Source organism: Symphalangus syndactylus, chromosome 2 (assembly GCF_028878055.3).
Source record: "Symphalangus syndactylus isolate Jambi chromosome 2, NHGRI_mSymSyn1-v2.1_pri, whole genome shotgun sequence".
Classification (NCBI taxonomy): Eukaryota; Metazoa; Chordata; class Mammalia; order Primates; family Hylobatidae; genus Symphalangus; species Symphalangus syndactylus.
Genome location: NC_072424.2, coordinates 5103882 through 5227342, shown reverse-complemented (window position 1 = coordinate 5227342; position 123461 = coordinate 5103882). Strand labels below are relative to the sequence as shown.

The window sequence follows — 123461 nt, the reverse complement described above, 5'->3', positions numbered from 1 at the left end:
CATGAGGTCAGGAGATCAAGACCGTCCTGGCTATCACGGTGAAACCCCATCTCTACTAAAAATACAAAACATTAGCCAGGCACGGTGGTGGGCGCCTGTAGTCCCAGCTACTCAGGAGGCTGAGGCAGGAGGATGGCGTGAACTCGGGAGGCGGAGCTTGCAGTGAGCCGAGACCGTGCCGCTGCACTCCAGCCTGGGCGACAAAAATAATAATAATAAGGCCGGGCGCAGTGGCTCACATCTGTAATCTCAAGCACTTTGGGAGGCCAACGCGGGCGGATCACGAGGTCAGGAGATCCAGACCATCCTGGCTAACACGGTCAAACCCTGTCTCTACTAAAAATACAGAAAATTAGCTGGGTGTAGTGGCGGGCGCCTGTAGTCCCAGATACTCGGGAAGCTGAGGCAAGAGAATGGCGGGAACCCACGAGGCGGAGCTTGCAGTGAGCCGAGACCGCGCCACTGCGCTCCAGCCTGGGAGACAGAGCTAGACTCTGTCTCAAAATAATAATTAATAATAATAATAATAATAAAATAAAATGCAGGGGAAAAGCTGTATTTAATTCAAACATCAGCCATGCAGAGACTCCCTGCCCCCATATATCCCAGCTGACGCCCCAGGCCCCCAGCCCTCCTCCCTTGCAGGCCATCAGGGCCAGTTCAGTTCTGCGTGTGCCTGTTCATCTGGCCAATGCCCTTAGAAGCCCAGCAGTGAAGGGTGTGGTGTGCATGGCCCTGCCTTCCCTGACCCCACCTGGCTGGCCTCCAGCTCACCACGGCTTCCTGGGCACTGCCTGTTGTTCCAAAGCAGGCCAGTCCCACTGAGCTGGGAAGCTGCCTAGACCTGCACCTTGCCAGCAGGCCTGGGAGCCAATGGTGGGGGGCTTCCATCCACCCTTGGTCTGAGCATCTAGCCGTGTTCATAACCAGGACCCCAGTGACCATCCAGTCCCCTAGCCCAGTGTACAGGAACAGGTTAGATCCACTGACGCTGGCTCCGGCAGCTCCCTTGATGCTACAGAGGCTGCCCTGGGCTGTTCTCCAAGTCACTGGGCTCCATGCTGGGATCAAGGGGGGGCTTCCCAAGGGGATCCCACCTGTGTATGAGGCTCCCACCGTCCACCACACAGTGCAGGAAATGCCGGCCCCTCCTGCCTGAAGCTGCTTCCAGTGGCTCGCGGGGCCACCTAGGCTCTGTTGCTGTCCCTCACCCCCAAGCCCTTAATCCTAAGGCCCGAACTCCCCTCCCACAAGGTGGGGCGTCTGGGCCCCAGGCAAAAGGGATCCGAGGAGGACAGGTGCTGGGGTGGGCGGGGCTGCAGAGCTGCAGCTGGCTGGGGTGGGCGGGGCTGCAGAGCTGCAGCTGGCTGGGGTGGGCGGGGCTGCAGAGCTGCTGCTGGCTATGGTGGTGCAGGTGGTGGGTGAGATCTGCCGAAGTCCATTCCCTGTAGTGTTCAGTGCCCGGAGTTGGCTGGGGCTGGGGCTGGGGTGGGGATGCTGGGGCTGGGGTAGGGATGCTGGGGCTGGGGTAGGGATGCTGGGGCTGGGGTAGGGATGCTGGGGCTGGGGTAGGGATGCTGGGGCTGGGGTAGGGATGCTGGGGCTGGGGTAGGGATGCTGGGGCTGGGGTAGGGATGCTGGGGCTGGGGTAGGGATGCTGGGGCTGGGGTAGGGATGCTGGGGCTGGGGTAGGGATGCTGGGGCTGGGGTAGGGATGATGGGGCTGGGGTAGGGATGCTGGGGCTGGGGTTGGGATGCTGGAGCTGGGGTGGGGATGCTGGGGGGGACTCATGGCAGCTCCAGGCTCCCCTGGCCTCTCAGCCTTACCATCTTTCATCTGGCTCCAGGGACACGGGAGACCCCAGCCCCCAGGAGCCAGAGCTCACCTCTCCTCAGGCCCCACTCCCCACTCAGACGCCCCCATTCACTCCTTTCTTCACTTGGTCATTTATGCCTGTGGGCCACACATCTAGGAGGCAGGAGCTGCTCATGGGTGCCGCCCAGAACCAGGGGTCAGCGGGGAGGCAGACACTCCTGTGAGAGGGGGGACGCCCGGGGCCCCGGCCCAGCACCAGGTAAATGGGGGGGGGGGCGGGGAACCAGCAGGACAAGGGGCTGGGCAGCGGTTAGGGATGGACCCGAGGCTCCCCTGGGTGGGCTGGAGCCCCGCCATTAAGGTACATCCCAGTGGGGCTTGGACAAGGCCTGGGCCAGGCAGCGCGAGGATGCGCGTACTCCGCCTGGGCGCGCCGCGGCTTACTGGGAGTTGACCCCAACGGAGTCTCTCCTGGGTCCTTCGGGGGTCCTTGGGGGGAGCACAATGCCGGCCTGACTCACAACTGGTGGGGTGGGGGGCGGGAGAAAGGCCAGCCGGGCAGAGGACGCGCAGGACAGATGGAAGTCTCCGGTGGACGTGAAATCTTTACTTAGAGAAAAGCGACAGAGTCAGAGACCCACGGGGGCGGGGCTGCAGCGAGGGCGCCTGGGGACACGAACACGGCGGAGAGCAGCGGGCGACGCGCTGGTCACAGGAGCTGGAGGGGGACGCTGCGGAGACAGAGCCCGAGGATTGAGAGTGGCGACGCGGCCGGGAGCTCCCCACGGACTCCACGACCCCGGCGGGCTCGGATTCGCACCCCTCACCCCCGAGGTTCTGGCGGGCCGGGTCGAAGGGAAGAGGAAGGGAGGGGTGGCGGGGGTCTCTGGCTCAGAAGCGGTGGCGGGAGGCCAGGAAGAGACCTGGGCAGAGCCGGCCGGAGCCCCGCGGCGCGCACCTACCCCGGGCCGGGCTGCGGGGCCGGAGACCGTCACTGCGCGGACGGGGGCGCCGCGCTCCCGGCCGCCTTCCGCGCCGCCTCCTTCTCCGCCTTGGCCGACGGCTTCCCGGGGGGTTCGGTGGCCGCCGCCGCCCCAGCCTGGGTGGGCCCCTTTCGCTCCTCCTTGGCGGCGCGGTAGCCGTCCCCCCAGGCCGCCGGCGTCTCCGTGCCGTGCTTGCGGCTCAGCGGGTAGGCCCCGATGGCCGCCAGGATGCTGCGGTGGCGCTCGGGGTCCATCTCCGTGTAGTACATCTCCAGGGTCAGCGGCGTGCAGATCTTGTGCTGCGGGAGGGGCCGGGTCAGGGTCGGCGGGGCTGAGCCCTCCTGTGCGCCCGGGGCCCGGGCCCTCCCGCTTCTGCGGCTGGGGACACCGCGGACAGTTTGTAATGGAGCCATGGTTTCAGGACACCGAAGGTCAGCCTCCGGTTCAGAACTCAGGGCCCTGGAGGGGCACGGAGCCAGGAGGTCGCTGGTTGTAAGGGGAGGGGGCCACCCAGGGAGAGGGGCGCAGACACCAGTGGACCTGCCCAGCGCAGCAAGGCCTCTGTGGAGCGCGCTCCAGAGGATAAACCATGGAGTTAAGGAGAAAAAGAGCAGATTTTACTTCTGATAAATAAAAGACTTTCTAAAAACACACTAAAAGCTATAACCATTATTGGCAAAGAGATTTTAAAAAAAAAGGATGGAAGAAAATATTTGCCCAATAGGTAGGGACCATTAATATCATGTTATATAAAAATAAAACCTCACACAAGTCATTCAGGAAGGCAGATGACCCCTAGAGAGGCGGCTGGAGGGCGACCTTTTCTGCCTCATCTTTTACTTATTTTTTAAATTACAAAAAGAGAAACCCATCACTAGCACATCTTTTCTTTTAAATTTTCAAAAGATAGGATCTCATGTTCTAGAGAAGTAACAGGAACATGGCTTTGGAGACCACGTTCCCCCAGCAGCAGAAGACACCCCTGCCACCCCCTGCCTGGAGGCTATGGGAGGAGAGGCGGCTGTACACCCCCCACCGGAGCCCTGGCCCCCTTACCCGCAGCAGGAAGCCGTCGGGGCAGGTGAACTGGTCGTACCAGATGGCCTTGTACATGATCAGCACGCAGCCCAGCAGCGCCATGGCGAAGGCGATCATCCGTGCGGTGGGCAGCTGGCAGGAGGGCAGACAGGGGCTCAGCCACGCCAGGCGGGGGCCGTCTTTGTGGGGAGCCCCTCAGGGGCTGGGCTGGCACAGGACCATCCCCGCCCTCCAGTCTTGATGCCCCCCCTCCCCCCACCCCGGGGAGCCAGTGGCTTTTCCGACTTTTCCCAGGGTCAAGTGTGCAGGCGTCACCCCTGGGGGCCAGGCCTTGCTGGCGGCCCCTCCAGTGGGCTTCTGGAAACATCTGCCACCAGGTAAAGTGATGTGGCCTTTGACCCAGGTGGTCTTGCGGGAATTTGCAGCTTCCCTGCGATGTGGGCTCCACAGGGGATGGGGGCCGCAGCCTCAGGTGAGTCGGAGGCTGCACTCACCAGGCCTCCCAGGGGACTGCCCACGGTGAGTGCATGTGCGGCAACATGAGCTGCAGACTGGAACGTGCCGCCAGGGGCGGGGAGCCCTAGCAGATCTTACTACTGGAGAATGGAAGGCTTTGGAAACGGTCCACTAAAAATGACTAAAGCTATCATTAGTAACACCGACAGATTTAAACAAGAGGGTGAGAGAAGATATTTGCCAGATACACTGCAGAAAGGAAGTATTACATAGAAAGCCCATAAGTCACTGAAGATGAGACAATGACCCACTGGGCGAACAGGCAAGCAGCACTCGTGGGCGCGTCCCAGAGAGAGAAACATCTCAGGAGCGCCACCGTTTGGTCAGTCCGCACCTGCAGCCTCGGGAGGGGGCCTGGTGGGTGCAGGGCAGCTGGGGGGTCAGCTCTGGGTGGGATGACTCACTGCCACCCTCTCCTCCCTGACAGCGAGGGGACCCCAGACTGGCCTGGACTGAGCCCAGGCACCCCCAGCTGCCTTCCACCTTCTCCCCCTGTCCTGAGTCCCCACAGTGGGTGGGGTGGGTGTGGTTACCCTGCGCCCTTCCTCTGGGTGGCTGCAGTTCAGCCTCTGGCCCTCCAGATCAGGGAACTTCTTCTGCTGGTCTGGGGAGGACAGCTGGTATTCTGTCTGCGTCTTGATGACCACCTGTGAAAAGAGATGGCCATGGCCTCAGTGGGCAGCTGGCAGGGACCCAAGAGAGCCCTGAACTGAGAGGGGCGGGAGCCAGGGTCAGCTTTGTGGCAGTGATGTTGACGCTGACCCATCTCCCAGGACTGTCTGGTGGACGGCAGGGCTCCAGCAGCCACAAAGTGAGGCCAAGGGAAGGTGGACGCTGAAAGTCTGCTGGGTGCATGGCAGCTCTGGGCCTGGCCCGGCTGCTGACGGAGCCCCTCACTCTGCCTGCTGCCTTCAACTCAGGGTGCTAGAGAATTGCCCTTGGCCAGCAGGGGTGGTCCTCCTGCCCCGGGTCCCCAGCATAGATGCTGCCCCCACCTCCAGCAGGGACAACTCGGGGTGCCCTTCATGCTGCATGACTCCCTGGGGGGTCAAACTGGGCTGGGCTCGAGCTGAGCTCTTTGCCTCTCCCCAGCTTCTGCTATAAGCACCCCCAGTGGTGACTTGCCCAAGGACCCCCAGATCTCAGGCTTAACCCAGGACAGGGCCATGCCCCGAGGAGAAGGGTGGGGAGCATTGCCTGCTGAGTGGACAGCACGTTGGCAGGGTGCTGCCTAGGAGTCAGTGCGTGAATTCTCGGTTAGCCGTCGGCCAGTTTGCCCACTCTGGCATATGGGGGAGCTGACCAGGAGGTCACACAGAGTGCCCGTGGCCAGCTGGGGCTTTGGCCCCCATGGCTCTTCGTCTGCTTGCTCTACTGCACCTGGGAAGAGGCCACATCTAGACAAACCTCACCCCACACCCCTTTGTTCCCAGGGGAGCCTGAGAAGGGCCCCCACACTGGCCCAGGCCCTCACCTGGTCAGGGAGAGGCGGCTGGAGCTGGCTGACGTCCAAGGGGCTGATCAGAGGCACACTGTCCATGGCAGCCCCATCCTGGTCCCCAGGGTCTTTACCTGGCTTCCCAGAGAAGCTGCAGCCCAGCTTCACCATGGTGGATGGCAGTCCTTGTCCTGTCCAAAGACAGACAGGGTCACTGCCCACAGGCTGCCCCCTGGACACCCACGCCAGCTGGCTCTGAAGCCAGAAGACCCTGAGCTGGTCCTGATGCTCCTCACACCAGAGCCGGGCACAGGCTCTAAGTGGTCAGGCCAGCCTCCTTGGACAAACCGGTCAAATCCAGCCAGATGCTGGGTGCTGTACCTTCTTGACCCCCACAGCCCCTCTGGACCCCACAGCACTGCAGGGTACAGCACCCCAACCAGTGACTGTCCATGAAGCCGTGGGAGTCTTCCACTGGCAGCTGCTCTAGACAACCTCCTCTTTCGTCTTCTCCTTCTTCTTTTTTTTTTTTTTTTTGAGACAGGATCTTGTTTTGTGGCCCAGGCGGGAGTGCAGTGGTGTGATCTTGGCTCACTGCAGCCTTTGCCTCCTGGGCTTAAGCAATCCTACCATCTCAGCCTCCTGAGTACCTGGGACCACAGGTGCGCCCCACCACGCCTGGCTAATTTTTAAAATTTTTGTAGAGACGGGGTTTCGCCAGGTTGCCCAGGCTGCTCTCAGGCGATCTGCTTGCCTAGTGCTGGAATTACAGGAATGAGCCACCGCGCCTGACTCTAGACAACCTCCTAAAGACGACAATCCCGGACATCAGTCTGGACAGTTGGGTGCCAGACTCGGCAAATAAAAATGCTGGAGACCCAGCTAAATTTGAATTTCAAATAAGCAACGAGCTCATTTTTAATGTAAGAGCATCCCACGCAATACGCGGTATGGGACGTGCTTATCCTGAAGTCAGTCCTCATTCTGTCTGGCGACTCTGCCGGAGACGCAGGAAGTGAGAAAGGGCGGCCACAAGAGGGCACCCGCGAGTCAGCCCAGCTGCGAGCCCGGCGCTAAAGGCCGCGGAGAGCGGGTCTCCTGCGGAGCTGAACTCCACAGCAGGGCCCCGCGGGGCTGGGAGAGGGCGGGCCCCACTAACCCGGAGAAGCCGAGGGTGCCCGGCTTCGCCTCCAGGCGGACCTCCTAGAGAAAAGGAATGCAGCGGATGGCCTCCGAGCTGATGGATGGAAAAAGCAGAAAAAGAAAACGTATTCAATCAATCAAAGGAAAAAAGAAAGGTCCTGTGTGCAGTAGAAACGGAACCTGTGGCCCGGTGCGATGGCGGCGCCTGTGGTCCCAGCTACTCCGGAGGCTGAGGCGGGAGAATCGCTTGAACCCGGGAGGCGGAGGTTGCAATGAGCCGAGATCGCGCCACTGCACTCCAGCCTGAGTGACAGAACGAAACTCCGCCAAAAAAAAAAAAAAAAAAAAAAAGGCCGGGCTTGGTGGCTCACACCTGTAATCTCAGCACTTTGCGGGGCCAAGGCGGGCGGGTCACGAGGTCAGGAGATCGAGACCGTTCTGGCTAACACGGTGAAACCCCGTCTCTACTAAAAAATACAAAAAAATTAACCGGGTGTGGTGGCGGGCGCCTGTAGTCCCAGCTACTTGGGAGGCTGAGGCAGGAGAATGGCGTGAACCCGGGAGGCGGAGCTTGCAGTGAGCCGAGATTGTGCCACTGCACTCCAGCCTGGGCGACGGAGCGAAACTCCGTCTCAAAAAAGAAACCAAACAAACACAAAACACGAAAACGGAATCTGCCATCACAACCTTCTCCCAAAGAACTCCAAGCGCAGACAGCATCATCACCACAGCATTCTACCAGCCATTTACAGGGAAAGTAATGCATGTCCACGAAACTCTTCCAGAAAGACAAGGGAGCACTCACCAGCTCCTGAGGCCAACGTAGCCTCAGTCCCCTAACCCAGCAAGGACAGCAGCGGAGAGGAGCTCACAGGACAGCCCCCCCTCCCCTGCACACGCACACGCACACACCACTGCGAGGCCTCAAAGCGCAAGCACCGTAACTTGTAGAACCGCAGATCAAGGCACTTTCAAATCTCAAGCAGCATGAATCCAGCAAATACAACAAAGTAACATATCATGACAGGTTTGGTGTATTCTGGAAATGAAGTTTGGCTTAACATTTGACAAGCAATCGTATTTTTCACCATATTAACAGAATAATGAAAAAGCATATCTGCTCAATTGTTACAGGAGCAGAAGTAACTCTGGGTAAGACTCGGGGCTCATTTACTATTCCTCAGACCCATTAGTGCACTAAGGCAGGAGGTGAGTGCTGTAACCCGGTAACAGTGAACCACAAAATCCCCACAGCAAACCTCACTGAATGTGAATCCTGAAAGTGCCTTGATCTGCGGTTCTACAAGTTATGGTGCTGGAGGTCTCAGCCAATGCTGTAGGGCAGGACAAAGAAATGAGCTCTAGTGCCAGACAAGAGTAAGTAAAACTCTGATTATTCACCCATGAAACAGTGTCTGTGTTTAGAAACCCCAAAAGAATCTATAGACAAATCATAAGGATCAAAAGGTGAGTTTGGCAAGGTTGTTGGATTTTAGTCAGAAATCGGTTACATTCCTATATGTTAGTGGCAAAAATAAATAAATAAATAAATAAGGCCGGGTGCAGTGGCTCACGCCTGTAATCCCAGCACTTTGGGAGGCCGAGGTGGGTGGATCACGAGGTCAGGAGATCGAGACCACGGTGAAACCCCATCTCTACTAAAAATACAAAAAATTAGCTGGGCGCGGTGGCGGGCGCCTGTAGTCCCAGCTACTCGGGAGGCTGAGGCAGGAGAATGGCGTGAACCCGGGAGGCGGAGCTTGCAGTGAGCCGAGATCGCGCCACTGCACTCCAGCCTGGGAGACAGCAGCGAGACTCTGTCTCAAAAAAAAAAAAAAAAAATAAATAAATAAATAAATAAATAGGTCAGGCACGGTGGCTCACGCCTGTAATCCCAGCACTTTGGGAGGCTGAGGCAGGTGGATCACGAGGTCAGGCGATCGAGACCATCCTGGCTAACACGGTGAAACCCCGTCTCTACTAAAAATATAAAAAATTAGCCAAGCATAGTGGCGGGCACCTGTAGTCCCAGCTACTCGGGAGGCTGAGGCAGGAGAATGGTGTGAACCCCCAGAGGTGGAGCTTGCAGTGAGCCGAGATTGCGCCACTGCACTCCAGCCTGGGTGACAGAGCCAGACCCTGTCTCAAAAAATAAATAAATAAAAATAAATAAATAAATAAATAAATAAATTTATTGAAGTACTCAATTTAAAAAATATCAAAACTATCAAATCCTCAGGAATAGGTGTAAAAAGAGCTGAGGAGCAGGGACAGGGCAGGGCCTCCACATGGAATCCAGGAAACATTGTCAGCAGAGACCAAGAAAAGCTAAATTCCCCAAGTAAATGGGGAAGGCTGTGGCTATGGATTTTGAGAGTTTCTATGTTTAAACAAATTACCCACCCCCCAATCTGTAGATGCAGTAAATCTTAATCAAAATCCCAACAGGGTTTTTAAAATGAACTTGACAAGCACTGTCATTTTATATGGAAGGCAGAGGGGCAGGAACACACCAAGTATCTTGGAAAAGAACATGGATTGTCAGGCACAGTGGCTCACGCCTGTAATCCCAGCACTTTGGGAAGCAGAGGTGGGTGGAGCACAAGATCAGGAGTTTGAGACCAGCCTGGCCAACATAGTGAAACCGTCTCAACTAAAAATACAAAAACTAGGCCGGGCGCGGTGGCTCACGCTTGTAATCCCAGCACTTTGGGAGGCCGAGGCGGGCGGATCACGAGGTCAGGAGATCGAGACCACGGTGAAACCCCGTCTCTACTAAAAATACAAAAAAAAATTAGCCGGGCGTGGTGGCGGGCGCCTGTAGTCCCAGCTACTCGGAGAGGCTGAGGCAGGAGAATGGCGTGAACCCGGGAGGCGGAGCTTGCAGTGAGCCGAGATTGCGCCACTGCACTCCAGCCTGGGCGACAGAGTGAGACTCCGTCTCAAAAAAAAAAAAAAAAAATACAAAAACTAGGCGGGCATGGTGGCTCACGCCTATAATCCCAGAAACTCGGGAGGCTGAGGCAGGAGAATTGCTTGAACCTGGGAGGCAGAGGTTGCAGTGAGCCAAGATTGCACTACTGCACTCCAGCCTGGGCAACAAGAGCAAAACTCCGTCTGGAAAAAAAAAAAAAAAAGAATATGGAGGAGGTCTCATCTGCCAGGGTCTGGCTTGTTGCACAGCATTGGAAATGGAGAGGTGTGGGGCCACTGCATGGTGGAAAAAGTCCCACGTGACACACTTTGCACACACAGACCCTGATTTGCAGCGTGGCTGCCTCTCAGTAAACCGCTGTCCACATCAAAAGCAGTAAGCCTGATCCCTACCTCACATTACACAGAGAAGTCTACTCCAGGTGGATAAACCTAAACTGGAAAAGCAAAACAATAAAGCATCTCAAAGATAATACAGGAGATTTTTCTGGTCTCAGAGAGGGAAAGGTTTCTTCATTAGGACAATGGGTACTAACCATAAAAGGAAATATTGACAAAATGACTTCATTAAAACTATGAACTTCTGCTTATCAAAACAGCCTTCAAAAAATGGAAGCAGAAACCACGAGTGGGAGAAGACAGTTGCAACCCACAAATGATGAGGGTGCATTGTGGGTTGAATGATGTTCCCTCAAAAATACGTCCAAGCCCTAGGATCTGTGTGAGGGATGCCTTTGAATGGGAACTTATTTGAAAATAGGGTCTTTGCAGATGTAATCAAGCTAAAATAAACTCGTCCTGAATCAGGGTGGGCCTTGATCCAAAACTGGTATCGTTATTAAAACAGGGAAATTAGACATAGGAGAGTGTTATGTGTAGACGGAGCAGAGACTGGAACGATGCAGCTGAAACCCAAGGATTGCTTGGGCCACCAGAAGCTGGAGGAAGCAAGGAAGAAGCTCCCCTAGAGGCTTTGGAGGGAGCATGGCCCCGCGAACACCTTCATTTTGGACTTCTTGACTCCAGAACTGTGAAAGAATTTGTTATTTTAAGCCACCTGCTTGTAATTTGTGACAGCAGCGCTAGGATGTCCAATTAACTGCCAGAGCCAGCAGTGACCACTCTTTCTCACCCTGCAGTGGCCAGGCTCCGCTGTGGGTTCCAGGCGTGGGTGGGCACCACGGGAACAGGAGCAAGGGACCCGCGGTCACAGAGCTTCTGCCCAGCTGCTGCCACTCAAGTACAAATAATGTGGAGGCATCTGCGTGGAGAAGAATCTAAGGGTGGGAGGAGCTGAGGGTGGAATGATTGCAAGGTGGAAAGATCCGAGGCGGAAGGATTGCGGGGGTGGTGGGGGAAGGATCCGAGGGGTGAGGGATCCAAGGACAGAGGGATCCAATGGGGAAGGATTGCACGGGTGGGGGTGGGGTGGAGGGGAGGGATCCGAGCGGAGGGGTCCGAGGGTGGAACGATCTGAGGGGGAGGGACCACAACGGGGTACGGGGAGGGATCCGAGGGGATAAGGATCCGACGCGGGGGGAGGGATCCGAGGGTGGAAAGATCTGAGGTGGGGGGAAGACTCCGCCTTGGGGAAGGATCCAAGTGGGGTAGGATCCCAGGTGGGAAGGGTCGGAGAGCGGAGGTATCTGAGAGGGAAGGCTCTGACGGGGAAAGATCTGAGAGTGGAAGGCTCTGAGGGGAGATAGGATCTGTGGGCAGAAGGATCTGAGGGTGAAAGGATGTGAAAGGGGAAGGATCTGAGGGGAAAGCATCTGAGGAGGGAAGGACCTGAGGGGGAAAAAATCTGAGGGCGGAATGGTCTGAGAGTGGAAGGCTCTGAACGGGGAAGGATCTGAGGGGGAAGGACCTGAGGAGGAAGGACCTGACGGGGAATGATTGAGGGGGAAGGACCCCAGGGCAGAAAGATAAGAGGGTGGCAGCTTTTGCCTGGGAAAGACTCCGAAGGTGGAAGGATCTGATGAGGAAAGGACCTGAGGGGGGAATGATCTGAGTGGAAGGCTCTGAAGCAGGAAGGATAGGAAGGGGAAGGGTCTGAGGGGGAAGGACCTGAGGAGAAAAGAATCTGAGAGAGGGAAAGGACCTGAGGGGGAAGGATCTGAGGGCGGAGTGATCTGAGGGAGGACGGATCTGAGGAGAAAACTCTGAGCGGTGAAGGATCTGAAGGGGAAGGCTCTGAGGCGGGAAGAACATGAGGAGGAAGAACCTGAGGGGGAAAGACCTGAGGAGGAAGGATCTGAGGAGGGAAAGCTCTGAAGGGGAAAGGATCAGAGGGGGAAGGATCAGAGGAGGAAGGATTTGGAGGTGGCAGCTTCTGCGTGGGGAAAGAACTGAGGGGGAAGGATCTGAGGGCGGAGTGATCTGAGGGGGGACGGATCTGAGGAGAAAACTCTGAGCGGTGAAGGCTCTGAAGGGGAAGGCTCTGAGGCGGGAAGAACATGAGGAGGAAGAACCTGAGGGGGAAAGACCTGAGGAGGAAGGATCTGAGGAGGGAAAGCTCTGAAGGGGGAAGGATCAGAGGAGGAAGGATTTGGAGGGGGCAGCTTCTGCGTGGGGAAAGAACTGAGGGGGAAGGATCTGCGTGCGCGAAAGGGAGGCTGGAGAACGAGGGCTGGGTAGGGGATGGGGGAGGCCACTCTGAGCCGGAAGGAGCTGGGCGAGGGGAGACGGGACCCCCAGTCCTGGACCTGGCCACGCGCTCTGGGGCCCTAACCCGTGGCCCCTCCTTGTTGTGTGTTGACCGCGGGCGACCCTGTGTCTGCCGGGCCTTTCCGGAAGAGGCCATGCAGTGTCCCCCCGACCACCCACCCCAGGCTGGAGACTCTTCCTGAGGTGGGTCCCCACGTGGCCCGGGCAGGGGCAATGGGCACTCGGCGGGCGAGGTTTCACGGTGCAGCCAGCGTCCATGCGTGGGCAGGTGGAGACGGACGAGGCGCTACGGGCTCAAATACATGGAAGCAGAGTTGGAGCAGCGGAGGGCCGAGAGGCCGGGGAATGACGTGGTTGTGGGGCGAGGGCAGCGAGCGCTGGGGCTTGAGGTGGAGCTTGGCCCGCGGGGGTGGGGGTGCCACCGAGGAGGAGAGTTCGGGGGTCTCCCCGGAGCGGACGCCCAGAGCAAGCCCAACCTCTCTACAGACGGGAGAGGGGGAGGGGAGAAGGGGGCGCAGTCCCGCCCCAGGGCCCGCAGCGCCATAGGGTAGGGCCACGCCCCGGAGGGCCCGCGCCAGGGGTCTCCGCCCGAACCCCCGCTGAGGAAGGACCCCCCCCACGCCAGGAGGAGCTGCGCTTCAGGGGTCCCCTTCGAGCCAAACTTCAACTCCAACTCCTCGGACGGCCAATTTACGTCATCGCGGGTTTCCATGGCAACGGAGACAGGCCGGAGACGCGTCTTCAGAAAGAAAAAGCCATTGGAGGCCCACTGGAGCCTTGCTTCTGGTTCCAGGCCCAGCGCCCCGGGTGGAATGCGGGGTTGGAAGGGGGGAACTGGCCTGTGTGTGGGGTCCAACCCCCCCACCCCACACACCAGACTGTCCCTTTGCACTGCTGCGTCATGGTGGCCTCCTCCCACGGAAGACACGCGGCTCGTGGAACTGGGGGGCCGCCTCTGCTCCTTCTCCCGGCCCCTCCCTGCACCTGCGCTGTCGCGGCATCTTCTGCGGGTCCCCTGCGCCCCACCCGCCGCGCTCTGGCAGGGAGGCAGTGCCTGGCTCCTGTCTCTGGGGCGGGGAAGGCGTGGGATGCTGATGGCAGATGGGTGGGGGCGCGGGTGAGTGAGGCCGCGCGGATGGACAGATGGATGGCGGGGGCGGGGGTACAGGCTCTCAGTCGAAAGTCCACGGAAGCTTGGCTGGAGGTCACGTCACAGACTCGCTTTCGCATGCTCCCCCCCAACCCTGGAATGCTGCGTCACGCTTTGGGGTGTGCGCAGGTGGGCTTGTGCGGGCCGGGCACAAGCGCGTGTGACTGCGGATCCCTGAGGGTCCCGCCCAGCCCCTGCGGGCGCCACTGCAGCCTCCCGCCCCTGGCGCTGCAGGGGGGCTGTGGCTGCCCCGCTGATTCAAAGGCAGCTGCACTGCGGGGTCGGCGCAGCTGCTCCCGCGGAGGGGAGTGGGCGCGCAGCTGCTCCCGCTTCCAGCCCAGCCACCTGTGGCCCCGCACCCGAGCCTGCTGCAGGTGGTTCTGGAGCCGCGCGCCTCGCGACCTCCTGGCCGCCTTTTCCCTGTTACGCAGAGGCCCCCATCAAGACCACCCCCAACCCCCGTGCGGGCAGCGGCTCCTCCGTGCTCTGGTCCGACGCCCCTTCTGCTGCCCCTTCTGCCCCACCTCGCCTCCGGCAGACAGAGCTGGGCAGGAGCTGGGACTGGTACCCCCTCCCCACCTCGGAGACACCGCAGGCTGCGACCCTCGTGCTGCGGCCCCGCCGTCACGGGATGCCTGGAGACCACCGCCCTCGGGTTCGCGGGGTCGGACTGGCCTGGGGCAGCCAGAGGATGCCCGAGGGAGGAGGCCGGCCGTGCAGCCCGCCCTGCACACTCGCACCCGTACACGCGCCTCGCACACATGCACACTCACACCCTCATCCGCACGCGCGCCACGCACAAGCGCACTCGCGAGCACACGCACCTCGCACACACACCCGCACACGCGCCTCGCACCCCCGCACCCCTTCGGGCCCCCGCCCCCATTCTGCAAGAAATGTGGAAATAGCTCACAGGCGGCTCCACTGGCAGCTGCTGCAGGACGCAGTCGTGGAGGACGACGATGCGGATGTGGATGCGGAGGATGCGGTTCCAGACGCTTCGCAGCCGGACAAGGCGGGGGGCTGCAGCTGCGAGACCGAGGCTGTGGTCGCCATGGAAACGCGGCTGGAGGCGGGGCCTCGACTCTGGTCCCGCACCCTCTGCCCCCACCCACCGCCCCTGCTAGGGAGCCGCGCATGCGCCCCTCAGACCCTGCTCGGGCCTCACCACACACCTCACACACACACCTGATGCACACACACCTGACACATCCCCAGAAACCACACCTCAAACACCAGACACATCCCAGACACACACCTCACACAAACACCCCACACACACACCTCACACACACCCCAACCACCTGACACACCCCCCAGAATCACACATCTCGAGCACCAGACACATCCAAACACACACCCCAGACACACACACCCCAGACACACACCCAACACACACACACCCCAGACACACACCCAACACACACACACCCCACACACGCCTCACACACCCCCCACACACACCTCACACACACCCCAAACACCTGACACACACACACCCCAGAATCACACATCTCGAACACCCGACACATCCAAACACACACCCCAGACACACACCCAACACACACCCGACACACACACCACACACACACCTCACACACATCCCACACACACACCTCACACACACCCCAAACACCTGACACACACCCCCCCAGAATCACACATCTCTAACACCAGACACATCTAAACACACACCCCACACACACACACGCCAGACACACACCCGACACACACACCCCACACACACCTCACACACCCCAAACACCTGACACACACACACCCCAGAATCACGTATCTCGAACACCAGGCACATCCAAACACACACCCCAGACACACCCCAGACACACACACCCCAAACACCTGACACACACACACCCCAGAATCACACATCTCGAACAGCAGACACATCCAAACACACACCCCAGACACACCCCAGACACACACCCAACACACACCCCACACACACCTCACACACACCCCAAACACCTGACACACCCCCCAGAATCACACATCTCTAACACCAGACACATCTAAACACACACCCCAGACACACACCTGGCACACACACCTCACAGACACACACACCTGACACACCCCCAGAATCACACACCTCAAACACCACATTCAAACACACCTCACACACACCCAACACACACCTGACACACACCCGTGACACACACCCGACAACACATACACCTGATACACACCCCAGGCACACATTTGACACACACACCCCACACACCTGACACACATACCCCAGAAACACCTCAAACAGCAGATACATCCACACACCTGACACACACCCCCTAGTAATACACACGTCAAATACCAGACATCGAAACACATCTCATACACACCTCAGACACACACACACCTGACACATATCTGACAACCCCCAGAAACACACACGTCAAACACCAGACACATCCAGACACACACCTCACACACACCCCCCCACACACACACCTGACACCCTCCCCAGAAACACACACCTCAAACACCAAATACATCTAAACATACAACTCACACACACCCCAGACACAGCTCACATGCACACACCTGACACATACCCCAGAAACACACCTCACACACCAGACACACCCACACACCTCATATCCACCACAAACACACCTGACACACACCCCAGACACACACCTGACACCCACCCCACATACACACACCTCACCAGACACCCAAACACACCTCACACACACCGCTGACACACACCCCACACGTGACACACACACCTGACCCACACCCCAGAAACACACCTTAAACAGCAGACACACCCAAACACACCCCACACACACACCTGACACCCACCTGACACCCTAGAAACACACCCCAGACACACCCACAAATGCCCAAACACACAGCTGACACCAGTCACCCAGGAAACACATACGCTTCACACACCCCACACACCCAAACACACACCACACACACCTTACACACACCCCTCAGACACATATACTAGACATACACACCAGACATGCACATCACACATGCATCTCACACACACACCTGAAACACACCCTGGACACACACACACCTCACACACAACCCAAACACACCCACACACCTGACACACACCTCACACACACCCTTCACACATACAATTCACACACACGAGACACATCCATACACACCTCATACACACCCCAGATACACCCACACACCTGGCAGTAGACACTCCAGAAACACATACTGTGGGGGAAAGGAAAAGAGATCAGACTGTTACTGTGTCTGTGTAGAAAAGGAAGACATAAGAATCTCCATTTTGATTTCTACTAAGAAAAATTGTTCTGCTTTGAGATGCTGTTCACCTGTAACTTTAGCCCCAACCCTGTGCTCACAGGAGCATGTGCTGTATTGAATCAAGGTTTAAGGGAATCAGGGCTGTGCAGGATGTACCTTGCTAACAATGTGTTTGCAGGCAGTATGCCAAGACCAGCTGGGTCCGGGAGACCCTAACCCAGCAGCACTAGAGGAATTAAAGACACACACACAGAAATATAGAGGTGTGAAGTGGGGAATCAGGGGTCTCACAGCCTTCAGAGCTGAGAGTGCCAAACAGAGATTTACCCACGTATTTATTAATGGCAAGCCAGTCATTAGCATTGTTTCTATAGACAATAGATTAACTAAAAGTATCCCTTATGGGAAACCAAGGGATGGGCTGAAATAAAGGGATGGGTTTGGCTAGTTATCTGCAGCAGGAGCGTGTCCTTAAGGCACAGATCACTCGTGCTATTGTATGTGGTTTAAGAATGCCTTTAAGCGGTTTTCCACCCTGGGTGGGCCAGGTGTTCCTTGCCCTCGTTCCCGTAAACCCACAACCTTCCAGCCGGAGCGTTATGGCCATCATAAACACGTCACAGTGCTGCAGAGATTTTGCTTGTGGCCAGTTTTTGGGCCAGTTTAATGGCCAGATTTTGGGGGGCCTGTTCCCAACAGCAGTATGCTTGGTAAAAGTAATCGCCATTCTCCATTCTCAATTAACCAGGGACACAACGCACTGCGGAAAGCCACAGGGACCTCTGCCCCAGAAAGCCTGGGTATTGTCCAAGGTTTCCCCCCACTGAGACAGCCTGAGATATGGCCTCCTGGGAAGGGAAAGACCTGACCGTCCCCCAGCCTGACACCCGTAAAGGGTCTGTGCTGAGGAGGATGAGTAAAAGAGGAAGGCCTCTTTGCGGTTGAGATAAGAGGAAGGCCTCTGTTTCCTGCATGTCCCTGGGAATGGAATGTCTCGGTGTAAAGCCGACCATTCATTCTATTCTGAGATAGGAGAAAACCTCCCTGTGGCTGGAGGTGGGATATGCTGGCGGCGATACTGCTCTGTTACTCTTTGCTACGCTGAGATGTTTGGGTAAAGAGAAACATAAATCTAGCCCACGTGCACATCCGGGCACAGTACCTTTCCTTGAACTTATTTATGACACAGATTCCTTTGCTCACATGTTTTCCTGCTGACTTTCTCCCTGCCATCACCCTGTTCTCCTGCCACACTCTCCTTACTGAGACAGTGAAAATAGTAATCAATAAATATTGAGGGAACTCAGAGACCAGCGCCGGTGCAGGTCCTCACGTGCTGAGTGTGCCGGTCCCCTGGGCCCACTGTTCCTTCTCTACACTGTCTCTGCGTCTTCTTTTCTGTCTCTTGTCTCCACCTGACGGGAAATACCCACAGGTGTGGAGGGGCAGGCCCCCTTCACATACAACTCACACACACCACACCCATACACACACCACACACACTCCTCAGACACATGCACCTCACACACACCATACACACATCACACATCTCACACACACCTGAACACACACCCTGGACACACACACCTGAAACACACCCCAGACACCCCCACACACCTGACAGATGCCAGACACGCCCCAGAAACACATCCACACACACCTCACACCACACACACCTCATACACACCTCAGACACTCACACATACACCTGACACACCTCACAAACACACCTGACACATACATCTTGAGGAAGGAGACCACTACTTCTCCTGCTGCCCCCCACTTGCCTACTTCATAAGACAGAAGAAAAAGAAGAAAGCAGAAAGTTAAAAAGAAACAAAAGTAAGATAAATAGCCAGACAGCCTGGTGCCACTACCTGGCCCTAGTAGTTAAAGGAAAATAGTAACATCAACCCCTGACCTAAACTACTTGTGTTATCTGTAAATTCCAGACATTGTATGAGGAAGCACTGCAAAACTTTCTGTTCTGTCAGCTGATGCGTGTAGCCCCCAGTGACCTTCCCCACACTTGCTCCATCTCTCACGACCCTTTCACGTGGACCCCTTAGAGTTGTAAGCCCTTAAAGGGGCCAGGAATTTCTTTTTCAGGGAGCTCGGCTCTTAAGATGGAAGTCTGCCAATGCTCCCGGGCAAATAAAGCCTCTTCCTTCTTTAATCTGGTGTCTGAGGAGTTTTGTCTGTGGCTCGTCCTGCTACAATCTGACACCCCAGAAACACATACACCTCACACATATCCCGCACACACGCATACACACCTGACACACACCCCAAACACCAGACACACAACCACACATACACCCAAACACCCCAGACACACACACCTCACATCAGACACCCAGACACCACATACCCAACACACCTCACACATCCCCCAGACACACCAGAAACACACACACACCAGACACACACACACCAGACACACACCCCACAGACCTGACATACCCACACCTGACACACACCCCAGACACACCTCACACACCAAAACACCCTAGACACACATCCCAAACACTGGACACACACCTCACACACACATAGACACACCCCCATACACACCTCAAGACACCCCAGACACACCAAACACATGCCACACACACCTCATACCACACACCTGACACATACATGATACACACCCGACACACATAGACACAGCCTAGACTCACACCCCAGATGTGCACCACACACACCCCAGACACTCACACCTCACAAATGCACCCCACACACCACTTACACACCAGACACACCTCCCAGACACACCTGACATGCACAGCCCAAACACCTCACACATCCCAGACACACACCTCACACACATGCCTGACACACACACCAGATACATGCCCCAGACACACACACCCCATACACACCTCACACATGCATCAGACACACATACCCCAGATACACACCTCACAAATGCACCAGACACACACGCCCAGACCCACACACCTGACACACCCCTCACACACCTAACACACACCCTCACACACCTAACACACACACTCCTCACACACACACTCCACATACCTCAGGCACACACACCCCAGACGCACACATGCTTGACACACGCAGCTCACATGCACATACACCCTCACACACCTCACACACACACACCAGTCACACATGCCTGACGTATAATTGACACACACATCCCTTACACACTCCAGACACACACACCTGACATACAACTCACACACACTTCACACAGGCACACCTGACACACATATCCATGACCTGCACACACACCCTTCACACATACAACCTAGACTCACACCCTGGATCCACACACTCTTGACACACACTCTAGACACAGACATCCCCACGCACAAACCCCTGACACACACCCCCTACACCTCCAAACACTCCCCTCACACATATATCCCAGATGCACACACACCCCTACACACCCCAGGCACACACACTCCTGACACATGCACCCCATGCACTCTCCCACACAGGTGGCACACATTCCTCACACACACCTGACACACACCTGACTCAGACACACCTGTCACCCCAACAGGCACCTGACACACTCGAAACACCTCTCAGACCCAACACACATCAAACATTTCACATGCCTCACACACCTGACACACAGCCCTCACGCACACCTCACACATATATACACACCACAAAACATTTCACACTTCACACACACCTGGCACACCTCATAACACACACCTGACATGCACACCTCACATATCTGACACACACGTGACACATACATCACACATACCTGACATGCGCTCACAAACACGTCACACACCCACACACCTTACACACATCTCACACACCTGACATACACATGTGACACACACACATCTCACACATACACAGCCTCACGCACATGCACACACGCTTGCCGCCTCACCGTGCAGGGGCAAGTGCCCTGGCCAGCTCAACCCTGGCTGCTCCTTGGTCTGGGGCCCCCCAGGGTCTCCAGGTGGACCTTGAGTGGATGCGTAGACTCCCCTGTCCCCTCTGCCTTTAGTGCTGGGTCAGACCCAGCTGGGATTGGCTCCCACTCGCCCTGAGGATGGCCCTGGCGCCCGCACGGTGCCCAGCACACAGAAGGCGCTCCATAGGCGTTTGCCTGAGTGCGACTCCCAGCCGTGGGTGGTCAGCAGTGACAGGAGCATGCGTTAGTGGTGCCTTCGTTTTCATTGCTAAACTGTAACCCATTGTTCCTGCTGTTAACTCATGGACACGCCGCGTTTCATCCACGCTGAACGGTAACGCGTTGCTACCTCTGTTACCGCGTTTCATCCACGCTGAACGGTAACGCGTTGCTACCTCTGTTACCGCGTTTCATCCACGCTGAACGGTAACCCGTTTTTTTTTTTTTTTTTTTTTTGAGACAGAATCTCGCTGTGTCGCCCAGGCTGGAGTGCAGTGGCGCAATCTCGGCTCACTGCAAGCTCCGCCTCCCGGGTTCACGCCATTCTCCTGCCTTAGCCTCCCGAGTAGCTGGGACTACAGGCGCCCGCCACCACGCCCGGCTAATTTTTTGTATTTTTAATAGAGACGGGGTTTCACCATGGTCTCGATCTCCTGACCTTGTGATCCGCCCGCCTCGGCCTCCCAAAGTGCTGGGATTACAAGCGTGAGCCACCGCGCCCGGCCGGTACGGTAACCTGTTGTTACTGCTGTTTTTTTGTTTTGTTTTGTTTCGTTTTGTTTTGTTATTGAGACGGAGTCTCACTCTGTCGCCCAGGCTGGAGTGCAGTGGCACAATCTCGGTTCACTGCAAGCTCCGCCTCCTGGGTTCACGCCATTCTCCTGCCTCAGCCTCCCCAGTAGCTGGGACTACAGGTGCCCGCCACCACGCCCGGCTAATTTTTTTTTTTTGTATTTTTAGTAAAGACAGGGTTTCACCATGTTAGCCAGGATGGTCTGGATCTCCTGACCTCGTGATCCACCTGCCTCGGCCTCCCAAAGTGCTGGGATTACAGGTGTGAGCCACTGCGCCCGGCCTGTTTTGTTTTGTTTTTTCTAAGAGGAGTTTTGCTCTTGATGACCAGGCTGGAGTGCAATGGCATGTTCTCAGCTCACCGCAACCTCTGCCTCCAGAGTTCAAGTGATTCTCCTGCCTCAGCCTCCTGAGTAGCTGAGATTATAGGCATGCGCCATCACGCCTGGCTAATTTTTGTATTTTTAGTAGAGACAGGGTTTCACCATGTTGACCAGGCTGGTCTCAAACTCCTGACCTCAGGTGATCCGCCTGCCTTGGCCTCCCAAAGTGCTGTGATTACACACGTGAGCCACCGCGCCCGGCCATTACTGCTGTTAATCCATGGATTCTCCAGGTTTCATCCATTCATCCATATGAACTGTTTCCAGTTTGTCAGCTGCTTATAATGTCGTGGTGAACATTCTTATTCCAATCTTTGTGGACACGTGCTTTTATTTCTCTTGGGTAGATACTGAAGGTGGAATTGCCAAATTTGATGGGAAGTTGACATATAACTTTTAAAGAAAATGCTAAAATGTGTTTTTCCAAAGTGGCCGCACCAGGCCAGGCGCGGTGGCTCGCGCTTGTAATCCCAGCACTCTGGGAGGCCGAGGTGGGTGGATCACAGGGTCAGGAGATCGAGACCATGGTGAAACCCCGTCTCTACTAAAAATACAAAAAAAACTAGCTGGGCATGGTGGCGGGTGCCTGTAGTCCCAGCTACTCGGAGAGGCTGAGGCAGGAGAATGGCGTGAACCTGGGAGGCGGAGCTTGCAGTGAGCCGAGATTGCGCCACTGCACTCCAGCCTGGGCAACAGAGCAAGACTCCATCTCAAAAAAAAAAAAAAACAACAACAACAAAGTGGCCGCACCATGTTACATTCCCACCAGCAGTGTAGGAGGGTTCCAGTTTCTCCACATCCTCACCAACTCTTGATTTTTATTTATTTATTTTTGAGACAGAGTCTCCCTCTGTCGCCAGGCTGGAGTGCAGTGGCGCAATCTTGGCTCACTGCAACCTCCACCTCCCGGGCTCAAACGATTCTGCTGCCTCAGGCACCCAAGTAGCTGGGACTATAGGCTCGTGCCACCATGCCTGGCTAATTTTTGTATTTTTAGTAAAGATGGGGTTTCACCATGTTGGCCAGGATGGTCTCAGTCTCTTGACTTCATGATCTACCTGCCTCGGCCTCCTAAAGTGCTGGGATGACAGGCATGAGCCTCCGCGCCCAGCAACCAACTCTTGATCCTTGATTTTGTCTTTTTTATGCTAGCCATCTGTCTTAGCTGAGGCTGCCATAACAAATTGCCAGAGACTGGGCGGCTTCAACAATGGAAATTCGTGTTCTCACAGCGATGGAGGCTGAAGTCTGAGATGGAGCTGTCGGCAGGGTTGGCTTCTCCTGAGGCTGCTCCCTGGGTTTGTGGGTGGCCACACTTCCCTGTGTCCTTACATGGTCTCCCTTTGGCGTATCTGTGTGTCCTAATCTCTTCTTATAAGGACACCAATCCTGTTGAATTAGGGTCCCCCCTAATAACCTTGTTTTACCTTACTTACATCTTTAAAAACCCATCTCCAAATATCATCACATTCTGAGGGGTTAGGACATCAAAGTATGAATTTAGGGGGGACACAGCCCATAACGCCGTCCTATAGGAGTGTAGCTGTGGCTTGAGCCCACGTCGCCCTAGTGACAAATGGTGCTGAGCATCTTCTCAGGGTGGAGTTGCCATTTGTAAATCATCTATGGTGAAATGTCTGTGCAAATGTTTTGAATATTTTTCAGTTGGGTTGTTTGTCTTTTTATTGTTGAGTTGTAAGAGCTTTTTTTATATTCTGGGTGTAAGTCCTTTTCTTTCTTTCTTTCTTTCTTTCTTTCTTTCTTTCTTTCTTTCTTTCTTTCTTTTAGTTTTATTTTTTTTTTTTTTTGAGATGGAGTTTCACTCTGTCAACCAGGCTGGAGTGCAGTGGCATAGTCTCATCTCACCACAACCTCTGCCTCCCGGGTTCAAGCGATCCTCCTGCCTCAGCCTCCCTAGTAGCTGGGACTATAGGCACCTGCCACCACACCCGGCTAATTTTTGTATTTTTAGTAGAGACAGGGTTTCACTATGTTGGCCAGGCTGGTCTCGAACTCCTGACCTCGAGTGATCCACCCGCCTCGGCTTCCCAAAGTGCTGGAATTACAGGCGTGAGCCTCTGTACCCAGCCCTTTATTTTTAATTTTTAAAAAGTTTTAATTATTATGGGTACATAATAGGTATATATATCCATGGGGTACATGGATGCCGTGTGTAATGATCAAACCAGGATAATTGGGGTATCCATAACCCCAAGAATGTATAATTTCTTTGTGCTAACATTCTAATTCCACTCTTTTTATTAATTTAAAATATACAACAGGCTAGTCACAGTGGCTCATGCCTGTGGTCCCAGCACTTTGGGAGGCCTGAGTGGGAGAATTGCTTGAGCCCAGGAGTTCAAGACCAGCCTGGGGACCTCGTCTCGTTTTACCAAAGACTAGATGTTTTAGATAATATATTGCAAACATTTTGGGTTCTGATATATTCTCCCAAGGGCTGTTGTTGCTGTTTTGTTGAAATCTGTAGACTTCGTTTCCCCTGTGGCACGTGGCCTGGTGTCTCCGCCCAGGTTTTTAACCCTATCTTCCTTGAGTCACACCGGACTGCGTGGTTGGAGGCTGTGCTCACAGACCTCAGGCTGCGGGACCCACTGTGCTGGTGCCTCGAGGGTGGGCCGGGGGCCACGCTCTGTGTGGATGCAGTTTTTAAGGCGCCCGACCTTGACTTCCTCCCGGGTGTCTCCCGTCTCCTCAGTGTGAGTGCACAGACTTGTGCTGGGCCAGAGGGATGGAACCCTTTCTCACTCCAGACCCGATGTCCCCATTCAGCTCAGGCTGGCCTGCCAATCACTGCTCAGAATCCACTTGGGGACCCCAGTTCCCTGAGCTACTGGCTTTCTGCTGCCTCCTGCATGGAGCCACTCGGCCACTGAGGGGTGGGTGGGAGGGTAACTGCCCAACAGCCTCATTCTGCTTGCTGCCCAGAGAGAGCTGATTTATCAAGACAGAGAGAAATTGCAACAGAGAAAGTTTAATTCACGCAGAGCCGGCTGAACGGGAGGCTGGATCTTTATTACTACTCAAATTTTAAAGGATAATTTGGTGGGTAGGGGTTGGGAAGCAGGGAGTGCTGATCGGTTGGGTTGCAGATTAAACCACAGGGAGTTGAATCTGTTCTCTTGCGCTGAGTCGCTTCCGGAGTGGGGGCCACAAGACCAGGTGAGCCAGTTCATGGATCTGGGTGGCACCAGCTGTTCCACCAAGTTCAGGGTCCGAAAAATGTCTCCAGCACCAATCTTAGGGTTTACAATGGTGATGTTTTCCCTAAGAATAATTGGGGAGGCTTAGAATCTTGTGGCCTCAAGCTACCTGACTCCTTTTTATTTTTATTTTTCATGAAAGCCACTGACTTTCTTGATCTAAAAAACTTTACAAGGACAGTGACTGTTCTGCCAAAAAAGGAGCCAAATAGTATCAAATGGACTGAAAGTGAGGGTGGGGGCGAGGGACGGGCCAGGAATCCATTCAGGAAAGCTGGTAACTGTCACCAGGGAACTGGCAAGTGAAAAAGGAAGGGGGAGGCATGCAAGAGTGAGAGTCCAAAAAAGCTGAAATGGTTAATAGGGTGTAGCAGGATGAGTCACAGACAAAACTCCTCAGACACCGGATTAAAGAAGGAAGAGGTTTTTATTCGGCTGGGAGCGTCGGCAGACTCGCATCTTAAGAGCCGAGCTCCCGGAAGAAGAAATTCCTGGCCCTTTTAAGGGCTTACAACTCTAAGGCGCCCATGTGAAAGGGTCATGATAGATCAAGTAAGCGTCAGGAACGTGACTGGGGGCTACGTACATCAGTTAACAGAACAAAAAGTTTTTCAGTGCTTTCTCATACAATGTCTGGAATTTACAGATAACACCAGTAGTTTTGGTCAGGGGTTAATATTATTATTTTAACCACCAGGGCCAGGTGGTGGCGCCAAGGTCGTCTAGCTATTTATCTTACTTCTGTTTCTTTTCAACTTTTTGCTTTCTCCATTTTCTCCTCTCTTATAAGCTAGGGAAAAGGGGAGGTTGGGGAGAAGCTGGGAAGGACAACAGGAGAAGTGGTGGTCTCATTCCACAAGGGGAGAAAACTCCCAAAAGACCCGCAGCACATCAGAGGTGAATACGACAACAGCAATCTCCTTTGTAGAGGACTGGGGAGGAGTCCTGACTCGGCTGCAAACTCTGGATGAGGGCTGGGGATTGAGAGCTTCCCGGAGAGCATCACAAGAAGGCGTCGCACACTCTCGAAGGCATCAAAGTTCCGCCACTGCTTGGCGTTGGCAGCACGAGCCCTTCGGCCATTCCTGGAACAGGCCTTCGTCTTTCCTCAGCACCAGAAACTGGCAATACAGGCCTTGTCGAGGCCCCTTTCCTCCAGCTTCTTGCCCCGGACTTCACCAATCCTGGCCAGGCTCCCCACTGGCTTTTCCCCCGTGGGCTCTGCCCTGAAGTCTGGGTGCTTTTGGGAGGTTGGCATCTTGGTCAGGCTTAATCGGCAACTTCAGTTCCCGTAACGGTTCCTCCCGCCACCCGGCCGCTCCTGCCGATACCTCAAGCCACTAGAAGTTTCCTAAACCATAATTTCTAATCTTGCGGCTGATTTGTTAGTTTTGCAAAGGGAATCTGGTCCCCAGGCAAGAAGGGGTTTTTTCAGGAAGGGGCTGTTTTCATCTTTGTTTCAACATTAAACTATAAACTAAGATCCTCCCAAAGTTGGTGCGACCTACACCCAGGAATGAACGAGGACAGGCTGGAGGTTAGAAGCAAGGTGCAGGCGGTTAGGTCAGGTTCACGATCACGGTTTTCGCGAAGGTGGTTTCAGGAGCAGCCCCAGGCAAGAGGCCCCACAGGAACATCTGTTCTCACCCAAGCCCAGCGGCTTCTTCGGGTGACCCCTCCTCAGTAGCTCAGACGATGTGGGTCACGTTGGAAATTCCTGAGCTGGTCTTTCTTGAGGGCCCTCACTCCACCCCCTTGGAAGCACGGCCTCCACTTGTGTCTGAATGTGCAGCCCTGGGGGGAACTTTACCCTGCAGGCCGGCGGGCTCAGAGCCCCCAACAGTAGCTGCCCCTGGGGGTTGTCGAGGAAAAGAGTGAAAACCTGTAAAATACTTGGAGAGTGATTCTGAGCCAAATAGGAGTGACGGAAGGCCCATGACGCATCCCAGGAGACCCCGAGAACATGTGTGGCCCGAGGGGGTTGGGGTGCAGCTGGTTTGATACATGTTCGGGACACGAGACATCACTCAGTATGTGGGAGATGTACATGGGTTTGGTCCAGAAAGGCGGCGGGTATCCAGGTCATTGGCGGATTCAGTAATTTTCCAATTGACAATTGGTCAAAAGAGTTAAGTTATTGTCTAAAGACCTAGAATCAATAGAAGGGAAAGTCAGGGTTAAGATAAGGTGCTGTGGAGACCAAGTTTATGCAGATAGAATCAATGAAAGGGACTATTTCTTATCAGACTTAAAGAGTCTGTTCTATCAGTCTGAAGGTGTCTGTTTTAATGTTAATGCTGGTCAGTTTTGCCTGAATCCCAAAAGGAGGTGAGTACAATAAGGCCTGTCTGACCCCCACTTCCCATTATGGCCTGAACTAGTTTTCAGGTTAACGGCGGAATGCCCTGGGCCTAGGGAGGGTCCATCAGTCGGGTGGGGTCAGGCAGAGATCGGAATTGTGTTTTTGTTTTGCAGGGTGTGCCAGAGATGACTAAAGGAGGTGGTCAGGGCCGGGCGCGGTGGCTCACGCCTGTAATCCCAGCACTTTGGGAGCCTGAGGCGGGCGGATCACTTAGGTCAAGAGTTCGAGACCAGCCTGGGCAACATGGCAAAACCTCGTCTCTATTAAAAATACAAAAATTAGCCGGGAGTGGTGGTGCACACCTGTAATCCCAGCTACTCAGGAGGCTAAGGCGGGAGAATCACTTGAACCCGGGAGGCAGAGGTTGCAGTGAGCCGAGATCGGGCCACTGCACTCCAGCCTGGGTGACACAGCGAGACTCTGTCTCAAAAAAAATAAAAAAATAAAAAAGGCAATCAGGGTACTGGGCCCCGTGGAGCCGGTCCTGGCCACACAGCGTGCAAGACTCCTCAGGCTGGTGTGCCCAGTAAGGAAGGACGAGGGGAACGCCTGGCAGGGGTGGGGAAGGTGGTGGGATTGGGGGTGAGGGTTCCATGGGGGTGAGGGTTCCACGGTGGTGGAGCTGAGCTGGTCCCGCGCTGCCGCAGGTGGTGGGCAGGGTCGGATGTGACAGGCTGGTGGGGTGGGGCTGGATGGGGGATTTGTCACGCCCACCTGAGGAAGGAAGTGCTTCAGCTGAGCTGGGGACAGCCCACGACACCCTTCCAAGTTGCCTTGGCTGTGAGCGCGGTTCTGCCTTCATTACAAGCAGGTTTTCTGGTGTTGTTGTTTTGTTTTGTTTTGTTTTTTGACGGAGTTTCGCTCTTTGTTGCCCAGGCTGGAGTGCAGTGGCGCAATCTCGGCTCACTGCAACCTCCGCCACCCAGGTTCAAGCAATTCTCCTGCCTCAGCCTCCTGAGTAGCTGGAATTACAGGAGCCCACCACCACGCCCAGTTAATTTTTTTTATTTTTAGTAGAGATGGAGTTTCACCATGTTGGCTAGGCTGGTCTCAATCTCCTGACTTCAGGCGATCCACCTGCCTCAGCCTCCTAAAGTGCTGGGATTACAGGTGTGAGCCACCGTGCCTGGCTAATGAGCAAGTTTTTAAAGGCAAATTTCTTCCTCAGTCAGGTGTGGCAGGGCCTGAGGGGGCAGCTGGGTGTCCCCGCTCAGATCCAGGCCTGAGTGGGCTGGGTGGCTGCAGAGCCAGTCACCTGAGCTACCCAGGGTGGGATCCCTGGCCCCGACCTCTGTCCTGACACACCCCAAGTGGCAGCAATAAAGCCCCAAGTGGCCTGGGCCTGGGCAGGAGGAGCTGGGCCGGGTGCCAGATACTGGGATCAGCCACTGCAGCTCCCCGAGCACTCTCTCCACAGAGACGCGGACCCCAGACATGAGGAGGTAATGCCACCATCCCTGGGCCCCAGTCCCCACCCAAACCTGGAGGCCTGGCCCTTAGCCAGAGGGGGCCCAGCTGTGCTGCACTCCAGGGGGCCTGGTTCAGGGGAGCGTGCGGGTGGGAGGGAGAAGGAGGGGCCCTCTGAGGGTCTGGGGTCTGCCACCAGGCTCCACCTCCTCTGTGGCCCCGTGTGCACGAGGCAGTGCCTTGCCCCTTGGTTCTCCTGGCCTGGTGGAGAATCACCCGGGAACCCCCACCCAGAACAAGGAAGGGGGAGCTGCCAGGATGAAACCAGCAGGCCTGTGACTGCCCAAAAGGAAGGGGGCTGGGGGCGGGGAGGGGCTGGGGCGCAGGAGCCAGAGGGTGCCCTGAGGTGGCGTCACCCTGGGAGCTGTGATTTGGAGCTCAGGGAAGCACCCAGGCTCCCGCTGGACCCTGGAATCAGAGGCTGCCTTCCTTCTGTGGGGGTGTCCGTCTTCCCCCTCCTTGTGTGGGGGACCCCCTCCCCCCTCCTGTGGAGGTGCCCTCCTCCTCTTCCCCCTCCTCTAAGCCAGGGCCCTCCCTGCCCCTCCTCTCCTGGTGTTTCTCCCTTGTAGAGAGGTGGCCTCTGGGTGGCTTGGGGACCCTTTGGTGCCCAGAGCCGTTTGCCTGGAGAGGGGACCCACGGGGATCCCACAGCCAGGCTGCTTGGCAGTCACCACCGACACTGTTCTAGGGGCTACTGTGGCCCGAATCCCGGGCCCCCAGGCTGTGTGTCATGGGGGGTGGGCTCCAGGGGATGTGGCCCAGGCAGCACGGCAGCGGGAGTGGGGTCCAGTGCCCAGACAAGAGCCCCTGCCCAGCATCAGAACCAGCTGGGGGTCCTGAGGAGAAGCAGGGCCCCCGAACCAGACCAGGCCCCGGGCTGTCCAGGGCATCCCCCCTGCCCTTTGACCTCCCACTGTGGCTGAGTCACCCAGAGAAGGGGCAAAGGTCCCTGTGGAACTGCAATCCAGGCCCGTAGGGCGTCCCAGACACAGATTCTTCTGCCTCAGCAGGAGTAGCTGCGATTACAGGCGTGTGCCACCACCCCCAGCTAAGTTTTTGTTTTGTTTTGTTTTGTTTTGTTTTTTGAGACAGTGTCTCGCTCTGTTGCCCAGGCTGGAGTGACTGCAATGGCGCCATCTTGGCTCACTGCAACCTCCACCTCCCAGGTTCAAGTGATTCTCCTGCCTCAGCCTCCCAAGTAGCTGGGATTACAGGCACCTGCCACCACGCCTGGCTAATTTTTTTTTTTTCGTATTTTTAGTAGAGACAAGGTTTCACCATATTGGCCAGGCTGGTTTTGAATGCCCAACCTCAAGTGATCCGTTGCCTCGGCCTCCCAAAATGCTGGGATTACAGGCGTGAGTCACTGCGCCCAGGCAGTTTCATATTTTTAGTAGAGACGGAGTTTTGCCATGTTGGCCAGGCTGGTCTCAAACTCCTGACCTCAGGTGATCTGCCCACCTCGGCCTCCTAAAGTGCTGGGATTATGGGTGCGAACCACCGTGCCTGGCCCCAGACACCCTTGACGGCAGCCCTGCTGAGCCCTGTGCAGACCCAAAGCCCCGCCCCACCCCAAGACCACCCCACCCTGACAGATGGAAGCCTCCCCTGTAGGGCCCTGAAGAGACAAGTCTGCACCACACCACACACGCACGCACACACACACACACACCCAAACCCTCACACTCTACACTACACACACACCCCCAAACCCTCACATGCCACACAACACAAAACATACACATGCATCCAACACAAACACATGCACACACACACAAACACACACACACATGCACAAAGCACACACCCACCCCAAACCCTCACGCTCCACCCCACAACACAATATGCATCCAACACATACATGCACACACACACGCACACACATGCACACACATACACGCATGCACACAGCACACATCCATCCCCAAACCCTCACATTCTACACAACACAAAACATACACATGCATCCAACACAAACACACGCATACACACACGCACACACACAAACACACATGCACACAGTGCACACCCACCCCCAAACCTTCACACTCCACCCAACACACAACATACGCATCCAACACACACATGTACACACAAACACACATGCACACACACACACATGCATGTACACAGCAAACACACACCCCTAAACCCTCACGCTCCACGCCACACACAACATACGCATCCAACACACACAAGCACAAGCACGCACACACATGCACACACATACACACATGCACACAGCACACACATCCCCAAACCCTCACACTCCACACCACACAAAACATACACATTCATCCACTACACACACACCACACACACTCCCCAAACACAGAGAAGATACATGCATATCTACCATGCACACTCATGCACACAGCACACACACTCCCAAGCCCACACCACACCACACACAACGTACACACACACCCACTACACACACACACATAACATACATATGCAGCACACACACCCCCAAGCGCACACACTCCACACCACACAACGTACACACACATCCACCACACACACTCAAGCACACACACCCAAACACACCACCCACAGCATACATGCACACCCACCATGCACACCACATGCACATGGTCCACACCCACAAAACACACGTGCACAGACAACATATGCACACCCCCCACCACACACACAAACACACACGTCCCGTGTCCAGACTGACCTGACACTCTGCCTGCCTGCCTAATGGTGCTGCCATTCACCCCGAGCCCTCCAGCTGTGGCCCCGCAGCTCTGGGACACAGCAGGTGCCCTGCCTGCAGCAGTATGCAGCCTCGGGGCTCTGTGGGTGTGGGGCTGTGGGCCCCCACTGCTCCATACCCACCCATACCCACACCTGTGTGCAAGTATGTTCATGTGTGTCCCCACGTGGAGGGCGGCACAAAGGCATGGCAGAACCTCTGGAGTTTCCAAGCCAACCACCAGTGCCTGCCACAGTGGGGTCCGCCTAGACTGTGAGGAGCAGAGTCTGGGGCTGGGGCTGTGGGCTCTGGCCTGAGGGGGGCTGGAAGCAGGTGGGCCTGGAGCTTCTCCCCGCTCTGTGCCTGCGTGTCTTGGCCCATGTGAGCAGAGTCCAGTAAAACTACCTGCACTCCCAAGGAGGAGCCCAGCCCAGGCCTCCCAGCTGCCCATCGGGTGCTGCCTGGAGTTCAGGGGAGGCGGGACTGATGGCCGGGGTCGGCCCTTTCCCCTACCTCACACTTCCCTCTCTGGCCCCTCTCAGGCTCCTCATGGTCACCAGCCTTGTGGCTGTGCTGCTGTGGGAGGCAGGTGCAGCCCCAGCACCCAAGGTAGGTATGACCCCCTCCCATCTGGCCAGCAACTCCAGTTGTCACCTTCTGCCCCTACAGCAGGGGATGTAGACAAAGGGCACCTCTTCTGGCTTCAAACCACAAGCTGGCCTAGGAGAGAGGCACGGGTATGCTCATGACTCTTGATGCCTGTGCAGGCATGAGGAGGGGGCAGGCTTCCCTTCACTGGGGTCAGATGGCCAGGCCTCAAGACACCCAGGTGGTCCTAGGTGGAGAAGGTGGGGCCAGATGACACCCACACCCACGTGGTCCCAGGTGGACGAGGGCCCGGATGACACCCCTTGATACTCACCTGGGCCTTGAAGGCCAGAGGTGAGACCATGTGCTAGCAGCTCAGCTGCACTGTCTGTGCTGACAGTGGTGTCCTCAGCCGGGACTATGCCTGGGGACGTGCCCTGTTCCCTGGCCCATGTCAAGGCCACACAGTCTTGCACACCTGGGATGGATCAGGAGGAAGGAGGTCCACGCCTTCCTTGACTGGAGACGCAGGAGCATGGGCACAGCCCCCCACGGTGCTGGTCCTCCCCTGGGGCCACCTGCTTTACTCTCCTGTCTGTCCTTTGCCCCACTGAGGATGGCTGGGCTCAGAGCGGCTGACTGCCTTCTCTCGGCACCAGCCAGGAAGGGGTGGTGCAGACACAGCCCCAACCAGTCCCCGCAGAAACCAGCCAGTGCGCTGACGGCCGGGGTGGGGAGTGCTAGGTCGGGGATATGGTGCCAGGTTACATCCCAGTCCTGTGCCACCCCAGACCCAGCCAGAATTCTAGGCCAGCTGGTCATCTGGGCACAGGCCGGCAGCCTCACTCCTGGCTTGCGATCCCGGCACCCGAGAGTGGCTCGCCCACTAGAGACGCTGGAGCTGTGCTGAGCTGGCCCTGATGCCGCCCCCTGCAGCCCCAGGTGGGCCTCGGAGCAACCTCTCCCCAGGTGTCCTCCACCCGTGTGGACTGTGGCCACGCCCACACCTGTGACTCTCCCCCAGGTCCCTATCAAGATGCAAGTCAAACACCGGCCCTCAGAGCAGGACACAGAGAAGTAAATCCCCCAACCCCACCTCCCCACCACCCCCATTCCCTGAAGCTACAGCCCGTTCTGCTGGGCCCTTCCTGAACCTGGAGGGCATGGGGTGGATGCAGAGAGAAGCCCTGTCCAGCAGCTTTCAGAAGGAGGGGGCACTCCAGCCTCATGGGGATCTGTCGACAACGCCCCGTGCTGGCAGAAGACAGCACAGCCGGAGGGCTTGGGGCTCCAGCACGTCCCCTACTCAGCCTCCCCACAGCCTCCAGGGCAGCTTGTGCTCCATGGCTGGTGGCTGCAGCTGGGGCGACTCAGTCTTGGATCCTGAGGTTTCCCCACATCCTTGCCCTTGGGAAGCTGCTCAACCAAGGCTCTGACCACTGCCCCCCACCCAGCGGTCCAGGGATGTGGTGTGGAAGCCTGGCTGGGAGCACTGGGGGCCACTCATCACTGTGGCTCTTGAGAGAGAGGCTTGTCCTGGGGCTGCTGGTGGTGGGGGCTGGAGTGGCTGCCCTGGGATGGTGGGCACCCTCCTCCGGGGGGCTCTGTCCACCTCCCCCACCTGCACGTGGACCCGACCAAACTGTGCTAGCAGGGCCTGGGGCGCCCGTGTGGTGGAGCCTCCGGAGAAGGATGACCAGCTGGTGGTGCTGTTCCCCATCCAGAAGCCGAAGCTCTTGACCACCGAGGAGAAGCCACCAGGTGAGGGCAGGGGCCCCATCCTTCCAGGTGGGCACAAGGCCACAGCAGCAGAGTCCACTCGTGGGGTTGACTTGGACAGACCAAGGGTCTCGGGAGAGAAACTGAGGCTATACCTTCATCTGCTTGTCCCTAGGCACCAAGGCCTGGGTGGAGACCGAGGACACCCTGGGCCGTGTGCTGAGCCCCCAGCAGGGTCCCGAGCCCGACCATGACAGCCTGTACCACCCTCCGCCTGAGGAGGACCAGGGCAAGGAGGGGCCCCAGTTGTGGGTGATGCCAAATCGCCAGGTGCTCCTGGGACCGGAGGAAGACCAAGACCACATCTACCACCCCCAGTAGGGCTCCAGGGGCCATCACTGCCCCGCCCTGTCCCAAGGCCCAGGCTGTTGGGACTAGGACCCTCCCTACCCTGCCCCAGCTAGACAAATAAACCCCAGCTGGCCGGGAGCAGTGGCTCACGTCTGTAATCCCAGCACTTTTGGAGGCCAAGGCAGGCGGATCACCTGAAATCAGGAGTTCCAGACCAGCCTGGGCAACACGGTGTAACCCCGTCTCTACTAAAAATACAAAAATTAGCCGGGTATGGTGCCAGGCGCCTGTAATCCCAGCTACTTGGGAGGCTGAGGCAGGAGAATCCCTTGAATCTGGGAGGCGGAGGTTGCATTGAGCTGACATCGCACCATTGCACTCCAGGCTGGGCGACAGAGCAATACTCCGTCTCAATCAATCAATCAATCAATCAACCCCTGCAAACAGGCGGGAGGCCACACGCCCTGGAAGACCGGTGACTGGGGCCCGGCCTGCCCTGCCTGGGAGAATCAAGGGCTGCACAAGGCTCAGGTGACCCTTGGCTCCCAGAACAGTGCACTATCCCCGGCCGCCTCCTTGAATACTGGGATGGTGAGGGGTGTGGCAGCAGTTAGGGGCTGGGACCAGTCTCAGCCGAGAAACAGAACCCACCCTGGGCTCCCTACAGCAGGGTCCTGAGACAGGGTCGGGGACGAGGGAGGCTGAATGCCTGGGGCTCAGGGCCCAGCTGGACGGATGTGCATGTGCTCAGGTGGAAAGTGCACAGGTCTCAGGCGAGCGGGGGTAGACCCAGGCCCAGGACATGGCCTTTCTGCCCTCCCGACGTTCTGTGCAGCTCCCACTCTGGGTGCCCATCCTGCCCTGCCTGGGAAGGCAGGCCCAATGCTGCAGCGCAGGTCCAGGCTGCTGGAGTCACTCACACACCACATGTGTCCTGGGTTCCTGTGTACATGCAAATGTGGGTGGGGTTCCTGCGTGGCGGTCTCATCCTTATGGTGAGAGAGAAGCACCTGGTGCCAAGCCTGGGGCTGAGCCACACACATTTGCCAGCTCCAGCAGCTAAGACAGAACGGAGCAAGGGAGAGAGGCCACCCATCCCTCCATCCTTCCGTGCTCAGCCCTTGTGCAGCCACTCGGGGGCCGAGGGTTTGCCCAGCTGTGGAAGAGCTCCCTGCACTGCCGGCAAGTCCCCGCTCTCCCAGGACACCAACGGCTGAGAGTAACTGCCCAAGGGTGCCCCACGGCATCCCACAATGTAAGAGCTGTTACCCTGGCTTGCGGATGAGCTGGCCTTTGAGGTTCTGTCCTAAAAGGGCCAGAGATGGGCTGCCAGTTTCCCCTTGGCAGCATCCCGTCATCCTGATAAGAACATGGGGTGGGAGGGCATTGAGGAATCAACCCGCTCAGGGCTGAGATTTGGGCAACTCCTTCCCCACTCCCTGAGCCCCAGGCAGGTAGAAGACTCTGGATCTCTGGGGTTGCAGGAGGGTCTGGCCCCAGGCAGCCCAAGCTGTTGTTTGTGGCTTTATTTTTTTTTTTAAAGCTATCTTGATTTTATTTTGTTTTGCCCATTACTTTGTTTTTTCTCGATTTTACTTAGTTTGCTCATATATGGCTTCACTTATATAAAATGCTCGAGAGGACACACTAGCCCCAGAGGCTCATCTGTGGGGCTGAGCCTGGGAATGGGCGAGGATGTGTGCAATCAGCTGGTACACTGCTGACGTCAGGCCACAACGCGGCCATCGGGTCTAGATATGGACAGTGATTGGCCAGGCAAGTGCGAGGCCCCTGGGGCCAAGGCTGACCACTAGTGAGCACGGAGGCCTTGGCTGGCATCTGGGAGCAGCAGGCGGACAGGACCCCAAAGTCTGCAGCCAAGCCCAGACAGGGTCCCTTCCCCAGACTTGGGGCCAGATCTCAGCTGGGGTGGGCTTGCCTGCACCCCCAAGGTTCTCCTGTGGTCCAGAATGTGGATCTGGGACCCTGGGACTTGCCCCTTGGAGCCCTGGGGACACCAGCCCCAGGCCCTGGGGGAAGCCCCTGTCATCCCCACTCCTGCCCTTGGTGCCTCAAACTCCAGCCCTGCCCCATCTTCTTCCTGTACCTGTGTCACTGCAGCAAGTTCTGGGGAGCAGGGGGAGGGTCCTGGGGAGAGGCCCAGGGTCCGGACAGTGGCTGGTGGTTATTCTTCCCCATCCTTGGGGACCAGTCCAAGCATCCCATGGGCAAGCCTCCCAGGCACCCCCTTTCAAGAACCCCCTGCATCCCACCTCTGCCCAGCACTGGGCTCCAAATGACCTCGTGTCCTTTACCTCCCCTGCCTGCCAGGGCAAGTGAGGCTTTCAGCGGGAGGCCACCTACTGCCACAGGCACAGGGAATGGCCCACACCCAGGCCTCTCCAGCCGGCACCTCCCTCAACAGAGCTCACACAGTTCCTCCCGAAGCGTCCAGTCCAGCCCCTGCCACCTGCCTTCCTGCTGGGTGGAAGGAATGGACCCCAGTGAAGAACCCCCTTGGTGTCCACAGCCCAGGGGCTATAGCAGAAGTCCCCACCCCTCTCAAGGCCTCCAGGGCAGCCACTGCCCCCACTCCAGCCCTTGGTGTCCCCAGGGCCCCAGGCCTGATTTCCCACTGAAGGTTTCATCAAGGGTACGTGGGGGCCGCTCTGGAGCCAGCAGCCTCCCTTGAGCTCAGCACCAAACAAGTCTGAGTGAGAACAGAGCTGGAATTGGAACCTTGAGACTGAACGTTGACCAGCGACTACGTTTTTCCATCATTTTCACAAATCAGGGACACTTGTCCCAATTAGCAGGGCCCACCCCAAGACTGCTGGCCCCCTAGAGCTCTGGCCAAGGCCCAGGTCTGGGAGCTGCTGCTGGGAGGCCTGTTGTGAGTGGTGATACTGAAGCTCAGGGTGGCCCCAATTCCTCTTCCGGCCCAGGTGGTCTTCACCAGGCCTACAGCAGGAGGTTGAGGGCAAGCACCCCCTTCTTGAGGATGAGGTTTCCGTAGAGGGCCGTCTCCCTGCAGAGGAGCCAAGCCCGGCACTGAGCTGGGCTGCAGGGTCAGGGTGCCGAGACCCTGTTCCAGCATCTGGGGGACAGAGCAGACCCTGTCCACCTTCACCCACTTGATGCTCAGGCAAATGGGGGCCCTGCCCCCCGAAACTCCTCCCTGGTCTCTCCACTCTGTGGGACGTCTAGCCTCAGCCAGGCAGAAACTGAGAAGAGGGTAGGGGCAGCTTCTGAGGCCCCGGTGGGGATGGGGGCAGCTCCTGAGGCCCCGGTGGGGATGGGGGCAGGCCTGAGCCAGCTGGAACTCACCCCGTTGCCACAACAGCAAAAGCCTTCTTAGCCCGCTCATAAAACTCAAACCTCTCTATCTTTGCCAGGGCTCTCTGGAAGACAAAATGGCAGGGTTGGAGGGAACCCTGCCCAGAAACCCTCATGGGCCAGCCTTGGACTCCCCAGGGCCCTAGCAGGGAGGGCATCAGGAAGCGGGGCCCCTGAGTTCCATTTCTTGGGCTCTCCCCCTGCAAGGGCCCCACGGGCACTCAGCCTCCGGCTCCCAAGGCCTAGGACAGGGGGTCCCAGGACATGGTGGACGAGGAACCTGTCATGCTTGAGTCTCTGCCTGGCCTGGGGCCACCCAGACAGCTCAGTAGACTGTCGAGCCCCTGCCAGCTGTCCTGGGGGGTCCCCTGCCCAGGACGAGAGCCCCGGCCCCCCTTATGGAGGGCCTGCTCAAGACCTGCCGGTGGGTTGCCCAGGAAAATGGGCCTGTCCCCTTGCAAGGCAAGCTGTGGAGGGGGCTGAGTGAGACACAGCATCCAGCTAGGCCTCTGACCAACCACAGCCAGGATGGGGCGAGAGACCTGGGACCAGGGGGCACCCCTCCAGGGGAGATTGAGGAGTGGAGGCCAGGCATCCTGAGTCCCCCAGGCTCCACTCACAGGCTGTGGTGGGTGATGACCCCCCTGGCAGGTCAGGATCCTGGGCGGGGCAGGGCAGGTGGAAAGCTCGGAGGCAGAGGAGGAGGGGCCACACTGCCCAGGTGCACCTCTTCCACCCGGCTGGTGAGGGAGTGCCAGTGGTCCGGGGTTCTCAGGGTGATGGGTGGGAGACCGCCTGAGGACAGAGCTTGGGACCCTCTGTCTTTGGCTCCTCCTGAGCCTCCAGGAGACAGAGGGTCCCTGGCCCTTTCCCCACAATTGGGGCTGCAGGCTTACCGCGCAGCTGGCCCTGCGTAGGATGGACTCGTATTCCGTCCACACTGGGGTCTGCAGGCCCCTCTCCTTGTCGCTGGGCACCAGCTCCATGACTGCAGCCTAGAGGGAGGGGTCAGCTCTGGGGCCCTGGGCACTGCCAGCTTTCCTGGTCAGGTGACCATTCGGGACTCCCCTGGTGAGGGTCAGGGCCCCTTTGGGGACACATGGCTTCCCTCCCCCCCCACTCCAAGGCAGGTGGGCCCTATGAAGCCCGCAAAAGGGGAAACCGAGGCACGGAGCAGCAGGGTGCAGGGGCGACTCAGCCCTCACCGGACTCTCCACATAGGTGTCCAGGGGCAGCAGCTTCAGCGCCGCCTCCAGGAGCTGCGGGATGCCCAGGCCTGGAGGGCGGAGGAGGCGGCACTCAGTCTCCAGCCTGCCCGCCCGCCTGCCTGTCTGCACCCTTCACACTGCAAGCATGGACTTGGGGCCACGACAGACCACAGAGGAGCCTCAGAGCCAGGAGCACTGCTCACCCGCCCGCCCTGCCCTGGGGGACCTGGGGCTCGCTCACCGTCTGCACGGATCTCCATGGGCCCACACTGGCAGATGGAGGAGGCCGGGAAGTTCAAGTCCGCAAGAACTAAACAGCCGGGAGGACAGCCCGTGGTCAGCACCTATCCGTGCCCTCGGGGTCGGCGTCGCCCATCCTCCCACCGAGTCATGGCGGCAGATCGTGGGTCACAAGGGGTCTCAGGTCAGCCGGTTGGGCGCCCCCACCGCCGACCGGCCGCAGTCAGATCTGCAGGGCTGGAAGCCAGGTGGGGAGGTGGGGAGGGCAAGGTCCCTGTCTGGGAGGCGGAGGCGTCAACGGCTGCCCGCGAGGCTGTCGGGTGCTGACCAGGCCAGGGGGCCGACCCGGACCCGGCCGCCTCCCCAGGGGCCAGAGGACGCGCGGCTGCCCGCGATGCCCGGACCAGGCCCCCGGCCACCCAACCCCTGCCCCGGGACCCCAGGCCCCAGGAGAAGAAAAAGCGCCGAACCCTCAGGGGCAGCCCAGACGCGAGGGCTCTCGGGCCGTCTGGGGAGAGACTCCGGGAGAAGCTCGGGCCGGCCCCGCCCAGAGCCCCACGAGGTCTCAGTTCCCTAAAGAATGCCGGGGAGGGGGCTTCCTGCCCGGAAGCCAGGGAGGCCAGAGCAACGCCCCCACCCCAGGACCCGGCCCTTCCCGGCCCGGGGGTACCCGCGCAAGGCTCGCCCTCCTGCCTGCCCCGGGGTGCTCCCGGAGGCCCCGGCCCGCTGCGCTCACCGATCTCGTCCCCGTGCCCCATCCGCGCCAGCGCGTAGAGCAGCTCGGGGGACAGCAGTGCGGGGACACCCTTCAGCCCCACCATGGCCCGGCAGACTGGGCAGGCGGGGCCTGGGGGCGGGGCGGGGCCTGGGGGCGGGGCGGGGCCTCACGTGGAGGGCGGGGCTTTAGGGTCCCGGGCTTGGGGCTTGGGGCTTGGGAACGGGCTGGGCCTAGGGTTCGGCGGGCTGGGGTCCGCTTGCGGCTCAAGGAAGGGCTGCGAGCCCCAGGAACTGGGGACGCGCGGGCTGAGTTGTGGCGTGGGGGCAACACCCAGCCAGCTCACGGGCCCCTCGCCAGGTCCGAGACTCGGGCGCCCTTGCGTTGTGGCTGGGGGCTCCCCAGTGTCCCTACCCGAGCCTCCTACCCCGAGCTCCCTCAGGCCGAAGGGGTTCAACCGCCGCGGCCTCCCCTCATGAGGGTCTCTGCCCTCTGACTACGTCGTGCTGCCCTTAGGCCTGGCAGAATGCCCGGAGCTCACCGGGTCCCTGGGGTCACCATGGTGGGTAGCTGGACCCAGGCCTTCAGCCCACGCTCCTGAGGGGCCGGGAGCAAGGGACACGGGAGCCGGGACTTCGGACCCCCTGGGGGGGTCCAGGAGGGCAGCCAAGCCCAGCTTCCAGGTTCAGCTGCGAAGTGCCAGGACACCTAAGGGTCCTCCGTCATCCCCCAGTGTCAGCGGCCTGCAACCCCCTCCCAGGACGGCGGCGTCCTCACCTTCGGCTGGGCTCAGGCTGGCCAGGCCCTCCCTCCGCGGAACCACCTTCTTCCACATGATTCCCAGCTGGACACCAGCTGGAGGGCCAGCACTGCGGCCCTGGCCCTCAGCCCTGAGGTGACACAAATGCCTCGAGGCCTGGTGGCTCCTAAAAAGTTCTGAAAATCAATCTGTATGTGAAAAATGACAAAGCCACGTCAGAAAACCCGGAGGAAACAGACGTCTCCATGTTGAACTGCTTGGCCCTAGGAGCCAGTCCCCATGGGAAGTGGCCTAGGCTGCGTCGAAAAAGCCTGGTAGGGCCGCCCAAGCTGGCACCCAGCAGCACCTGAACAGCTGGCCCTGGGCCGGCCGCTCGGGCAGAGAGACCAGGGCTGCCCAGGGCCTGCCGATGAGGAGTGGCTTTGCACCGAGGCCACCGGGTTTCAGAGCTGTACCTGGGCAGTTTCTACTCCAACCTGTAAGTGGAGAGTCACCGTTTACCCAAATATACAAGGGCAAGCAGACTTTACAGAGATGGGCAAGAAAGTTTTCAGCTTCAAAACCAAATCAGGCCGGGCGTGGTGGCTCATACCTGTAATCCCAGCACTTTGGGAGGCCGAGGCAGGCGGATCACTTGAGGTCAGGGGTTGGAGGCCAGCCTGGCCAACATGGTGAAACCCCGTCTCTTTAAAATATACAAAAATTAGCCGGGCATGGTGACCAGCGCCTGTAATCCCAGCTACTTGGGAGGCTGAGGCACGAGAATTGCTTGAACCTGGGAGGCGGAGGGTGCAGTGAGCCGAGATCACTCCACTGCTCTCCAGCCTGGGTGACAGAGAGTGACTCCGTCTCAAAAAAAACCAAAACCAACAAACAAAAAACACCTAATCAAACCCCAAACAATAATGGGGCCAGAGGTCAACTAGCTCAGGAGTGAGTGGAAGCCTCACTCAGTCTGGGGTTCCCCTGCCCCGGACAGTGGCACCCCTCCCTCCAGGCTCCCTGGGGCCAGCATGAAGACAAAGTCCACTCCCCAGCCTAAGGGTTGGGTGTCTCTCCCTGCCAAGCTCTGGAACCAGATAACTAGACGCAGCCCTCTGAGATGCAGCTTCCATGCTGGGCCCTTTCTTGGCTTCCAGCCAAGTGTGGCTGACACAGGTATAAACGCGAGGCTGCAACCGGCCCTACGGATCTCTGGGGTTCCATTGCTTGAAATCAAATTATGGAGGCTGACCCCAGTGCACATGAAAAGTTAAATGGAGTGGATTTTCTCAATGTTCAGGCTTCCTCCCTTGCATACTTGAACATTTGGTGCCTATCGATCTCTGCATGTTTACTCCAGGCTCCAGGGCCAGTGGTTCATGACCCGCACGGACCTCCACATGCTCCACTCCAGTAAGTGAGCAGGTTCCAGGTTCCCTACCCCAAGGGAAGAGCCTGTTACGTCCTGTTGGACCTGAATCAAACTCCCTTTGTACCTGTTTCAGTATCTGTCAAACAGTCCCAGATCCCAAGGCTTATCTGAGGCTTATCTAAAAAGAATATCTCCTGCCTGTTTTAAGGCCAACTGCATGAGAACTCCCACCTGGCCTGGCAGAGCAAGATAAACCTGCTCCACCCTGAAGCCGGCTCTGAACTAGTGGACTCCAGTCACGGCACACAGGAGGACAGACAGGGTGGGTGGGAGTGCAGAGCCAATGCCTGCAAGGCGAGCGGTCGCAGAGCACGCTGTGCCCACTTTACGTATACATGTAACCGGACACATGGGCGTGGCACCTGCAGTGTTCAGGGAGCCAGAGCTCAGCAAAGGTCACTGTTCTTCTTTCTTGATGCAGGTGAACCTGTCCTTGGTATTCAGCCCAAGTCCTCAGGGGTGGGGGCTCACACACTCTGCCCACCCAACCCAAGGCCATGACCACAATCTAGACCACCTACCCACACCGAGCTGCGGGGCCAAGTGGAGGAGACATCTGCAAACGCTCTCTGGTGTCTGCACTGAGCTAGGGGGCAGGTGGGCTTCCCTGGGGGAAATATCTAGAACCATGGGCATGATGACATGTCATAGTATGAAACGTCAGGGCCACTAAAAAGAATGTTATAGGACCGTCATTTAGTGAAAAAATCAAATGGTGAAACATGCCACAACAGGCACAAACCTTCTGGACAGTATGTAGCTTGGGCTGCTGTGATGCAGTGGCATGGTCTGGGTGGCTGATAAACACTGACTTTCCACAGTTCTGGAGGCCATGGCTCCAGGCAGGTTCGGTGTGTGATGAGGCCCACCCTGGTTCACAGACAGCACCTTCCCACAGAGCACTCACACGGTGGGAGGGGCAAAAGAGTGCCCTCAGGGCTCTCCTAAGGGCAGTAACCCCACTGGAGGAGCTCTGCCCCCTCATAGGGCACTAGTCCCACTGGAGCTCCGCCCCCTCATAGGGCACTAATCCCATTTGAAGAGCTCCGCCCTTATGACTACTCACTGCCCAAAGTCCCCCCTCCTAATGCAGTCATGGTAGGGGTTAGGATTGCAACCTAGGGATTTGGGGTGGGGCTGAGTGAAATGAGCCTGACCCAAAGGGACAAATGGAGGTCCCTCCATAGAGACAGGAAGTAGAAGCATGGGTGCCAGGAGCTGGAGGGACGCAGAAAAGGGGTTGTTTAATGGGAACGGTTTCCGTTTGGGAAAATGAAAGCTTACTTGGATAGTAATGGCTGCACAACGAGAACGTAATTAATGCCACTGAAATGTGCACTTAAAATGGTTCAGGCCAGCCTGGGCAACACAGGGAGACCCCGTCTCTACAAAAGATAAATTTAAAAAGTTAGCTGGGTGTGGCAGTGCACCCCTGTGGTCCCAGCTACTTGGGAGGGGGGAGGATCACTTGAGCCCAGGAGATTCAGGCTGCAGTAAGCTGTGATTGAGCCACGGCACTCCAGCCCCGTCTCTAAAAAACAATGGTTAAGATGATCAAGTTTACGTCATGTGTTACCACAATAGAGAAGAATGCAGTAAACTGAACAGAGAGCTCCTTATGACAGAAGTACAAAGAAAATAGGGTGCGCTCTCGTGAGGAAAGGGCTCTACGTAAGTGGGTGTGGAAGAAAACCATAGACCATGCCTGTGCACGTGTGCAGGGGTGTGTGCGTGCGTGCACAGAAGTCTCTAGGATGCCACAAGCCCAGCTGTTCACAGTGGCTACCCTGGAAGTATGATGTGAGGCAACTTACTATACAAACTTGTTTTGTTTGAATGTTGTTCCTTACAGTGAAAAAACAAAAAAGTTTAAAAAAACAACTGACACGACAGAATACTCATTCCAGACATGACTACAGGGCATGATGTAATCTGAATCACCATCACTTGAATCAGCAGAGCATCTGTGTGAAGGCAGCATACAGTGTTTCCCTCAGAGCAGCCCCATTCCTCAGCGGCAGGGACACAAGGACCCGCAGGCCCTGCTTTCCGTCCGAGCACAGCGTGCCCAGAGGGACCAGCGGCGGCTCCTCAGCAGAATTTTAGATTTGGAAGAAGGTGCTCCAGTCAGGATGCGAACACGGACCCTCACAGGCTGGGTGAAAAAGGCTGTCATGCCGTGAGAGGTCGGGCCGTGACCACGCAGCAATCAGAGAGAAACTGCACACCACGGACACTGCTCTTGAAAGGAGGATGATTTACTTGCTTCTAAAACTGACAGGCTGCACTTGTCCTCTCCAAGCAGAGGTGTGAGGCAGGGGCAGCTGGTTCTCACTGGTCTTTGAAGTTGGCCTTTCTCTTTTCCACAAACGCGGTCATACCTTCTTTCCGGTCATCCTGGTAGGAAAAGGAACAGAAACAGAGCTGGACACGCAGTCTCCTCACAGAGCCTGATGCCAATGTCCACCCGTGTCTCCCTGGCCCTGCCTCACTCATGCTCACAGGGGCCCAGGGGGCCGGGGAGGGGACTCAGCGGCAGGAACACCTGCCCAATCAGAGCTGGGCCTGGGCGCGGGGACTTTCACCGCCTCTCTTTACCAGTCTAGGTGACGGTCATCCAGGGGCCACTGTGTATGTCCAACAAGCTCACATCTAAAGAGCCTCAGATGCACCCATCTTGGTCACTCACCAAGTCATCAACTGGATGATGGGTGACCTGTATCAGGGGCTACTCTGTGTTGGAGTAGGACATGAGAACTCAACTCTGCATCTGCTTTTCTTACACTGTGTGCACGTGTCCCCAGGTGTGCGTGCACACACACACACGCATCTGTACCCCTTCCTCAGGTGCCCAAACCACTTTTAATTTTTATTTTATAGAACAATTAGGCCGGGCGCGGTGGCTCACGCTTGTAATCCCAGCACTTTGGGAGGCCGAGGCGGGTGGATCACGAGGTCAGGAGATCGAGACCACGGTGAAACCCCGTCTCTACTAAAAATACAAAAAAATTAGCCGGGCGTGGTGGCGGGCGCCTGTAGTCCCAGCTACTCGGAGAGGCTGAGGCAGGAGAATGGCGTGAACCCGGGAGGCGGAGCTTGCAGTGAGCCGAGATTGCGCCACTGCACTCCAGCCTGGGCGACAGAGCGAGACTCCGTCTCAAAAAAAAAAAAAAAAAAAAAAAAAGAACAATTAAAACACCGAAGTATGACTTTCTCCCAGTGAAAGACATGAATTAAAATGGTAATCTGGCCGGGTGCAGTGGCTCACTCCTATAATCCCAGCACTGTGGGAGGCTGAGGCAGGCAGATCACTTGAGGTCAGGAGTTCAAGACCAGCCTGGCCAACATGGTGAAACTCTGTCTCTACTAAAAATACAAAAATTAGCCAGGAGTGGTGGTGGGCACCTGTAATCCCAGCTACTCGGGAGGCTGAAGCAAGAGAATCACTTGAACCCAGGAGGCAGAGGTTGCAGTGAGCTGAGATCTCACCACTGCATTCCAGCATGAATGACAGGGCAAGACTCTGCCTCAAAGGGAAAAAAATAAAAATTATGATGGTAATTAGTGGAATTACTTTAAGTTACTGGCAGAAATCTTATAAAATATTGCTCTAAAGCTTCAGCTTATCTTATTAGAATACATTTGAGCCTATTCCAAATAATTGGAATGATCTAAAAAAACATGGGTAAAATGAATTACATTTTTTTTTTCAGACAGAGTCTCACTCTGTCGCCCAGGCTGGAGTGCAGTGGCGTGATCTCGGCTCACTGTAACCTCCGCCTCCGGGGTCAAGCAATTCTCCTGCCTCAACCTCCAGAGTAGATGGGATTACAGGCACCTGCCACCACACCTGGCTAATTTTTTTGGATTTTTAGTAGAGACGGGTCTCACCATGTTGCCCAGGCTGGTTTTGAACTCCTGAGCTCAGGCAATCCATCCACCTCGGCCTCCCAAAGTGCTGGGATTACAGGTGTGAGCCACCGCGCCCGGCCTCATTTTTTAAAAAAGTATTTTTTTTGAGACGGGGTCTTGCTTTGCTGCCCAGTTGGACTCCAACGACCCGCCTCAGCCTCCCAGGAAGCTGGGGCTACAGATGCTCGACACCCGCCTGGCTGAAACTGCATTTTCAATAAAGGAGCTGCTTGAGAATGCAATTCATAGACCTCACATAACAGGAAAAACAAGAAAAGCCCCTGTAAGGTTTCTGTACTTTTGAACTTCCACATGCTCTACTTTTTTCCTAACATCAAGACCCACTGATAGAGCAAATCTGATCTCGTTAAAGGTGAGGCTGGCAGTTCTGACCAGAAAGAAACCATACTTAATGATAAAATTTAAAAGGAAATTCCCAGCAACTTGTGTGACTGCAATTTGCTTGATTCTCCGGTTGAACAGTTTACTCACGGTGGCAAAGGTTGAATAAAAGAGTTTCTTCTCCAACTTACTTCCTTCTGTTAATGTCATTTCAAAAGCTGAAAAACAAAGTCCCAGAGCCAGAGTTATGAACGGAGATATTACATGCAGAACCTTTCCTGCATGGTGACAGGAAGCCTTCCGCACTGAGCCATGCACAACTGTGCTTTCGATGCGGCCCTGCCCTGCGCAGGCTTCCATGGTGCCGCCCTTCTCGAAGGCAATGCCCCAGCGGAGACCTGGCAGAACCAACAGCTCTCCTATGGCCCCCGAACGTCACACTCGGGTGGCCCAGGGCCCCAAGAAGGGAGAGGAACTGGATGAAAGGTGAGATGGCAAACTGTGCCCTTGAGGAGAGGCTGTGAGGCAGCAACGGGGCTGCAAACAGAGAAAAATAACCAAGGATGAAAACCAGGAAGGACAGCACGGGAGCCAGAGCTGGGCACGGCCGGCACCAAGAATGCCTTTGGCCCTGCTCATTCCAGGCCCCTTCTTTGCACAAGGCCAAGCAGAGCAGATCCGGGTGCGCAGATGGAGGAAGGCGCTGTGGTTCCAGGGCTGGTGAAGGCATCCTCTCCGAGGGGAGCACGACCTTGCCAAACGCCTTGGGCGACAGCAGCCTCCGTTTCTTCAAAATGCTCTCCTCACCGTATCCTGCCTCAAGCCAATGGCAAGCCGGGGGCATGGCCGCACCGTCGAGATAAACGTACTCAGAGAGGTTAGGGGACCTGCCTGGGGCCACCCGCACCTATCCGGACTCAACCAGCTAACAACCATCTCATTCCACATGCTGAGAATAAACTGTGACATTAAAACTTGAACATTTCTGAGGAGGGGAAGTTCAGATCCACTTCCCTGGCAGAGGGAGAACTAAAAGGGATCCAGGACAAGAATGAACAGCGTGGCGCTGGCCTGCAAGCCTGCGTAGCCACCTGCCAGGCACACACGCAGCCACCAACCCCAGGTCCTGAGAGGTGAACCGAGCCTCCCTATGGGCGAGACCACTTTACTTTTGGGACCTCTGTTCCCTTCTCAGCCTTTCCCTGCCATGGCCAGCTCTGTACTGCCCTCACCTCCCAGGCCTGGTTCAGTTCTTGGGCCCTGGTACAAAGGGGAGCTGGGAACATCTCAGCAGAGTTCCTGAGTGTGTGACCAGAAACCACAACTCTACAGACAGCAGAACTGAGACACTGAGAACCATTTCTGCCCAGGAGGGCTTAAGGTATATTCATTTGGAGCCAGAAAGCCTGCTGCTCAGGAATACTCCTGACAGCCACGGAGACTTCTCCAGCTTCTCTTCCTGGCGGGATCCCCTACCTGCATTCACTGATTCTTTGGCCATCGCTACTATAATTTTAGAATTGCTGGCAATTTTTTCTGCACACTGGATGGCTTCTTCCACCAGTGTCTCAACAGGACAAATCTTGCTTACAAGACCTGAAACACAAGAAAGTCGATGAGTGATGTGCAGAAACAGCACTTGTCTATTCCTTCTCGAGTGAGTGGCTGCCGGGAGCAGCGTGGCTGGAGCACCCCAGCCTCTGGACGCTAAGCAAGGGCGGCTTCCACCCAGGAAGTGCTGCACGTGCCCCTTCCTGAGTGCTGAGTGCTCTTGGCACCGCGGTCACTGTGCTCTCAGACATGTGGGCCAGGCTGTCCACAGCGCCGACGGCAGAGGCAGCCAGACACGGGGACAGTGATCACCAACAGGGCAGTGGGAGGACCGGCCACTGAGGCCTGGAGATGCCCGTTGCTTACACTGGACTTTGGGGACCCAACTGCTGGGCTGTTATTCTGTACCAGATACTTACATGTGGTTCCACTTCCGTACATACAGTACTTCAAGATGTAGAAACAAAAGGCAGTCAGTCTTCTCCCAGGTCCTCAGGACCCAAAAGCTCATGCAACCACCATGGGGACACCTGGATGCCGCCCGGGGTTTCTGTGGGGTTCCCACAAGGGGGACGCCTGGATGCCGCCCGGGGTTACTGTGGGGTTCCCACAAGGGGGACGCCTGGATGCCGCCCGGGGTTACTGTGGGGTTCCCACAAGGGGGACGCCTGGATGCCGCCTGGGGTTACTGGGGGGCTCCCTCGAGGGGGACATGTGGATGCCGCCCGGGGTTTCCATGTGGCTCTTGCGGGCAGCCCCAACCCATACCTGCTTGCTTGGCGTCCTGGGCTGAGATCCGGTCACCGGTGAGGACCATCTCCATCGCCAGCGACTTCCCAACAGTACGGGTAAGTCTCTGGGTGCCACCCGCACCTGCGGGGAGGGGCTGGTCATGGCTGGCACTGTGACGAGTGAACCCAAGAAGACATCACAGCTGCGCAGCCAGCAAGTTCCAAGGGGCTTAGGATAGGCCCTGAGACAAGGTCCAGGGGTCAGAGGCCTGGCAGCACAAGAGCCCAGGAACATCAGGGGCAGCAGCCCCTTTTCAAGCTCAGGCCCCACATCGGGTGCTCCCCTGTGGGCAAAGGATTACCCAGGTGCCGAGGCAAGAGACTGAAGACACAAACTGTTTTGGTATAATAAAGAAAACAGAATAACAATAGTCATAATACAAATTAGATATAGAGATGATCATGGACAATTATCAATCATTATTATAAACATTATTAATCATTAGCTTTTATATTACTCTTTGTTCCATTACTATATAACCTGGGAATAACCGGCGGGTATAGGGTCAGGTGCTGAAGGGACATTGTGAGAAGTGACCTGGAAGGCAAGAGGTGAGCCCTCTGTCATGCCCGCGTAAGGGCCGCTTGAGGGCTCCTTGGTCAAGCGGTAACGCCAGTGTCTGGGAAGGCACTGTTACTCAGCAGACCGCAAAAGGGAGTCTGCCTTTCCTTGGAGGAGTCAGGGAACACTCTGCTCCACCAGCTTCTTGTGGAAGGCTGGATATTATCCAGGCCGGCCCGCCGTCATCTGGAGGCCTAAACCCCGCCCTGTGGTGCTTCAGTGGTCACACTCCTTGTCCACGTTCATGCTCCTCCCGTACTCCTGGTTCCTCTTTGAAGTTCGTAGCAGATAGCGGAAGAAGAGATAGTGAAAGTCTTAAAGTCTTTGATCTTTCTTGTAAGGGCACAGAAGAAAACGCTGACGTTTGCTGCCTTCTCTCTGCTTCAGCTACCTAAGAGGGAAGGCCCCCCGCCCCCCCCCGTCCTAAGATCACGTGACTTGCTTCACCTTGTCAATCACTTAGAAGATCCACCCTCCTTACCCTGCCCCCTTGTCTTGTATGCAATAAATATCAGCACACCCAGCCATTCGAGGCCACTACCGGTCTCTGCCTCTTGATGGTACTGGTTCCGCGGGCCCAGCTGCTTTTTCTTTATCTCTGTCTTGTGTATTTCTTACAATCTCTCGTCTCTGCATACCGGGAGAACACCCGCTAAGCCCCATAGGGCTGGACCTGACACTCCCCTAACACCCTGACATTGGATCAAGGTGGTGGCTCTGTGGGGCCCTCCCCAGCCTCTGTGGTCAACATATTAGAAGCTTATAGGCCACCCTGACCTCAGGCACTGGTCCCTTATAGTAGCAGCTGTTCTAGGGATCAGACCCTAAACAAACGCGCCAAGCTCACAGCTCAAGGCCTCAGAATCAGCCTGGTCAAATTCAGAAGGCAGCGAAGGGCGCCCTGAGTGCAGCTGCTCCCCTCAGGGTCTCAGCTCCCTCCTGGCTGCTCGGCCTGGGCCCACCCTTCCTACCAGGCCCACCCTCAGGGTCTGAGCTCCTTGCTGGCTGCTCGGCCTGGGCCCACCCTTCCTACCAGGAGGACCCTGGGGTTAGAGGGTGTTTCTCTCTGCCAAGAGCCCAGGCCCTTCTCACGGGCCTGGGTGGGGGGTCTGACTCCCCACCCTGAACTCAGGCCATGTGACCTCCATGGCCAGTGAGACGGCAGTGGGCAGAGCTCCCAGTGCCACCCAGGGTCACCATGTTCTCTCCCTGCCATGGACACGAATCACAAGCAAGAACTGTCATGGTTAGAAGCCAGTGTTGGCCGGGCGCAGTGGCTCACGCTTGTAATCCCAGCACTTTGGGAGGCCGAGGTGGGCGGATCACAAGGTCAGGAGATCGAGACCACGGTGAAACCCCGTCTCTACTAAAAATACAAAAAAAATTAGCCGGGCGTGGTGGCGGGCGCCTGTAGTCCCAGCTACTCGGAGAGGCTGAGGCAGGAGAATGGCGTGAACCCGGGAGGCGGAGCTTGCAGTGAGCCGAGATTGCACCACTGCACTCCAGCCTGGGCGACAGAGCGAGACTCCGTCTCAAAAAAAAAAAAAAAAAAGAAGCCAGTGTTACCCAGGACCAGCCTCTCCCAACACCATCAGATGTGGGACCTGGGCACAGTCACAGGAGCCACACACAGTCCCGGGACTCTGAGGCTCCCCCCAAGCTCTGTCACAACCACTCTAGCCTCTGTGGCTATCCACAGAGGGACCACTGACCAGACATGGGGCTGCCCATCCAGGGCCTCTGGTCAGATATGAGCTGTGGGCCCTAAGACACAGGCAGATTTTGAGTAATTACCTAAGGCATCTATGCCAGAGACAGTGTCACTCTTTACCTGGGATGGTTCCTAGTAAGATCTCCGGCTGTGCAAACTGGGCCTTCTCACCGGCATAGATGATATCACACATCATGGCAAGCTCACAGCCCCCGCCAAACTGTAAAACATTTGGCATCAGGAGAGTCTTACCAGGGGAACCCAGTCAGAAATCACTCTGCTTGCTTATTCAAATTTTCCATTTAAAAGAAACAGTGTTGGGGGTATGACAAAGACTAACATAGTGGCACCAAACTAGATAATTGCTATGATAAGTTAACTACAGATGGTGGATGCTGTTTACCAGGGGCTGGCAAACATTCTGTAAAGGGCCATGAGGGTCTTACAGGCTCTGCTGTCACGACTCAACTCTGCTGCTGTGGCCGAAATGCAGCCACAGAGACTAGGTGCACAGGTGGGTGTGGCTGTGCCGAGAAAACTCCATCCGCAGACCCCTGGCTTACACGGAAGGGAGCGTCATGAAATGATCACATTGCTTCCCTATAGGCCAAGATCAGTCTCAGCACTTCAAATAGTCCCAGGACACAGAGCTTTTAAGGGGAGCAAAAGAAGCGAGTTTATAGATGTAGCCAAAGCCAACACCTCTCTTCCAAAAGGCTTGCTGGGGAGAAGCTATCAGGTGAACAGCCATGAAAAAAGCAGATGTCAGGAGATGTCCTCTCCACACAGTTCCTGGCTCTTTAGCACCATGAGGCAGGAAAGGAGGCTGCTGGCCTGGGAACTAAAGGCCTCTTCAAAATAAAAATCTGTTATGCTGTGTATGCACAGCACAGTTCCTTCAACCACGAGAGGAGGAGACTCTTGGCAGCAACACTCACGGCATAGCCATTGACAGCAGCAATGACTGGCTTCTTGACCTGGGCGAGGTGGTCCCAGTGCTTCAAGAACTTGCTGGAGTAACAGTCCTGGAAACTCAGGTTCTGCATTTCCTTGATATCAGCTCCAGCTAGCAGAAGTGGAAAGGAGGTTCCGGTTAGCGGAGAGCAGACAGCCCACCCGTCCTATATCCCCCAGACCAACAAGGAGCTTCGGAGCACACCAGACACAGGCACTGGGGTTGCTGGGCACGGCTGACACCAGGCCATGTGGACAGCTGTAGGGACGCTATAATGCCAGCTATAACAGAAGTCACGCAGAGGGGCCCTGGGGCAGGCGGCAGGTGCGAGGGAGGCGCCCACAGAGGCTGGGCATATTCGTCAGGACATAGGCCCTCGACACACACAAAGCCTGACTGCCAAGGACCTAAACCCCTTTGAAGAAGCTACTTTGCTGGTGGAGCACGTGCGTCTCCGGCATACACAAAGCTGCTCATGCAAGCCGTTCCCATGACCGTCTTCACTCGACATTTGAGGAAGTCCCCAGTCGCGTGCCTCTGCCATCACAGAGGTGCAAGTCTGTCTGGAGGTTTCTCCCAAGGCCACATGTGCCTCCCACATCTGCCCAGACACAAAGGCCTTCGCTGCTGCGTGTACCTGCAAAGGCCTTATCCCCGCCGGTGACGACAATGGCCCCCACGGCTGGGTCCTCCTCGAAGGCCTTCAGGGCCTGGTTGAGCTCGTCAATCAGGCCATCGCAAAGTGCATTGAGGGCCTTGGGGCGGTTCAGTTGGATCAACCCCACAGTGTTATTCTTCCCTCTTTTTTCTGCGATGATGTACTCAAAGTTAGCACCTAGAGCAAGAAGGCAAAAAGGGGTATCAAACTGGGGAGAATGGGGGAAGGGATGTGGCCCCACCGGTGGATACAGTGTGACCCCAAGAGGCCCTCTGAGGGCTCCCTGCCCAGTCCCCAGTGGCTCCAGGTGTAGCTCTCAGCCACAAGGATAGATGGTAGCCTTGGTCCACTGTCTCTGCTTTCACATGTGTTTGAACATGTCCTAAAGAAAATCCCCAGGCTGGACGCGGTGGCTCATGCCTGTAATCCCAGCAATTTGGGAGGCCAAAGCGGGCGGATCACAAGGTCAGGAGATTGAGACCATCCTGGCTAACATGGTGAAACGCCGTCTCTACCAAAAATACAAAAAATTAGCTGGGCACGGTGGCTCACGCTTGTAATCCCAGCACTTTGGGAGGCCGAGGCGGGCGGATCACAAGGTCAGGAGATCGAGACTACGGTGAAACCCCGTCTCTACTAAAAATACAAAAAATTAGCCGGGCGTGGTGGCGGGCGCCTGTAGTCCCAGCTACTCGGAGAGGCTGAGGCAGGAGAATGGCGTGAACCCGAGAGGCGGAGCTTGCAGTGAGCCGAGATTGCGCCACTGCACTCCAGCCTGAGAGACAGAGCGAGACTCCGTCTCAAAAAAACAAAAAAAAAAATACAAAAAATTAGTCGGGTGTTGTGGCGGGCGCCTGTAGTCCCAGCTAGTCAGGAGGCTGAGGCAGGAGAATGGCGTGAATCCGGGAGGTGGAGCTTGCAGTGAGCTGAGATCACACCACTGCACCCCAGCCTGGGCGACAGAGTGAGACCCCGTCTCAAAAAAAAAGAAAAAAAAAAAAGAAAAAAAGAAAAATCCCCAGCACAGAACACAGCCCACAGCTGCTTTCCTTCTCCTAATATGCCTTGGTCAGCTCTTCCCAGGACACCACACTGGAGACAGCCCTGGACTCTGCTGCGACAAGGCACCGGGAAACACCTTCTTTCAACAAATGCCAAGAGGTGAGGGGGTGTAAGCCAGCTCCTTGCACTTGGTTGGTAGTGGTCCCCCGGGGCCCAGCTGCCTTTTATGTCTTGTGTCTTTATTTCTACACCCTCTCGTCGCCTCACACGGGGAGAGACCCACCGACCCTGTGGGGCTGGTCCCTACAAGAAGGTGAACCTGAAAAGACAAAGGTAGCCTGTGTGTTGGGTGCTTGCCTCTGTTAGTGGCAAAGCAGGGATCATAGTCCCTGTGCTATGGGTTTCGTTTTTTTTGTTTGTTTTTTTTGAGACTGAGTCTCATTCTATTGCCCAGGTTGGAGTGCAGTGGCGCAATCTCGGGTCACTGCGACCTCTGCCTACAGGGTTCAGGTGATTCTCCTGTCTCAGCCTCCCGAGTAGCTGGGACTACAGTCACACACCACCACACCCAGCTAATTTTTGTATTTTTAGTAGACATGGGGTTTCACCATGTTGGCCAAGGTGGTCTCAATGACTTCAGGTGATCCACCTGCCTCAGCCTCCCAAAGTGCTGGGATTATAGGCATGAGCCACTGTGCCCCGCTGTATCCTGTGAGTTTCTAGGGGTAACTGGAAGATCAGAGGTGAAGTGTCTGGCAGCAGTGCCTGCCATGCAAGATCCAGGAAAGGGTTGCTGTCAGGGTGGAGAAGCCGAAGGCCAAGGAGAGCTTGGGGATGAAACCAACACAACTCAGCGGTCCACTGGATACACAGGGTGAGGGAGGAAGAAGAAGCAAGAGTTCTTCCCCAGCCCAAGGCACGGCCCAAGATTCCTCAGATATTAGAGCCGGTGATGGCCGCTGGTGAATGGGGCCCCAGGTGAGCCACGAGAGAGGAAGAGGGCACCCCCTGTGGCTGGGGAGGAGGTGTCAGCTTTTCCCTTAGGACCCTCTGAGGGGCGGCCCTGGTCAGGAGGCACCCAGGACAAAATGTACCTGCATCTCCTGTTCTCGGGCTGGCCTGCTGCACAGGGGCTACACCTGCTCTTAGAGCCGAGGGAACACCTGGGATTTTCACAACCCCCACCCTGCGCCCAGTTGGCCAGAGGTCTTGGCATTGGGGCAGTACCAGCCAGCCGCCGGGCCTCCCGCAGGGCGTGGCCTGGTGAGAGTGGCCTCCTGCAGAGCCAGGCGGGGCGTGGGGGTGCAGGCCAGGGTCAGGTGGGTGGTGTCGGTGCGGGGTGGCGGGTGGGGGGGGGTGTTAAGCCTGGGTCAGGCTGTGGGTGCGGGTCAGGTGGGGGGTGCAGCACTAGGCGAGGGGGGTGTTGCAGGCCTGAACCAGGCAGGGGCTGCGGGTCGGGGTCAGGTGGTAGGTGCGGGGTCAGGCAGGAGAGTGCGGAGTCAGGCCCTGGGGATGCGGGATCGGGCGGAAGAGGGCTGCCGGGCCAGGCCGGGGGTGCGGGGTCAGGTGGGAAGGTGCGGGGTCAGGTGGGGGATGCGGGGTCAGGCGGGAGGCGGGTGCGGGTAGGGGTCAGGTGGGGGATGCGGGGTCAGGCGGGAGGCGGGTGCGGTCTGGGATCTGGTCTGGGCGTACAGGTCGGAGTCAGGACGAGATTCGGGCCGCCAGCTCTCACCGCGCACTCACCCGAGGCGAAGGGACGCCACGCGGGAGAGCGAACCGAGGGCCTCAGCGGGCCGCGGACGCAGGAGAGCAGGACACGCAGGGCGGCCATGGCGCTCTGGACTACTCGCCCGGCCCCGCGGAGCCGCCCCTTCGCCCAGCCTTTCAGGGCTCGCTCCGCCCACAGGCCAGTGCCGCGAGACCAGGCGGCCCTCGCGAGATCAGCGCGAGCAGAGCGAGTGGCGCGCTCTCCTCCAGGCCCCGCCCCAGGCCCCGCCCCCAGGCCTGAGTTGCCGCTCGCAGATCTAAGTCCGAGGGGCGTCCCCGGGACTCCGCCCTGGGCTGGGACCAGCGCCCTCCAGGCCCCACCGCAGTCGCCCGCGCCCCCGCCCCAGCCCTCGGGGTCCCAGCTGACCCCGGGGAGACCGCGCGGATGCGGAGGCGGAGGCAACGGCGGCGCCTGCCGGGCTCTGCGCCGCCTCCCCCCGCCCGCCCGCGTCTGCAGCAGCAGGGCCAGGGCACGGTGGCAGCGGCGTGGGCACTGAACGCCGCATTAGGAAGAGTTTTATTTTCAAGTACGCAGGACTTCAACAGATTTAAATAATAAAATTTTGATTCATTTAAGTTATTTTATTTATAACTTTTAAATTTCTAGACAAGTATTGTGGAGCATCCATTTGTGTACTTGCCCGGATTCTGCAAATGCCAGGGTGGAGATAATGCCAGGGTGGAGATAAAACCATCCTGGATAAAATGGAATGGAAAGCGAAACTGCTATTGTGACTGGTGGAAGGTGTCCAGGTTCTTGACGTCTTGAACAAAGAACTGGACAGAACGCACAAAGCGAGGAAAGAAGGAAGCAACAAAAGCGAGATTTATGGAAAACAAAAGTGTGGCCAGGCGCGGTGGCTCAGGCCTGTAATCCCAGCACTTTGGGAGGCCAAGGCCGGCAGATCACCTGAGGTCAGGAGTTTGAGACCAGCCTGGCCAACATGGTGAAATCCCCATCTCTACTAAAAATACAAACATTAGCTGGGCATGGTGGTGCACGCCTGTGGTCTCGGCTACGCGGGAGGCTGAGGCAGGAGAATTGCTTGAATCTGGGAGGCCGAGGCTGCAGTGAGACGAGATCGCACCACTGCACTCCAGCTTGGGCGATAGAGCGAGACTTCATCTCAAAAAAGAAACAAGAAAAGAAAACGAAAATAACTCCACAGTGTGGGAGCGGCTGAGCACAGGGGCTGAAGAGCCCCGTTACAGATTTTTTTGGGGGTTTAAATACCCTCTAGAGGTTTCCATTGGTTACTTGGTGTACGTCCTATGTAAACGGAGAGGACACTTTCTGTCATAGCGGAAGTGTTTCCATTTGATTTAGTTCTAGGGAGTCAGCATGAATTGGCCTCCAGACCCTGTTCTCCTGCCTCACTATGTTCAAGAAAATAATTCAATTCAAAGCAAAAATGAACACGCACCAAAATTTTCTTTCAAGACGGAGGATAAAATGAAGACATCTCATGTAAGTAGAAACAAATCGACAACAAACCTTTACTAAAAGACGCTCTACATTAGTGTAGTTAAACCTCTGGGACAGACAGGCCCAAAATGAAATGGCTCAAACAGAAAAGAGGTTTAATTCCTTCCTTCCTTCCTTCCTTCTCCTTCTCTTCTTTCCTTTCTTTCTTGGCTCGCTGTCACCCAGGCTGGAGTGCAGTGGTGTCATCTCGGCTCATTGTAGCCTCCGCCTCCCGGGTTCAAGCGATTCTCCTGCCTCAGCTTCCTGAGTAGTTGGGACTACAGGGGCTTACCACCATGCCCAGCTAATAGTTGTAGTTTTTTAGTAGAGTCGGGAGTTTTGCCATGTTGGCCAGGCTGTTCTTGAACTCCTGACCTCAAGTGATCCACCGGTCTTGGCCTCCCAAAGTGCTGGGATTACAAGAGTAGGCCACCGTGCCCGCCAAGAGGTTTCCTTTCTAATGACCCAGGAGGCCGGGCAGCTCCCGTCCTCCATCAAGTAATTTACCAACAAAAGCACAAGCAACAAAGGGAGAACATATGTAAATTGGATTTCACCAAAATTTACAACTTTTATGTCTGAAAGGACACTACCAAGATAGTGAGAGGACTGAACAGACATTCCTCCAGTGAAGCTAATCAATGTCAGATAAGCTCAGCATCACGAATCATTAGGGAAATGCAAACTGACACCTCAGTGATACGATGTCACACCTACTGTGCCGGCTGCCGGCTGCAAGAAAAAGCCCAACAGTCACAGCGGGTTGTGGGGCGTGAGCGGGGAACGCTGGTGCATTGCCAGCGGGAATGGAAGATGGTGCGGTCACTTTGGAAAACAGTCTGTTGTTTCCTGAAAAGGTCAAACAGCAACTCCACTCTTAGGTGTACACCCCAGAGAAATGAAGACAAATGTCCACAAAACCTTAGACACGAACGTTCATAGTAACATTATTCATAATAGCCAAAAAGTGGGAAAAAGCCAGTTGTCCATCAACTCATGAATGGATAAACAAAATGTCATATACCCAAACAATGGATCCATTAGAATGTATTTAACTATACAATGGACTCTATTCAGGAGTAAAAAAGAAAGAAGCGCTGGTCCACATTACAAAATGGACGAGCCTTGAAAATGTTACGCTCAGTGAAAAAAGCCAGACACAAAGGCCGTGCATTGAATGATTCCATTTCTATGAAATGTACAGAACAGGCAAATCCACAGAGACAGAAACTAGATTAGTGGTCACCAGGGGCTGGAGGGAGGGGATAATGGGGTTGACTGCTGAGGGGTATCCCCATTTGCTTTTTAGGGTGATGAAAATGTTCTAAACTTGGGGCCGGGCGCAGTGGTTCATGCCTGTAATCCCAGCACTTTGGGAGGCCAAGGCAGGCAGATCACCTGAGGTCAGGTGTTCGAGACCAGCCTGGTCCAACATGGTGAAACTCTGTCTGTACTAAAAATACAAAAATTAGCCGGGCGTAGTGGCACGCGCCTGTAATCCCAGCTACTCGGGAGGCTGAGGCAGGAGAATTGCTTGAACCTGGAAGGCAGAGGTTGCGGTGAGCCAAGGTAGTGTCATGCACTCCAGCCTGGGCAACAGAGCAAGACTCCATCTCAAAAAACAAAACAAAACAAAACAAAAAAGTTCTAAACTGGATGATGGTGACAGTGGCACAACTCTGTAACTAAACTGAACACCACTGAATTGAACACTTTAAACGGGAGAAGTCTTACAGCATGATGTCTATATCAATAAAGCTATTTTAAAAAATGAACAAGCCTGATTCAGTCAAAGCCACATGGGTAGTTGCCACCTTGATCACCATCGGTGGCATCATCCAAGGCTCTCTGGAGTTAGGAGAAGCACATACCTTGTACCAGTCAGACGGAAAAGAGGTTGTGTCCGTGTGTTCCAGCTGGTGGCTCTGGCATGGCAGGATCGTCCAGGACTGGCCGTGGTCACGTGCACTCTCCATTTCAGAGCAAGGGGGACGGGTGACTAACCCAGCCCCAGGTCAGAGCGTCAGCGGCAGGTGCTGTTGGATTCAGGCTGTGGCACCACATCTAGGGGACAAAGAGCGCATCGGTTGTCCCCACCCTGCAGCTCTTGGCGTCCATGTCTTCTCTCTCCGCGCCATAAAGCCAGAGTTCCCATTCCAGTCACTACAATCACCCTCCTTGCACCAGGCCTTCCGGGTGTGGGGCATGTTCACCTCTGGCCTGTGTGGACCGCTGTGGGGAGGCTTGGCCAGCAAGGTGCTGAGCCAAGTAGCTTTTATGGGGTCCTGCTGCTCCACAAGAGGATCCGGGAGGCTGAACTAGAATTAAGTTAGAATCTTTCGGTTCCCCTTCTGGCTGGGCTCCCCGCAGGAACCAGGAACGGGCTGGCCAGGAGGACATGATGGACCAGGAGGAGGTGACAGAGGCAAAGCCAGACCCTTCCTGTTCCACCTTGCAGAGGCTGTCCCAACGCAAGGTGAGGCCAGGGGCCTGGGGGACATCGATGCCTGACCAGAGCCCAGCCTGGACAGCCTTCCAGCAAAGGCTGGGCCCTGGCTGACCGTAACAGCCCAGGAGAATGAGGACACGGGAGTCTCCGGGCTGGAGGAGCTGGCTGACCGGATGGTGCCTGACACTGTGTTGAAAACAGGGTAGCAGTCCCCAGAGGCTGAGGGGCCAAAGTAGCCTGTCCACCCAGAGTGGCGAGGCCCACGCCTATGCAGGAGGCCTGAGGCATGGGGTGGCATCCCTCACAGCCGTGCCCACCCAGCCCGTGCGCAGGGCGATGTGCTATGTCTGGGCAGTGAGCTGGGCCCCGCGGTGAGAGCAGCAACAGCTTGATTTCACACGGAGCCACTAGGGAGTGGGCCGTCCCCTTGGCCATACCCGTGGGGGACCCAGTTCATCTGTGGAATTCAGGACCCCAGAGTATTTAATCCGCCATCTCAGGACCTCCGCTGGGGAGCTGGGGCAGTTGGGTGGGTGGTCCTGCTGGGCTTCCGTGGTGCACGCCAGGGACCTCAGAATGGAGCGCCCCGCTGAGCCAGCGGCTCTGCTTCAGGCCCAAGAGCAGGGAGTAACAGAGAGGCCTGCTCAGGCAGAACAGGTGACACTAGTAGCGGGGGCTGCACCCCAAACACTTGCCATCCGACTGTGGGGGTGGGGCAGCCCTTCTTTCCTTAGTCCTGGCATGTTGGGTGGGCCAGCTTGGTGGAGAGCTGGCCCTGCTGACCCGCGATCCGCCCTGGGTTCCCCATGGCCTGGAGGCAGGAGGAGATGGCCACTGCATCCAGCGTCGCCTCCTGGCGCTGCGGGCCCCTGACGGACAGAGGACGCTCGACCCGTGCCCGCCACCGCCCAGGGAGTCGCCCGCCTCCCAGGCACCCGTCCCCCTCCCTGCCTGGAGCTCAGCTCGCGGGGTTGGCTAGGGAGTGATGGGGAGTGGAATCCAGCGTCACCAGGTCACCCTTCCAGGACCCTTTTCTCCAGCTGGGACGAGAAGGAATCAAAAGAAAGTCAGACACGGCTCAGGAGGCCCACGCCGAGAGTGAAGGGTAAAAGCTCACACTGGCAAACTGGAGCGCGCGGCCCCTCCGCAGAGGACGGAGGCTCAGGAGGCGGGGACGCGCCTGAAAACAGGGCGGGAGCGTTTCCAACCCCCGCGGACTGCGATGCAGTAGAAAACGCGGCCGCCTGCACCGGAGGAATTCTCCAGAAATACGGGCGTGCCTGGGTGTGCGCTCAACTTCCCCGGGCAAGGGACGTTTCTGCACTTGCCCTGGGCCTTCTGACTTTGTACTTCGGTCCTGTGTCCCCGCAGACCTGTGGCCACACACGCACACGCAGGCGCGCGCACACGCGAACTGACGGCTCGCTGGCGATGCTGGAGGCTGTCACAGCCCCCTCCGGACGCGTTAAGCTCTCCCAGGTCCCACCCCTGACACCGCGGCGCCCCCAGACCCACTGCGCCCTCGCACTCGACGCGGGTCCCTGGGGGAAGCGCTCGCTGCGCCCCCGTCTCCCTTGGAGGAGACACTGGTCCGCCCGCCCGGCCGGCTTCTCCCTCCATGGGGACCCGGCAGCGCGGGACGCTCCCTGACGCCTGTCCTCGCGGGCTCGCGGGCCCTCCCACGCGGGGCGCTTCCCTCTGAGACCTGAACCCAGTCCGGAGGCTCGCGGAGGCCGAGGCGCACTGTGGGGCCCGGCCCGGCCCCTTCCCCGCCCTTCCCCGCCCCCTCGCTCCGCCTCCGGCCTCCTCCGAGAGCTCCAGACCTCCCGGCTACTCGGAGCCCTCTGACTGCCCGGACCGCGCGATGGAGTCGACTGGCAGCGTCGGGGAGGCCCCGGGCGGACCCCGGGTGCTGGTGGTGGGCGGCGGCATCGCGGGGCTGGGCGCGGCGCAGAGGCTCTGCGGTCACTCCGCCTTCCGGCACCTGCGGGTCCTGGAGGCCACGGCCCGCGCCGGGGGCCGCATCCGCTCGGAGCGCAGCTTCGGTAACCGCCCCTCCCGGAGCCCCTCCCGGAACCCAACCGGCTGCGCCCGAACTCGCCGGCCCCAACCTGCCCTGCGCGCAGCTGACCGGCCCGGCCGCCTCGCCGGGCTCCCCGAGGGAATCCCCGCTCGCTTAATCGGCCAGAGTTCACCGCCCCTAAACTCAGGGCTCAGAGTTAGTGAGGAGGGCGCCGGCCAGGGAAGGCGACCTGCGGCTCCATAAAGCCGCCCTGGTTCTGCCCCACGGGGGCCCGCCCCAGCCCCGGGGTACGCCCACCCTGCACCCCTCCCTCTGGTCCACACCGCCCGACAAGTGCCCTCCTGCCCAGTGCTCCCCTTAAACTGGGTCTGACAGGGTCCTGCCCTTGGGGACCACAGGGCCCTTGGGGACAGTGTGGTCACATCCTCCTTGGGAAGGCCAGAGTGGGCGTGGCCCAGGAGAAGGGCTCAGGGTGACCGTTCTGGGAAAGGACCTCCAGGTGGCATCTGCTGTCCCGTCGCAGGTGGCGTGGTGGAGGTGGGCGCGCACTGGATCCATGGGCCCTCCCGGGGCAACCCCGTCTTCCAGCTGGCTGCTGAGTACGGGCTGCTGGGGGAGAAGGAGCTGTCCGAGGACAACCAGCTGGTGGAGACCGGGGGTCACGTGGGCCTGCCCTCCGTGAGCTACGCCAGCTCCGGGGCCCGCGTGAGCCTCCAGCTGGTGGCGGAGATGGCAACTCTGTTCTACAGCCTGATAGACCAGACCCGGGAGTTCCTGCACGCTGTGGAGACCCCGGTGCCCAGCGTCGGGGAGTACCTCAAGAAGGAGATTGGCCAGCACGTGGCCGGCTGGACAGAGGACGAGGAGACCAGGAAGCTGAAGCTGGCCATCCTGAACTCCTTCTTCAACCTGGAATGCTGTGTGAGCGGCACCCACAGCATGGACCTGGTGGCCCTTGCACCCTTTGGGGAGTACACCGTGCTGCCGGGGCTGGACTGCACCTTTTCTAAGTGCGTGCCTGAGCCCCTGCCCCTCCAGTCCTCCCACCAGGCTCCCCAGGGCCCCGGGGCTGGCCGGGTTCCGCTCTTGCTTGGGTATGGGAGGGACAGGAGACCATTTGTCCTCCCCATTCAGACAGACTGGTTGCCCCTTTCCCTAGTTTTGCTCATTTAAGCCAAAAAAGTTATTTCTGAGAGAGAGTGTTTAAAAGAAGGAAAGGTAAGGCCGGGCGCGGTGGCTCACGCCTGTAATCCCAGCACTTTGGGAGGCTGAGGCAGGCGGATCATGAGGTCAGGAGTTCAAGAACAGCCTGGCCAACATGGTGAAACCCCATCTCTACTAAAAATGCAAAAATTAGCCGGGCGTGGTGGTGCGTGCCTGTAATCCCAGCTACTCGGGAGGCTGAGGCAGGAGAATTGCTTGAACCTGGGAGGCGGAGGTTGCAGTGAGCCAAGACTGCGCCATTGCACTCCAACCTGGGCGACAGAGTGAGACTCCATCTCAAAAGAAAAAAAAAGAAGAAGAAGGAAAGACTTCTCTTGCTCCTGTATTTATGAGGGGTTTCGACTGTAGAGGGGGCCAGACAGGCCCTCTCCCTGTGGCAAGGTGGCTGCCAGGTACCAGGTGCAGGTGAGACCCTCCTTGGGCTGTCCTGTCACCCCTGGTGTTGTTGGCCCCAAGGCTCCTGGCCAGGCAATGGGCATTTGTGAGTCAGGAACTCTGTGGTGGTGAGGAGGAAGCCCTGGTTCCGGCAGATTGCCTTGAGAGCTCTGTGCCCACTGAACCCTCCCTTACAGCCTGGAGGGCAGGTATGAGCATCCATGAGGTGGAAAACCACAGAGTGGAGCTGCCCTCCATGCTGGCCCGGAGCGATGGAGAGCTCCCCGCAGCTACCTTTGATGTGGGTGGGAACTCGGAGCACGTATTTCCACCAGTCCTGCCCTTCCAGGGACTGGGCCTCTACGAAACCAGCACTTCCGTCTTCCTAGGGGCTACCAAGGGCTCACAAACTGCATGATGGCCTCCCTGCCGGAGGACACCGTAGTTTTTGAGAAGCCTGTGAAGATCATCCACTGGAACGGGTCCTTCCAGGAGTCAGCCTTTCCCGGGGAGACCTTTCCAGTGTCGGTAGAGTGTGAGGATGGAGACCGGTTCCTGGCACACCACGTCATCGTCACCGTGCCCTTAGGTAGGTCAGGTTTTCAGCCCAAACCCCCATCCCAAATGCCCCCGCCTCTGCCCTTATCCTGCCTCAGTTGGCTCTGGGGCGTTTGCTTGTGTACGAAGCTCACATTTTCATTCTAGTGAGTTCCAGCTAGGTGGAAGGAATGATTCTGTTATGTTTTGTAGCAATTGCATGCTTTGGAATTAAGGGTTTCACTGTAAGAAAAAACGCGAGTAAGTATGCGTCCTGCTTGCTTGGAGGTAACCGTTAGGGTTGGGACAGCCTTGGAGATTAACCACACTGCACTTTGCTGGAGACAGGAAAAGGCATGAAAAGCCTGGTCTCAAGGTCAGGCCTGGGGTGACCTGTTGCAGGAGCCATGTGTATAATTCTGTTTAATTCTAGATCTGGTGCTTTAGATCTGTGCTTGAGTAGAGGTGGTTTGAAGCTGTTTTATGAAAGGTGGAGATGGTTGAAAACAGAGTTACTAGGATAATTGCTGTCAACTGGACATTTGCTTGATATGGGTTTCACACTGCCATGGGTCTCTGCCTGAGTTATCGCATTGACTCAGGCAGCCTTGGGAGGTTTCTGTCACCGTCCCGCATTTGACAGATTTGAACATCTATGCAAGTAGAGGGAAGTCACTTAATTGCCCAAGTTCACAAAGCCAGCAAGTGCCAGCACTCACTTGGAAACCTAGGTGTGATTGACGGGTGTGTGATGAAAAGCAAGAGCCTCCGCAGCCCTAACTCCTGTCTCCAAGGGGTGGCTCTGCCCTCCTCGGGGCAGGGATGAGCACTCAGACCCCACTGCTGTTTCCCAGAGATGCATTCATTGTCCACACATGAACATCTGCTGCCGGCTGGGCGTGGTGGCGCATGCCTGTAATCCCAGCCCTTTGGGAAACCGAGGCAGGTGGATCACCTGAGGTCAGGAGTTCAAGACCAGCCTGGTCAACATGGTGAAATCCTGTTTCTACTAAAAATCCAAAAATTAGCTGGGCGTGGTGGCAGGCACCTGTAATTCCAGCTACTTGGGAGGCTGAGGCAGGAGAATCTCTTGAACGGGGGAGGCGGAGGTTGTAGTGAGCCGAGATGGTGTCATTGCACTCCAGCCTGGGTGACAGAGTGAGACTCTGTCTCAAAAAACAAAACAAACAAACAAAAAAACAAAAATCTGCTGCTCAGTTTGCCTGTTTCCACCTCCCCCCAATAGAACTTCTCAGTGTTTCCAAATCAGCACACATAGATCTACAGCGGTCTTTTTTGTTTCCCTCCAGTGGCTTTGTTCATTCACGTTTGGAGTAAGTGCTTGCGGGGCCTGCTAGGTGCTGATCACTGGGGACGTTGTCAGTAGATACATTGTTACAACTGTGAGCATTTTGTTTATAAGGAGCCAGTTCACAAAAATTAGCCATTGGGTGCCTGTAGTCCCAGCTACTCAGGAGGCTGAGGCTGGAGAATTGCTTGAACCCAGGAGGCGGAGGTTGCAGTGAGCTGAGATTGTGCCATTGCACTCCAGCCTGGGTGACCAGAGCGAAACTCCGTCTCAAAAAAAAAGGAGCCAGTTAATTTGCCATGCAGTGTTTTCTTGTCATTATTTCATAAGCATAGGTGGAAATTTAGGTGGTCTTCACTTTTTCTATTTCATGCAGTTTTACATGTGCACTTAAAAACACTTGTGTTGGCCAGGCAGGGTGGCTCATGCCTGTAATCCCAGCACTTTGGGAGGCTGAGGCGGGTGGATCACCTGAGGTCAGGAGTTCAAGACCAGCCTAATCAACATGACCCCATCTCTACTAAAAATAGAAAAATTAGCTGGGCATGGTGGTGGGTGCTTGTAATCCCAGCTACTTGGGAAGCTGAGGCAAGAGAATCACTAGAACCTGGGAGGTGGAGGTTGCAGTGAGCCAAGATGGCATCGTTGCATTCCAGCTTGGGCGACAGAGTGAGAATCCATCTCAAAAAAATAAAAAAGAAAACCCAAAAAACAAAAAACAAAAAACACTTGTGTGAAAGGTGGGGAACGGAGGCCTGTAATCCCAGCAGTTTGGGAGGCCAAGGTGGGAGAATTGCTTGAGCCAGGGAGGTCAAGGCTGCAGTGAGCCCTGATCATGGTGCTGCATGGACTCTCGCCTGGGCAACAGAGCAAGACCCTATCTCAAAAACAAGGACAAAAAAGTAAAACTGCTTGTGTGAATGTGTCTGTAGGATAAACTCCAGCAGGGGAAATTGCTGGATCCAAGGTCTGGACAGACAGGACTTCCATGGAGGGCTTTATGTGATGTAAGAAGAGTCCAATTCTGAATTCCAGGTTTTCTTAAGGAACATCTGGACACCTTCTTTGACCCTCCCCTGCCGGCTGAGAAGGCAGAAGCAATCAGGAAGATAGGCTTTGGGACCAACAACAAAATCTTCCTGGAGTTTGAGGAGCCCTTCTGGGAGCCAGACTGCCAGCTGATCCAGCTGGTGTGGGAGGACACGTCGCCCCTGGAGGACGCTGCCCCTGCGCTACGGGACACCTGGTTCCGGAAGCTCATTGGCTTTGTGGTCCTGCCTTCCTCTGCGTACGTTTGCTCCCTGAGAGGTTCCGTGAGTGGCTGGCTCATAGGCCTTCATCTGATGAGGACGCAGCAGTGTGTCCGTTCACTGCAGGGCATTTCTAGAGGGTTTAATGGGTAGGGATCCCATGAGCGCCCCGCCCAGGTGCTGGCTGCACCTGGGCCTGACCCCTGCGGGGACAGATGGCGCCCTGCTGTATGCGGGTTGTTGCAGGCAGGCCCAGTCTTCAGTCAGTGGGAACGTGTTTACTGGAATGTTGCAGGGAGCTGGGGCTTGTAGATACAGAAGATCTTTGAAACACCATCTGCCCATACCTGGGGAGACAATACTTAAACGGGATGAAATAATTGAAGGAAACATTCCTAGAAGTAATGGAATGGGAGACCCACAGAGGAAGGGCTCACTTGTATGGGCTGGCCCTCTTAGAAACAGCATATCTAGACCATGTGGCGATTTAGGAGATAATCCCATGAGTGATGTGGGGATGGAGGGACTGATTTTTCCAGCAAGATTAAAACACAAAGACATCCTGAGGTAGTCAGATGGCAGATATAATTCCACGTTTCCACTGACAGATGCCGCAGGAGGGGGCACCGAGTTCTTGTTCTGAAAGACCCAGGATGGGGTGAGATGTAGGGCATGCCTGCCAGATGGTTCATAGTTGCCATCCACTGGGAGCAGGAGGCTGCAGGCTGCAGACCAGCCCCGCACCTGTGATGGGGGAAGCCTGTGTGTCTCCTTCACACTGAAGAGAAAACTGGCATTTCGGCCAGGCGTGGTGGCTCACGTCTATAATCCCTGCACTTTGGGAGGCTGAGGTGGGTGGATCACCTGAGGTCAGGAGTTCGAGACCAGCCTGGCCAACATGATGAAACCCCGTCTCTACTAAAAATACAAAAAATTAGCCAGTGTGGTGGCGGACAACTGTAATCACAGCTACTCAGGAGGCTGAGGCAGGACAATCGCTTGAACCTGGGAGGCAGAGGTTGCAGTGAGCTGAGATTGTGCCACTGCACTCCAGCCTGGGCAACAAGAGCAAAACTCTGTCTAAAAAAAAAAAAGAAAGAAAGAAAACTGGCATTCCAGGTGTTGAGATAGGCCTGGGTTGCTGGTGGGCAGCCGGGTGGGTGACTGTGTGTAGAGCCACCTGCTCCAGGCCCAGCACCACCTCCTGTGCTCTCTTGCTTAGGACATCAGTGGGACCCTGAGTGCTTTGGTGGGACCCTGTCTGTGGCACGGGGTGGTAGCTGTCCCATCCTTTTATATACCTGCAAAGGGTTGGGGATCTCAAAGAGCTTTTGTTTATGTGAGTCACATCTGTAAATTTACCCCATGATAAATAAATTTTTTTTTTTTGAGACAGAGTCTCGCTCTGTCCCCCAGGCTGGAGTGCAGTGGTGCGATCTCGGTTCACTACAAGCTCCGCCTCCTGGGTTCACGCCATTCTCCTGCCTCAGCCTCCCGAGTAGCTGGGACTACAGGCACCCACAACCACGGCCAGCTAATTTTTTGTATTTTTAGTAGAGACGGGGTTTCACCGTGTTAGCCAGGATGATCTCGATCTCCCGACCAAATGAATCGCCTGCCTCGGCCTCCCAAAGTGCTGGGATTACAGGCATGAGCCACCGCGCAGCCACCACATGATAAATTAAATTATTTGAGATGATAGTAACAAACCTATTCTATGTTAGCATAAATAACATTTTTAAATGAATATTTTCTTAAAATTTAATGAAGGGTGGCAGCAGTTTTGTCTTTTCTGCAAAACTTTTTTTTTTTTTGAGACAAGATCTCCCTGTCACCCAGGCTGGAATGCATGGAATGCAGTGGCATGATCTCAGCTCACTGCAACCTCTGCCTCCTGGGTTCAAGCCATTCTCCTGCCTCAGCCTCCTGAGTAGCTGGGATTATAGGTGTGCGCCACCATGCCCAGCTAATTTTTGTAGTTTTGGTAGACACAGGGTTTTGCCATGTTGGCCAGGCTGGTCTCGAACTCCTGGCCTCAAGTGATCCGCCCACCTCGGCCTCCCAAAGTGCTGGGATTACAGGTGTGAGCCACCACGCCCGGCCTTTTCTGCAAAACTCTTTAGTGTTACACTTAATGGAAGACATCTGGGTTCTCAGGCCTCCTCTGCATTCATTCTGTGGTGATGTTTTATTTTGGTTGAAACACAGGAAGAAAATGTGGATCTACATGGATATGTGGTTGGAAGAAGGAGTGATATTTATTTATTTATGAGACGGAGTTTCACTTTTGTCGCCCAGGCTGGAGTGTAATAGCTCGATCTCGGCTCACTGCAACCTCCGCCCCCCGGGTTCAAGCGATTCTCCTGCCTCAACCTCCCAAGTAGCTGGGATTACAGGCGCCCACCACCACACCCAGCTAATTTAGTATTTTTAGCAGAGACAGGGTTTCTCCATGTTGGTCAGGCTGGTCTTGAACTCCTGACCTCAAGTGATCTGCCCGCCTTGGCCTCCCAAAGTACTGGGATTACAGGCATAAGCTACCGCGCCTGGCCAAAGGAGTGATATTTAAATAGCTTTTCAAATGATTGTGGGTATTCTTTGATACTACTTCAAAAGTCAAGAAGTAATAGTAGTTCCTTAAAGGTTGGCCAAATATGGAATCGGAGAGCACACCAGTGAATTTTTTGTCTTCTGTGATACTGAAATCTATTTGTCTGTCTTGCACTTTAAATGGATCTTTTACCTATCCATGACTTTAGTCATTTGGAAAATACTACGCTGGGCGTAGTGGCTCATGCCAGTAATTCCAGCACTTTGGGAGGCCAAGGTGTGCAGATGGCTTGAACTCAGGAGTTCGAGACCAGCCTGGGTAACATAGCGAGACCCAGTCTCTACCAAAAATACAAAAAGCTAGCCAGACGTGGTGGTGTGTGCCTGTGGTCCCAGCTACTGGGAGGCTGAGGTGGGAGGATTGCTTGAGCCCAGGAGGTGGAGGTTGCAGTGAGTGAGCTGTGCTTAAGCCACTGAACTCCAGCCTGGGCAACAGAGCGAGGCCATGTCTTAAAAAAGAAAAAATATATATATTGGTTCATGTAGTCTTCCAAATGTTGATACATTTCATTATACAATATAAAAAATCAAATTTATTAACATACCACTGATCTCAGAAAAGTCTTTCAGTATTGGGAAGCTGTTATGCTGTTGATGGCAGAAAGAAGCTTTTCTAAAATTGCAGTTTTTGCTTGAGAGCTTAAACTTTCTCATTGTCTATAAATACTATTTGTTAGTTGTTTTCCTGTGATAGAGACACTTTGCTGATTTTCAAGAAAATGTCGCCAAATACCAGACCATGATTTGTCTGTCTGGTGCTCTCCTGAGTTCTGAGCCTGTCTGTGAAAGACGCACCAGCCCTGCCTGGAATGAGCTTGTGCAGGGCGAGTCCTCCATGGCCACCGCGCACCACGCGCAGCCGGAGCGTTCTACGTGGTCTCACTCTGTCGCCCAGGCTGGAGTGCGGTGGCACGATCTTGGCTCACCGCAACCTCCACCTCCCGGGTTCACGCCATTCTCCTGCCTCAGCCTGCCGAGTAGCTGGGACTACAGGTGCCCGCCACCACGCCTGGCTAATTTTTGTATTTTTCTTAGAGATGGGGTTTCACCATATTAGCCAGGCTGGTCTCGAACTCCTGACCTTGTGTTCCGCCTGCCTCGGCCTCGCAAAGTGCTGGGATTACAGGCCTGAGCCACCGTGCCTGGCCCTCCACGCAGATTATTAAAAAGACATGAACTCGAGGGTCAAGATTTAATAAAATTAGTAACTTTTATTGCCTTTGATCAATGACATTCTCAAGTGAAAGCAGCATTTTTATTTTTTAATATATATATTTTAACTTTCATATTCAGAGGCAGGGGTACACGTGCAGGTTTGTTATATAGCTAACCGTGTATCGTGGGGGCTTGTTGTACAGATTAGTTCATCACCCAGGAATTAAACCTAGTACCCATTAGTTATTTTTCCTGCTCCTCTCCCTCCTCCCATCCTCCACCCTCCCATAGGCGCCAGTGTGTGTTCTCATCATTTAGCTCCCACTTGAAAGGGAAAACATGTGCTATCTGCTTTTCTGTTCCTGTGTTAGTTTGCTAAGGATGATGGCCTCCAGCTCCATCCATGTCCCTGCAAAGGACATGATCTCGTTCTTTTACGGCTGCAAAAAGCAGCATTTTGTAACCTGCTTGTGTGGTGGTGGGAACGCCTGTAGGCGCACGTGGGTCCTGTTGCTGCTTGATTCTGCTAAGGGACGGTTTACCTGCCCTGGTTCTTGCTCAGGTGCACGTCGGCGTGGTGGAAACAGCAAATGCTGTCTTAGCGTCTGAAGATGGCTGTGACCTTGAGGGTCCCTGGCAGGGTCTTCTCCCCCAGGACTTTGCCGCCCACACTCTGCGAACTGCTGCCTGAGGGACGCTCCGTGGGGTGGCTCTTTGTGCCTCTGGGGCCCCTGCTCCATCAGTGGTTCCTTGCTGAGAGACGCGGGCGGAGAGCTGGACTGGACGCCGTCATCCCAGGGTTCTCTCCATGCAGGTCTGGTCATCCCAGGCCTCTCCTTCTCCATGCAGGTCTGTCCACGTTCTCTGTGGGTTCATTGCCGGGCTTGAGTCTGAGTTCATGGAGACTCTGTCGGATGAAGAAGTACTTCTGTGTCTCACCCAAGTGCTCCGGAGAGTGACAGGTACTCACCACACGCCAGTTCCTGCCTCTGCTCGTTACTGGTTGATCTCTAAACAGAAACTAGACTTTGCAGAACAGAGAAAAACTAAATTTGGCTGACTCTGTACATCTCCAGGGACCATCCTTCCTCATGTTAGTGGGGTCAGTAACAGTTCTTACCTCCGAGGAACTGAAATGACTTTGCGAACACTTCCTACTTCTGCCACCAAAATCAATGCCATTGTCCTTGATCAGATTTTTACAGAGGAGGAACCCAAGCCTGGGAAACAGTAGCTGCTGTCGGGTCAGAGGCCCCCGGGTCCCGGCCCGCTGCTGTCAGGTCAGAGGCGGCAGGAAGAGCCTCTCCTGACGCACTCTGCTGCTCAGTTTTCTTCCCGCGTAGCATCTTTCACGTTAAACTGCTCAATCTTTACAAATGACAAAAACAGTCGCAGACCTGTGGGTGGGAGTTCTCGGTTAACATGCAGTGTCTCTGTGGCTCAGGAAACCCACGGCTCCCCGCGCCCAAGAGCGTCCTGCGGTCTCGCTGGCACAGCGCCCCGTACACTAGGGGCTCCTACAGCTACGTGGCCGTGGGCAGTACTGGGGGCGACCTGGACCTACTGGCTCAGCCCCTCCCTGCAGACGGCGCCGGCGCCCAGGTATGTGGCGTGCCCTGGTCGGGGGGCGTGGGTCCCGCGGCAGAGCCCCCGCGGAGTCTCGGCGCTGCAGGAGTGCCAGCCAGTGAGGGGTGGGCTGGGACCCCAGACTCGGAAGCCATTTTCTTTTTGAAACTAAGAATAATTTTTAAATGTATTATTTTTGTGAGAATTATACACACACATAGCTTAAAAAGTCAGAGAATTCTGCAGTGCTAACAAAAGAAAATAAAACCAGAATGGCAGGTGGAGCCCCTTTTGCCCTTCCCAGACTGTGCTCCCAGCTGATTCTGGTCGCTAAGTTTACTGCATCTCTAAAAACATGTTTCTGCTACCACATTTTGAGAAACGTTTCCTGTGCAAAATGTCAAACATACAAAAGTAGGGAGAACCTTTGAGTACCCACCAGGCTTCCCCTAAGCCAGGCTTGCTCCCCACCCACCCCCGCCCTTTCTTATTAAGCATGTCACACACAGGACGTTGTTTCACCTGGGGATATTTTGGTGCCTGTCTCTAAAAGATAAAGACATCCTTGTAAAATACTTAACTATGATGCTGAGGGCAGTGGCTCACACCTGTAATCCTAGTGCTTTGGGAGGCCTAGGCAGGAGGTTTGCTGAGGCCAAGAGTTCGAGACCAGCCTGGGCAACATAGTGAGAGTCGGTCTCCACACACACACACAAGTAGCCAGGCATGGTAGCAGGCACCTGCAGTCCCAGCTGCTCAGGCTTGGGCCCAGGAAATTGAGGCTGGAGTAAGCTATGACTGCACCACTGGACTCCAGCCTGGGTGTCAGAGCAAGACTCTGTCTCAGAAAACATAAAAATAAAACCATATAACTGTGATACAATTTACCCACTTAAAAATTAATAATCATTCCTCGATATGATCCAATATTTAGTCAGTGTTCAGTTTTCCCATCAGCTCATGATCTCTCTTCAGTGAGGCTGCTTGGAAATGTTGCTTCTTGAGTTTTCAGTTTCAGGTGTTACTAACTGACTTCTCATTACATCAGATAAGGCTGTAGCTTTCTTCCTCTGCCCACCCAACTCCCAGATCCCTACCCCACCCTCCCCATACGTGATCCAGGAGTTGTGGCCAGATCACTATTCAGTGTTTACACCCCTTGTTTTCTCTAAACGCTGTTCACACCTGAGCTGCGGGGTGCAGTCGCTTCCTTTCCCGCCCGTTGGTGGATGCGTGTGAGCCGTTTTCCCGCCGGTTGGTGGTGCGTGTGAGCCGTTTTCCCGCCCGTTGGTGGATGCGTGTGAGCCGTTTTCCCGCCCGTTGGTGGTGCGTGTGAGCCGTTTTCCCGCCCGTTGGTGGATGCGTGTGAGCCGTTTTCCCGTCCATTGGTGGTGCGTGTGAGCCGTTTTCCCGCCCGTTGGTGGATGCGTGTGAGCCGTTTTCCCGCCTGTTGGTGGATGTGTGTGAGCTGTTTTTCTGGCTGTTGGTGGGTACGCGTGAGCCCTTTTCTCGTCCGTTGGTGGAGGTGTGTGAGCTGTTTTCCCGCCTCTTGGTGGGTGCTTGTGAGCCATTTTCTGTGTTTCTTTGCCCAGACCTTGCTGTCTGAATTGCATCCCCATTCTAACCCTGGCTCTTCTTTGCAGCTCCAGATCCTGTTTGCGGGGGAAGCCACACATCGCACGTTTTACTCCACGACCCATGGGGCTCTGCTGTCGGGATGGAGGGAGGCCGACCGCCTCCTCAGTCTGTGGGCCCCGCAGGTGCAGCAGCCTAGGCCGAGGCTCTAGCTGGGCCCAGCCTACTCTGTTCCACCTGTGCCGGGGGAGACTGGGACCCTCATTTCCTCTGACAGATTTCAATCTGGCTTGAGATTTGGGGATGTTAATGAGGGTCCTCTGGTTTTTGGTAACTGGGGCCACCTTCTCAGTTCTTGTGTCTGTTATTGGAGTCTGGCCAGGGTTGACTTGAGCTGAGACACCGGATGCTCACGGAGATGCTGGACACATAAAGCAAGTTACAGCCACAGCGTCCAGAGCCATCCTTCCTGCCTTGAAGCCGTCCTGTCCTTCCTGCCTTGGGGCTCCAGCACCTGCTGCTGTTGTCTTTGTCTTGCTCCAGGCCCAGGGTGCACAGGGCCCTGTGACTCCAATCCCCACAACCACACGTGGCCCCACACTGGGTTCCCTGAACTCTGGGTCCTGTAGTTGCTTCTCGTCCCCCTGCATTCTTGTGGCTGCTGCCTGGGATGACAGCATAGCTGACAACCCTCCTCTTGTTCATTAACTGATGCTGCATCAAGCGCCTACTTCACAGGTTCTCAGGGCACTGGGGAGATGAGGGGTGCCCTGCCCTGCCCTGAGGCCAGGGGTTTTCTGGAGGAAGTGAATACATAATAAGGCCTGAAATGAGAAATGGTGCCCAGCCCATGGGAGCCGGGGAGTGTGTGGGGCGTGGGCAGTGCTGGGGTGAGTGTGCTGGGTGCTGGGGGGTGTTGGGGTGGGGGCAGTGCTGGGGGGTGTTGGGGTGTGGGTAGTGTTGGGTGCTGGGGGGTGTTGGGGTGAGTGTGCTGGGTGTCGGGGGGTGTTGGGGTGTGGGCAGTGCTGGGGTACCAGGTGGTATTGGGGTGAGTGTGCTGGGAGTCCAGGCCCCTCTCCGGCCCCTCCACCTCAGCCTGGATCTGCAGGGCTCCTCTCTTCTCACCCTCTGGTCTCTGCTCAAATCGTCCCTCCTAGGGCATTCCCTGACCCCCAGCCTCCCGAGCCCCAGCCTCCCTCTGTAGCCAGCAGCCCCACCTGCATTTGCTGTGTCACCAGACTGGTCTCTCTGGGGACACCTGCCCATCAGACACCTGTGAGAGAAATTCAGATTCCAAAGGGTTTTATTGTGGTTTTGTGCTCCTAGGACCATGAGGGAATGCAGCTTCCTTCAAGTACAAAAATCTTTATCGTTGACATTTAGGGTTTCATCAGTTCTGTATCCCAGGGACAAAGGCAGCAAGACCCAGGCTGCCCCCTCTGGGAGTGAGGGACCGGCTTGGTGAGGAGGGGGCTTGGGGGCATTGACCTAGCAGGAGCCCCTGACTGCCCCACTCAGCCCAGAAACCACCTGGGAGGCTTCTGTCTTCCACGGAGGGGCCACGTCTCTCATGCCCAAAAATGTTTATAGCTAGGCGTTAGGGTATTAGGTGGTTTAAGAACATCAGAACCATGGCAATATTTTTGTACTTAGAATTTGAGCATGTTTGGTATTTTCAGTAGCTTGTTTAAAAAATTCCAGTAGAGGCTGGGTGCCATGGCTCATGCCTGTAATTCCAGCACTTTGGGAGGCTGAGGTGGGCAGATCACCTGAGGTCAGAGATCGAGACCAGCCTGGCCAACACAGCGAAACCCCGTCTCTACTAAAAAAACAAAAAAATAAGGCGGGCGTGGTGGTGTGCACCTGTAGTCCCAGCTACTCAGGAGGCTGAGGCAGGAGAATTGCTTGAACCCGGGAGGCGGAGGTTGCAGTGAGCCAAGATTGCGCCACTGCACTCCAGCCTGGCGACAGAGCAAGACTCCGTCTTAAAAATAAAAATTCCGGTAGAGTAATACTCTTGTAACGCAATGTGCAATTGTGCAGTTGCTGACTGCTGATTTAGAGTTGAAATCCGACTACATTTATGTCTAGTCTTGGACAGTGGAGAATATTTCAGCCTCATTGTATTAATCGGTTTAATTTAGCAGAACTGCAGTCAGTATTTGGAAACGGTTTATTTGTTATATTAAACCTTGAAGTACTTGAGGCTGCGCGCGGTGGCTCATGCCTGTAATCCCAGCATTTTGGGAGGCTGAGACAGGTAGATCACTTGAGGTCAGGAGTTCGAGACCAGCCTGGCCAACATGGTGGAACTCCATCTCTACTAAAAATACAAAATCAGCCGGGCGTGGTGGCAGGCGCCAGTAATCCCAGCTACTCGGGAGGGTGAGGTGGGAGAATCCCTTGAACTCGGGAGTTGGAGGTTGCAATGAGCGAGATCGTGCCACTGCACTCTTGGGCAACAGAGCGGAGACTCCGTCTCAAACAAAACAAAACAAACAAAAACCCCGAAGTACTTAAAAAGAAAATGGAGAGATTACATTTATAAGATAAATTTAAAGTATTTGAGAGATTTTAACCAAATTGTAAAAAGAGATTGCTAAATTTTTACACTTAGACTCAGGATATGCTTAAGGGAGAACGATGATTTTTAATATTTAATGAATATTAATAAATCCGCGAATTACTTAAATGCACAAAACCCAGGAACCCACCCCGTCCCCGGGGCCTCGCCGTAATCCCTCCCCGGCGCCCGGCCCACCGTTCGCCCCTCCCCCTGGGCCCGGGCCCCGCCCACTCCGGGCTTCGCCGGGGGCGGAGGCAACGTCGTGCGCACGCGCGGGCAGTGCCGCGGGCCCGTGGAGCGCCGGAAGCCCGCAGGGCCGGAACCTCAGAGGCGGGTCGCGGCGGCGCAGAGGAGGTCAGTTGAGGGAGCGCTTCCGGGGACGGCGCCGCCATGAGACTGACTCCGCGCGCACTGTGCAGCGCCGCCAAGGCCGCCTGGCGGGAGAACTTCCCCCTGCGCGGTCGCGACGTGGCGCGCTGGTTCCCGGGCCACATGGCCAAGGGTGAGGCACGGCGGGGAGGGCAAGGTCATGCCCACGGCCGCGGCGCGTCTGCTTCCACCCCCGTTTCGGCCGTCGCCTGCCTCTCCCGGTCGTCCTGGGCTGGCCCCGCCCCTCCTCCCTCGTCTCCCCTCCTTACCCGGTCTCACCCTCTCCCGGAGCCGCCGAGACCCCTTCCCCTGCGCAGCTGCGGGAGAGTCCCGTTCCCGCGAGTGCCCCCGCAGCGCAGCCTCGGGCTCGGGGCCTGCTTGGCCTCCGACCTCTGGCTCGCCGCCCTTGTCCTTGGTTCCCGGCAAGTGCCTTCTGCCCGTTTAATCCCCCGAAGCCTTCGTTTCCACATGTTCTTGACAAGATAGACTTTTCTGAGTCTTTTGGGAACTAAATGAAACTGGGTATGAAGGCACCTGTTCAACTTTAACTCATATTTTGAGTCGTTCTCCTGCTTAACTTTGGTAATTCTTACTGTTTGTCACAATTCGGCCCCAAGAAGACCTCTGGCGCCGGCCCAGCCCCTCTGGGTGTTGTGATGGCCACTCCTGCGTCGGCTCTGCGTGCACTGGGGGCCGAGGGGGAAGAAGGGCCCGTGTGGGTGTCTGAGGCTGTGTCCTCGGTCTTTGGACAACACTGGAGGGGAAGAAGGCTGGAAGCATTGTTATCTTGGTTGTGTGTGGTATTCCTGGTTAGGGGACTATCGTCGTCATCCGCACGAGGTGGTAGGGGCCTAATGAGTCAGTGTTACTCTGTTTTATAGCCCAGATTAAGACCCGTGGAAAGGCCCGGCGCGGTGGCGCACGCTTGTAATCCCAATACTTTGGGAGGCCGAGGTGGGCAGATCACGAGGTCAGGACATCGAGACCAGCCTGGCCAGCATGGTGAAACCGCGTCTCTACAAAAAATTAGCCGGGCATGGTGGCGCTTGCCAGTAGTCCCAGCTACTCGGAGGCTGAGGCAGGAGAATTGCTTGAAACTGGCAGGCGGAGGTTGCAGTGAGCCGAGATCGCGTCACTGCCCTCCAGCCTGGGTGACAGAGCAAGACTCAGTCCCAAAAAACAAAAAAACAAAAAAACGACCCGTGGAAGTCAAATTATTTCACCTAGAGTCAGCCATGAGTCAGGTGGTGAAGACTGCATCTGGCTTTTGACACATGGCCCACCCTCTGGCAGGGTGCCTCCCGGTCTCCCATTCCGAGGGTGTGGACTTCGGAGGAGGCGCTCAGCGGATGTTATCTGTTACCATTGCTTAGTACGCTTCACTCAGATGTAGTCTTTTTAGGTTATTTATGGTGGCGTGTCATTCTGGACGATTCAGCTTGAATCGATCACTCTAGAAAGGTTGTGAGCCCCTTCGCTGAGGCGTCCTTCTGTTTTCCAGGGCTGAAGAAGATGCAGAGCAGCCTGAAGCTGGTGGACTGTATCATCGAGGTCCACGATGCCCGGATATCCTTTCACAGAGCAGGGGAGGCCCCTCTGCCTGAAGTCATATTACACATTAGAATTACCTGGGGAGGTTTTTAAAAATACGAATTGCTAGGCCTCTTTCCAGACCAGTTAATCAATCTGTGGTGTGGGGTCCAGACTGCGTGTCTTTGAAACTTCATTGTTAATACATATATCTGGGTCACTCAAGCCTGACAGTGCGGTGCAGCAGTGGAATTCTCTAGATAGGCTATGAAACCTCCGTTTAAATGTTCCTGCCAACTGGGGCTTTCCTCCTGTACTTGAGGAATGAATTGGCAAGATGTGATGATTCGTTCACTGATGGCAAGAAAAAAAGTTGGTTGGCTGGTAAAGCTTTGGAGGAATTTTTACCTTAATTTCGCCACATCCCACTTTCAGGCCGCAACCCTCTGTTTCAGGAAACCCTTGGGCTTAAGCCTCACTTGCTGGTCCTCAACAAGATGGACTTGGCGGATCTTACAGAGCAGCAGGTAAAGGCCTTTCTCTCAGACGCCTTCAGCCGTGTGGCTGTGTTTTTCCTAGGTCACTTGTTCTCACGGAAGAGTTGCTGGACGCGCACTTGTCAGTTTGCCCAGGCAGGCTCTGCTTTAGAAACAGCCCTTTGCTTTGCAGAAGCATGCCGGCATCGTTTCTCATATGGCGTGCCTCCGTCTAACGTGTTGTTCGTGACCCGGACACTTAGTCAGTGCATGTCTCCTGTGGGAAGTGGCCAGGTTGTGATGCCAGAGCCCGAGTGGTCAGTGAGTGCGCGTTGTGGGCGGCAAGCCACCCAGGTGCCGAGGCAAGAGACCGAGGACACGAGCTGCTCCAGTGTAGTAAAATATATAAAATAAGAATAGTTATACTAGATATGGATCATAGGTATGATTATATATGAATAGCATTAATCATTAGTTTGTAGCAATTACACTTTATTCCAGTATTATTATAATCCTCGCTCTATAATCATAACCTAGGAAAAACCCGGCCAAACAGAGATAGGAGCTGAGGAGACACAGTGAGAAGTGACCAGAAGACAAGAGTGCGAGCCTTCTGTTATGCCCGGACAGGGCCACCAGAGGGCTCCTTGGTCTAGCGGTGACGCCAGCGTCTGGGAAGACGCCCGTTGCCAAGTGGACCGTGGTCTAGCGGTAGGATCAGTGCCAAGGAAAAACACCTGCTACTTAGCAGACCAGGAAAGGGAGTCTCCCTTTCCCCAGGGGAGTTTAGAGAAGACTCTGCTCCTCCACCTCTTGTGGAGGGCCTGACATTAGTCAGGGCCGCCCACAGTTATCCGGAGGCCTTAACCGTCTCCCTGTGATGCTGTGCTTCAGTGGTCACGCTCCTAGTCCACCTTCATGTTCCGTCTTGTACACCTGGCTCTGCCTTTTAGATAGCAGTAGCAAAATTAGTGAAAGTACTGAAAGTCTCTGATAAGCAGAAATAATGGCATAAGCTGTCTCTCTCTCTCCCCCTCCCTCTCTGCCTTGGCTGCCAGGCAGGGAAGGGCCCCCTGTCCAGTGGACACGTGACCCATGTGTGTAGGGACCAGCCCCACAGGGTCGGTGGGTCTCTCCCTGTGTGTGGCGACGAGAGAGTGTAGAAATAAAGACACAAGACAAAGAGATAAAAGAAAAGGCAGCTGGGCCCGGGGGGCCACGACCACCAATGCACGGAGACCGGTAGTGGCCCCGAATGTCTGGCTGCGCTGTTACTTATTGGATACAAAGCAAAAGGGGCAGGGTAAAGAGTGTGAGTCATCTCCAATGATAGGTAAAGTCACGTGGGTCACGTGTCCACTGGACAGGGGGCCCTTCCTTGCCTGGCAGCCGAGGCAGAGAGAGAGAGAAAACAAAGAGAAAGACAGCTTAGGCCATTATTTCTACATCTCAGAGACTATTAGTACTTTCACTAATTTGCTACTGCTATCTAGAAAGCAGAGCCAGGTGTACAGGATGGAACATGAAGGTGGACTAGGAGCGTGACCACTGAAGCACAGCATCACAGGGAGACGGTTAGGCCTCTGGATAACTGCGGGAAAGCCTGACTGATGTCAGGCCCTCCACAAGAGGTGGAGGAGCAGAGTCTTCTCTAAACTCCCCCGGGGAAAAGGAGACTCCCTTTCCCGGTCTGCTAAGTAGTGGGTGTTGTTCCTTGACAACTTTTGCTACCATCAAACCATGGTCCGCCTGGCAACGGGCGTCTTCCCAGACGCTGGCGTCACCGCTAGACCAAGGAGCCCTCTGGTGGCCCTGTCCAGGCATAACAGAAGGCTGGCACTCCTGTCTTCGGTCACACCTCACTATGTCCCCTCAGCTCCTCACTCTGTATGGCCTGGTTTTTCCTAGGTTATGATTATAGAGCAGGGATTATTATAATATTGGAATAAAGAGTAATTGCTACAAACTAATGATTAATGATATTCATATATAATCATATCTAAGATCTATATCTGGTATAACTATTCTTGTTTTATATCTTATTATACTGGAACAGCTGGTGTCCTCGGTCTCTTGCCTCGGCACCTGGGTGGCTTGCCGCCCACACACGTGACCTTACCTATCATTGGAGATGACTCACACTCCTTACCCTGCCGCTTTTGCTTTGTATCCAATAAATATTAGTGCAGCTAGACATTCAGGGCCACTACCGGTCTCTGCGTCTTGGTGGTAGTGGTCCCCCGGGCACAGCTGTCTTTTCTTTTATCTCTTTGTGTTGTGTCTTATTTTCTTTCTTTCTTTCTTTTTTTTTTTTTGAGACAGAGTCTTGCTCTGTCGCCCAGGCTGGAGTACAGTGGTGCAGTCTCGACTCACTGCAAGCTCTGCCTCCCAGGTTCACGCCATTCTCCTGCCTCAGCCTCCCGGGTAGCTGGGACTACAGGCGCCCGCCACCACGCCCGGCTAATTTTTTGTATTTTTAGTAGAGACGGGGTTTCACCGTGTTAGCCAGGATGGTCTCGATCTCCTGACCTCATGATCTGCCCTCCTCGGCCTCCCAATGTGCTGGGATTACAAGCGTGAGCCACCGCGCCCGGCCTTTGTGTCTTATTTTCTACAGTCTCTCATCTCCGCACACGGGGAGAGAAACCCACCGACCCTGTGGGGCTGGACCCTACAGCGCGTCTGCTGTGGGAAGTGGCCAAGCTGTGCTGCCAGAGCCCGAGTGGTGGCTACAGCGGCACTGTGGACCTTTCCTTGCTGATGGGGTCTCTGTGTCTGCTGTGTCTCACGTGGCTGCCTGTGAGCACCTGACTTGTGTCTACTGCCACATGTGACTTTCACATTTTGCTTCATTAGTTTCAGTAGCCACACGAGGCCAGTCTGGTCTGAGGTCTTCTGTGGTGGTTGTGGTGCTCCAGGTGTCCGGTTTGCCGCTGTGAACCAAGGACTTGTCTGCCAGCCAGCTTGTGCACACCTTGGGATTTCAGAAGCTGAGAGCGCTGCTGGGAGGCCCAAAGGAGCTAAAGGATTTCTCCCAAGCAAAGAGCAGAGTCAGGGGTGCAGGTGACCCTGGGCGAGGTGTGTGGAGGTAAAAAATGCAGACGTGGAACTATGGAACTGGCCCGTTGTCCCACACAGCTGATGTTTATGGTTTCTTTTGAGTAAACGTAGAAATGGACCCCCCCGCCCGCCCCTAGTCTTTTTTTTTTTTTTTTTTTTTTTTTTTTGAGATGCAGTTTTGCTGTTGTTGCCCAGGCTGGAGTGCAATAGCGCGATCTCGGCTCACTGCAGCTTCCACCTCCTGAGTTCAAGCAGTTTTCCTGTCAGCGTCCCGAGTAGCTGGGATTACAGGCGTGCGCCATCACACCCAGCTAATTTTTGTATTTTTGTATTTTGTATTTTTAGTTGAGACAAGGTTTCACCATGTTGGCCAGGCTGGTCTCAAACTCCTGACCTCAGGTGATCCGCCCGCCTTGGCCTCCCAAAGTGCTGGGATTACAGGTGTGAGCCACTGCGCCTGGCCTTTTTTTTTTTTTTTTTTTTTTTAATCATCGCAAGTGTTTTCACTAGTTGGTACTTTTATGTCATATCAGTGGCTACTCCTGCCTTTGAAAATGAGACTTTTTGTAGACTGGTGGGTGGCCGTCTAGTATAGGGCACAGCAGTGTCTGACCTGGTCAGAGAAAGGCCAGTGCTTCTGAAGAATCAGGGGAGAGAGGTAGACTTGCCCCTGGGTGCCCTGCCTTCTGCCTCCCTGAGCGGGGACACCCAAGTACATTTACTACCCAGAGTGTGTGGCTTCAGGTGTGTGTCTTATGCTTGATCTGTCTATCCGTGTCATCTTGATGGACAACGAAATAAAACCAGCTGAATCAGTGAAGGACTTGTTGATTTAAGCATCAGTCATATTTTAGGTCAGCTGATTAACAACACTGATATTTAGAAATAGGATATAGCTTTGCACTGGTTTCACTGCATGTTAAGGCCAGTGAATTCAAAAATCAGCTGGGTGTGGTGGTGCATTCCTGTAATCCCTGCTACTTGGGAGGCTGAGGCATGAGAATCGCTTGAACCAGGGAGGTGGAGGTTGCAGGAAGCCGAGATTGTGCTACTGCACTCCAGCCTGGGTGACAGAGCTGAGACTCCAGTGAGAAAAGTAAAATGGAAATGTTTTGTGTCTTTCAGAAAATTATGCAACGCTTAGAAGGAGAAGGCCTAAAAAATGTCGTTTTTACCAACTGTGTAAAGGATGAGAATGTCAAGCAGGTGGGCTTTTCGTCTGTGTTCTCTGATGCTTCTGCTTCAGTGCGTTCGAGGAGCATTATAAACTATTCTATGCTTTAGTAAGAAGCAGAGCTTTGGAAAAGATGTAGGTGTTGGTTTCCAGCTGCCACACATGGATGCGATCTCCTGGGGCGAGTGCGTCTCCCTGTGCCGAGGGCACAAGTTCAGGCAGTAGACGCGTTCCGGGGTTGTAGGTGGTCAGAGCCTTTTGGAGACTCAGGTAGCTCGTGTTTCCAATTGTATGTGGTAGAATTTTCTGGCTTGATGTGTTTCTTCATTAAAAGGTAGTTACAGTCACAGCTGTCACTGAAGCCCCGGGTCTGCCCTGCTTGTTTTTGATGGGAGGGGATGGGCATAGGTGGTCCCCGGCCCCAGAGCTCAGTCTGACATCTGCAACCTGGACAGAACTCCAGTTTCCCAACACCGGATACTTGGTGTGCTACCTCCAGATGAAGGGTGACGCCCAGTTTGCCTATGAAATGTTGGGTAGAATTCCAGATATGAGGTCTCTGTTTTCCTAACGGATATGTGAAAGTGGAGACACTGGAATCCCTAATCCTGTTCTGAGGTGGCGGAAGGAGTGGGTCAGTGCACAGACGTCCGACCTGGGGTGGCTTCGTGAGTGGGTGTTTGTTGCAGATCATTCCGATGGTCACTGAACTGATTGGGAGGAGTCACCGCTACCACCGAAGAGAGGTTGGTTGGTGGGGCCCAGAGCTGGGAGTGGGAGGTGGGCGTGGGATGGGCCAGCCCCTCCTGCCTGGCCTCTCCGAGGAGAAGGCGCTGCACCCCAGGCAGGGAGGTCCCTCCTTTGTCCTCTCATTCTCTTCAGTGGAAAGGGCTGAGGCCGTCCCCGCTGGGTGGGCAGAGCCTCTGCGTTAACCTCCCTTATTCCCTGAGCTGGCCTGGCCTGGGGTCCCCTTGCCTGGGTGGGGTTGCAGAGTCTCAGGCTCTAGCGGCCAGGATGGGCCCTGTGACCCCTCTTTCTGCCTGCGCAGAACCTGGAGTACTGTATCATGGTCATCGGGGTCCCCAACGTGGGCAAGTCCTCCCTCATCAACTCCCTCCGGAGGCAGCACCTCAGGAAAGGTACTGGCGCGTGCAGCTGATACCTCAGGAAAGGTACTGGCGCGTGCAGCTGATACCTCAGGAAAGGTACTGGCGCGTGCAGCTGATACCTCAGGAAAGGTACTGGCGCGTGCGGCTGATAGGAAAGGTACTGGCGCGTACTGGCGCGTACTGGCGCGTGCGGCTGATGTGCTGACGCCTCCACCTTTCCCGGAGGGGACGTGCTCGAGGAGCACCGCCAGTCTTCTGCTGACCCCGCAGCCCCACAGCACATCTTGTCTCATTCAGTCCAGTTCACAGGAGGGCTGAACAGTGGGACCAGGTCGTTCTGCTGTGAATTTCACACTTAATTTTTCTCTCTTTTAAAATCTTTAACGTGAGGATGGCTTTTCTAAACTTTGATATTTGTTCATTTATTTAAATCTCTTTGGGCGCGTGGCCCATGCCTGTAATCCCAGCACTTTGGGAGGCCGAGGCAGGCGGATCACGAGGTCAGGAGATCGAGACCATCCTTGCTAAAATGGTGAAACCCCGTCTCTACTAAAAATACAAAAATTAGCCGGGCGTGGTGGCGGGCACCTGTAGTCCCAGCTACTCGGGAGGCTGAGGCAGGAGAATGACGTGAACCCAGGAGGTGGAGCTTGCAGTGAGCCGAGATTACGCCACTGCACTCCAGCCTGGGCGACAGAGCGAGACTCCGTCTCAAAAAAAAAAAAAATCCCTTTGATCCAGAGAATTCAAAGTGTGTGAAGTAGACGGGGCTGGATTATCAGGCAGGGAGGCTGCAAGGCCACTCCTCAGATGCGTCTGCCTTGCTGTTGCTGGAGGTTTGCTGGACTCTGGAGTCACAGGCGCTCCTCTCCTCCCTCCGTGCCAGTTCTCAGACTCGGATTCAAAGCTGGAGCCCCGAGCACCCTTCACTGCCCCGTGAGCTCTTTTCCTTAAGTGTTTTCAAGTTTAATTCAAGTCCTTGTTGGCTTCATTTTTCACATTAATAAGGTATTTATTAACAAACCCATTCATGATGTGCAAATCTGAAGGCTTTAAACTACGGCGAACTATTATTTTACAGAGAGGGTGTTTTTGGTGCTAATTGGAGAGTTGTTACAGTCATTTATTCTTTTATTTTTAAGCGTGTTATTTTTTATCAGTGCTATTAAGTGCATTTATAGGGTTATGCAGCCAGCACCACTATTTTCAAATATTTTGGTTACCTGAAAATGAAACTCTGTAAATACGAAGAGTCACTCCCCCAGTCTCCTACACCCCTCGTTCCACTTTCTGTCTGTGAATTCCATGACTGTACCTCCTCCAAGTGGACTCACAGTACTTGGCCTTTTGTGACTGGCTGATGTCACTGATTGTGATGTCCTCAAGGTTCGTCTGTGTTGTCCTGAGTGTCAGAATTTTATTCCTTTTTAAGGCTGATCACCCTGTCGTGTGTACAGACCACAACCTGTCTGTCCATTCATCTGGATGGACACTTGTGTTTTTTATTCTTGGGTTGTTTGTCCACAGTGGAGTGGCCTCTCCTTGGGACACACCCTGAGCCGGGTCCTAGAGCAGCCAGCCCCCTGTGGACAGTGCTGTGGGAGGCAGGCTGACCTTGGGGTGCAGGGGTGGGTCCAGGAGGGAGGTGGGGGACCGCGTGGAAGGAGCAGCTCTTGTCTGACCTCTGCAGTCTGACAGTGCCTTTCCAGTCCTGGGGAGTTAAGTTCTGGTGCATTTGATGAAGAATCTCAGTCTCTGTGTGGCTTGGAAAGTGCCCTTGCTGTGAGCTGGTTTGGGACTGAAAGTGAAACAAATTACAGCCTTGGGAAGCTCATCTGGCTTTTAGGTGTTTCCATTTTGGCCAGATGTGTTTGTTACATACATCTCCCTGCTTATTCTGAAGCTTCTGTGTTTAGTATACATTTGAGCCTCCTTTTCTCCTTTTCCTACAGGAAAAGCCACTAGGGTGGGTGGCGAGCCTGGGATCACCAGAGCTGTGATGTCCAAAATTCAGGTGGAGTCCTCAGGGGCCAGGCCCAGCACTCTTGTCAGGAGCTCTGCGGGTGTCTGGCACCTGCCGACCTCTGCGTGGCTTCCTGCTGCTGACCACGCTTCCCTCCCCTCCACTCAGTGTCCCCGCTGAGCACCCCCGGGGCAGGCACTGCCCCCACCCTTACTCCACAGTCCTCATAGTCTTTACGCCAGACCTTTGGGGAAGGCGCGCTGTTTTCCCCATTTCCAGATGAGGCCACTGTCCAGGGCCATGCAGCGGTCAGGACAGACCTGAGTGGGCCCCCCCTGCCCCCTGCCCTCCACTCCCTTCCTTGTGTTCTCTCTCCTTGGGAGCAGAAGATAAGCTGTTGGGACCTGATGCTTTTATTTATTCTCCAAATTAAGTGGGAATTAGATCCTCTGGGGAATCCTAGAGCTTGGTGAGAGTGACGCTGCTATGGGGTTGGGTCCCCGAGGCCTTCCTCGGAGCATTGGGTGCCAGGGGCTGCCCAGGCTTCCTGAGTGGCCCACCTGGGTGGGAGGCTGCCACTGCGGCCTGATCATGCCCTCTGTGCCCACACAGGTCTCTGAGCGGCCCCTGATGTTCCTGTTGGACACTCCTGGTGTGCTGGCTCCTCGGATTGAAAGTGTGGAGACAGGCCTGAAGCTGGCCCTGTGTGGTGAGCCGGGGCTGGGGCTGGGGCTGGGGCTGGGGCCGGGGCCCCTGCCACCCCACCTTTAGGGCTGGCTTTGGCACAGGGCCCCTAGACTGGAGTTGTTACTGCCTTTGACCTGGTTGCTGCCAGACTTTTCTCGAAGCTTGGTGTGAGAGCTGTAGTAGTGCACAGCTGACAGGCACTGGTCACCATTACACCCTGCCCCATGAGTGGCCTTCGCTTTCCCCATTTGACGGAGCAGGGCAGAGAGGTTGGTCGCAGGTGCCAGGCAGGAGTGGGGGCCGGGCCACAGCCGAGTGCCGTCCTCTGCGTTAGTGTCTTTGTCGGCGGGTGGCCTCTTCCTTACGGCACGGTGTCTTTGGGCTGGGACTGGAAGGGATGTGTTTGAGCTTGGCAGGAGCATAGATGTGGCTGTTTCCAGTGCTCACCTCAGCTGCTGCTTCCACAGGAACGGTGCTGGACCACCTGGTTGGGGAGGAGACCATGGCTGACTACCTGCTGTACACCCTCAACAAACACCAGCGCTTTGGGTGAGTGCAGTGAATGCAGGGCAGCTGGGGCCCCCCCTCCTAGTCACCTCATTTGAAAAAAACCAAAAAAACCCCCAGCATTATAAAGGTATTATAAACACAGTAACCTGCACATCATTTAAAGTGTCCAACTGGACAAGTTCGGGAGTAGGGCTACGTCTGTGAAAGCGACACACAATTAAGCAAACGAACGTTCCTGTCACCCCCAGTCCCTGCTCCTCCTCCATGAAATCAAGGAAACGAGTGCTCCCGTCACCCCCAGTCCCTGCTCCTCCTCCATGAAATCAAGGAAACGAGCGCTCCCGTCACCCCCAGTCCCTGTGCTCCTTCGTGATTACTCCTTCCTGCCCCTCCCTGGACCCAGGCAGCCGTCTTCTGTCCCTGTAGGTTGCTTTGGGTTTTCTAGAATTCCACATAGACGGAATCACACAGGATGTGCACTCTTGTCGATCTGTCACTCGGCACGATTGTTGTGTGATCCCTGTGTGTCGTAGCGTGTTGTCCGTAATTCATCCTTTTTGTTGCCAGGCAGTTTCAGTGTCCATGTGCGCTGCAGTTTATCCCTTCACCTGTTGATGGATATGTGGGTTGTTTGCAGGTTTTGGCTATTGCAGATAAAGCTGCTGTGAACATTCATGTACTGACAGGTCTTGGTGTAGACACGGGCTTTCGTTTCCCTTGGGTAAATACCTAGGAGTAGAGTGGCCGGATCATACGGGAGGCATATGTTTGAGTTTTTAAGAAACCGCCACATTGTTTTCCAAAGTAGTTACACTGTTTTATATGCGACACGCAGGGAATGAGTCCTTCAGTTTCTCTAAGATCAGTCTTTTAACTTTCCCCTGTCTGATGGGCGGGCGTGTGGAGGTGTCGCATAGCATTTCAATTTGCATTTCCCTGATGACAGTGACGTTGAGCATCTTCATGTGCTTATTTGTCATCCCTCTCTTGGGAAATATCTGTTCAAATCCTTTTCCCTTTTTTTTTTTTTTTTAACTGAGTTGTTTCTTTTCTTATTGTTAAGTTTTAATCTTTTTTAATCTTTTTTTTTTTTTTTTTTTGAGACGGTCTCAGTTACCCAGGCTGAAGTGCAGTGGTACAGTCTCAGCTCACTGCAGCCGGACCTCCTGGGCTCAAGCGATCCTCCCACTTCAGCCTCCCAAGTAGCTGAGACTACAGGCGTGTGCCACCACACATAGCTAATTTTTGTATTTTTTGTAGAGAGAGGGTTTTCCCATGTTGCCCAGGCTGGTCTTGAACTCCTGGGCTCAAGGGATCTGCCCGCCTCAGCCTCCCAAAGCATTGGGATTATAGGCGTGAGGCACCATGCCCAGCCTGTAATCTTCTTCTAATATATTCTGGATGCAAGTCCTTAATCAGAGACACGGTTTGTAAATACTGTCTTTAAGTCTGTGCCTTGTCTTTTCAGCCCTCTTAACAGTGTCTTCCGAGGAGTAGAATTGTTACTTTTCATGCAGTCCAGTTTATCAGCTAGATCTTTTCCAGGGTACTCTTGTTGTCGTATCTAAGAAATCTGTGTCTAAACCAGGGTCACAAGGGTTTCCTCACTGAAGATAGATGGTTTTAGGTTTTACATTTAGGGCTATGATCCTTTTTGATTTTTTGGTATATGGTACAAGCTGCAGATTGGAGTTCTTTTTTTTTTTTTTTTTTTTTGCACATGGAGAACCAGTTGTTCCGGAAACATTTGTTGCAAAGACCGTCTTTTCTCCGCTGAATGAATTGTCTTTGCATCTTTGTCACAAATCAGTTGTCCATATGTGTGTGGGTCTGTTTGTGGACTCTTCGTGTGTCACTTTTCTATGTGACCAACCGTCTTAGTAACTGCTTCTAACTTAATATGAGACTTGAAATCAGGCAGTGCTGGTACCCCCCACTCTTCTTTGTCAAAATTGCTTTGTCTGTTCCTGGTTCTTTGCATTCTCATGCATTTTTCAGTCACTTTGTCAGTTTCTACAAAAATCCTTGTTTTTCTTGAGGCCAGGTGGCAGATTCCCCTGAATTTATAGGTCAGTATGGGGAAGAATTGACAATATTGTAACATTGAGTCTCTGACCTGTGAATACAGTGTATCTCTTCATTTATTTAGGTCTTCGGTTTTTCTTTGCAGTGTTTTGTAGTTTACAGTACTAGGTCTTTTATACCTTTTGTAAGATTTATATTTAACTCTTTAAACTTTTAATGCTAAGATTTATCTTTTGATACAAAATACATGTTTTCAGGGTACCTATGATATTTTGATGCATTCATATAATGTGTAATGATCAGATCAGGGTAATTGGGATATCGATCATCCCAAACATGTCTCTTCGTGCTGGAAACATTTGAATTGCTTTCTTCTGGTATTTGAAATATACTGTAGATTCCTGTTAACTGTAGTCACCCTACCCAACTATTTATTAATCAACCTCTATTCATCCCCTCTTCCCCCTCACCTCTGGTAATCACAAGTCTGCTCTCTGTCTTCATGAAGTCCACGTTTTTAGCTCCCACATTTGAGTTAGAACATGCGTTATTTGTCTTTCTGTGCCCGTTTATTTCACTTAACAGAATGACCTCCAGTTCTGTTTGTATTACTGCAAATGACAAGATTTTGTCCTTTCTTATGGCTAATATTTCATTGTGTTTTATGTACCACATTTTCTGTATCCATCATCCTTTGATGGACACTTAGGTAGATTGCATATCTTGGCTATTGTGGGTAGTGCTGCCGTGAGCATGGGAGTGCAGTATTTCTTCAGTATATTGATTTCCATTCTTTTGGGTCTATACCCAGTTGTGGGATTGCTGCATCCTATGGCAGTTCTATTTATAGTGTTCTGAAGACCCTCCATACTGTTTTCCATAGTAGCTGTACTAACTTACATTCCCACCAACAGTGTACGACGGCTCCCCTTTCTCCACATCCTCAACAGCATCTGCTATTCCCTGTCTTTTTTAATAAAAGCCATTTTAATTGGGGTAAGATGAAATCTCATTTTGGTTTTGATTTGCATTTCTCTGGTGATTAGTCATGTTGAGCATTTTTTCATACACTTGTTGGCCATTTGTATGTCTTCTTTTGAGAAATAATTATTCAGATCTTCTTTTTTTTTTTTTTTTTTTTTTTTTTTTTGAGACGGAGTCTCGCTCTGTCACCCACACTGGAGTGCAGTGGCGCGATCTCGGCTCACTGCAAGCTCCGCCCTCTGGGTTCACGCCATTCTCCTGCCTCAGCCTCCCGAGTAGATGGGATTACAGGCGCCTGCCACCACGCCCGGCTAATTTTTTGTATTTTTAGTAGAGACGGGGTTTCACTGTTAGCCAGGATGGTCTCGATCTCCTGACCTCGTAATCCGCCCGCCTCGGCCTCCCAAAGTGCTGGGATTACAGGCGTGAGCCACTGCGCCCGGCCTAATTATTCAGATCTTCTGTCCATTTTTAAATAGTTATGTGTTTTTTTGCTGTTGAGTTGAATTGCTTATATAATCTGGTTATTAATTCCTTGTTGGGTAGTTTGCAGATATTTTTAATAAAGTTACTCGTTTTTTTGCTGTTGAGTTGAATCTCTTATATAATCTGGTTATTAATTCCTTGTTGGGTAGTTTGCAGGTATTTTCTCCTATTCTGTAGATTATCTCGTCAGTACTTTGATAGTTTCGTTTCTTGCTTCGGGTCTTGCTGTGCCATCCAGGCTGAGTGCAGTGGTGTGATCATAGCTCACTGCAGCCTCGAACTCTTGGGCTCAAGAGATCCTCCTGCCTCAGCCTCCCAAGTAGCTGGGGTTACAGGCACGTACCACCATGCCTGGCTTGCTGATTGTTTCCTTTGCTGTGCAGAAGCTTTTCAGCTTGATGTAAATTTTTTTACATTTGCCTATTATTATTGTTATTATTTTTTGCTTTTGTTGCCTGTGCTGTTGAGGTCTTATACAAAAAAAATCTGGCCCAGACCAATTTCCAGAAGCATTTCCCTTATGTTTTCTTCTAGTAGTTTTGAAGTTTCAGGTCTTAGATTTAAGTCTTTTTTTTTTTTTGAGAAGGAGTCTCGCTCTGTCACCCAGGTTGGAGTGCAGTGGCATGATCTCGGCTCACTGCAACCCCTGCCTCCCGGGTTCAAGCAGTTCTCTGCCTCAGCCTCCCAAGTAGCTGGGACTACAGGTGCCCGCCACCATACCTGGCTAAGTTTTGTATTTTTAGTAGAGACGAGGTTTCACCATCTTGGCCAGGCTGGTCTTGAACTCCTGACCTTGTGATCCACCTACCTCGGCCTGTAATAGCCACCGCATCCAGCCAGATTGAAGTCTTTAATCCCTTTTGATTTGGTTTTGTATATTGTGAGCGATGGCGTCTAGTTTCATTCTGCCTGTGGTTATCCAGTTTAACCAGCACCCTTTATGGGAGAGACTGTCCTTTCCCCAGTGTATGTTCTTGGCACTTTTGTCGAAAATGAGTTGGCTGTAAATGTGTGGATGTATTTCTGGGTTCTCTGGTCTGTTCCACTGTTCTGTGTATGTGTTTTATGCCAGTACCATGCTGTTTTTGGTTACTACAAATATTTTGAAGTCAGGTAGTGTGATGTCTCCAGCTTTGTTCTTTTTGCTTCAGGTTTGCTTTGGCTATTTGGGGCCTTTAGTGGTGCCATACAAATTTTAGGATTTTTTTTCTATTTCTTTGCAGAGTGTCATTGTTGTTTTGGTAACGATTGCATTAAATCTGTAAATTGCTTTGGGTGGTGACATTTTAACAGTATTCTTCTGACCGATAAGCATGGAATATCTTTCCATTTTTTATGTGTCCTCTTCAATTACTTTTATCAGTGTTTTATAGTTATCCTTGTAGAGATCTTTCACTTCTTTGGTCAGATTTATTCCTAGGTATTTTATATTTTTGTAACTATTATAAATGGGATTTTCTTGATTTCTTTTTGTTTTTTTTTGAGATGGAGTTTCGGTCTTGTTGCCCAGTCTGGAGTGCAATGGCGTGATCTTGGCTCACCGCAACCTCCGCTTCCTGGGTTCAAGCGATTCTCCTGCCTCAGCCTCCCGAGTAGCTGGGATTACAGGCGTGAGCCACCATGCCTGGCCTGATTTCTTTTTCCAATTACGTGTTGCTGATTTTTTTATGTTGGTTTTGAATTCTGCAACTTTACTGAAACCTTTTTATCAGTTCTAATAGTTTTTTGGTGGAGTCTTTCAGTTTTTCCCAATATAAGATTATGTCATCTGTGAATAAGGATAATTTTGACTTCTTCCTCTCCAATTTGGGTGACTTTTCTTTCTTTCTCTTGCCTAATTGTTCTGGGTAGGACTTCCAGTATTCTTTGAATAAAAGTGGTAGAAATGGGCATCTGTGTGTTGTTCCATATCTTGGAGAAAAGCTGTTTTTCCTTGTTCAATATACTGTTGCCTGTGGGTTTGTCATGCGTGGCCTTTATTGTTTTGAGGTGTGTTCCTTCCATACTCAGTTTGCTGAGAGCTTTTATCATGAAGCAATGCTGAATTTTATTGAATGCTTTTTCAGCATTTGTTGAAATGATTTTTTTTTCCTTGGTTATGTTTAATGTTATATGTTTATTGATATGCGTATGTTAAACCATCCTTGCAACCTTGAGACACATCCCAGTTGATCGTGGTGAATGATCTTTGTAACATGTTGTTGAATTTGGGTTGCTGGTCATTTGTTGAGGATTTTTGCATCTGTGTTCATCAGGGATATTGGCCTGTCGTTTTCTTTTTCTGCCGTATCCCTGTCTGGTTTTTGTAGCAGGATAATGCCATGTACAATGACTTTGGAAGTGTTCCCTCCTTCAGTTTTTTTGAATAGTTTGAGTACAGTTGATACCAGTTCTTCCTTAACTGTTTGATAGTTCAGCAGTGACGCCATCAGGACCTGGGATTTTCTTTGATGAAAGACGTTTTATTACCGCTTTGATCTTGTTACTTATTATTGGTCTGTTCAGGTTTTTCCATTTCTTCATGGCTTAGTCTTGCAGGGTGTTTGTATCCGGGAATTTATCCATTTCTTCTAGGTTTTCCAATTCGTTGCTGTGTAGTTGTTCGTAGTAGTCCCTAATGATCCCTTGTATTTCTGTGGTATTGGTTGTAATGTCTCCTTTTTTGTTTTCTGATTTTATTTATTTTTTAAATTCTAGCTAAATGTGGATTTTGTTTATGTTTTTGAAATAATTTTTTGTTTCATTGATTTTTGGTATTTTTTTTTCATCTCAATTTCATTTATTTCTGCTCTGGTCTCCTGATCTCTGTTATTTCTTTTCTACTAATTTTGGGTTTGGTTTGCTCTCACTTTTCTGGTACCTTGAGGTTCATGGTTAGGTTATTTGAAGTCTTCTGCTTTTTTTAGTGTAGGTGTTTGTTGCTATAAACTTCTGTCTTAGCAACACTTTTGCTGAATCCCATAGACTTTGATATATTGTGTTTCCATTTCTGTTTGTTTGAAGAAATTAAAAAATTTTCTTACTAATTTCTTTATTAACCCACTGATCATTCAGGAGCATGTTGTTTAATTTCCATGTGTTTGTGTAGTTTTTGAGGTTCCTCTTGTTATTGCTTTCTCGTTTTATTTCATTGAGTCAGAAAAGATACTCAGTAGGATTTCGATTTGTTTGGATTTGTTGAAACTTGTTCTGTAGCCTAACATATGGTATATTCTGTAGAATGTTCCATGTGCTGATGAGAAGAATGTGTGTTCTGCAGCAATTGGGTGAAATGTTCCGTAAATGTCAGTTAGACCTATTTGATCTAGCATGTAGTTTCGCTCCATTGTTTCTGTTGATTTCTGGCTGGAAACACCCTACGGAGAGGGGTGTTGAAGCCCCCTAACTATTATTGTATTGCAGTCTGCCTCTCACTTTCAATCTGTCAATGTTTGCTTTATATATCTGGGTGCTCTGGTGTTGGGTGCATAGATATTTATAATTGTTATATCTTCTTGCTGAATTGACCCCTTTATCGATCGTATAGTGACTTTCTCTGTGTCTTTTTACAGTCTGACCTGTAGTCTGTTTTGTGTAAGTGTAGCTGCTCCTGCTCTTTTTACAGTCTTTGACTTTTAGTCTGTTCTGTCATCTGTAAGTATAGCTATTCCTGCTCTTTTTTTTTTTTTTGGGTTTCTGTTTACATGGAATATGTTTTTCCACCCTTTGACTTTCAGTCTGTGTATGTCTTTATAGGTAATGTCGGTTTCTTATAGGTAGCATATAGTTTGATCTTGTTTTTTATTCATTTAGCCACTCTGTGTTTTTTGCTTGTTTTTGAGACAGGGTCTTACTCTGTTGCCCAGGCTGGTGTGCAGTGGTGTGATCATAGCTCAGTGTAGCCTTGGACTCCTCGCCTCAAGCAGTCTTCCCACCGCAGCCTCCTGATAGTTAGGACTACAGGCATGTGCCGCCACACCTGGCTATTTTATTTATTTATTTATTTTTTGTAGAGGTGAGGTCTTGCTATGTTGCCGAGGCTGGTCTTGAACTCTTGGCCTCAGATGATCCTTCCACATTGGCCTCCCAAAGCGCTGGGATTACAAACGTGAGCCACTGTGCCTGGCCTACTCTATGTCTTTTAGTTGGAGAATATAGTACATTTGCTTTCAGTATTATTATGGATAAAGACTTAATATTGCCATTTTGTTGCTTGTTTTCTGATTGTAACTCCTCTTTTCCTTTTTTACTGTCTTCCTTTGCATGTGGTTAAGAGATTTTCTCTGTTGGTATGTTTTAATTTGTTGCTTTGTATTTTTAGTCTATATATTATATGTAGTGTACCATCAGGCTTACAAAAAGCATTTTATATTTATAACAAGTTATTTGGTTATTTTAGCTGGGCGTGGTGCTCTGTGACTGTACCCTAGGTACTCAGCAGGCTGAGATAGGAGGATTGCTGGAGCCCAGGAGTTTGAGGCAGCAGTGAGCTATGATCGTGCCATCACACTCCAGCCTGGGTGACAGAGTGAGACCCCTCTCTTAAAAAACAGTCATTTTAAACACATGACACCTTATCTGTGATCACAGAGGAAAGAATAGAAACAAAGGAGAAACTAAAGAATTCTGTACTTTAACTCCATCTTTCCCCCAAATTTTCACGTTTTGTTATTTCAATTTATTTATTTTTATATTGGCTCTCTCTTTCCAGGTTGCTGTAGTTATTATTTTTGATACATTTTTCTTTTAGTCTTCACACTAGAGATGTGAATGAATGCACACCACATTCACAGTATTATTCTGAGTCTGTGTTTCTTTTTCCCAGTGGGTTTATACTTCACGTGTTTTCTTTTTGTACATTAGTGTCTTTTTCTTTCAGATTGAAGAACTTTTTTTTAGCATTTCTTGTAAGTTTGGTCTGATGAATTCCCTCAGCTTTACTCTTTCATGTTTGAAGGTGTGTCCTCAGTTGACAGGTGCATTTTTTTTTTCCTGCAGCACTTTGAATATATCATCCCACTGCCTCCTGGCCTATATGGATTTCCTAGAGAACTCTGTTGCCAGATACATTGGAGCTCTTTTATAAATATATTTGCTGCTTTTCTCTTACTACTTGTACTACTTACTACGTGTAGGATTCTTTCTTTGTCCTTGACTTTTGAGTTTGATTATTATATTCCATAGGGTAGTTTTATTTGGATTAAATCTGTTTGGTGATCTCTGACTTCCCTGTACCTGGACATTTATGTCTTTCTGAATGTTTGAAAATTTTTCAGTAATTATTTCTTTGAATAAACTTTCTGCCCCTTCCTCTTGCTTGGTTCCTTCTTGAACCCCAGTAATTCCTAGGTTTGCTCTTCTGAGGCACATATCTTGCATGTGTTCTTCATTCCTTTTCATTCTTTTTTCTTTTTCTCTTCCCTCTTCTATATATTTTCAAATAGCCGGTCTTCAGGCTCACTGATTTTTTCCTCTGCTTGGTCCATTCTGCCTGTTGAGAGCCTCTAATACATTTTTCAGATCAGCAAATGTATTTTTTAGTTCCAGGATTTCTGTTTGATTTTTTTTTTTTTTTTTTTTAAATTTCAGTCTCTGTTAAATTTGTCTGACAAATTTGTGAATTGTTTTTCTGTGTTTTATTGGAGTTTGCTGAGGTTTTTTTTTTTTTTAACTGTTATCTTGAATTCTTGATTTGAGCGCTTACACATTACCATCTCATTAGGGTTGGTCACTGGCTCTTTGCTTTGTCTGTTTGAGGTGGTCATGGTTTTCCGTTAGCTGTTGTTTCTTGTGCACATATGTCTATGGTTTTGCATTGAAGGATTTGTTATCCAGGCTTTCCTGTCTGGCTTTTTTTTTTCTTGGATGTTTGCTTAGATGTTTTTTGCAGCTTACTTTCTGCCTGGAGTTTTTTTCACTTCTTTGGTCTCATCCTCAGATTTGAGTTCTGGAATATTGCTGGTGATATTCTTGGTGCTGGGTGTTTGGTTTTGGTTTTCTTTGAGAGGGTGAGTGAAGCCAGATTGCTTCTACTTCTCTATTTGGTGATGTCATTCCCTCGTTAACTCTTTAATATTTTTGATGCTATTGTAAATGGTATTGTTTTTATGTTCACTTTTGGTTTTTCATTGCTAGTATTTAGAAGTAGAATTGATTTTTGTACATTGATCTCTTATCTTTAACCCTGCTAAACTCATTTATTCATTCTAGTAGCTCTTCGTAGATTCCAGTTAGATTTTTTACCTAGACAATTATGTCATTTGCAAATAAAAATCATCTTACTTTTTCTTTTCCAGTCTAGATGCCATATTTTGTTTTCTTGCTTTATTGCACTGGCTACAGTCTTCAATACAATTGACAGGTTTTTTTAGTACTTGAGATGTGGTGAGAACAGACATCTTTTTTTGTTCCTGATCTAAGGTAGGAAGCTTTACCATTGAGTGCAGTATTAGGTATGGGTGTTTCTTAGATGCCCTTTATCAGGTTGAAGAGAACAGTCTGGCTAGAGGCTTATTAATTTTAATTATTTTTCCCAAAGAATTAGCTTCTGGTTTCATTGACTTTCTGTTATCTTTGTTTTTTATGTCGTTGATTTCCATTCGATATTTATTTTTTTATTTCTACTTTGCTAACTTTCTATTTGTACTACCAATTATTGTGAGAGGGGTATTGAAATTTCCCACTATAACTGAATTTCTCTGTTTCTTCTTGCTGTTCAGTCAGTTTTGGCTTCGTGTATTTCGAAGCTCTGCTGTTAAGGTACAGAAAGCTCAGGAGATTGTTATGTCCTCTTGATGATTTGATGCCTTTATCATAATGAAATTATCTTTTTTTATCCTTCAGAATATTCTCTGCTCTGAAATCTGTCTTGTCTCATATTAATATAGCCATCACTTTTGTTTTTTTGAGACAGAGTCTCACTCTGTTGCTCAGGCTGGAGCGCAGAGGCACAATCTTGGCTCACTGCAACCTCTGCCTCCTGGGTTCAAGTGATTTTCATGCCTCAGCCTCCCTAGTAGCTGGGATGACAGGCATGCGCTGTCATGCCTGGCTAATTTTTGTATTTGTAGTAGAGAGGGGGTTTCGCCATGTTGGCCAGGCTGGTCTCAAACTCCTGGCCTCAAGTGATCTGCCCGCCTCGGCCTCCCAAAGTGCAGGGGATTATAGGTGTGAGCGTCTGCGTCCGGCCCATTCCAGTTTATTTTGATTAACAGTAACATAGCATATCTTTTTCTGTCCTTTTATTTTTAGCATATTTGTGTCTTTATATTTAAAATGTGTTTCTTACAGTCTCTGCTGCTTTTTATCGTTGGATCTTGCTGCTTATCCAGTCTGACAGTCTCTGTCTTTTAGGTATTTAGGCTATTTACATTTAATCACTTAATGTGATTATTTATAGATTTAAATTTATTATCTCGCAAATTTGTTTTCCATTTGTCTCAATTTTTTTTTTTTTTTTGAGGCAGTTTTGCTCTTTTCACCCAGACTGCAGTGCAGTGGTGCGATCTCGGCTCACTGCAACCTCTACCTCCCGGGTTCAAGCGATTCTCCTGCCTCAGTCTCCTGAGTAGCTGGGATTACAGGCGCCTGCCACCACGCCCAGCTAATTGTTTTTGTATTTTTGGTAGAGATGGGGTTTCACCATGTTGGCCAGGCTGGTCTTGAACTCCTAATCTCAGGTGATCCACCCACCTCGGCCTCCCAAAATGCTGGGATTACAGGTGTGAGCCACCGCGCCTGGCTAAATTTTTTTTGTATTTTTAGTATAGATGGGGGTTTCACCATGTTGGCCAGGCTGGTCTTGAACTCCTGACCTCAGGTGATCCACCTGCCTCCCAAAGTGCTGGAAATTTCAGGTGTGAGCCACCGTGCCCGGCCCATTTGTCTCAATTTTTTTTTCTTTTTTCCTCTCTCTTGCCTCTTTAGGATTGAATATTTTTAAATGATTCTACTGTATCTTTGTTAGCTTATTGTCTACAACTTTTGGGAGAGGTTGCTTTAGGGTGTATAGTATGTCTTTAAGTGACGACCTTACAATAATGCATTTCTGTTTTTCTTATCCTGATCCTTGTGCCATCATCATCATGATATATTTTACCTTTACATATTTTATAACCTCCAGATATACTTTCTTTCCTTCATATAGTTATCTTTTAAAGAAATATAAAATACCAGAAAAAAGTTTTATATATTTTCTCATCAGTTTACCATCCACACCTTCTTGTTTCTTTGTGTAGGTCCAGGTTTCCTTCTGGTGTGATTTTATTTCTATCTGAAGGACTTCCATTAACATGTATTGTAAGGCAGGTTTGCTGGTGATGAATTCTTTCAGCTTTTGGTTGTCTGAAGATGTCTTTATTTCACCTTTGTTTTGAAAGATATTTTCTCTATATGTAGAATTCCAGATTGATGGGGTTTTTTAGTGCTTGAGAGGGGTTGGTCTCCCTTTCTCACTTGTGTGGTGTCTGATGAGCCGTCTGCGGTCGTGTTTGTTTGTTTTAGTGCTTGAGAGGGGTTGGTCTCCCTTTCTCACCCGCGTGGGGTCTGATGCACCATCTGCGGTTGTGTTTGTTCCTCTGCTGCTTCCAGGATTTTCTCTCAGTGCTTTTGAGCAACTTGATTACAATGGACCTTGGTATGGTTTTCTGTGTGTTCCTTGTGCTTGTAGTTCATTGAGATTTTTGGATCTGGGACTTTGTAGTTTTCATGAAATTTGCATCGTTTTGAACCTTCATATATGCAGGTGTTTTTTCTGTCCCTCTACTCCTCAGGACCTCAGGCACGTGGGTATCAGGCACGTGGTTATCAGGCACGCGGGCCTCAGGCACACAGGTATCACGTGGGTATCAGGCACACAGTTATCAGGCATGTGGGTATCAGGCACACAGGTATCACGCGGGTATCAGGCACGTGGGTATCAGGCAGGCGGGTGTCAGGCACGTGGGTGTCAGGCTGCTTGGCTTTGCCCCACCGCAGCTCAGTAAAGCTTTGTGCCTGTTTTGCGGTTTCTGTTGCTGTGTTTTCAGGTTCACTCATCATTTCTTCTGCAATGTGTAATCTGCTGTTCATCCCACTCAGTAGTTTTCATAGTTTTCACTTCCGCAAGTTGAGTTTGGATCATTTTAAAAAATACCTTTCATGTTTCAGCTTAGATTTAATGTCTGCTAATTCTAACATTGGGTCAGTTTGAGTTGACTGATTTTTCTTCTCATTAGGGGGTCTGTTTTTTTGCTTTGTAGGCCTGGCAATTTTTGGATTTGACAATTCTCCCACCTTAGCCTCCCAAGTAGCTGGGATTACAGACGTGCGCCACCACACCTGGCTAATTTTTGTATTTTTAGTAGAGACAGGGTTTCACCATATTGGTGAACAGGCTGGTGTCGAACTCCTGACCTCAAGTGATCAGTCCACCTTGGCCTCCCAAAGTGCTGGGATTACAGGCGTGAGCCACCGTGCCTGGCTGGATGCTGTGCATTTTGAGTTTCACCTTGTTAGGTGACAGATATCTACATTCCTGTAAAAATTCTTGAGCTTTGTTGTGGCACAGTTAGGTTGTTGGAAGCAGTCCAGTCCTTTCAGGAGTTCTCACCATTGGCAGATCTTGGGGGTGGTCCGGGACGCCTCCTCCAGGCTTGCTCCTCTCTCCTGGGACAGCTTTTTTGGAGCACCAGGGGGCCCTTGAGGCTGCTGATTCAGAGCTCATGCTTGTGCCTCCCAGAAGTTAGATTGATTTAGAACCTGTGTTACTCAGGGTTCTGATGCTCCCATGGGCTCTGAGCCCATGTCTTGCTTTGCTGGTCCTGTGTTACTGGCTCATGCTGTGACCAGGTCCGAGGGCACCAGCCTCCTCAAGGTTGAGCCTGTCCTCGTGGGAGCCACAGGTTCCCCTCACCCCTGGCTGTCAGGAAGGTTGGGAGAGTGTTGGGTCTGGGTCAGTCGGGCTCCCAAGGCTTAGGGTGGTGTTTGTCCCTGTGAGCGGCTGCTCTGTGCTGGCCTTTCCCCTCCAGGCCTCTCTGCCCAGAGCCTGCACTGTGAGGAGTCAGAGTGCTCGTGAGAATCACTGGGTGACGCTTAGCAGCAGTGGGTGCCTAGTCAGCCCGTGCTGGTCCCTGTGCTAGGAAAACACCACTCAAACACCCAGCCGGGTGGAGAGGATGCAGGTGTACTGGCTGCCTGGAAGTCACCGAGTGCTATCCTTAGCAGCAAACAGAGTGTGTTTGCAGATGGTCCGCTGTGCTACTCTTTTAGTTTCCAGGACCTGGGCCTGCACAGAGGCCTGTCTGTCCCGCCCCGGATAGGGTGGATGAAGCCTGTGTATGTGAACAGCTCTTACTCCTCCCGTTGCAGCAAGGGTTCCGGTGGTGGGAGCCGCCCCGCCGTGCTGCTGGCCGTGGCCACACAGGACAAAGCTCAGGGATGATTCTTAGATAGTGGCTTTCCCCCGGGGCCCAGCACCAGTCACCTGCAGTCTCATCTTGGTCATCCACAGCGCCACAGTCACTGTCACCCACAGGAGGTGCCTGGCCATGGCCTTTGTGGCATTCAGGAGGAAGGGCCCAGCCTGGCTGTTTGCGTGGTATCAGTGCTGGGCCCCCTGGCGCTGACCTGCAGCCTGTGTGCAGGTACGTGCAGCACTACGGCCTGGGCAGTGCCTGTGACAGCATAGAGCGCGTGCTGAAGAGTGTGGCTGTGAAGCTGGGGAAGACGCAGAAGGTGAAGGTGCTCACGGGCACGGGTGAGTGAGGTCGCTGACGCGGGCACTGGAGCCTCACCCCATCACCCCCGGGGACCCCGGCCATCCCCAGAGGAGGCAGGGAGGAGAGGAACGTGTCAGGGAGCCTGCGGCGGGTCTTCTGGGAACGGGTTTCAGGGCAGGGGAGCTACAGAAAGTTCTGGAGAGGAAAGGCTCGTAGTCCAGGCTTCCGAGGGTGAGACCAGCCCTGCTGCGTTTTGGGCAGTGCTAGGTGGACACCTGCAGGCCTCACATGCCTGGCCTTGGAGGCTCCAGGCAGCGCAGCTCAAGCTGTTTTCTTTCTGAGTATGATCCCGTCCCCTGGGCTTCCCTGATGCCATCCTGGAGTTTCTTAGGGCTGGTCCCTCAGGTGGGTAAGGGCTGGGCCCGTCCTGCTGTGAAGGCTCCTTCCTCACTGAGCCCTCCCGTTCCCCAGGTAACGTGAACGTTATTCAGCCTAACTATCCTGCAGCAGCCCGTGACTTCCTCCAGACCTTCCGCCGCGGGCTGCTGGGCCCCGTGATGCTGGACCTCGACGTCCTGCGGGGCCACCCCCCGGTCTGAGACTGTGCCCTGAACTTGTCCGGGTGGGGAAGGCCGGAGGCATGTGGCCTCCCAGACCTGACCTGGGTGGTTGGGGCTCAAGACAGCTCACCTGGTTCAGAAGCTCCATGCTGGCCATTAGGGTGCTGTGCTCTCTGGCGCCCCACGGCCTGGCCAGCTCCAGGGGCCCCAGTTCCAGGGGACAAGCAGGTGGGAGTGGACACCAGGCTCTGCAGTGGACGTCCCTGAGCAGCTTCACATGCTTGGTTCTCCCAGAGCTTTCTGCTCAGGCCTCTTGAGAAATGGATGCTCAGAAGGAGTTAAAAGTATAACCTGTAACCTTTAAAATCTCCAATTAAAGGGCCCGTTTCTTACGGGCCTGTGAGGTGCACCACAGTGCCTTGGGCCTGTGTGTTAAAGCTGCTCTCACCAGTGGAACCTAAGAAATGGGCAGGTTGGCAACTAGGGTTTGTGCTGGAGGCTTTCGGCCCAGTGTCCTGCAGTCCTACAACAAGTGAGAGGCTCGCTGCCAGCAGAGAGGTTTATTTCACACTTACAGGCGCACACAGACACAGACAAGAGACTCCCAGCAGCAGAACCCAAGCACTGGCTTCGACCCTCAGTGCCCTGGGGCATGTTCCAGGCAGGGTTGAGGGGGACGCCCTGCACATGGCTTTGTGTGCAATGACTGGAAGGCTGCCCGGCATGGGCAGTAGAGACCCCTGGCCTCTGAGCACCTTCTGGCTCACGGGTAGTGGGATTCTGCATTAGTGGGGCTGAGAGGCGTGGGGGCCCCTCCAGCCCCATTATAGTGCACCCAAAGGGGTCCACAGCCTGTGTCCTAGAAGAGGGAAGAGGAAGGCAGGCGGGTGGGGCTGGGAGTATGGACTAAGGTGCTGCGGGACCTGGGGCCAGGGACATTCTGTGCAGAAGCTCCAGCCGCCTCTTTCTGGTGGTGGCCTGACCGTCCCACAGCAGCCTCCACCACGGCCCTGGTGCTCAGCAGCCCCTCCTTGCTGGCTGGCTGCCTCTGCTGCCCCATACCCCACACACTCATCAGCCTGAAGTTAGCCCGAGTGCCACCTGCATCCTGCCATAACCCTGACCGCCCGGGGCAGGAAGTATTCAGATTGGCTGTGTCAGATGCTAATGTGCTGAATAAATAGTCATTGCAGATCATGATGTGTCCATCACATCTGGAACATTCCAGCCTGCAGCGCTGTGGTGTGTGAGGGTCTGGTGCAGCTCAGCCCATTTTCCAGGTGGGCGTCTGCAAAGTCGAGGGGGCTCCGGTGGGTCTCCCTGCTTTGAGGAGACTCAGACCACCCCCTGCCTCCTGGGGGAAATGTCAGAAGGGCTCCTCTGCCTATGAGGATCTGGGGCAGGGCTTGGCCTTGGCCTGCTGGTCTTGGAGGCATTGAGCTTGGTCTGGAAGGGGTGGAGGAGTGTCTGGGCTCACCGGGCCAGGGGCACTGCTGGCAGTGTGGACGGGAGGCTGCAGGGTGCTGCGTCCTGTGGCTTAGTGCCCCAGAGCTAGAGAGCAGTGTTTGGTTGAGTCCTGCCAACAGCTTCCAGATCCTCACCCAGGCCAGAACCCAGGCCAGCTGGGGAAGGCAGAGGCCGGCAGGGCCCGTGGGGGGTGCTGGTCTTGACTTTGGTGTCCACTGAGTCCAGAGGCTCAGGCCCAGGAGGGATGCAGCACCAGGACATGGAGAAGGTGAGATCCCAAGGCCACCGGGGGGACAGGGAGAACCCCTCCTACCTTGGATGCGTTGGGCGACTGGAGAGCTAGAGAACGTGGCCGACCCAAGACCTCTCAGTGCGGGTGCCCCAGGCTGGCAGGACTGGGAAACAGAGGCTGGTCTTACACAGGTGTGTCCAGTGCTGGAGGCACGTCCTTGTCGTGACTGGCCGGCGCCACTCCGTGTCTCTCCTGTCCTTGGATGTTGGGGGCTCAGCCTTTTGCATGGGTGTCCTGCTGGGCGCTGGGCCCCGCCACTGGCCCCCTGCTTGCCCCGGGGTCTGAGTTAGCTCCTGGCTCCACTGAGCAGGCCGTCAACTGCCAGCCCACCACGCCGATACCCAGGCCCTGTTCCGAGGCCTGAACAGCTGCTTCCGAAGAAGGGGCCGCCTTCAGGGAAATCCGCGCAGCGTGCAGCCTGAGCTGTGCCCAGGGAGGCCTCTTCAGCGGGATTGGCAGTTGCCGTGCCCTGAGAACAGGCAGAACTGTGATCCCTGAATGTGAACCTGAAGTTCAAAGGATTTGGAAAGCTCTGGAATGTGTTGGGTTTTTTTCCCCAAAATGGGTCCTAAGGAGGGTAAAATGACCTGTTTCAAGTTGTTGGAGCAAAGTGGGTCTCTCACGGATCTCGGCCTGAGGGTGTGGGGAACAAGGCCTGGGCAGCCCCTCCAGGGCAGGGTGTGTTTTCCCACCAGCTGCAGAGAGCCAGGATGGACGTACCTCGGACGGACGGCTTTCCTGCTTGGGAATGTTCCTGGGCTGTGAGATCCACTCTTCTCTTCTGGGCAGGTGGTTAGCACCTAACGTTTTCCCCTCACTTCCCCCCAAATTCTTAAGTCCTTTGGTCCATTTCACTGTTTCTTTTGGGGAGGGTCAGATTCCTCAGGGCCTCAGTGGCAGAACCAGCCTGAGGTCACCTCCCTGCCCATGCGTCACCACGGCCCCTGGGCAGGCGAGGGGAGCCGGGGTGGCTTGGGTTCCTGGCCTTGGCACCTCTCTTTGGGCGGCTCTGGAGCGTGGCTGGGCGGTTGGTACAGGAGCCACAGGCCGCTGCCTTTCTGGCTGGGGGGGACCCTAACATCCTGGAGCAGGTGGGGCAGGGCCCATGGTCCCCTCTAGGTGGGAAGTGGGAGGCTGAGGCGGTGTGGGCAGGACAGTGGATGGCGGGTCCACAGGGACAGCCAGCAGCTCCTGCACCCACTGGGGCTCCAAGACAGTGGGCAAGGGAGGAAGGGGGAGCCCAGGCCGGAGGATCCTGGGGGACGGTGCGGCCCGGGGGCCAGATATGGTCCCCGAGCCCAGCCAGACTTAGGGCCACAGCAGCCACAGGGCGCCGAGGGCGCCGCCCAGCACGAGACAGAGACGCGGGCTGCGCGTGGGTCCAGCGCCTGAAGTCCACGTCCAGTAGCTGTAGATGCCGGGGCCGGTCCCGTTGCCTCCGGGCACCCCGTCCTCCTCGTTCTCCAGGCCGCGTTCCCCGGGTCCCGCGGCCCTTCTCCAGCCCGAGCCCGCCGCCAGGCCCGCGGCTGCTCCCGCCGCCGCCCCGGCCGCCGCCCCAGCGGCAGCCACGCGAAGGGAAGAGCCCGGGGCACCGTAGCGGGGCGCCGGCCTCACGCGCACCCTCGAGGCCCCGCGCGCGCTCCCGCGGACCCCTCCCCGGGCACTGCCCCGCGCCCCTCCGCGGCCGCCCTTGGCTGCGCCGCTGTCGCAAAGGAAGGCAGCCGCCAGTAGCAGAGCCCAGCACGTTACGGGTGCCCAGTTCATCTTCGTGGGGTCAAACCTGCGGGAAGAGAGGGAAAGGACCCTCAGTTTCCATGGAGATCGGGTGTCCAGGGGCGGAGGGTTCAGGGCTGGAGAGCAGAGGGATCCTCGGCTTTTGTGGGATCAGGGTGCCCCCAGCATCTTGGAGGCCCACTCAGGCCTGGGGGGGCGCGGTTTAATTCCTAGCATCAGGGACTTAGGCCTGGGGGAGGCGCTGGGAAGTGGCGGGTGGGGCAGGAGGGTTCTACACCTGAAGGTTGTGCACCTGGAGTGGGGGCGTAGAAGCGGGGCAGGAGCGCCGCGGTGGGAGCGTCCAGGCCTCTGGGGGCGTCCAGGCCCGGGCGGGGGGCAGGCCTGGGGGAGGGCCGCCATGCTCCCGGGCTCTGCACGCGTTGCTGGGATGTGGGGGCGGGGGGGACAGTATGGGGGGAGGGGCGGCATGGGGGGAGGAGCGTTGTGTTTGGAGGACGCGGTAGCGGGGACCAAGAGCTGGCTCAGATCAGGGTCTGGAGCGGGGACGGGCCGTGCCTGGGCCTGGAGCCCACCTTTGGGGCCAGAGCCCGAGTGCGGGCCTTGCAGGTGCTGCGGAGGACAAGCGGCTGCTGACATCGTGCGGACCCCGCCCCAGCAGGCCCGTACCCCCGGGTTGGTCCCTCCCTCGCGCGCCTCGCGCTCCATGCCGTCCTTGGCCGCCTAGTTCAGCAGCTGGCGGGGGACGGGACGGGGTCCAGTCGCTGGGCCACTTCCGGACGCAGCTACCCGGGCGACGGCTGCATCCCCTCCCCGCGCCGCCCCTCGCTCCCGGCCCGGTACCTGCCCCAGCCTCCCGGTCTTACCCGCCACAGGCCTCAGTTGGAACCGCGCGCTGGAGTATCCGCCCCAGGGGCCGCGGCCGAGCGGGAAGGAGCGGGCGGGCGGCGGCGCAGACCCTCAGCCGGAGCGCGGAGCCGCGGCGCCTGGGTTTTGCGCGAGGCCTCCGCCCTGGGATGGGGCGGGCAGTCGCGGAGGCGCATCCCCGGTGAGCCGGTGGGAGGGGAAAAGGACGTCCCGTCCCCCATCCTTGAGGCCTCCCGTCCTCCCTCACCAGCCCCCTCCGTCTCCTGCATCACAAGGCCCCGTCCCCGCCGTCCCCCGCGACCCCCGCACCCGGCCCGGCTCCACCCGTCGTGCTTCCCGCCCCTCCACACCCTCATCCCCACCCGGGCCCATCCCCCTGTGAGCCCTGGTGCCCTGGGATGAGGGCCGAGGTCCTGAGCGGAGAGGGTGCTTGTACCAGCCCCATGGTGGCTCGAGCCCACCCCGTGGCCCCTCCCGGGGCAGGTGCGGTTTCTCCACCGGTTGTCAGCTGCGGGGCCGGGCGGAGACGTCCTCAACCTCCGGCCTTGTTTCAGGGAGGATGGGGTCGACCCTTGTGATCCCCAGAGGCCCCCCATGGCCCCTCCTGGGCTGGCTGTCTTCCTCCTGTGGGTTCCGATGCCACCTGGGCCCACGGCATCTTCCCAGCCCAGGGCAGCCGCGCCTCCGGTGAGTTTCAGCTGAGGGCGCACGGCCAGCTCCGAGCCTGGCTCCGGGTGCAGCGCCGGCCTGGGATCTCTGCTGTCCCGTGTAGGGGTGCCCTGCAAATATGTGATGAATAAGTGAAGAAATAAGTTCTATCTTCTAACTTGCCGGATCTTAGAAGGAAACCAAGCTTATGCTTCTCATTTATAGCTACCATTAAGGATTGGACAGAAGCTTAGCTTTTTGGGTGAGATGGACAACAGTGCTTTTAGAACGTTTGGCAAGGAAGGGCTGGAAAGAACATGTATTTGAAAGTGACCGACAGATTTTCTGGCCCTAGGGGGCCGCCTGAGCAGGTCCGCCCAGCTTCCCTCCAAGACAAAATAAATGAACAAGGAGAGCAGGAAGGGCCCCAGGAGACTCCAGACGAGAGGGGGGGTGCTGCCCATCAGGCAGAAGGAGCTTGGAAGGGAAGGGCCGTGGCCAAGGGACGTGGAGGTGGAAGCGGGGGTCATCATAGGTCTGCACACTCTGGTTGAGTCCCCCTTCCCGGTCACACACAGAACAGCCAGCAGTGAGCTGCTTACCCCAAGGAGTCAAGGGGGTTCTTGGGCAACCCCTGGTGCTGGAGCCGGCAGTGGACAGCACCACAGCCAGACCTTGCTTATTTTTGGCTCATGAGGAACATCTGTGACCGTTCCTTCCTCTGGCCCTGGGAGGGGATGTGTGACCTCCACTCAAGACAGCCATGCAGCTCCTCCGGCTGCGGGCGGGGAGGGCATGTTTCCCAGCACAGGCCCAGGACTGCCAGCTGAGAGGCTGGGCGGGGCCCTTCACCCCTAGACTCTGCGTGTGAAGCCAAGTGTGGAGCCTCACAGGGAATCTGAGATGGGAGCCAGTGAGATGGGGGCAGGACCCAGAGGGGAGAAGAGGTCCTGGGGATGCTGTGGATCTGGATCCAGCATGCCGGAGCTGAGGTTCTGGAGTGAAGCACTGCCTTTCATGGAAACACGTCTTCCTGTCACCCATTGGCTTCATTTTAAAGGATGAAAATGTATCAGACACTCAAGGAGAGCTGCATCACATAAAAGAAAGACCAGGCAAAGAAACAGAAAATAAATGGATTGAGAAATTTGAGTGACTCAGAGGAAAAAAAAACAAACACGAAACTCCAATCCATAGACTCGGATTAGGGAGATATAGTTATATAATAAGAACAGGAAACTGTGAAAATGGAATAAGACAAAAAAGACACTTTTGAGATTAAAAAATTATTGCAAAAAAAAAAAAAAAAACCACAGAAGGATGGAATTGTATATTTAAGGAAATGTTTCTGGCAAAAAGGCAGCAAATATGAAAGAAAAGGGGATAGACCCAGGGGATCCGTTTTGGGCTCTGACATCTAACAGTTGTTCCAAGGCCGAGAACACAGAACGGGAAAAGGAAGGGGGAGGCGGTGCTCCAGCCGATTTTATGATTCCAGAAGCCTTCTGTCTTAAGATGTATAGGATGTATCTTAGGGTGTATAAGAGAAGCACAAGAGAAACATTTAGGCTGTTTTATATTTGAGCAGAGACATGAAAGTTTTAAATAAAGCAGTAGCAAAATGAGTCCAGTGGCGCATCAGAAAGCAAATCACCATGATCAGGTCAAGTTCAGGGTGGTTTTACATCATAACATATGTCAGTGTGCTTTACCTATTAGTGGACCAAAGGCGAAAAATACAGTTTTCTACAGAGGAAGACAAAGCATTTGATTTCAATCAACATTCGTTGTTGATTGTTTCGTTTGTGGTGAAACATGTTGAGAAAACTCGTCATAGAAGTGAAATGTTTTCTTTGATAAAGGCTAATCTCAGAAGACATACGTAGTGGAGAGCTTTTAAATGTATTTTTAAAAATACGAACCAATGAAAAGATTGCCTGCTTTCACCACTTCTATTTAACAGCATTGGCAGAGCTGCCACCAAGAAGAACACAGCACGTTGAAGGCACGGTGGCTCCTGCAGCTGCAGCCCTGAGACCTGATTCTACCATAGAAGGTGGGGTGGCTCCTGAAGCTGCAGCCCTGAGACCTGATTCCACCATAGAAGGTGGGGTGGCTCCTGAAGCTGCAGCCCTGAGACCTGATTCCACCATAGAAGGTGGGGTGGCTCCTGAAGCTGCAGCCCTGAGACCTGATTCCACCATAGAAGGTGGGGTGGCTCCTGAAGCTGTAGCCCTGAGGCCTGATTCCACCACAAGTGCTGCAGCCGGCAGAGGCCACAGGACATAGGCATAGCTGGTGAAACCTGCAACTGAGGGTGCCGGGGGCTCCTGGGAGAGCCTCTGTCCCCACTAAGGAGAGGGGCTGCACAGAACCTGTGTGCTCTTGTCCTTTCCCCCTTTTTCCTGCTGGGAGTGGGACTTGGTGCTGAGGGTGGCTCCTGCCATCGGAAGACCCCAGGATGCTGGGTCAGCGGCTAGGTGGGTGAAGGGCGGGGTCATCCCCGGCACACGGCGGTGCTGCTCTGCTGCTTGGAAGACCCCAGGATGCTGGGTAAGCGGCTAGGCGGGTGGAGGGCGGGGTCGTCCCCGGCACATGGCGGTGCTGCTCTGCCGCTCTGCACTGCTGTGTGTCTCACGTCTCATCCCTGTATTAAGCAGGTACTCCCTAGACTTGCAGCCAGATGTGCACCTTAGACTTAAAAGATGGTAGAATTTCTCTACCAGAACAAAAAATAGCTTTAAAAAATAAAAGATAAAAAGCCATTCATAGCCTGGCATGATGGCTCATGCCTGTAATCCTAGCACTTTGGGAGGCCAAGTCGGGCAGATCATCTGAGGCCAGGAGTTCGAGACCAGACTGGCCAAAATGGTGAAACCCTGTCTCTACTAAAATTACAAAAATTAGCTAGTCGTGGTGGTACGTGCCTGTAGTCCCAGCTGCATGGGAGGCTGAGGCATGAGAATCACTTGAACCCAGGAGGTGGAGGTTGCAGTGAGCTGAGATTGCGCCACCGCACTCCAGCCTAGGCAACAGAGCAAGACTCCTTCTCCAAAAAAAAAAGCAAACCATTCACCACAGTCCACAATGTAAACGACCTCTATGGAGAACATCAAAAAGTTATTAAAGAATATAAAAGAAAATCTGCATAAGTGGAGGATGCACAGGATATTGTGAAGGTGACAGTTCACCACAAATTGATCCATAAGTTTAATGAAATTACAATAAAAATCTTTGCATAATTTTTAAAAGACTGTTATGAGCTGAACCGTGTCTCCCTCAGATTCATGCATTGAAGTCCCAACCCCTGGTATCTGTGGGGGTGGGTGCATTTGGAAATGGACCTTAAAGAGGTGACTAAGGTTAAATGAGGTGAGGTGAGCTTGATGTCCTTAACAAGAGGAGCTTAGGACCCAGACACCCATTGTGGGATGGCCCTGTGAAGACATAGGGAGAAGATGGTGTCTACAAGCCAAGAAGAGAGGCTGCAGAAGAAACCAACCCTGCCCAACTGTGAGAAAGCAAATTGTTGTTGTTTAAGCCACGCTGTCTGTGGCACTATGTTATGGTAGTAACAAAATAGCACAGAATCCAAAAGTTTCTAAAGTCTATATGGAAAAATAAAGGCCTAAAATAACTATTAATAAAATAATTTTGAAAAAGAAGATCAAAGAAGAGTAACTCACCATGTCATATTAAGACGTTGTAGAAAGCCATAGTAATAAAACAACCCAGTCTTGGCAAAGATTAGAGACCAACACAAGAGAAGAAGGATATCACTAAGAAACTCATGTAGGAACCTGTCCATGTCTACAGGAATAAAACAAGATTGAGAATTTTGGTAGAGAATGGGAAACTAAAAGGACAAAAAGGAAAGTCTAAAATCAAAAAATACATTTTAAAACGCAGAAGATTAGACATGGCTAGCGAGAGAATTAGTAACCTGGAAGATCAGAAAATAATCCAGAAAAAGAAAAGAGCATGCAGAATAGGATGTTAGGAGGCAAGGGTACACTGTAGAAAGGCCTGACATGCCATGTAATATTAGAACCAATGGAAGGAGAGAATAAGGTAGGTGTAATATCTAAGGAAATAATCACCAATAAGTCCCAAAAACTGAAGAAATAAATTAAATCATGAATTCTAGAAGCATTACAAACTCCAAGTGCAATAAATACAAAAAAAAAAAAAGCATACCTAGATAAGACAGCGGTAAACCAAACAACTTCCAGAAGCAGGGGAAACTTAAATTACCTGCAAAAGAGTAAAAGTAAGACTGGCAGCTGACTTCTCAACAGAAAGAGGGAGTGGGTGGCAAAGCAGAAATGCAGTTTGTCAAGTCCCTGTTCCAGCGTCACAGAGCTGACTGTGAAGGGTGGTTAGAAGCTAAGAGGCAGCAGATTAATAATTGGCATAGATAAAAAATAGATGCCATGCAAATACTAACTGAAAGGAAGCCAGTGTAGCTATATTAATGCCAGACAAAGTAGACTTTATGACTTAAAGGTTGAGGTAAAAGCACCACTAGGGACAAAGAGTAATGCCTCTTAGTGATGAAACGTTAAATTTACCAAGATGATAAAACATTTCTAAATCTGTATGCACTTCATGACATAACCTCAAAATATACAAAACAAAAAAAGAAAGGAGATTTACAGTGAAAAATCATTGACATAAATTTAAAACTCACAACAGCATGTATCTGTTGAGTACCTCTCTCCAAGGACACATGCTGAATGCATCACACTGGGTTGCTGTGATGAGGGAGGTGGGACTGGGGCATGGAAAACCGTGAAATCAAGCGAGGGTTACCTCCCCACAACCAGGTGCTGCAGCCCAATAGGAAGAGACGTGCTTGGTCAACTTAGTTTCTGCCCTCAAGCACCAGAGAGAAAAGGCAGAGAAACCAGGTAAGGGCACGTCGTCTATTCATTAGACCCATCGAGTTTTCAATAAAAGGACCCAAAATGACGTTCTTGTTTCTGAGGAAAGGGGGCACCTGTGTGTTTGGTGGTGCTGCCTGGATGTGCCGGAGCCCTTTGCTCACCTGGCCTCAGGCTCTGCTCTGAGGAGCTGGGACCTCATGGCAAGGAGACCATCCCTCTGGGCCTGGAGGACTGGGCAGAGTGGCTGGCCTCCATAGCTGTTCATCCGAGAGGGTCGGGGAAGAGGCCGTGAGAGGCGGCTTCTTGTGAGCTCCGGGCCCAGCTTCTCCTGGGCTGGAGGCTCCCAGCTGCCGTGGCGAGGAGCTGTCCTGGCAGTGCTGAGGCCCAGGTCTGGCATCTCTGCCCCTCCTCTGCTCATGGAGATGCTTGCCTATGGACTCTGTGCTCTTGGCAACTCTGGGTGATATGGGCGAGGGCAGGACTTGCTGACTGCCCTGGTAGGAGAGGGCTGTGGCTGCCTTGGGTTGTCGCCAGTGTCTGTGAGCACAGGGAAGGAAGAAGAGGGATTGGGCAGCTCTCCCTCCTGCAGCTCTAAAGGGGAAGGGCCTGGAGGAGTTTGGCCAGGGCCACCCTGATGTTGCAGTTCCCCAGGCAGTAGATGATGGGTTTGAGCAGAGGGATCCCAACCAAGTAGACCCCTGACACCAGCTTGATGAGGTTAGAGGAGCCGCCACCCCAGGTGGGAGGCATGGGTGGGAAAGGCCTGTGGCTGCTGGGCCTTCTTGGAATCCTTGCAACCTGGCCAGGATGTGGGTGTAGGAGACCATGGTTGTCTGCAGGGAAGCCGCGAGGATCACCTGGGCTGCGTGAGTCCAGTATTTCTATGGCAGTGGCGCTGGAGCAAGAGAGCCATAGTGGGGATGGGATATCACAGAAGTGGTTGAGGACATCGGGGCTGCAGAGCCTTAGGCTGGAGTTGAGAGCCATGGACACAAAGGAGTCCGGGAAGCCACTGAGCCGGGCACTGAGGGCCAGGTGCACGCAGAGCCTGAACTCCATAATGGACCGGGTAATGCAGCAGGTGGCAGATGACTGGGGGCCCGTCACAGTCCATGGTGGCCGGGAGGATGCACTCAGAGGAGCTGAGAGGAAGAGGAGCAGCCAGGTGAAGTGCCCCGAGGAGAGATGGTCCTCGCTCGTGCTAGGAGTCTGGCCAACAGCTTCGGGACGGTGACCGAGGTGTACAGGGTCTCCAGCACCGAGAGGCTGGCCTGGAAGAGGTGCGTGGATGTGTGCAGGTGGTGGCTGGCTCTGATGGTCCCCACGACAGCCAGGTCCTCTAGCATGGTCACCACATAGATGACGAGGAGTGACCAAATAGCAGCCCTTGAAGATGGGGCAGCTCTGGGAAGCCCAGAAAGACAAACTCTGTCACCACAGTATTGCTGGAATTGTACATGGCCCTCCTGGTCAGGCAAGTCACTTCTGAGCACTCCGGAACAGTGGAGAGACTTGGGTGTGGTGTGTGATGGGGTGAGAGCCCTGCTCCACTGGTGAGAGCTAGGTAAGAGCACTGTAAGCCCTCCTGGGATCTTAGGGTAGGGGCTCAGGCTCACAGACCGTCCCACCATGCACCTTTGGGACCTGCTGCAATACTTATCTCTCGTTCCCACCTCTCAGCCCAACATGCACACTTACCCAGAGCTAACGCCTGGCCAAGGGGCCTTGGGACCTGTACACACTCATATGATCACTCCTCTTACACCCGTCCGCCCAGAGATGCATAATCTTCCCCGCCCCAACACACAGGTGCATGGCCAGGTGCACACATACACACTCAGTGCACGTCCCTCCCCAGGTGCGCACACACCCTGGTGCACACCCCCAGATGTACACACACAGTGCAAGGGAAGACCCATTCTGCCTGGCGTGCCTTCTTGGGATTGTGTGCCTTGGGGCCCTTCCTGGACCTCAACCCTGCTGGCCCCCAAGGGCCAGGGGCACCCTGTAGGGGTGAACAAAGCTTCCAGGGGTTTTGCAGAGGGGAGGGATGCTCCTCCCCACCTTTTAGGTCCTGATCTCTTTATCTTGTACTTTCTGAGCCAGCAAAAGGGCGGACGAGGGAAGGGTGGGAGCTGTCCACTCAGAGCCTCCAATGGGTCTGTGTGGCGTGGGGTTTTGGTTCCTGGACCTGCCTACAGTTGGGTGTCTGAGGGCAGGCTGGGGTTTGGAGGGTGAGCTGGGACAGCGGTGGGAGAAGGAGCCCCGCAGGCCTGCGCAGCAGCTCCTCTGGGAGGTCCCGCCCCTCTCGGGGGATGTAAGCCCCAGACCCCTACCTCGCACTCTGCCTCTGGGTCTGTCTGCGCCTGGGCAGCGGCGGGGTCCCCGTGGACAAGTGAAATTCCCGGGTGACCCTTGACCCAGCCTTCTACCCCGTCCTCACCGGCACTCGGGGGTCGGAGCTCCAGGCCCACCTGGTGAGGCGACTTCAGAGACCCCCCACCCACGACGGCAGCGAGGACGGAGCGCTGGGGGGCGCCACCGGGCAGCCTCGGGAGACGCATGGGCCCCGCCCTGGGTGCAGCGTGGGCGGCTGCCGGGAGGGGCTGGGCCGACCAAGGCTCAGCACCGAGGACCCTCCGCAGCGCCCCCCACCCACAGCGCCCCGGGCGACGTGGAACAGCCAGCGAGGCAGCTTGGGGCTCAGGGCTGGGGCCCTGGGTGCAGTGCGCGCAGCCTCCCCCAGGTCTTTGCGTGGAGACCAAGGTCACGGCGGGCCCCGCCTCCCTCGCAGGTGCGTCTCCCCCGGCCCCGCCTCTATCTGCCCCTGCTGGTGTTTTTTTTTTTTTTTTTTTTTTTTTTTTTTCCAGACGGGAGTCTCGCTCCGTCGCCCAGGCTGGAGTGCAGCGGCCCTATCTCGGCTCACTGCAAGCTCCGCCTCTCGGGTTCACGCCATTCTCCTGCCTCAGCCTCCCGAGTAGCTGGGACTACAGGCGCCCGCCACTACCCTCGGCTAATTTTTTGTATTTTAAGTAGAGACGGGGTTTCACCGTGTTAGCCAGCCCCGCTGGTGTTTCTTATTCAGTTCCTTTGTGACCTTGCCCTCCCCACCCCCTATCTGCTCCCATCCTGGAAGTCTCTCATTGCAAATTCTCGCTCCGATGGGAGTCCCAGAGCGATTTGTAAGATGCTCTGCAGGCCCACGGAGGGACCCGCTGAGCTGGGAGGCCTCCCCACGCTCTGCTCAGCGGCAAATAGGGCTTTCCATGCAAGCTTCCCTCCCGGTGCCCTGACCCCGGGGATGCCAACCTGGGACAGGTCGCAGACTCGAGGCCCTTCCCTTGAGGGTGGGGGCTGCTGAATGCTACCCAGTAGGCTGCCTTCGGAACACTTTTTCGTTTTATTTATTTTTCAATGCATGGCATTTATTCATCTATTTATAAAATAATACAAAGAGCACATAAACCTCCCCTCAGCACAGGACATAGACAATTACTAACCCATGAGCGTAGCTCCTCCCCTCTCCCACCCTCAGAGACCATTCATTGGGATTCTCTGGCTGCTTTCTTGAAAGCACGTTGATGACCCAAAACACAGGTGGAGCTTTGTTGGATTCAAGCTTCATAACCCAGAGCCCCGGGCTGTGCGCCGTCCTCTAGGTCTTGTTCTTTCATGTCAAGACTCTCCCTCTTAGCAGCTGCACTCCACTCAGTTGGACACCTGTGTAATATTCCATGGTGCGACTACACCGCAAGTCATAACACATTGTTTATTCACGGACACTTGGAACGATCCCCAGTCCTCTGTTATTGCGAATGGCACTGGGTGACATTCCTGTGCCTGGTTCCTGGTTGTCGTGTGTGAATAGAATATTTCTCTTGTAATCCACCCATGAGATTGGGAATGTTGAGGTCAAACTTTACTCAAAACTTCCTAAGAAAATACCAAATTCTTTTCCCAATGTGGCTGTACTGCTCCACAGCTACTATGGATCTCCCACCCTCTCCAGCAGGTGGTATCGTGGAATTCTCAGTCTTGGCCACTTTAGTGGGTGAGAAGCAGCGTCTCATTGTGTTGGCGACTCGTATTTTCCTGCTTGTCCCACAGGTTTGATATCAATGTGTGTTTCTGCTTCTGTGTGTCTTTTGTACATTTCTCGCAATGGTGTCATCTTTTAGTTATTGATTTGTAGGAATTCTTTAGCCCTTTCTAATTTCTTTGTGGAGGCACAGTTTACACAGTAATGTGCTTAGTGTTGAGGTGATGGGTTTTGATAAATGTGTGTGCCTGGAACCCAGACGCATCAGGATGCCAACTTCCATCACCCCACAGACATCCTGCATACCCTTTCATATAAGTGGAACACACAACGTCCTCTCTTTCGTGTCTAGTTTCTGCTCAGCACAATGTTTTTGAGGCATATCCAGAGTTCGAGTGTTTGTCCCATTATTAGATAGTTTCCAGATTATCTGGAAATGTGTTATTTAGTTTCCAAATGTTCAGAGATTTTCTGGAGACATTTCACTGTTGTTCACTTATATTTTAATTCCCTTGAGATTAGAGAACATACTTTGTTTTAAATTTGAGATTTATTTTATGGCCTAGAATATGGGTCTATATTGGTAATTGATCTGTGTTCTCCCAAAAGAGTGTGCATTTTCTGTTATTGGGTGGCACATCTTGTAGATGTCAATCAGGTAAACTGGTTAATAGTGATGTTCAATCTTTATTGAAATCTATGGTTCTAATTGTGGATTTGTCTATTTTTCCTTGATGTTATATTGTTTTTGCTTCATGTATTTTTAGGTTGTTATTAGGTGCATACCTATTTAGGATGATTTTGTCCCTCTAAAGAATTAACCCTTTAATATTATGAAATGATTTCCTTTATCCCTGGTAATATTTGTTGTTTTAAAATCTACTTTGTCTGATATTAACTCCAGCTTTCTTTAAATAGTGCATGATATACCTTTTACCATTATTTTACTTTAAACCTACTTGTGTCTTTCTTTTTAAATTTTGCTTCTTGTAGGCAGCATATAGTGGGGTCTTGTGTTTTTATTCAGTCTGATAATCTCTGTCTTTTATTTGTGGTATTTAACCATTTACATTTAATGTGATTATTAATATGATTACACTTACATCTACCACATTACTGTTTGTTTACTATTTATCCTGTTTGATTTTTGTTCCCTTTGTCATCTTTTTCCCTTTTTATGATTATATTTTATCTCCTTTGCTGACTATGACCTGTAATCCTTCTTTTGTTACTTTAGTGGTTGTTTTAGGGTTAGTGTATTCCTTTAACTTATCGTCGTCTACCTTCAAGTGATGTGTTATTTCTTCACGTATAGTATACAAGCTGTACAATAGTGTACTACTTCCATTTCTTTCCTACTGGCCTTTGTGCTACTGTGGTCATGCATTTTATGTTCATGTATTATAAATTCCACAATAAATTGTTATGATTTTTGTTTATACAGATACTTATCTTTTAAATAATAAGGAAAAGTGTTGTATATTTATTCATATTGGCATTCACTGTGCTCTTTATTTCTTTTTATAGATCCTTATTTTCACTTGGCATCATTTGCCTTTTACCTGGAGGATTTCTCTAAATATTTTTTGTAATGCTCATGATATATTCCTTCATCTTTTGTATGTATGAACAATTCTTTATTTAACTTTTGTTTTTGAAAGATATTTTTGGCCTGGTATGGCAGCTCATGCCAGTAGTCCCAGCACTTTGGGAGGATGACGTGGGTGGATCATCTGAGGTCTGGAATTCTAGACTAGCCTGGCCAACCTGACAAAACCCGTCTCTACTAAAAATACAAAAAATTAGCCAGGTATGGTGATGTAATCCCAGCTACTGGGGAGGCTGAGGCAGGAGAATATCTTGAATCCGGGAAGCAGAGGTTGCAGTGAGCCGAGATCTCACTGCTGAACTCCAGCGTTGGTGACAGGGTGAGTCTCCATCTCAAAAAAAAAAAAAAAAAAAAAGATATTTTTCCTGTGTACAGAGTTCTAGATTGACAGTTTTTGTTTCTTACATTTTTTAAAACTTGCGGCTCCACCGTTCTCTCACTTGCTTTACTTCTCTTGAGACATCTGTGGTCATATTTATTTTTGTTCCTCTGGCTGCTTTTAAGATTTTCCCTTTATCCCTGGTACTGAGCAATTTAATCATGATGTGTCTTGGTGTCGTTTATGTTCTTATCTTGAGATTCTTTGAGCAACTTGGACTTAGGAGTTTGTCATTTGGAGTTTGTCATTTCCATCAAAGTTAGAAAAATTTTGGCCATTAGTTTTTCAAATATCTTTGCTCTCTCTTCTTCTTTGTTGATTCAGTTACATGTACATTAATCTGCTTGGAGTTGTCCAACAGTTGTCACTGATACTCTGTTTCACTTAAAACATTATTCTCTTGTCTGTTTCATTTTTTGATAGTTTCTGTTGCTATGCCTTTAATTTATCTTTTCTTCTGCAATCTCTAATCAGATGGTTTGTTGTTGTGGTTGTTGTTATTTTGAGACGGAGTCTCGCTCTGTCTTCCAGTCTGGAGTGCAGTGGTACAATCTCAGCTCACTGCAACCTCCGCCTCCCGGGTTCAAGCAATTCTCCTGGCTCAGCCTCCCAAGTAGCTGGGATTACAGGTGCCCGCCACCACGCCCAACTCATTTTTATATTTTTAGTAAAGACGGGGTTTCACCATGTTGGCCAGGCTGGTCTCGAACTCCTAATCTTAGGTGATCTGCCCACCTTGGCCTCCCAACATGCTGGGATTACAGGCGTGAGCCACCACACCTGACCCCAATTTCATTGATATTTTCAAAGAACTAGCTTTTGGTTTCATTGATTTTCTCTATTGCCATTTTTGTTTTCTATTTTATTGATTTCTGCTCTGATCTTAATTATTTATTTTGATCACTTTCTGCTTAATTTGTTATTCTATTTCTAGTTTCTTAGGGTGGAAACTGAGGTAACTGATTTAAGACCTTTCTTCTTTTCTTATAGGTGTTTGGTGCTATACATTTTCCTCTAAGTACTGCATTAGTAAAGTCCAGTAATTTTTTGATATGTTGTGTTTATTTTCATTTCAAAACATTTACTAACTTCTGTTTTGATTTCTTCTTTGACTATGGGTTATTTAGAACTGTATTTTTCCCAAATATCAAAATATTTCCCATAAATCATTTTCTTCTGTTGATTTCTTTTTTTAATTATTGTGGGCGAGAAGCCATCCAGGTGCTGAGGCAAGAGACCGAGGGCACGAGCTGTTCCAGTGTAATGAAGAAAATATATACAATAAGAATAGTTATACTGGAAATAGATTATAGATATGATTATATATGAATATCATTAATCACCAGTTTGTAGCAATTACTCTTTATTCCAATGTTATAATAATCCTCGCTCTATAATCATAAACTAGGAAAAACCAGGCCATACAGAGATAGGAGCTGAAGGGACATAGTGAGGAGTGACCAGAAGACACGAGTGTGAGCCTCTGTCATGCCCGGACAGGGCCACCAGAGGGCTCCTTGGTCTAGCGGTGACGCCAGTGCCTGGGAAGACGCCGTTACTTAGCAGACCGGGAAAGGGAGTCTCCTTTTCCACGGAAGAGTTGGAGAAGACTCTGCTCCACCACTTCTTGTGGAGGGCCTGACATCAGTCAAACCCGCCCGCAGCCATCTGGAGGCCTGACCGTCTCCCTGTGACGAGGTGCTTCAGCGGTCACTCCTGTTTCACTTCCATGTCCCACCCTATACACCTGGCTCTGCCTTCTAGATAGCAGTAGTAGAGCTAGTGAAAATACTAAAAGTCTTTGAAATGCATAGAAGAAATAATGGCATAAACTGTCCTCTCTCTCTCTCCGTCTCGGTCCCCTGTGCGGTGGACATGTGACTCACGTGACCTTATCAGTCATTGGAGATGACTCACACTCTTCACCCTGCCCCTTTGTCTTGTATCCAATAAATAACAGCGCAGCCAGGCATTCGGGGCCACTACCGGTCTCCGCGTCTTGGTAGTAGTGGTTCCCCGGGCCCAGCTGTTTTTTCGTCTATCTCTTTGTCTTGTGTCTTTATCTCTATGTTGTCTCGTCTCCGCACACGAGGAGAAAAACCCACAGACCCCGTAGGGGCTGGTCCCTGCAAATTACTATGTATTACTTTCAATTCTTTTAAGTTTGAGACACATTTCTTGGCCTAGAATATGGGTCTATCGGGCTAGATGTTCCACGTGCACTTGAAAAGAATGCGTACCCTGCTGTTTTTGGGTGGAGTGTTCTGTAAACATCAGTGAGGCCAAGGTGGAGGTGCCGTTCCTGCCTTCCATACCCTCCTGACTTGTTGCTTGTTCTGCCTCCTTGGATCTTGTAAGTGCAGCGGTTTTCAGTCTGTCTGTGGTGTCTGATGCCTGCTCTTCCCACCGTCTCTAGGCCTGATTATCTGCCAGTGTGTGCTGACCGCTGTGCTTAAAGACTGATTAGAGTTTGCTTTGATGCAACCTTCCTTTTTTGCTTGTTTTTACTTCTTCCGGACACATGGTGGCGGTAGTTGTCTAGAACCATGTGACTCAATTCAGTCTACACTAGATGTTCCAACTGAAGGTTCAGGATTGTCATGGACACAGGGGCTGGGGCTTGTTGGGTTTATCTTCGTTCCTCGGGGGCATAGATGTAGGTTTCCAGGGCCATTGTTTTGGGAGGACCTGAGCTGGAGGAGCTGGCACGGGGCCGGAGTGCGGGGCTTGCCTCCCTGGTGCCCCTTGGCTCCTGCGCCCAGCCCAGCAGCTCCTCACTCACATCTACCCCCTGGCTGCTTTTAAGAAGATTAGACTCATCCTGTTGTCCTCCAGGAAAGGGAGGCTCTGAATTAGTAAGCTGTTTTCTCTGGACGTGTGGAGCTGTCTCCCGCTTAGATATTGGATCTACTGGGCTGATTGTAAAACATAGTTAGTCTCCATTTTCCATATCACGTTTGGTGTAACTTTCGGAGTGATTTCTTCCAGTCCTTCTTGAGTTTATTTCTGGCATCCTATTTCCAGTTTGTGGGTTATCTGTCTTTCTTTCTCTGATTGTCTTTCCTTTCTTTTCTCGTAGTGTTCTATTGTTTCAAGCGTGCAAACTCCATGTTCTGATGTCCGTGAGGATACTCACGGATTTCACGGCCCTCTGTCTCCGCGTCTTCCAGCCTCTTCTCATTCTCTCAGCCTCTGTCTATCTCCCCTGTTAGGGGCTCTCGTCTGATGTCTGGTGACCGTTGGCTGTCAGCCCACACTGGAGAGATCCAAAATGCTGACCAGGCCGTGACAGAGTCATCTGGCTGGGGGAAGCCCTGCCTCGCCTGCCAGCATCACACAGATTCCTGAGAGGAACGTCTTCCGGGGTCCTGCCTGGAGGTGTAAGTGGCTGCCGTCCACCGTCTTGGGACCTGGTGGGGCTGGGGTCTCTCTGTTCAGTACGGAGGTCTTCGGGCAATTCCGTGATGTCTGTCCCTGAGCTCTCAGAGGTCTGGGTGTGTCCAAGTCCAGCCCCCCTGGCTTCCCCTGAGCTCTCAGAGGTCTGGGTGTGTCCAAGTCCAGCCCCCCTGGCTTCCCCTGAGCTCTCAGAGGTCTGGGTGTGTCCAAGTCCAGCCCCCCTGGCTTCCCCTGAGCTCTCAGAGGTCTGGGTGTGTCCAAGTCCAGCCCCCTGGCTTTCCCTGGCTCACTGTCTTCAGAGTTCTACTGGGGTCAGGGCTGGCTTTGCCACCTTCTGAAAATCCCTACCTTCAGCCCCACCGGCATCTTGCTTTCAGAGCACCTGGCTGTTTCCTCCCTCTGTTCCTGCCCTGTCTCCGCTGCAGACAAAGGCATCCCAGAGAGACCCCCAAGCCACGCACCACGCCGGGGCAGCTGGGCCACCCTGGGCTTGGACGGCCCTGGCATCTGTCCTTGTGCCTGTGTGTCTGTGCCTGTGAGCTCTGCGTGCAGCGGCCCCACTGCCTGCAGGCTTTCGGTCAGCACGAGGCCCACGCCACGTGGCCGGGTCAATACCTGAGTGTGGAAAGACGCCTCATGCCTCAGCCTCTGTGTGTTTCTACTTTAGTCCCGAGAGTGAAGCTCAGGACTCTCAAGTGTCCACTGCACAGGATGAATATCCTAGATTTTTACAACCTTGCCAGCAGGATTGACAGTCATTAGTGAGACAGTTGTTGCAGATAATGTGATTCTTTTTTTTTTTTTTGAGATGGAGTCTCGCTGTCGCCCAGGCTGGAGTGCAGTGGTGCGATCTCGGCTCACTGCAGGCTCTGCCCCCGGGGTTCACGCCATTCTCCTGCCTCAGCCTCCTGAGTAGCTGGGACTACAGGCGCCCGCCACCTCGCCCGGCTAATTTTTTGTATTTTTTTTTAGTAGAGACAGGGTTTCACCGTGTTAGCCAGGATGGTCTCGATCTCCTGACCTCGTGATCCACCCGCCTCGGCCTCCCAAAGTGCTGGGATTACAGGCGTGAGCCACCGCACCCGGCTAATTTTTTGTATTTTTTTTTAGTAGAGATGGGGTTTCACTTTGTTGGCCAGGATGGTCTCGATCTCCTGACCTCGTGATCCACCCGCCTCAGCCTCCCAAAGTGCTGGGATTACAGGCGTGAGCCACTGCTCCCGGCGTGCGGATACATGTGATTCTGACCTACATGCAGGCGGCGTCAGCAGCTCCCAGCTGTGGGTCCCCGTGACACTTGAAGGTCACCATAGAAGACTCATGGCGTCACACATCTCCGCCAGCCTGCAGCCACTGCGTTCGAAGGGGAACCGGAGGCTCCTGCACCTGGTCTGCCGCCGTCCCTCTCCTCACAGCTTCTTAGGAGGAGCAGAGGACAGATTCCTCCGGGAGGCCAAGGCTCTAGCCCCGTCGGCCCCGAAAGCTGGGCTGTGTTCAGCATGGGCAGCCTTGTCCGGTCTCCGAACCTGGCCTTCTGCAGATGCCCACCCTGCAGTGGGATTGAAGGATATTTGCCTGGAAGAGTGGCTCAGCCTCTCCAGGGGCTCCTTGTGTTATGGTCTGGGGGACGGTTAGGGAGGGATGCAGGGAGGGGCCTAAGGATGGGGCACCATCCCAGTGCCTGGGACAGGGTCCATGAGTGCCTGGGTCAGCGTCCACCGGGGTCTGGGTCAGCGTCCATCGGGGTCTGGGTCAGGGTCCATCGGAGTCTGGGTCGGCGTCCATCAGTGTCTGGGTCAGCGTCCATCGGGGTCTGGGTCGGGGTCCATCGGGGTCTGGGTCGGGGTCCATCGGAGTCTGGATCGGGGTCCATCGGGGTCTGGGTCGGGGTCCATCGGAGTCTGGGTCGGTGTCCATCAGTGTCTGGGTCAGCGTCTATCGGGGTCTGGGTCGGGGTCCATCGGGGTCTGGGTCAGCGTCCATCGGGGTCTGGGTCGGGGTCCATCGGGGTCTGGGTCGGCGTCCATCGGGGTCTGGGTCGGGGTCCATCGGGGTCTGGGTCAGGGTCCATCGAGGTCTGGGTCAGGGTCCATCAGGGTCTGGGTCAGCATCCATCAGGGTCTGGGTCGGGGTCCATCGGGGTCTGGGTCGGGGTCCATCGGAGTCTGGGTCAGCGTCCATCGGAGTCTGGGTCGGGGTCCATCAGGGTCTGGGTCGGGGTCCATCGGAGTCTGGGTCGGGGTCCATCGGGGTCTGGGTCGGGGCCCGTCGAGGTCTGGGTCAGCGTCTGTCGGGGTCTGGGTCGGGGTCCGATGGGGCTGTGAGCTCAGGTTCCAGCCTCCCTTACTCTCTGGCTCCCAACAGAGCCAGGGGCCAGCTGTCCATGGATACTGGGTCATGGGTGGGCAGTGGGTGACCCAGCAGCTTGGTTTTTGTTTGGTAACATTCTTGGCCACCCGAGTCCTATGTCCTATTTTCCTATTTCTCCTCCTCCCCGCCCCATTTTAAAGTAAATCTACTCGTGTGCAGTGTGGTTGGGCTTTTCCTGCTTATCTGCACCCTAAGTGCCTCTGGTGAGCCCTCCGTGCATCCTCCACTTAACCTCAAGGTGAAGCTCAGCCAGTTTGGTAAACAAGCTGGGTAATTTCGTGGACGCGTTTGGGCCAGGAACGGCTAACAAGGAACCACCGCAGAGCTGAGCTTGGGGCATGGCAGGCGGTGTGTTGGGGGGTCCCTCCAGCCCTGGGCCATGGGGGCCTCGGAGGCTGGCCAGCTAGATGCTATGGAGGCAGCTGCTCTGCCCACCCTGCCACTCCCCAAGGATGTCCCTGGACCAAGAACTCTGCAGGATGGACTTGGGAGGGCAGCCCCCAGCCTCGGCCCCCACCCTCACCCTGTGCTGCTCCTCCACCGCCTCCCCTGCCTCTGCGCCTGGGCTGCCCAGACCCTCTGTGCCTTTCCCTCCCCAGCTGGCTCAGTGCCCATGTGAGGCCAACAGAAATGTGCAGTTTTGTTCTGAAAAGACTATGGGGGCAGCAGAGCTCCTCAGAGTGTGGGCTCTGGGACG

The 123461-nt window shown here is 53.8% G+C and overlaps 7 protein-coding genes and 2 long non-coding RNA genes across 22 annotated transcripts; 3 read left to right on the top strand and 6 right to left on the bottom strand.

The window, feature by feature from the left end:
• Window positions 1-2408: 2408 nt before the first annotated feature.
• CALY (calcyon neuron specific vesicular protein) lies at window positions 2409-14688 on the bottom strand. Of its 4 annotated transcripts, none has more exons than XR_010115317.1 (6): window positions 11001-11097; window positions 5828-5982; window positions 4887-5000; window positions 3856-3969; window positions 2740-3098; window positions 2409-2547 (listed from the first exon to the last, which is right to left on the bottom strand). XR_010115317.1 is itself a non-coding variant. In XM_055244846.1 (6 exons), exons 2-5 carry the CDS (start codon window positions 5960-5962, stop codon window positions 2808-2810), a joined length of 654 nt encoding a protein of 217 aa, XP_055100821.1. In that variant the 5' UTR covers window positions 5963-5982; window positions 14599-14688; the 3' UTR covers window positions 2409-2547; window positions 2779-2807. The 4 variants fall into 4 exon arrangements, 2 of the variants coding, with proteins under 2 accessions (XP_055100821.1, XP_063472493.1); XM_055244846.1 differs by lacking the exon at window positions 11001-11097 and adding an exon at window positions 14599-14688 and having other exon boundaries at window positions 2779-3098; XM_063616423.1 differs by having other exon boundaries at window positions 2779-3098; window positions 11001-11095.
• Window positions 14689-28342: 13654 nt separating this feature from the next.
• PRAP1 (proline rich acidic protein 1) lies at window positions 28343-34715 on the top strand. Of its 2 annotated transcripts, none has more exons than XM_055244923.2 (5): window positions 28343-29056; window positions 32328-32394; window positions 33398-33450; window positions 34028-34134; window positions 34268-34715. In XM_055244923.2, the coding sequence occupies exons 1-5, from the start codon at window positions 29049-29051 to the stop codon at window positions 34471-34473; spliced, it is 441 nt and encodes a 146-aa protein (XP_055100898.2). In that variant the 5' UTR covers window positions 28343-29048; the 3' UTR covers window positions 34474-34715. The 2 variants fall into 2 exon arrangements, with proteins under 2 accessions (XP_055100898.2, XP_055100893.2); XM_055244918.2 differs by having other exon boundaries at window positions 28771-29056; window positions 34028-34161.
• A 2475-nt stretch (window positions 34716-37190) lies between these two features.
• FUOM (fucose mutarotase) lies at window positions 37191-43889 on the bottom strand. 5 transcript variants are annotated; one of them, XM_055244868.2, is made up of 7 exons: window positions 42859-43889; window positions 40720-40890; window positions 39229-39297; window positions 38985-39055; window positions 38676-38774; window positions 37771-37844; window positions 37191-37471 (listed from the first exon to the last, which is right to left on the bottom strand). In XM_055244868.2, exons 2-7 carry the CDS (start codon window positions 40775-40777, stop codon window positions 37405-37407), a joined length of 438 nt encoding a protein of 145 aa, XP_055100843.2. In that variant the 5' UTR covers window positions 40778-40890; window positions 42859-43889; the 3' UTR covers window positions 37191-37404. The 5 variants fall into 5 exon arrangements, with proteins under 5 accessions (XP_055100843.2, XP_055100850.2, XP_055100833.2 ...); XM_055244875.2 differs by lacking the exons at window positions 40720-40890; window positions 42859-43889 and adding an exon at window positions 39964-40066 and having other exon boundaries at window positions 37191-37540; XM_055244858.2 differs by lacking the exons at window positions 40720-40890; window positions 42859-43889 and adding an exon at window positions 39964-40066.
• Window positions 43890-44030: 141 nt separating this feature from the next.
• Window positions 44031-55539, bottom strand: ECHS1 (enoyl-CoA hydratase, short chain 1). The gene is made up of 8 exons (XM_055244784.2): window positions 55344-55539; window positions 52578-52775; window positions 51924-52051; window positions 51106-51205; window positions 48690-48794; window positions 47847-47966; window positions 46521-46588; window positions 44031-44513 (listed from the first exon to the last, which is right to left on the bottom strand). Exons 1-8 carry the CDS (start codon window positions 55429-55431, stop codon window positions 44448-44450), a joined length of 873 nt encoding a protein of 290 aa, XP_055100759.1. The 5' UTR covers window positions 55432-55539; the 3' UTR covers window positions 44031-44447.
• A 1297-nt stretch (window positions 55540-56836) lies between these two features.
• LOC134732301 (uncharacterized) lies at window positions 56837-60629 on the bottom strand. Of its 2 annotated transcripts, none has more exons than XR_010115315.1 (2): window positions 59006-60629; window positions 56837-58896 (listed from the first exon to the last, which is right to left on the bottom strand). It is a non-coding gene; the product is annotated as an uncharacterized lncRNA (long non-coding RNA). The 2 variants fall into 2 exon arrangements; XR_010115314.1 differs by having other exon boundaries at window positions 59046-60629.
• Window positions 60630-60660: 31 nt separating this feature from the next.
• PAOX (polyamine oxidase) lies at window positions 60661-73355 on the top strand. 2 transcript variants are annotated; one of them, XM_055244662.2, is made up of 7 exons: window positions 60661-61326; window positions 61828-62314; window positions 63293-63492; window positions 65785-66037; window positions 70614-70726; window positions 71209-71366; window positions 72974-73355. In XM_055244662.2, the coding sequence occupies exons 1-7, from the start codon at window positions 61146-61148 to the stop codon at window positions 73115-73117; spliced, it is 1536 nt and encodes a 511-aa protein (XP_055100637.1). In that variant the 5' UTR covers window positions 60661-61145; the 3' UTR covers window positions 73118-73355. The 2 variants fall into 2 exon arrangements, with proteins under 2 accessions (XP_055100637.1, XP_055100647.1); XM_055244672.2 differs by lacking the exon at window positions 71209-71366 and having other exon boundaries at window positions 61062-61326.
• LOC129463955 (uncharacterized) lies at window positions 69795-72460 on the bottom strand. The gene is made up of 2 exons (XR_008651362.2): window positions 72223-72460; window positions 69795-71161 (listed from the first exon to the last, which is right to left on the bottom strand). It is a non-coding gene; the product is annotated as an uncharacterized lncRNA (long non-coding RNA).
• Window positions 73356-75796: 2441 nt separating the features above from the next.
• MTG1 (mitochondrial ribosome associated GTPase 1) lies at window positions 75797-102277 on the top strand. Of its 3 annotated transcripts, none has more exons than XM_055244567.2 (11): window positions 75797-75973; window positions 77342-77406; window positions 77793-77897; window positions 82032-82112; window positions 82770-82826; window positions 83129-83219; window positions 85142-85203; window positions 85765-85861; window positions 86307-86388; window positions 100446-100558; window positions 100992-102277. In XM_055244567.2, exons 1-11 carry the CDS (start codon window positions 75862-75864, stop codon window positions 101117-101119), a joined length of 993 nt encoding a protein of 330 aa, XP_055100542.1. In that variant the 5' UTR covers window positions 75797-75861; the 3' UTR covers window positions 101120-102277. The 3 variants fall into 3 exon arrangements, with proteins under 3 accessions (XP_055100542.1, XP_063472431.1, XP_055100551.1); XM_055244576.2 differs by lacking the exon at window positions 75797-75973 and adding an exon at window positions 76004-76362 and having other exon boundaries at window positions 77342-77408; window positions 77795-77897; XM_063616361.1 differs by having other exon boundaries at window positions 75798-75973; window positions 77342-77408; window positions 77795-77897; window positions 100446-102277.
• On the bottom strand, window positions 101626-105195 carry SPRN (shadow of prion protein). 2 transcript variants are annotated; one of them, XM_055244637.2, is made up of 2 exons: window positions 104851-105195; window positions 101626-104619 (listed from the first exon to the last, which is right to left on the bottom strand). In XM_055244637.2, the coding sequence occupies exons 1-2, from the start codon at window positions 105039-105041 to the stop codon at window positions 104148-104150; spliced, it is 663 nt and encodes a 220-aa protein (XP_055100612.2). In that variant the 5' UTR covers window positions 105042-105195; the 3' UTR covers window positions 101626-104147. The 2 variants fall into 2 exon arrangements, with proteins under 2 accessions (XP_055100612.2, XP_063472435.1); XM_063616365.1 differs by having other exon boundaries at window positions 104866-105195.
• Window positions 105196-123461: the final 18266 nt, after the last annotated feature.

Coding starts and splice junctions, on each gene's coding strand:
- CALY (XM_055244846.1), bottom strand. CDS start 5,962: ATGGTGAAGCTGGGCTGCAGCTTCTCTGGGAAGCCAGGTAAAGACCCT. Junction 5,001..5,827: donor AGCCGCCTCTCCCTGACCAG/GTGAGGGCCTGG, acceptor CTCTTTTCACAG/GTGGTCATCAAGACGCAGAC. Junction 3,099..3,855: donor CCGACGGCTTCCTGCTGCGG/GTAAGGGGGCCA, acceptor CCCCTCCCGCAG/CACAAGATCTGCACGCCGCT.
- PRAP1 (XM_055244918.2), top strand. Junction 33,451..34,027: donor TCAGAGCAGGACACAGAGAA/GTAAATCCCCCA, acceptor CTGTGCTAGCAG/GGCCTGGGGCGCCCGTGTGG. Junction 34,162..34,267: donor CAGGGGCCCCATCCTTCCAG/GTGGGCACAAGG, acceptor GCTTGTCCCTAG/GCACCAAGGCCTGGGTGGAG.
- FUOM (XM_055244858.2), bottom strand. CDS start 40,048: ATGGTGGGGCTGAAGGGTGTCCCCGCACTGCTGTCCCCCGAGCTGCTC. Junction 37,845..38,675: donor TACGCAGGGCCAGCTGCGCG/GTAAGCCTGCAG, acceptor TTTGTCTTCCAG/AGAGCCCTGGCAAAGATAGA. Junction 37,472..37,770: donor TTTGCTGTTGTGGCAACGGG/GTGAGTTCCAGC, acceptor GCTCCTCTGCAG/GGAGACGGCCCTCTACGGAA.
- ECHS1 (XM_055244784.2), bottom strand. CDS start 55,431: ATGGCCGCCCTGCGTGTCCTGCTCTCCTGCGTCCGCGGCCCGCTGAGG. Junction 52,776..55,343: donor GTGGCGTCCCTTCGCCTCGG/GTGAGTGCGCGG, acceptor TTCTTGCTCTAG/GTGCTAACTTTGAGTACATC. Junction 44,514..46,520: donor TTTATTCAACCTTTGCCACC/GTGAGTAAACTG, acceptor TTTTCCTACCAG/GATGACCGGAAAGAAGGTAT.
- PAOX (XM_055244662.2), top strand. CDS start 61,146: ATGGAGTCGACTGGCAGCGTCGGGGAGGCCCCGGGCGGACCCCGGGTG. Junction 61,327..61,827: donor CCGCTCGGAGCGCAGCTTCG/GTAACCGCCCCT, acceptor GTCCCGTCGCAG/GTGGCGTGGTGGAGGTGGGC. Junction 70,727..71,208: donor AGTGCTCCGGAGAGTGACAG/GTACTCACCACA, acceptor TCTGTGGCTCAG/GAAACCCACGGCTCCCCGCG.
- MTG1 (XM_055244567.2), top strand. CDS start 75,862: ATGAGACTGACTCCGCGCGCACTGTGCAGCGCCGCCAAGGCCGCCTGG. Junction 83,220..85,141: donor GAGGCAGCACCTCAGGAAAG/GTACTGGCGCGT, acceptor CTTTTCCTACAG/GAAAAGCCACTAGGGTGGGT. Junction 85,862..86,306: donor CCTGAAGCTGGCCCTGTGTG/GTGAGCCGGGGC, acceptor CTGCTTCCACAG/GAACGGTGCTGGACCACCTG.
- SPRN (XM_055244637.2), bottom strand. CDS start 105,041: ATGCCGCCCCTCCCCCCATACTGTCCCCCCCGCCCCCACATCCCAGCA. Junction 104,620..104,850: donor TCCAGGTGCACAACCTTCAG/GTGTAGAACCCT, acceptor CTCTTCCCGCAG/GTTTGACCCCACGAAGATGA.